The sequence below is a fragment of the Puma concolor genome, chromosome C1 (assembly GCF_028749965.1).
Source record: "Puma concolor isolate L17-30 chromosome C1, mPumCon1.1.hap2, whole genome shotgun sequence".
In the NCBI taxonomy this organism is placed as follows: Eukaryota; Metazoa; Chordata; class Mammalia; order Carnivora; family Felidae; genus Puma; species Puma concolor.
The window spans coordinates 163,751,701-163,874,021 of record NC_141674.1 but is presented as its reverse complement, the minus strand read 5'-3'; the positions used below and the strand labels follow the sequence as shown (position 1 = coordinate 163,874,021).

General features: G+C 40.4%; 3 protein-coding genes and 1 non-coding gene across 6 annotated transcripts; 2 read left to right on the top strand and 2 right to left on the bottom strand.

The window, feature by feature from the left end:
- Positions 1-3,559: 3,559 nt before the first annotated feature.
- Positions 3,560-37,189, bottom strand: SCRN3 (secernin 3). Of its 3 annotated transcripts, none has more exons than XM_086718926.1 (10): positions 37,087-37,189; positions 34,607-34,775; positions 32,942-33,123; positions 30,970-31,169; positions 28,779-28,991; positions 15,969-16,007; positions 9,982-10,144; positions 8,955-9,135; positions 4,778-5,304; positions 3,560-4,550 (listed from the first exon to the last, which is right to left on the bottom strand). In XM_086718926.1, exons 2-9 carry the CDS (start codon positions 34,763-34,765, stop codon positions 5,134-5,136), a joined length of 1,308 nt encoding a protein of 435 aa, XP_086575052.1. In that variant the 5' UTR covers positions 34,766-34,775; positions 37,087-37,189; the 3' UTR covers positions 3,560-4,550; positions 4,778-5,133. The 3 variants fall into 3 exon arrangements, with proteins under 3 accessions (XP_086575052.1, XP_086575053.1, XP_025790999.1); XM_086718927.1 differs by lacking the exon at positions 37,087-37,189 and adding an exon at positions 36,587-37,026; XM_025935214.2 differs by lacking the exon at positions 15,969-16,007.
- LOC112849030 (U6 spliceosomal RNA) lies at positions 11,789-11,892 on the top strand. The gene has a single exon (XR_003222481.1). It is a non-coding gene; the product is annotated as a U6 spliceosomal RNA (small nuclear RNA).
- Positions 37,190-37,195: 6 nt separating the features above from the next.
- CIRSR (corepressor of RBPJ and splicing regulator) lies at positions 37,196-81,752 on the top strand. Its single transcript, XM_025933771.2, has 10 exons — positions 37,196-37,352; positions 43,567-43,661; positions 49,551-49,624; positions 50,215-50,225; positions 50,315-50,379; positions 50,946-50,994; positions 52,152-52,269; positions 78,094-78,200; positions 79,305-79,390; positions 80,710-81,752. Exons 1-10 carry the CDS (start codon positions 37,281-37,283, stop codon positions 81,449-81,451), a joined length of 1,419 nt encoding a protein of 472 aa, XP_025789556.1. The 5' UTR covers positions 37,196-37,280; the 3' UTR covers positions 81,452-81,752.
- An 8,974-nt stretch (positions 81,753-90,726) lies between these two features.
- SP9 (Sp9 transcription factor) lies at positions 90,727-94,535 on the bottom strand. The gene is made up of 2 exons (XM_086718925.1): positions 94,399-94,535; positions 90,727-93,355 (listed from the first exon to the last, which is right to left on the bottom strand). The coding sequence occupies exons 1-2, from the start codon at positions 94,417-94,419 to the stop codon at positions 91,919-91,921; spliced, it is 1,458 nt and encodes a 485-aa protein (XP_086575051.1). The 5' UTR covers positions 94,420-94,535; the 3' UTR covers positions 90,727-91,918.
- Between the last annotated feature and the right edge of the window lie 27,786 nt (positions 94,536-122,321).

Sequence of the window (122,321 nt, the reverse complement as noted above, 5' to 3'; positions counted from 1 at the left end):
TAAGGCATTAATTACCCACACAATTACCAAAACCCAAATACCATATTGGATTTACATAGTGAAAGTCTCCTAAACTTTCTTAATTAATTCACATATCCTTATAATAATATCAGTCTTTAGGGAGTTGTTATTCCCATTTTGAATATGCAAAAAAGCAACAGGTTGACCTGAGACTTAACAAAGGTTACCAAGTTGTACAGATAGATTGTCTAAATAATTTGCTCAACTTTACAGAGGACTGGGTACATTATTTCCATCAGCACTTCAATGTTCATTTAACAGATATTTCTTGAGCCTCTGACTTGTGCCAACACAATGTTGAATACTGAGCACACAATAGTGGGGTTTCTAACCTCATAAAGCTTCTATTTTACTGTGAAAAACAGATGTGAAACATATAATTACACTTGTGATCAGGATCACATGTGGCTCTGAGAGTACGTAACAACAGACTTGACCTTGTGGTCTGGGGAAAACATCCTGAGGAACTCCTGCTTCAGCAAAATTCTAAAGGATAAAAACAACTACTTACATAAAAAGGAGGACATGAAATGAATGGTGCAAGCAGAGGGCACAGCCATCGTGAAGGAGCTGGGCACATTCAAGGATTTGAAAGAGCAATGTAGTGAGCGAAACAAGCCAAGGAAAGACAAATACGATGATTTCGCTCATACGTGGAGTTTAAGACACAAAACAGATGAACATAGGGGAAGGAGAAGAAAAGATACGGAGGCAAACCGTGAAAGAGACTCTTAACTTTAGAGAACGGTGGGTTGATGGAGGGAGGTGGGTGGGGGATGGGCTAAATGATGAGTATTAAGGAGGGCACTTGCTGTGATGCGCACTGGGTGTTATATGTAAGTGATGAATCACTAAATTCTCACTAATGTTACACTGTATGTTAACTAATTTAAATAAAAATTTGAAACATTAAAAAACCCTGAAAGACCAGGGACACCTGGGCGGCTCCGTCAGTTAAGCATCCAACTTAAACTCAGGTCATGATCTCATGGTTCATGGGTTCGAGTTCTGCCTTGGGCTCTCTGCTGTCAGCTCAGAGTCTTGGAGCCTGTTTCAGATTCTGTGTGTGTGTGTCTGCCCATACCCCACCTGTGCTCTCTCTCTCTCTCTCAAAAATAAATGAATAAACTTAAAAAAAAAAAAGCATTATAGTAAAAGCTTTTTAAAAAGGCAATAGTGTACAAGGGTTCCTTTACACTGTCAGTGAGAATGCAAATTGACGTAGGCACTGCAAAAACAGTACAGGGGTTCCTTCAAAAGTTAAAAATAGAGGGGCACCTGGATGGCTCAGTTAAGAGTCTGACTTTTAAGTTTGGTTCAGATCATGATCTCATGGGTTGTGAGTTCGAGCCCTTCATTAGGCTCTGTGCTGACAGCATGGAGTCTGCTTTGGATTCTCTCTGCCCCTCCCCTCCCCTCTCTCTGTCAAAATAAATTAAACATTTTTTTAAGTTAAAAATAGATTTGCCATATGATCCACTAATTCCACAACTGGGTATTTAACCAAAGAAAACAAAAACACTAATCCGAAAAGATATATGCACCCCTATGTTTATTGCAGCATTACTTACATAGCCTAGATGCAGAAGCAACCCAAGTGTCCATTGATAGATGAATGGATAAAGAAACTGTGGTGCACATATACAATGGAATATTATTCAGCAATAGGAAAGAATGAAATCTTGCCATTTGCAACAACATGGATGGGCCTAGAAGGTATAATGCCAAGTGAAATAAAAAAGACAAATACCATATGATTTCACTCATGTGCAGAATTTAACAAAACAAAGGAACAACAACAACAACAACAAAAACCAAACAGACTTTTAAATAAAGAACGAACTGGTGGTTGCCAGAGGGGAGGTGGGGGGGGGGGGGGGGGGATGGGTGAAAGAGAGAAAGGGGATTATGAAAAAAAAAAAAAAAAACCTAGCAAAAGTATAATAAGATACAGATGGGCAGATCAGCAAGATCTCATTGATAGTTCTTAAGGACTGGGACTTATCTCAATGACTTTTTAAAAGAATTTTAGATTCAACAATTAGAAAATGAACAGCCTGATTTTTAAATTGGGCAAAATATCTGAACAGGTATCTCACCAAAGAAGATATACAGAGGGCAATTAAGCATATTAAAAGATGCTCTGCAACATAAGTCATCAGGGAAATGCAAATTAAAACAATGAGATACTACCACACATCCATAAGAATAGCCAAAATCCTGAACACTGACGATACCGAATGATAAGTAAGGATGTGGAGCAACAGAAACTCTCATTCATTGCTGGTGGAATGCAAAATGATGGTCACTTTGGAAGATAGTGTGGCAGTTTCTTACAAAACTAAACATACTCTTACCATACCATCCAGCACTCATGCTGCTGGTATTTATCCAAATGAACTGAAAACTTATGTCTACACAAAAACTGGCACATAGATGTTTATAGCAGCTTTATTCATAACTGCCAAAACATGGAAGCAACTAAGGTGTCCTTCAGTAGGACCTATGGTTTTATGACTGGGTATCCGCAATCAAAATATCCAGAATACTATTCAGCACTGAAAAGAAATGAGCTCCCAAGCCACGAAAAGGCATGGAGGAATCTTAAATGCATATTACTAAGTTAAAGAGCAAATCTGAAAAGGCTATATACTGTATGATTCCAACTATATGACATTCTAGAAAAGGCAAAACTACGGAGATAATAAAAAGGTTAGTGGCTGTCAGGGATTAGGGGGAGGGAGAGATGAATAGGTGGAGCACAGATATTTAAAGCAGTGAAACTATTCTGTATAATACTCACTAATGCATGTCGTTAAACATTTGTCCAAACCCATAGAAGGTACAATGAGTGAACCCGAATGTAGACTATGGCTTTTGGGTGATAACGATATGTCAGTGTAGGTTCATCAATTGTAACAGATGTATTACTCTAGTGTGGGATGTTGACGGGGGGGGGGGGGGGGGGGGGGGAAGGGGGGAATTGGAGGTGGGACAGGACGTATGCAGGGACTCTGTATTTTCTGCTCAGTTTTGCTTTAAACCTAAAACAGCTGTAAAAAAATATTTTCTTAAAAAGTTTTAGGAAGGAAATGTATTATTAGATTTACATTCCCAAGAGATCACTCTGCTGCAGTGACCCATGTGAACAGAGATAAAAAACAAAAATGGGTGTAGAACAGTTCACTGCAGTTGTCCAGGTGAGAGACAGTGCTAGTTGAGACTAGGGTGGTATGGAAGGAGGAAGAGAAAACATGTGAGCCCCAGAGAGAGAAATAAGATTCAAGTATGTGCCGCTGGATAAATGAACAGCCTGCTTACCCTTAGTTTCCCCATATATTAAGAGAGAGAGAGGAGGTGTATGGGGGTTGGCCAAAGGTCTTCATGATTTGGGGAGAGGCTTTCACTGAACCATATGTAAAGCAAACACATAATTAACTGAGTACTTGAGACAAATTTCTTTTCTTTTGTAATGGTAGCTCTGTATTAGACGAGCAAAATCAAGCAGATTGTGGTTTTTAAATTTTTTTTTACATTTATTTATTTTTGAGAGACAGAGAGAGACAGAGCGCGAACAGGGGAGAGGGAGATAGAGAAGGAGACACAAAATCCAAAGCAGGCTCCAGGCTCTGAGCTGTCAGCACAGAGCCCAAGGTGAGGCTCGAACCCACAAACCACGAGATCATGACCTAAATTGAAGTCGAACGCTCAACCAACTGAGCCACCCAGGCGCCCCTAAGCAGATTATGGCTTTTATGAGAGAACTTAAAAAAAGAAATTTTCTTTAATCATCCGCTACTTTAGTAATAATCCTAATTACAATGATAGCAACCCATAAATACGATAATATAATAAAAAACCTAAAATAGATATTTCTAGAAACCAATAAATAATGTTGAGTTGGATTCTTCTTTTGTTTTATAGTTGCAACTTTGAGTCTTACTTGGTAATCTCTATGTAACTTTAACAAAGTTTTATAAACTTTGGGTAAATATTACTTATTAATAATGTTCATAATACATTATGCACTATAATGTTCTTCATGTTCATAGTACACTAATAATTCTATTTCGTTGCCACTATCTCATTCCTGTTGCTGTTTTCACTGAGTGAAGAGAAACAAAATTTGAGAAAGATTCAAGACACAGAAGCAGTATCTCCTGAGGTCTTGGTTCCCTTATCCCATTTCCTAATCCCCCAGACAAGCTCTTCTAAAAACATTACCGTAAAAGCCTGTAAGGGTGCGTGGCTGAAAAAGTGCTTGATAATTAGAGCTAAAAGCTCACTGATGCCAAGTCTTGACAAAAAGCATGTTTGTGTCTAATAAAAGCACATTTGCAGGATTAATACACTGTAGTAAGACAATGTATAAATCTAGAAAATTTTGTTAGAGATGATTAATATTTGCCTAATGAGAAAAAACTCATTACTTGAGAAACAATATTTTCCATTACCAAAGAAAAATCTATTTTCTTGCTATAATTGAGAAAATTATTTGAGGACAATACATAAATATACTAAATATAAACCTATTCATTATTTTTTTTTTTTCAACGTTTATTTATTTTTGGGACAGAGAGAGACAGAGCATGAACGGGGGAGGGGCAGAGAGAGAGGGAGACACAGAATCGGAAACAGGCTCCAGGCTCTGAGCCATCAGCCCAGAGCCCGACGCGGGGCTCGAACTCACAGACCGCAAGATCGTGACCTGGCTGAAGTCGGACGCTTAACCGACTGCGCCACCCAGGCGCCCCACCTATTCATTATTTTAATATTTCATACTTTATGCAGAATTGAATATTTAATTATTGTAATTTTTAAAAAGGTATTATGGCTGGAAAAAAACCACATACACATACACACACATACACACACACACACACACACACACACACACAAATACCTGAAATAACTCCTGGCCATTCCATGATATATGTGCCTAATTCCAATGTTATTTTCTTTCTCAATATTTCAGCAAGACTATGTGTAGTTTTAATAGGCCATTAGGTAAATGCTATTAAAGAAAAATCAGATCTACTCAAACTAGGTTATATCATTTACCAAGGTGATAGATTCTGACTTTGAGGAAGATTGTTGACCATTTATATGACACTAAGAACTAATGTTTGACTTATAAATTCTAATTTCATCTTTTGCACACTGGGGAAAGAGATTAACAATTTTATCAACATCAAGATGCTTGTTTTGAAGAATTGATTCCATTTCTTTAAATAGTTCTTTCTCCAGTTTCCTCATGTTGTCCAACATAGTTTTGGCTTTTTCCTGAACAATGAAAAAATAAAAATAAGTAAATACACACACACATATAAGTCTAACCAAATTCCAAACCACCTCTACAGACAAGTTTTTTTTTTTCATTCTGGTTTCCACTTCTAGTTTGGTTCCCCTCTCATTCTTTAGATATAGTACGGAATGAAATTCTTCAGGAAAAATCTTTGTTCTATATTGAATTAATGGATTAACTCCAACTTATCAGGTATTCTTAGTAGAAAAGATTAAGCATAATTGCATAGGATTAGTCTATAAGCAAGAAACCTAAAAGAAAAATTTACAGGACCATTGAAATTATGATATTGTGTCTGGGGAAGGTTGCTGAAAAATGAGGCTAAGATATTTTTATGAAGGTGGATCTTCTGTATTTAAAATCAATATTATCAGATTAAACAAAGGGAAAAGAACAGTAGTATTCAAGGGAAAGAACAACTAAAAAAGACATTTTCTCTATGATTCCTCCCTGTTTCAAGAATCGGGGGAAAGGTCATTACTCATATAGAATAAAGGAATTTTTAAGTTATTGGTGAATTACCATGACCAGTTATAGGGTAGGTACTGAGAGAAAAAAATATATAAGAAGAAAGTTACTAGAAAGTAAAAATAATTTTAAAAATTTGAATGATATATATCTGCCCTATAATGATAGGGCAGAACTCCACAAAACAAAGATGCTTAATCTAAACATGGACTTTAAAATCAAATTGAATCAACTTTTTCTGATGAAACACTACATTACATATTAGTGAGAAAAAAATATATTTTGTCTATAAATGGTATTGAAATAATTGGTCACCTCTTGGAAAACAAAGTTAGAATCCCTACTTCATAACATACACAAAAATAAAATTCAGGGGCACCTAGGTGGCTCAGTAAGTTAAGCACCAGACTCTTGATTTCAGCTCAGATCATGATCTCAGGGTTCGTGAATTCCAGCCCCACGTTGGGCTCTGCGCTGAAAATGCGGAGCTTGGTATTCTCTCTCTGCCCCTCCTCCCACATGCTCTCTCTCTCTTAAATAAACATGAAAAAATAGAAAGAAATTTCAGAAAAATTTAAGAACTAAGTATTTTTTTCAAACACACACATACATACTAGAAGAAAATACAGAAGTTATATTTATTTTGAGATGAAGCAGGCCTCTAGAAGCATGAAATCAAGATGCCTTAAAGGAAAAGACTAACAAATGTAATTGACTTAACTTAAAACTTCTGTGTGAAAAAAAAGTTAAACAAACAATAAACTGAGATAAAAAATTGCAATATAACAAAGACTCAAAATTCATATAGTTTTGCCTCTCTGAGGCAAAAGACAAAAACAACCAAGCAACAATTGAAAAACAGGCTAGGGAAAAGAACAGGCAAGTCATTTAAGAGGAAATACTAATGGCTAATAAACATCTGAGAAGCTTTTCAACCTCATCAGTAATCAAGAAACATACATTAAAACTACCAGTAGCACTGACTCTCCCTAAGTCATAAAAATAGACTAGAACCAGAGAAAGACAAATATCACATCATTCTGCATAATATATGTGGAATCTAAAAAACAAAACAAATGACAAAAAGCAGCATTAGACCCATAAATACAGAGAACAAAGAAACTGATGGCTGCCAGATGACAGGGGGTGAGGAGGTAGACAATATGAGTGAAGAGAAGAGGAAGATATAGGTGCCCAGTTATGGAATGAATGTCATGGGGATAAGAGGCACATAAGGAATATAGTTAATGGTATTGTAAGAGCATTGTATGGTGACAGATGGCAGCTACATGTGGGGTGAGCATAGCATAATGTATAGATTTGTCCAATCACTATATTGTACACCTAAAACTAATGTTAACATTTTGTGTCAATTATACTTCAGTAAAAAAAAAAAAAAAAAAGTAGACTAGAATCCAGCTCTTTGACACCTCTTCCTTCAGGTTCTATGGTTTCTCCATTACTTTCTGTTGTCAATCAACACTTAATGGCTATTAAATAAAGCCTAAGATACTAACAGCTTTTAAATTTTAATTTCAATATTACTTAGAAAAATGTCAATCAGCATTTTAATTTAACAAGCATTTAATAATACGTCTACAAAACCAACCTTCCAGAAACAGTATTGAGGGGAAAGGAAGCTGACAATGCTGAGAACTAAGTAAGCGATTAGTGGCAGTGTGGAGGCTGCTCAGGGAGAAGTGAGGGAAAATCCCTCCAGAGCAGACATATCTCTTGAAACATATCACTGAGGAACTTGAGCAAAGGCAAGAAGGACCAGGGGGCTCATTTGTCCCAGGACTGTGCTCAGTCAGGAGTGTAAGCCAAGCCCACACAGTGGATGACACCACTGGCCAGTAGACTGGGCTCTCATCAGCGTACTTAATGCCCCTAGAACAACTTGCCTGCCTCTCCTTCCATGCCACCGGCTACCTACAAAAAGTGTTTACACTGTAAGTTACAAGTGAAAACAAAGTAGTCCAAGATAAAGCAAGTGTCAAGAATCCACAGCAAACAGGAGGTCTAGACAGAGTTCTCTGCTTTAAGTGTAAGCAAAGCGGGTGGGGGAATGGCAACCGTGCAAACAATACTACAGACAAAAGTAAATAAATAATTACCTGGAAGACAACTGATACATTGCATTTTATGAAGAAAGAATGTAAATGTATATATCTCGAGGAAGTAAAAGGAATGATACCAATAGAAATCGGGAGCCGGTACAAACAGGTGTGGAAAGGTACAAGATGGCCAATCTTTTCCTCCCTGGAGGGAATCAGTTGATGGTTCTGTAAAAAACCTCCAGCTAGCTCTTCCATTTCCTTCTAATCTATATTTTATTTCTGGGGCAGAGAGGGAAGAAAGCTGAAGAGGTATGGATATTAGAAAATTATTTGTCAATCTGTCCATCTGCCCAAAAATGTATCTGCTTATTTCTAGAGATGAGATTTTGGATGATGTTCATCTTCTATACTGCTTACATTTAAAAAGAATAAGCACTTACCATTTTTTTAAAAAGACTCCAATTCATCATTATTATTAAGTCTAAGGAGTGTTAAGCATTTCCAATAAAAATTAATCTGAGGCTATCTGATTAAGAACATTTTGTATGTAAGAGATGTTAACTGCCCTCCAGTAGCTCTGTAATTTTTGGTGTGAGATATAAACTAAGCAAGCTACTTAAACTCTCTAAGTCTCAGTAAATGGAGATTCCTTATCAGTGAAATGGAGATGACAATAGTATTTACCTCATAAAGTGGTTTGAAGATTAAATAAAATATTCTATTTTGTGTAATGATACCATGGTGCTGAGTGTATAAAAAGTGCCCAATAAATGTTAGGTATTGTTATTATGTTTAAGATACTAAATTTCTCTAAGAGATTCATAGTGCATTCTTAACCATTATTTTAAATCTTTGGTTTGAGCTCTACTATAATTGAAACATCTAAACTATTTTATTTTTATTTTATTTTTAAAAGCTTTTATTTTTTTTAATGTTTGTTTATTTTTGAGAGAGAGAGAGAGAGAGAGTTTAAACTATTTTTAAACCTATTTTTACATGAAGCAAGGAAAGAAAGGTGAAGTTCCAAAGTTCAAAACGTGGACTGAATCACACTTTAAACTGTTCTTAATGATAAAACAGAGAATATAATTTAATCATACCTCCTTTTTGTCTATTACTTCCAATGCCTGTTGATGTTCTTGATAGAGTGGGTGTCTTCTGTCAGGCTTAAACTGAAAACGTGGTTTCTTTTTAACTGGGTCTTCAAGATCAAATGTTGGTGAGCTGGTATCCAATAGTTGTGAAACATTTGGCACAAATATGAAAGGCTTAAAAACAGATCTAGAAGAAAAAGTCATAGAGTTGGCTTGTGGGGATAGTGGGGATAGGAAAATATTTAGCATTATGCTAAATCTTCTACGATTCCCTCTAGTTAGAAGGGCCTGGCACAGAAACAGTGTCCAGTGAAATTATAGTCCATCATTTTCTACTGAAAACTCCATAGTTGAAGGGTAAGAACAATCCTCAGTGTTACAGAGATTGAGGATTAGGATCTGGAATGAAATCACAGCAGCAGTATTAATAAAGTGTCCTCAGGTCTCACTCCATCTTCTTGAAATGATCTTTAATAACATGAAAGACTATAACACTGACAGAATATAAGATCATTTCTCAATGTAATGTACATTAAGTTCTATGAGAGACACTAATGACTTAAGACAATTTTAACATATCTAAAATCCAACTTTAGATATAACTTCAACTACTGATAGTTTAAGTTTTACAGGCATATATTTTCTAGATATGAGCGGATAAGTAACCATCTAAATCCAGCACAACTACATCATTTAATCTTCTTAGTATTCTTAACCATCTAATATTATAATACTGAAATCTGCAAAAGAAAACCATCTACTTTCTTTTCTTGACAATTTTAAATATATTTGGCCAAAGAGAGTAAGGATAACTGCAGACAAGAAACTATTAACATTTTTGTCCTAAAAAATGAGAATAGTTATGGCAGGAATGCACATATGTAAATGGCAGCCTACCACCCGAACAGAAAATATATCCAAAAATTATTGTCATATTTGTGTAAGAAAAAGTTAGCCTGGCAAAATCACCAACAGACTGATGACTATCCTAGCCCCTGACCCCTTGCTGGTTTACAGTATTTTGTGACTTTACCTCTCAGGATCAGGAGTCCCTGTAAAGAAGTGAATGCAAGGAAGGTTGGAGTCTTGAGGTAAAATAGAAACCATGCTTGCAGTGGTCAGGAATTCTCCCTCCATATTAATGCCACTTGGTTTATCTCGGAGAATTTCCATCATTGTTTCAAAAGTTATATTTCCTAGGAAAATCATTTTAAAAATCATCAAATACATATGAATTTGCAGGTTGACATGCTGCAATCATGAACTGCTTTCTCTGTTGATAATATATAACATGAGATATTGGGATAAATTAGATATTGGGATAGGGATAAATTAGAGATTGACTACGAACAAACCTTGTATCATAACTATTAGTCTCATTCCACTATCATAAGGAAGATTTCTTAAAAAATATAAAACACACTAAATCTCAAAACCATTACTATCAGGTAAAATCTGTAACTTCCTAAGAAGGAATCAAAAATGCAAAATACACTCAATCTCGTTGCCCTTACAAAAATTTTTAAGGTGTATTTAGTTAGCAGTGAACTGACAATATCAGTAACTATCATCTGAGCCTATCCATTCTGGGAACCAAATATTAAAAGAATACAGTGCTTGGTTTCCAGTATTATACAAGGTGTTCTTTATAAAATAAAATACTCCTTTTCCTGTAATTTCTGTGGCTGATATTAATACTTTTATCTGAAAGTGTGAATTGTAACCTGAGTGGGAATGAAGGAAACAAAACACATTATTAGTTAGTGGGATTTTAATGAACATAAATCTGCTGGACTACTTAAAATATTTAAATGTCCATTGTGTGTGATAAGACAGATGGCATTATATTTTGTTTTCTGCTTTCATATGTAAAGTTTGATATTTTAAGGAGTTTTTTATTTTAGAAAAAGAAACTATTTTATCTCTTTAGCCAACACAACATGACCATGGTTACAGAGAGCCTCAGAATTCCATATTTGCAAGGCATTTCCACCAAAAAATTTAAAAAGCCATCGTGCCTTCGGACATCTCTGCTCCTTGCTATACATATCCATGCTCAAAGATGTGGTTCAGGATCTAACTACCTCATGAAAGATGCAGAATCTTACCCCCTTACACAATGCAGTCCTCCCAAACGTAGCCCAAATATCTTCTACTCACATGTCATAATTCTCTTCCCTAAAATTTGACTCTCAATTCCCCCTGAATCAAATTAAAACTCCTTCATTTTAAAAAAGTATTTATGTTTAGAGAAAGAGAGAGAGAGCACAAGCTTGGAAGGTGCAGAGAGAGAGGGAGAGAGAGGATCCCAAGCAGATGAACGGTGAGATCATGACCTGGGCAAATCAAGAGTCAGACGCTTAACAGATTAAGCCACCCAGGTGCCCCCAAACTCCTTCAAATTAAAATTTACCATTAAGATGAACTGAAATAAGCTTTTCCTTTCATATAAGCATTCTTGATTTTTTGCACATATAGCTTCTATCTCTGCCATTAGATTATAAATTCTCTAAAGACAAAAATGAGATTTTTCTCTATTTAGTTCTCATTCCTCCAACAAATACTTATTGAGCATCTACTAAATTCCAGGCACTGTCCTAGGAAATAGAGAGATAGACAGATTGATATTGATGCACTTTGACACAGATATGTAGCTCTGTGAATGTACAGAAGTGAAAGTTCCCTCATCCAATTTCAGTTGGAGGTAACCACAGTTAACAATTCAAAAAGGATCTTTTAGGAAGACTTTCAGAATAGGTTTAAAAGCTTTCAAACAGGAAATTCTCATTATCAAAAGAAAAGTGGTACAAGAAAATAGCCATTTAAAGCAACACATCTAAGTGCTCGCTTTGGCAGCACATATACTAAAATTGGAATGATACAGAGATTAGCATGGCCCCTGAGCAAGGATGCCATGCAAATTTGTGAAGTGTTCCATATTTTTTTTCTTATTCTTTGATACAGAAAGAGAACATTTTATTTTTATTTCCCGTTAAAAATTTTTAAAATTTTTTTGCTATAGTTTTTATTTTTTGTAATTTTTTAAATTCTACTTTACTTTCCTCATTTCATTTTATTCTATTTTGTTGTATACATTTTTAAATTTTTTTAACACTTCTTACTTTTTTTTTCTGTTCTTTCCCTTTTTTCTCTATTCTATCAAGCTTCTTTCAAAAACCAGGCCAAAACGCACCTAGGATCTAGCTTCCTTTATTTGATTTTTTGTGTTGCTTTTAATTTTTTAATTTTAATTTTTTTATTAATTATTTTTCTTCCTCAAAAATGACAAAATGAAGGATTCGCTCCAAAAGAAAGAACAGGAAGAAATGACAGTCAGGGACTTACTCAACACAGATATAAGCAAGATGTCTGAACCAGAATTTAGAATCATGATAATAAGAATACTAGCTGGGGTTGAAAAAAAGCATAGAAGACACCAGAGAATCCCTTTCAGCGGAGACAAAAGAAGTAAAATACATTTGAGACTGCATCTCAGTTGTATGCCACGGCGGCAAGGATGGATGAAGCAGATCAGCGATACAGAAGACAAAATTATGAATAATGAAGCAGAGAAAAGAGGGAAACTAAGGCAAAAGAGCATGATACAAAAATTAGAGTACTCAGTGACTTATTAAAAAGGAATAACATCTGAATCATAGAAGTCCCAGAAGATGAAGAGAGAGAAAAAGGAGTAGACAGTTTATGTGAGCAAACCACAGCAGAAAATTTTCCTTACCTGGGGAAAGACACAGACATCAAAATCCAAGAAGCACAGAGAACTCCCATTAGATTCAACAAAAACAGACCATCAACGAGGAATATCATAGTCAAATTCACAAAATACACAGACAAGTAAAGATTATGAAAGCAACAAGGGAAAAAAAAGTCTTTAATCTATAAGGGAAGACAGATCAGAGAGCTTATGGAAGAAACTGAAGAAGACACAAAAGAATGGAAAACTATTCCATGCTTATGGATTAGAAGAATAAGTATTGTTAAAACGTTGACACTACCCAAAGCAATCTACATAGTCAATGCAATCCCTATCAAAATCACACCAGCCTTCTTCACAGAGCTAGAACAAACAATCCTAAAATTTGTATGGAACCAGAAAAGACTCCAAACAGGCAAAGCAATCCTGAAAGTGAAAAGCAAAGCTGGAGGCATCACAATTCTGGACTTCAAGCTATATTACAAACCTGTAATCATCAAGATAGTATGGTACTGGCACAAAAACAGACACTCAGATCAATGGAACAGAATAGAGAACCCAGAAATGGACCCACAAACGTATGGCCAACTAATATTTGACAAAGCAGGAAAGAATATCCAATGGAATAGACAGCCTCTTTAGCAAATGGTGTTGGGAAACCAGAACATCAACATGCAGAAGAATGAACCTGGACCACTTTCTTACACCATACAAAAAGTAAACTAAAATGGATGAAAGACCTAAGTGTAAGACAGGAAGGCATCAAAATCCTAGAGGAGAAAGCAGGCAAAAACCTCTTTGACCTTGACCGAAGCAACTTCTTACTCAACACGTCTCTGGAGGCAAGGGAAACAAAAGCAAAAATGAACTACTGGGACCTCATCAAAATAAAAAGCTTCTTCACAGCGAAAGAAGCAATCAGCAAAACCAAAAGGCATAAACAGAATGGGAGAAGATATTTGCAAATGACATATCAGATAAAGGGTTAGTATCCAAAATCGATACAGAACTTATCAAACTCAATACCCAAAAAACAAGTCATCCAGTGAAGAAATGGGCAAAAGACACGAATAGACACTTCTCCAAAGAAGACATCCAGATGGCCAACTGACACAGAATGGCTAACATTAACAACTCAGGCAACAACAGATGTTGGTAAGGATGCAGAGAAAGAAATCTCTTCTGCGCTGCTGGTGGGAATGCAAACTGGTGCAGCCGCTCTGGAAAACAGTACAGAGGTTCCTCAAAAATTAAAAACAGAACCAGCCCATGATCCAGCAATTGAACTACTAGATATTTATTCAAAGGATATAGGAATGCTGTTTTGAAGGGGCACATGCACCCCAATGTTTATAGCAGTGCTATCAACAATAGCCAAATATGGAAAGAGCCCAAATGTCCATCAACTGATAAATGGATAAAGAAGATGTGTTATTTACACACACACACACACACACACACACACACTAGAATATTACTCCTACCATCCATCACAGCTTTCTGCAATCTTTGGTTCACTGGCTAGCTGGTGTATGACTAAAATGAGGTCTTTTTTTTAGAAAGTCTCTCCCCAATTTTCCTCTATGACCTCCTAGTTTTATATGCTTGGAAAAAATTTATATTTCTAAAAGTATAATTCTACTAGAAAAAGGAAGTAGGACCACTGATACATAATTACATACTCGAAAAGCCAAAGAGGATGGAATTGAAGGATTTTTTTTAAGTTTATTTATTTCTGAGAGAGAAGGAGGGAGAGAGAGAATCCCAAGCAGGTTCTGTGCAGAGTCTGATGCAGGGCTTAATCTCACGAACCATGAGATCACAACCTGAGCCGAAATCAACAGTTGATACTTAACCGACTGAGCCACCCAGGTGCCCCCCTAGAGGACAGATTTTAAAATTACCAATTCAATAGAGTATCAGTGAGGTGTTCCTTTAAATAAATGAAAACACTCAACAATTTTTATAGATAAAAAAACAACTACTTAGCAAATATAACAGAAAAATATTCCATTCACATTACCAGCCAAAAATATAAAATATTGAGAAAAAACTTAAAATTTTGTCCATTGCATCTCATGCTCCCACCCTAACAAACTAGGAAAAGAGAAAAATAAGCCCAAACCAAGCAGAAGGAAATAATAAAGATAAGAGCAGATGTCAATGAAACTGAAAGAAGAAAAAACAAGAAAGTCAACAGAACAAAAATCTGGTTCTTTGAAAAAAATCAATACAATTGACAAACCTCTAGCTACACTGACAGAAAAAGAGAGAAGACAAAAATTACAAAATTACCAATATCAGGAATGAAACAGGGATATCATGACAGACCCTGCAGACATTAAAAGCAAAAGGGAATACTATGAGCGACCCTATGCACATAAATTAACAACCTGGAAGAAATGGACCAATTATTTGAAAAGCACATATTACCTAAACTCACTCAGTATTAAACAGATTATTTGAATATCCCTATAACTATTAAAGAAATTGACTTTGTAGTTTAAAAACCCACAGAAAAGAAATACCCAGGCCCAGATAGTTTCGCTGGAGAATTCTATCAAATATTTAAGGAAGAATTGACAGCACTCTACACTGTCTCTTACACAAAATAAAAAAGGAGGGAACACTTCCTGATTCACTGTTAGGCTGATGTCAAAACCAAACAAAGGCAGTACAGAACAAAACAAACAAGACAGACCAATATCTCTCATAAATATAGATGCAAGAACCCATAACAAAATGTTAGCAAACAGAACCCAGCAATACATAAAAAGAATTATATACCACAACCAAACTGGGTTTATTCCAAGGATACAAGGCTGGTTCAATATGTGAAGATCAATGTAACTTACCATATTAACAGGCTGAAGAAGAAAGAGAATCGTATCAATTGACACACAAAAAAATAATAAACTTCAACATCTATTCATTACAAAACCTCTCAGCAAACAAGAAATGGAGAGAAACTTCCTTAACATGATAAAGTTAAGCATCTACAAAAAGCTATAGCTAACACTACACTTAATGATAAAAAAACTGGGGCACCAGGGTGGTTCAGTCGGTTAAGCATCCGACTTCAGCTCAGGTCATGATCTTGTGGTCCGTGGGTTCGAGCCCCAGTCGGGCTCTGCACTGACAGCTCGAAGCCTGGAGCCTGCTTCAGATTCTCTCTCTCTCTAGTCCTCCCCCAGTCACACTCTGTCTCCTTCTCTCTCAAAAATAAATACTAAACATTAAAAAAATGATAAAAAGACTAAATGCTTTCCCCCTAAGACTGGGAATAAAGCAAGGAAGTCAGCTCTTACCATTCTTATTCAATATAATCCTGGAAGGTCTAGCCAGAACTATAAGGCAATAAAAAGACACAAAAAGTATATGGATTGGAAAGGAAGAACTAAAACTGTCCCTATTTGCAGATGATATGATAGTGTATATAGAAAATCCCAAGGAATCCACCCAAAGGAGAATCTGCCCAACAACAACAACAACAACAACAACAAAAACCCAAAGCTCCTAGAACTAACAATTTCAATGAGGAAAGTCACAGAACGCAAGATCAACATACAATAAAATAATAACAATTTGAAATTTTGAAAAAATGTTCTAATTAGAGAACAATTTATTTAGGCTCTATAGAAGGGAACTAGAGAACTGTTTTCTTGTTTAGGTTAAGATTGCAAATACTATAGGTCCTGCTTCCCTTCTACAATCCATCCTAAAGAAACAATTTTGGGGGTGCCTCAGTGGCTCAGTCCATTAAGCGTCCGACCTCCGCTCAGATCATGATCTCACAGTCTGTGAGCTCGAGCCCCACATCAGGCTCTGTTCTGACAGCTCAGAGCCTGGAGCCTGCTTCTGGGTTCTGTCTCTTTCTCTCTCTGTCTCTCTGCCCCTCCCCTGCTCATGCTCTGTCTCTCTCTCTCTCTCTCTCTCAAAAATAAATAAACATTTAAAAAAATTTTTTTAAAAAAGAAACAATTTTGAAATGCAGACAAAACTTAATACACCAAGATGTACACTGCAACATGGTAAAGACTGGAAAAGGACCAAATAGCAAACAATACTATCTGTTACTTGCCTGTGTCCTACCTTCCACTAGTTATTATGTTCCAGAAGGTCACAGACCATATCAATCATATCTGCTGCTATGTGATCTCATGTCTAGCATAGAACAAGTTTTCACAAAAGATTTAACAACAAAAAAAGTCAATATGGAAAACCTAGATAAAACTACACAAGTCTTAGAAACACAAAAGAAAATTTCAATAAATGGACAGCCATATCTTGTTCTTGAATAGGAAGGCAATATTATTAGATGTCAATCCTCCCCTAAAATAATCTATAGTTTTGATTCAATTCCAGTCACACCTCAAAGAATGTTTTGGGAGGAGAAGCTGAATAAAATTATTGTAAAATTTATCTGGAAAAATGATCAGTCAAGGATGGTCAGGAACATTTTGAAAGGGCAGAGTAGTGAAGATATCCTTGTCCTACCACATAAAAAGAAAATAGCAGTATTGCAAATTCCCTCATTTTGTTCTTTGTTCATACAACAAGTATTGAGTACTTACTGTATGTACTTACACTGTTTTAAACAAAACTGGACAAATACAGTAATCTAATTTACACATGGGTTTACTTAGGAATTAATTTGATCAAGTTGGTTGACATTTCAAATCAGTAGAGAAAGATAATCCATTTAATCATTAGTACTGGGATCACTGGATAATCATTTGAGTGGTGAGGAAAACGGTAGAATCCTAATTCATACTTTATTTTAGAATGATTCTAGAATCATCATAATTTAAATTTACAAAATAAAGTTAGAAATATAAGATGTAGATAATCATTTCTGGGGGCACCTGGGTGGCTCAGTCAGTTAAGCGTCTGGCTCTTGATTTCGGTTTGGTCCGTGAGATCAAGCTCTGTGTTCGCACAGAGCCCGCATGGGATTCTCTCTCCCATTCTCTCTGCCCCTCCCCTCTCTCACACACTCTCACACACTCACTCTCTCAAAATTAAATAAACTTAAAAAAAAGATAACCATTTACGGTATAGTAAAAACGACCTTTCTCAAAGGACATCAATGCTAGAAACCATTAAGAAAAATTCCATATAGTGCAGTGTCTGAGAGACTCAGTCTCCCTCTCCCTCTGCCTCTCCCCTGCTCATGCTCTGTTTCTCTCTGTCTCAAAAATAAATAAACGTTAAAAAATGTTTTAAAAAAAGAAAGATTCCATGTAGGACAAAATCAACCATTATATTTTTAGTTTTCTATTTATGCCAGCTATTTTTCCTTTTTTCTCCTTCCTTGCCCTCTTGAATTTTTCAAGTGTTTATTATTTTACTTCTCCCCTGTTTATTATTTATACATTCTTTTATCATTTTGTTAGTTTCTCTTGACTTATTACAATCTGCCTTAAATTAATTATCCATTAACCCAAGGACCTTACAACACTTTAACTCCACTTACTGCCTCCAGTCTTTTGTGCTATGCTCAGACATTTAATTCTACTGGGTTTGTCTGAGTCTTCCGAGAAGCAGATGCCATGACATATGGTTAAATGTACAAGGACTTTATTAGGGAAAATGACTATGAGGGAAAACGCCTGTGAGAGAAAATGAGGAGGAAGCTAGAGTATGATGGAAGTCCCAACCTGGGTTTGGAAAGTTGAGAGGGAAGAAAAGTTGAGTTGGAAGTATCCTAGAATGCCACACCATCTAAGAAAACCTTTGCAAGCCTATCAGGGGTTCCTTGACCCAAAGTCGGCCATTGGAGGATTCCCATGATCCCAGGAATTCCTTAGTCTCCCTGCCTCTTTCAGTCATTGGCAAGGAGCAGCCTGTGGGAAGCATAGTCTCAATACTACACAAAATCCATGCATGACATATTTTGAACACTGAAGCTATGGCCATTGGTCATAAAATTATCATTTTAAATACTCCATATTCATTTAGTTTTACCCACTTATTTCCTGTTTTTGTTGCTCTTCATTCACTCCTGCTTACCTTGCTGATATCCGAGATCATTTTTCCTGCCTGAAGAATGACTCTTACTATTTTAGTGCCAATTGGCTACTGACAAATTTTGTTTTATTTCAACTTCATTTTTGGAGGAGATTTTCACTGGTATTGAGTTCTAAATGACTAGTCATTATTTGTCTTCATCACTTTAAAGGTGTCCTTTACAGTCTTCTGGATTCCTTCCCATCTAGTAAAAAGTTAATGGTCAGTCCCATATTTGCTCCTTTGAAGATAATATGTATCTTTTCTCTCACTGCTTTTAAGATTTTCTCTCTGTTGGTTGTTGTTTGGTTGGGCTTTTTCCTTTAGAAATCTTACTATGATGTGCCCAGGTATGGTTTCTTTTCATTTATTCTTGTGGTGTATAGAGCTTGAAGCTGTGGATTAATGACTTTTATTAGTTTTGGGAAATTCTTGGCCAGTATCTCTTCAAATATTGCTTTTGCCCCTCCATGTTCTCTCTGTCCTTTCCTGCTGAGACTCCAATTACATATGTGTGAGACCTTTTCACTGAGTCTGAGATGGCTCTCACACTTTTTTTTTTTAATGTTTATTTATTTTTTTGAGACAGAGAGAGACACAGCATGAGCAGGGAAGGGGCAGAGAGAGAGGGAGACACAGAATGTGAAGCAGGCTCCAGGCTCTGAGCTGTCAGCACAGAGCCCGACGCGGGGCTCGAACTCACAAACTGTGAGATCGTGACCTGAGCCGAAGTCGGACGCTTAACCGACTGAGCCACCCAGGTGCCCCTCTCACACTCTTATCTATATTTTCTAAACTTTTATCTCTCTGCTTCAATCAGGAGAGTTTCTACTGATCTTCCAGTTAATAATTTATTTTGCTAAGTCTAATCTGTTATTAAACCAATCCATTGAATTCTTAATTGCAGTAATTAGAATGCTATAGTTCTATTATTTCCACTTGATTCTATTTATAGATTCCAGTTCTCTGATGAAATTCTCCATCTCTTCATCTAATTTTCTTGAACATATAAAACATACTAATTTAAGTCGTTGTCTGATAAAGCTATGTGGGGAAATACGTTCAAGAATTCCATATATTTACATAAATGGATTAGAAAAAAGTTTAGGGTGGAAAGCTGCCACCATGGGGCGAAAGCGCCCAAGGTTAACTAGTGAGATTATTGTAATGGAATCACGCGTAACTTGTTATATCACCTGCAGGAAATTACTTTCCATCTGGTGCCAATATACTATTGTGCTTTGATCACAAACTCCACTTGTCCCCCCAGACCCTTTGCTTCTTAGACACACAAGTTAACAATTACTATCTGATTGTTCTCTTCATGTTCACCACGTGTGTAAGATCTTGTTTTCTTCACATCACCATGTGTGTAAGATCTTGAGCGCTCAATAAATACGCAGACAAAAGCTTTGTTTGGGGCTCTTGTCTCCTCCCAGACACTAGTCTCTCTCGTATTCAATTCTATGTCTGCTCTCTTGCTGCACAGGAGAGAACTCCAGACTCCTAGTCTGTGACAAAGCTAGTTTGTGGATACCAATGGGTTAGCTTCTATTGTCTATTTTCCCTTGGTTTTTGGTCATTTAGTCTTATTACTTGGCATGTCTGATAATTTTTTACCCAATGTTGGAAACTATGAATGAAAATTTGTAGAAGCTCTTCATATTTTCAACAGAGGATTTAATTTTCTTCTGGTAAACACACAGAATATAGGTAGATTACCTACTGATCCAGTTGTGACTGGCCTGGTCCCTGTTTCTTCTTTCTCCTAAGTGTAGCTTTTCTGGGCTGAAAGGCTGGGGTGTTTCCCAGGCCTCTTCTTGATTGGCAATCAAATTTAAGTTTTGTCCCTAAAGCCTTGTGAGAGTCCCACATCTCTACTTAGCTTTTTAAGCAGTTAGCAACTACTTTGGTCTTGATTTCTCAGTGTCTCATCCTACATATGTGCCGCTTAGAAGTCAATGATTGCTTTAAGGAGAAATTGTGACAAGAAGGTCAGGTGCTTCTCAGAGTGTAGATAGTCTTTTCTCAATCTGTTGAACCTAGACCCTCATGTCCTAACTGTTTCAGGCATTCACCTATGCCTTCATACAGTGGCTTTTATTCCTCCAGCTTTTTTGTTTTATTCTTCCAGATTTTATAGGTATTCTTAGAGGGAGGTTAGTCTAACACTAATTACTCCTTAATAACCAGAAGCAGAAGTCCAGCTCTGTGCTCTTAACCCTCCACTGTTGTGCCTCCCACCAGTCTCTTTTTACCCTCACGTAGTATCATTTTCTCAATAACAGTAATGAACATGATAGACCCATATTGGAACAAGTACAGTTACAATAAACCCATAAAACATATAGTTCCTGGTATCAGATATTTTCAGATACTTTATATTGACAATGTTTAGGAGCACCTGGGTGGCTCAGTCAGTTAAGCATCTGACCCTTGGTCTCGGCTCCGGTCATGATCTCACGATTTGTGAATTTGAGCCTCACATCAGGCTCTGCACTGATGGCACAGAGCCTGCTTGGAATTCTCTCTCTCCCTCTGTCTCTGTGCCCATCCCTGCTTTCTCTCTCTCTTCCTCACAAATAAATAAGTCAACTTAAAAAAAAAAAAGAGGAAATGTTTGACTACTGCATTAAAATTAGTTCTAAAGAAACAAGTAACTTCAACATGGTTGACCACAGCTATTTGTTTGCTCTCTCCTAATACCCTACTACAATGACAGTAAAGGAATAAAAAACGAAATAACCCACAAAGAAAGCATGAAAAGCAAGCATTTCTGCCCCCTCCCATTCCCATGATATATGGGAATAATTAAAAGAAAAAAGCTTACAGCAAGTCTGTACTCAAGATGTGATTCTGTGACATTTCAAATTAAAATAAAACTGACTTCCATATAAAATTATGTTCCGTCCTCAGTCAGTCAACATGTTACCAACTGTTTTATGTTAATAGCAAATTTTCCATTTCTCCACAGGATAGCTATGACTTCAAATTCAAGAAAAATAATTTATAGATAACTTGTTATAGGAGCAAATCTTTCTGTTAATTTTGAGAAAATGCAGGAAGAAAAAAAAAGGGGGTGTACCTGAAAACAGCCCTTCACATTAAAACTAAACAATAAAGCAACTTCTATCTATCCACTTCTATCAGACACATAGCTTCTGCACCTAGTGAGATTTTAAAATGATTCAAATCTAAATTCCTATAAATGGCAAGTTTTAATGAAAACAGTGTCAGAACCATAACACTGCAATAATATAGGTATTATGAAAATGTTTTCTGTATTCAAAACCTGCAATTCTCAAAATGAAGGGAGGATTTACATGATCACTTGACTAGGATAGCTATAAGTAATCCACTAGCACGCATTGAATAAGTACTGAGATCGCAGTAGCAGGGTTCAGTAAAATGAATGCAAAACACAGGGTGCAATTTCATTGCAATTTAAACTAGTTATTTAAAATACATGAGTGAATATAGATACAATTTGGATATACATGCAGCACAGTTAATAGCTATCAGGTAGCTGGAAAGACGAGAGGTAGGCTCTTCCATCTAGAAAAATCATAGGAAAAATTAACTATAATGTACTAGTAGACAATTTTCTATGAAAGTATTGGGAAGACATTTATTCTTTTGGCAAAGCACAGAAAGCTGGATGAACTGTACTTTACACTTGGGAAGAAAAATAAGTTTCATGTCAGATGCAAGTCTTGCTATAATCATGTATGCATTTTAAATCTATAACTCAGTTATTTTGTAGTTAAATATAACAGAATTAATTATTCTGATGCAGTTGCTAATTAATTTATAATTACCTCTATTTTTTCTTTTGTCCAATTACCCTAAACCTTACGATTCCTGACATTTTCCTCTCCACCTGAATTATGTGTTGTTATTCTTCATTTTTTAAAAGGAATACCTGCTAATTTATGTCCTGAGCCTCTAAATTTATTGCCAGAAAAAAAGTACACAACAGCAATCTTTGTTACATTATCTGTAAGTTATGGCTTAATCCAATGAACAATCCTTTGTTAACTTCATCAAAAATACTTATGAAACACACACAACATATTACTGCAAGACACTGAACTAGATGCTGAGAGAAATGTAAGTTCAAATAAGAGAGTCCATTTTTTTCAGTTTCATAGAGGAGATAAACGAGCAGTTTCCTCATTCATAAAATGAAGCTAATACCCAATTCATAGTTCCCTGGAGAACATAATGTAATCACTTAGCACAATGTCTAGCCCTTGATAGCTTTTAGTAAATGGGAATAGATATGCTGCAATTGCTACTCCGTCTCTACTTTTACAACAATAGTAAGTCTAAAATTATAATCCTTGGGATAACACATTTTGGCATTTTCTTTTTTTTTTTTTTTAACTTTTTTTTTTTTTTTTTGAGACAGAGAGAGACAGAGCATGAACGGGGGAGGGGCAGAGAGAGAGGGAGACACAGAATTGGAAGCAGGCTCCAGGCTCTGAGCCATCAGCCCAGAGCCCGACGCGGGGCTCGAACTCACGGACCGCGAGATCGTGACCTGAGCTGAAGTCGGCCGCTTAACCGACTGAGCCACCCAGGCGCCCCCATTTTGGCATTTTCTACATATCCATCCACATGAAAAAAAAAGATCATTTAAATAAACTATTTATTAAATGACAAACTAACATTAAGAAACTTTACAGGAAACCTTTCAAACGGTGAGACATTTTGCTGGAAAGCAAAATGTAAGTAAGATACTAAATACTTTGAAAACAATGATATTAAGGCATTCTAAAAAGTCACAAAATTTTTTCTGCTATACCAAATAGATAACATAATTGCTTTGTTTAATGGATACCTAAGAGGCAAATACCAATCACTGATCTCTGAGTAGTTGCTTTCTCATTGATTTACAGAACCATATTATCCTTCAAGTGAAGGAATATATTAGTCACATATTTTGGAATATTAGTGGAATGACCCATTCAGTAGTTATTTCACTCAATAATCTAAATAAAAGGTGTTTTTCTGGAGTTCTTCGGAGGCAAAGGGACAAAGATACATTACAAGTTATTTTTTAAGAATTAGTGGTAACTAGAGGAGGCTGGCTGGCTCAGTCAGTTAGGCATCCAACTCTTGATTTTGGCTCAGGTCATGATCTCAAGGTTTGTGAGATTGAGTCCCACATCAGGCTCTGTGCTGTCAATGGGGAGCCAGCTTGGGATTCTCTCTCTCCTCTCTCTGCTCCCTCCTCTGCTCATGTTCTAACTCTCTCAAAATGAATAAATAAACATTTTTTAAAAGAGTAGTAACTGGGGCGCCTGGGTGGCGCAGTCGGTTAAGCGTCCGACTTCAGCCAGGTCACGATCTCGCGGTCCGTGAGTTCGAGCCCCGCGTCGGGCTCTGGGCTGATGGCTCAGAGCCTGGAGCCTGTTTCCGATTCTGTGTCTCCCTCTCTCTCTGCCCCTCGCCCGTTCATGCTCTGTCTCTCTCTGTCCCAAAAATAAATAAACGTTGAAAAAAAAAAATTTTTTTTAAAAAAAAGAGTAGTAACTAAATATAAAAATGGAAAGATATATTAATTAACAGGCAATTTAAAAATCACAATTTTTTAACAAACATAAGAATATGTCTAATCTTACTAGTAACAGATCTATATTTTAAAATAATAACATGTCATGAATAGACACTTCTCCAAAGAAGACATCCAGATAGCCAACTGACACATGAAAAAATGCTCAACATCACTCATCATCAGGGAAATACAAATCAAAACCACAGTGAGATACCACCTCACACCTGTCAGAATGGCTAACATTAACAACTCAGGCAACAATAGATGTTGGTGAGGATGCGGAGGAAGAGGATCTTTTTTTGCACTGCTGGTGGGAATGCAAACTGGTGCAGCCACTCTGGAAAACAGTATGGAGGTTCCTCAAAAAACTAAAAATAGAACTACCCTACGACCCAGCAATTGCACTACTAGATATTTATCCAAGGGATACAGGTGTGCTGTTTTGAAGGGACACATGCACCCCAATGTCTATAGCAGCACTGTGAACAATAGCCAAAGTATGGAAAGAGCCCAGATGTCCATTGATGGATAAATGGATAAAGAAGATGTGGTATATCTATACAATGGAGTATTACTCGGCAATCAAAAAGAATGAAATCTTGCCATTTGCAGCTACATGGATGGAACTAGAAGGTATTATGCGAAGCGAAATTAGTCAGAGAAAGTCAAGTATCATATGACTTCACTCATATGAGGACTTTAAGATACAAAACAGATAAACGTAAGGGAAAGGAAGCAAAAATAATACAAAAACAGGGAAGGGGACAAAACATAAGAGACTCTTAAATATGGAGAATAAACAAAGGTTACTGGAGGAGTGTGGGAGGGGGGATGGGCTAAATGGGTAAGGGGCATTAAGGAATCTACTGAAGTCACTGTTGCACTATATGCTAACTTGGATGTAAATTAAAAAATTAATTAAAAATAAATAAAGGCAATGAGATATTTAAAAACTGTTTATAGAATAGGGTAAAAATAGAGATAGAAGAAAAGAAAAATAAAGATAAAAACCATACAATTTAAAAAATAATAAATAAATAAAATAGTAACATGTCATTTTTGCCTACACAATTTATTAAGGTTGAACAAAAATAATATCCTACATTGATAAATATATTAGAACGGCACTCAGATATTGCTGGTAGAAATTTAATTTGATGCAACTTTTCTGGTGGCCATTTTGACAATGTGTTTCAAAAGCCTTTAAACATGCATATGCTTTGACCCTACATTCTACTTCTAGAAACATATTCTAGGAAAATAATCATGAATGAGAATATAAATAAGGTATAAGCATATTACATAATTTTCAGTACTGAAAAACTAAAAACAACCTAGATAATGGGGAATTTGTTAACTAAAGTATGAGTCATACAATCAATCATTACTATATAATGATTATAATACAACCATATGGAAGTAAACAAGATATCACAATATTAGAATACCATGCATCTTTAAAAAAATTTTTTTTAATGTTTATTCATTTTTGAAAGACAGAAACTGAGCACAAGCAGGGGTGGGGCAGAGAGAGGGGGGGACACAGAATCTGAAGCAGGCTCCAGGCTCTGAACTGTCAGCACAGAGCCCGACATGGGGCTCAAACTCACAAACCACGAGATCATGACCCAAGCCGAAGTGGGACACTTAACCACCCGGGCGCCCCTAGAATACTGTGCATCTTTTAAAAATGAGAAAGTTCTGTACATATCAAAACAGAATTATCTATATTATATATTTCTAACTAAAGAAAAGTTATGTGCAGAAATGTGTATATGGCATACTGCCATTTCTGTAAAAAAAAAGAAAAAAGAAAAAATTACATACACATATTTGTTTCATTAAGCATATATTATATCCGGAAGACATAAGGGAATACCTACGGAAAAAAGAAATGAGTATCTAGAGACAGAGTAGGAATATACTCTTGTATACTCTTGTGTACCTGTGGATTTTGAATCATGTGAATATATTTCTATTTCTATAAGTAAAATAATGTCATAGAATATTAAATAACATAGGAAGGAGTTCTGCTTTCAATTAAGCTAAGTAAGTTCCTATCAGACCAACCCTCCCTTAGATAACTATAAACTTGGGATGTAATACAAACTCTCAGGCACCTGCGTGGCTCAGTCGGTTAAGTATGTGACTTTGGCTCAGGGCATGATCCCGAGAGATCATGGGTTCGAGTCCTGAATCAGGTGAGCTTGAGCCCCACTTGGGTGAACACAAGCCCCACTTTGGGTGAGCCCCACTTCTCTCTCTCTCATTGTCTCTCTCTCCCTCCCTCCGTCTCTCTCTTTGCCCTCACTTGCACCCTCTCTCTTTCTCAAAAAAATACAGACTACCTGAAGGTTCTTTACAGTGAACAAAAGCAGGAAAATTCTGGAGGGGGACATTTGGAAGATGGGATGAAACACAGGATAAATTTCCTATTTGTGTTCTGGCTTTAGCTCAAGGGAAGGCCACAGTCAATGCTGTGCAGTATTGTGCAGGTATTTACAGAAAATCTCCGTCTTTCTGGCTTGAAGAACCAGAGGTCAACCACAGGTACTAGAAAGGGAAGGAGGAATCCCATAAAAGATGGAGTTACAGAGAAGAACCCACAAATTCTGTGGGAAAAAAAAAAAACCCGCCCAAATCTTCATCTGCTGTGTGAATCGCCATGTCAGGCAGTTTGCAAGCAGCTCAGCTAAAGATGAAAGAACTTAGCTGAAATTTGAGTTGCCCGCCCGTTGGGTTTACAGATTGAGTACAACCAATTAAATTGTCTGCCAAATCAAGAGTTATTTCTTTTTAGGTGAGTTTTGGTGGTTTGTGGCTTTCAAGGAATTAGTTCATTTCCTTTACTTATTGAATACACTTAGAGCTGTTTGTAGTATTCCTCTATTACCTTCCTTATTGTGCTGTGGTTGATAATGATATTTCTCTTCCTGACATATAACTTGTGTTGTTTTCCTCTTTTTCTTTGTCAAACTGTCTACAGTGTATCAATTTTATTGCTCTTTTCAAAGAACCAGCTTTTGGTTTGATCAATTTTCTCCACTGCTTTGTTATTTTCAATGTTATTGATTTCTGCTCTTGTTTTTATTATTTCCTTACTTGACTGGGATTTTTGTTTGGTTTGGTTTGTTTGATTCATTTTGTTTCCTTTCTTTTTTTTTATTTAAAAAAATTTTTTTAATGTTTTTTTATTTTTGAGAGAGGGAGAAATGGACCACAAGTGGGGGAGGGTTAGAGAGAGGAGACACAGAATCCGAAGCAGGCTCCAGGCTCTGAGCTGTCAGCACAGAGCTTGACGTGGGGCTCAAACTCACAAACCAGGAGATCGTGACCTGAGCCCAAGTCAGACGCTTAACCACCTGAGCCACCCAGGCGCCTCCATTTTGTTTCATTTCTTAAGGTTGAAAGTTTAAGTATATTATTGATTTAAGACCTTTCTTACTATGTTCTGTGAGCACTAAATGCTATAAATTTCTCTGTAAGCACTATTTTGCTGCATCCCATAAATTTTGGTATATTCATTTTCACTTCATTCCACTCCAAATATTTTCTAATTTCCCTCGAGACTTCTTTTTTTGACCCATAGATTAAAAGTATGTTGTGCAATTTCCAAGTATTTGGGGACTTTCCAGATATCCTTCTAAAATTGATTTTTAATTTAATTTCATTATCACCAGAAACCATCCTTTGCTCACTGTTTCTTTTAAATTTGGTAAGATTTGTTTTATGACCCAGGATATGGGTAATCTTGATGTTTGATGTGCACTTGAAAAGAATATATGTTACACTGTTGTTGGGTGGAGTATCCTATAAATAATCAGTTAGATATAGTGGTTGATGGTATTATTCAGGTTTTTTATTATCCTTGCAGATTTCCTGTCCAGTGGTTCTTCTGATAACTAAAAGAGAAGTACTGAAGTCTCCAATTATAATTATGAAATTGTCTATTTTTCCTTTGAATTCTGCAAGTTCTTCATGTATTTTGAAGTTTTGTTGTTAGATACATATCTATTTACCAGAGAAACATAATAAGCCTAAAATAACCTTTCTTTGATTATGTAGTGTCCCTCTTTCTCCCTGGTATTTCATCTTGCTCTAAAGTCTAATTTGTCTAAGGGCACCTGGGTGGCTCAGTCAGTTGAGCATCTGACTTAGGCTCAGGTTTGTGGGTTCAAACCCTGCATCAGGCTCTGTGCTGATAGCTCAGAGCATGGAGCCTACTTCAGATTCTGTGTCTCCTTCTCCTTCAGCCCCTCCCTGCTCATGCTCTGTCTTTCTCTCTCTCTCTCTCTCTCTCTCTCTCAGAAATGAATACATGTTTAAAAAAATTTAAAAATAAAAGAATTATTATCCTCTCAAAATTATATAGTGCTTCAGTCATCTCAGAGGAAAAAAAAGCTTACAATATCAGTTTACAAAATTTCAGTTTAATAAAACTATATCTCTACTAAGAATAATTCCCCCCAAACCAGATTTTATCAGATCCACATTATACCTAGACAAAATATAATTTTTCATTCTGATATTATTTCAATGATAAAATTACCTTTGTGCTTATTCAGAAGCTTGTAGCCTTCACAGTATCTGCCTGGTGAAAGCATCATCTTGGCTGTGTCAAGATAAGAGTATGTTGCAGCAAAATCAAACTCCGTTTTACCATCCCACCAACCTTTCTGCTTAGCATAGTTTCTCAGGTCTGGATGTTCCCGATCAATCTTGGTTGTTATAGAAAGCTGATTAGAAATATTACGAACTCCCTCTGTTTTCAAAGAAGAACAAGGAAAGGGAAGAGAAAAATTACATTTAACATACTGTATTTATCTGTACATTATAATTATTAACCACTATTTAAATGTGAATGTAGGGGCGCCTGGGTGGCGCAGTCGGTTAAGCTTCCAACTTCAGCCAGGTCACGATCTCGCGGTCCGTGAGTTCGAGCCCCGCGTCGGGCTCTGGGCTGATGGCTCAGAGCCTGGAGCCTGTTTCCGATTCTGTGTCTCCCTCTCTCTCTGCCCCTCCCCCGTTCATGCTCTGTCTCTCTCTGTCCCAAAAATAAATAAACGTTGAAAAAAAAAAAAATTAAAAAAAAAATTAAATGTGAATGTAGACTTCTATTACACAAAGACATAAAAGAATTACTTAAAAAAATTTTTTTTTAAGTTTATTCATTTTGAGAGAGACAGAGCATGTGAATAGGGAAGGGGCAGAGAGAAAGGGAGAGAGAATCCCAAGCAGGCTCCATACTGTCAGGACAGAGCCTGACACAGTGCTCAATCCCACGAAATGTGAGATCACGACCTGAGCTGAAGTCAGACACATAAGTGACTGAGCCACGCAGGCACCCCCTAGACGTTACTTTTTAAGAAGTAGTCATAAATAATATTAGAACAGATATATAAGACTTTTCAAAATATCATGGCACTAAGTTATAACAAATTTTCAACTAAAAAACAAAACAGGTGGGAGGGAGGAGAGGGTGGGTGATGGGTATTGAGGAGGGCACCTTTTGGGATGAGCACTGGTTGTTGTAAGGAAACCAATTTGACAATAAACTTCATATATTGAAAAAATAAAAATAAAAAATAAATAAAAAACAAAACAGAAGAAACAATAAAAACCAGTTCTAAAGAGATCATAGTAAATAAAAGAGATCACGAAAAATGAAAATTGATGAATGTTTTAAAACGGATTTAGAATAACACTCTGACAAGTAGAAATCAATTGCCCCCCAATTAGAAAATAATAAAATGTCTAAATTCACTTTTATATCTTAACAAACACACAGGCAAAATATAAAATGAAATGTCCATCAAAACTGGCAATGACTTATTTTGAAAAATAACATCCAAATTCTCCAAAGCTCAAGGCTACCTTCATGAAGACTTTCTGAATTTTTCCAGTCCACAATTACTTTTCCCTTCGCTAATTGTTCACAGCATCTATGTGCCTGAATCATTCATGCAACATGTAATATTTTCTCATGTGTACCTTATCTCCCCTGTAAAACTAGGAGATCCAGGAGGTAAGTACATAGGAAGTACATGATCATGCTTAAGCACAAGACTGTACTCTAATGAAAGAATATTGAACTGAGAGTCAGGATGGAAAGATTTAAATTCTAAGCCTTTCAATCACTGCCTTGAGTAAATCACATCCCTTTTCTGGATTTCCTTACTTTAAAAATGAAAGGAATATTTGATCACAAAGAAACCATGAAAAACATGTAAAGCATCCCAAACCAATCAAATTGTGTTACTTTACTCAGTGTTTATGCTTTACTATAATATCAACATATTCTTTCCAACCCTAATGGACAGACACAAATCCCCAGCAACACTCCCCTTGCCTTACCTCCTTATGCATGTGTGATCAAATTTTTGAGTTCAGCCCAAAGGTAAATGAGGAAGAAATGGCAAGGGGTTATTAAGTGGAAAAGTACTATAAAACAGCCAAGAGCAGCTGCACAGAAAATATATACAGGTCATATAAAATTAATATCATAATATGAAAAAGAGATAACATCATCTTTTCCTCTTTTTCAGAAAAGTTTTTTATAGTGCTCTTTCACTATTACATTCTTTCACATTTTTTTTCATTTCCCCTGCACTTTAACCCTTTACTGCACTGGATTATAAATCTTGAGAAACAATTAAATGCAATGTCTACAGTTAAGGGGGTTATTTTATTAATTGTAAAACAAACTAAAAACAAATTAAATCATGAGAAGTTGTCCATACCTTGTACTTTTTCTGCTGCCCAGTACTTCCCTGCAGTCTCCAGAATCCAGGCTTCTTTCCTATCAGCTATCAGGAAACTGTTGTGATAGCTGAATACCATCCTACCCTCTGAACAATTTCCACCCTGGCCATATTTTTCTAATAGATCAACAATGACATTGAGGGCTTTTTCAGCTGTATCAGCTCTTTCAAGGCCAAGTCTAAAATAAAAATATTAAAGTTCTCAGATTAAAATAACTTTCCATTATTTTTCTTAAATAATTTCATGTACATGAGATTTTATTTTATATTCAAAATAAAAGTTCTTTTTTAAGAACTTTATCTGTTTTAAGTTAACAGATAAACTGAAATCCAACTTTAAAAAAATTTTTTTTAACGTTTACTTATTTTTTTTTCATTTTTTTTTTTAACGTTTATTTATTTTTGAGACAAAGAGAGACAGAGCATGAATGGGGGAGGGTCAGAGAGAGGGAGACACAGACTCTGAAACAGGCTCCAGGCTCCAAGCTGTCAGCACAGAGCCCGACGCGGGGCTCGAACTCACAGACCGCGAGATCATGACCTGAGCCGAAGTCGGCCACTCAAAGACTGAGCCACCCAGGCGCCCCAACGTTTATTATTTTTGAGAGAGACAGAGAGACAGAGACAGAGCACAAGAGAGGGAGGGGCAGAAGAGAGCAAGAGACACAGAATCTGAAGCAGGCTCCAGGCTCCAAGCTGTCAGCACAGAGCTCAGTGCAGGGCTCGAACTCACAAACTGTGAGAACATGACCTGAGCCAAAGCTGAACGCTTAACTGACTGAGCCACCCAGGCACCCCTGAAATCCAACTTCTAAGCCATTCCTTCTGAAGTCAGTTTGAAATCATGAAAATAAAGTTTTTGGAGTGAAATAGCTCAATGTTAAAATTCCAATGTGGTAACTTATTGCCAAGTTGCTTTATCTCTGTACCTCAGGTATCTCATCTGTAAAATGAGGATAATAATATATGAGGTTACTGTGACAATTAAGGTCTGATAAAGTATATTTGGTATTTCCAATAAACCATAATTTTCAACCCCTTCTCTCAATGATATTTGAGTCTTCAAATTACATGCCTATATGGGCATACTTTGGAGATAATGCAGGAGCAGTTACAGGCCACTGGAATAAAATGAATATTGTGAAAAGTGAGTCAAATGAATTTTTTGGTTTCCAAGTGTATATAAAAGTTATGTTCACACTATACTGTAGTCTATTAAGTATGCAACAGCATTACGTCTAAAAAAACAATTATATACCTTAATTTAAAAATTAATTTAAAACTATTGCTAAAAAATGCTAACCATTATCTGAGCTTTCAATAAGTTATAGTCACTGATTACAGATCACCATAAGAAATATAATAATAATAAAAAGTTTGAAATAGTGTGAGAATTGGGGCACCTGGGTGACTCAGTCAGTTGAGCATCCAACTCTTGGTTTTGGCTCAGGTCATGATCTCACAGCTCATGAGTTCAAACCCCACATCGGGCTCTGTGCTGACAGTGCAGACCTGCTTAGGATTCTCTCTCCCTCTCTCTGCCCCTCCCCCACTCATGCTGTCTCTGTCTCCCTCAAAATAAATAAATACACTTAAAAAATATACAAATACAAAAAATAGCGTGAGACACAAAAATCGTGTGAGATACCAAAATGTGACACAGAGACACAAAGTGAGCAAATGCTATTGTAAAAAATGGCACCAACAGACTTGCCTGACACAGCACTGCCACAAACCTTCCATTTCTAAAAAATGCAGTATCTGTGAAGTGCAATAAAGGAAACCATAATAAAGTGAGGTATGCCTGTATTCTAAAGCATTTGAACACAAACTATGAAGTATCGACATCCCCAAAATGGGACAAAAATAGGAAAATAAAACTGGCAAGAGTTATGCCAAAATTAAAATTTTAGACATGGTCTATACCAGAAAAATATAATTAAAAAATAACCTGACAAGATCCATGCCCAGTAGCGCCTCTTCATCACACACTTCTTCTCTTCCCCATACAGCTTCATTCCCAATGCAAACTCCATGCTCGTTGGCTCCCATTTCTGCCCCCCATAACCAAGCTGGGCGACTGAGGACAACAGCATATGTTTCAGGAACTTGATCAATTTCTATGTAAGTACACTGTAAAGAAAGGCATAACAACGACCATAAAACCAAAAAAGAAAAAGTTACCAAATTCTAGAATCCTAAAAATCAGAAGACATGCCCGTTATGAAATAAAGTATAACTAACTTAAAAATTTCAATAATAAAGTCATTACCCCTAAAACATATTCAGAATTGACCCTAAAGCTTTTATTCATTCAAATATTTACTAAGCATCTCCTCTTATAAAGTACTCTACTAAGAGATATGTTAGTTACAAAGATGAATTAGATACAGATCTTGCTTTCAAGAAACTAAGACTTGCACATTAACTAAAATATAACAAAATGTAAAGCATAAGGGCTGTGAAGAAAAATAAAAATGAGGTGCTAACAGAAGCTCAGTAGAGAGATAGTTTCTAGTTGTGAAATCTTGAAACATTTTGTAGAGGGGGATGTATTGAGTTGATGCTTAAGGGAGGAGACCTCAATCTCAATGTCTAGTATTTCTTAATTAGTGACCTAAGTCCCATATGTTAGCCCTTACATACAAGAGAATTGCTTGTATGAATTACATACAAGAGAATTATGTAGCATGTGAAAGTCAACCATCTGGTATGTCCACAGTAGTGAAAAGAATAAGAACCACTGGCTTCAGAACAGGAGAAATTTAAACATAAAGAGAGAAAGTGGAAAGGGACCCATGATGAATAAATAGTCTCAGCAAAAGAAAAAAAAATTTCCCTCTATACAGAAAACATCTTATTTAATATATTTTATTATTATTATATCAATAAAATGAAATCTAAAAAATATATGTTAGCAATAAAAGCATAATATGAAACTTTAAGTTCCGTGTTGAATGGGTTTTTAATAAAAATTTTTTAAAGGATCATTTAATTAATGTGTGTACTACTGAATGATTGCATAAAATGCATATTAATAATGTAACCACAGGGCCCCATAAACCTTTTTTGATGTTAAAACTGTTATTTCCAGAGATTGGAATGACTTTCTCTATTCTACACCAATCAGAATCCTTTTTGGCTATCAAACTCCAGCTGAATCCCAGCTCCTGGGGAAGCCTTCCTCAATCTCTAGTCTGAATTAATTGCTCCTTCTCTATTGCTGACACAACTTGTGGCTCTTATTAAAGCATCCCACTTTACAATGGGGTTAATTACATATACATCCTATCCCTCTACTAGACTCTAAGCTCCTGGAAGACAGAACTAGTCTTGACAGCAGGCGTTAAATCCTTGCCCTATTTGACATGCTTGCATATGATAAACATTTAAATATTTGATCAAAGAATCAACAACTATTTCTATTGTTTTTTCAGCTTCCTCCAAATCACTGAAATAAAAGACCAGAAGTCTAATTCTGACTCAAATTATTTTTCAAATTTAAATTCTTGAATTTTTAACTTCTAGAGTCTCTGCCAAATAACTAGCTAATTAAAAAGCTGCTTATGATACTTTTAAAGAAAACTATTGCTAACAAAACATGTACTTCACCTACCTGAAGATGTTCTCTCAGGTTCTCATGAACTGCAGCAGGAAAATAAACTACCTCCTGTACTTCATCACACAATCTATCTGAATTTTTTCCAAAAATAATCCTGTTATCAACCGTTGCTGGAGGTAATGCCACTAAAGTATCACAGGAACAAGGTTCCATTTTTTAAAAACTAAAAAACATATAGAAGATTCAAAATAAAAAGGGAGAAACATTTTTAGTATATACAAAACAAAGAGTTTTACTTGACAACCAAGGGATGTTATTGCCTTATCAAATAAAGAGTGTTCATGAACGTTTTAAACTTTATACTGCACTACAAAAATCTGTAAGAAAATGGCTTGGGAATGAATCTTGTACTACAAGAATCAATAAGAAAATGACATTACAAGTAACTTCTTCTAGTCTATAGGTTAAATTTATCCTCTAAGATCTTTCTCTCCCAAAGTTTTCCCTGAATCTCCTATCAGTATTTCCATATTTGGGAACCCATGCACTTTACTGCTATGAAGACTGTATTTGTGTACGCCTATGAGTTTCCATATTTGTGCACATATATGAGTCTCCTTCTGGACAATAAGACCCATGAGGGCTGGGAGCGTGCTTTATTAATCTTTGTACTCTCATCACCTGAAGTAATGAAATGTCCCAGTATTTCCTCAAAGGAAGGAAGGGGTCTCCTTTGAGCTGGAGAAGAATACACCCAGATTATAATACTGAGAAGACTGAAATTTTAAGACTCACTGAATCAGACAAATACAAAAACATGTCAATCAAAATACCAAACTGTTGATATGTCTAGGAAGAAGTTCACATACATAACTTATAAATCCTGATTGTTGAATTTAGTATCAAGATTGTGTCTTCATTTGTAATTGGGAAAACCTGAAATCCTGTTTTGGTAGATCATATTTGCTTCCAGAATGGACATACTGTTTTAGAGTTTCCTGCTTTCCCTTATTTTATAATGCCCAAACTTTAGAATCGCTTTACACAGATACTAGCAGTTTATTTTATTAAAAAAATTTTTTTGAGAGAGAGAGAGAGAATCTTAACCAGGCTCCATGGTCAGCGACCCTGGGATCAGGACCTGAGCAGAACTCGAGATTGGATGATCCACTGACTGAGTCACCCAGGTAACCCATACTAGCAGTTTAAAAACAAAAAGTAAGTTTAATAAATGTTTCATTCAAAAGAAAACAAGTGACTCAAGTAAGAAAGAAACACATTCAGCCTGAAACTCCTAACACTTTACTCTTTTCTTGTTGTTGAAAGAGGGAAGTCACGATTGCTGCTGTTCTTTTCTGTGTAAATTTCAACCTTTATGTCCTAGGTCCAGTTCTATTTGTGTTCCAAAGTTAGTTATACCACTGCATGACCTTGGCAAGCTATTCAATCTCGAACTAAGCCTTCTGCCTCATCGGTAAATATCTCAGGAGGTTGTTAATTAGAATTTAAAAAGACAGTGTGTAAAGCGTTTCTGCACAGGGCAAGGAACATATCAGACACTCAAATGAAAGCTGTTATTATTGGGCAGAAGAGTATATTTCTCATAAAAGGCTTCTTCTTGTTATCATACCCACCCCCTCCTTGCTGAGGATTTGGTTGGTGGATCCCCTACAGCAAAGCAGCCACGTCCACTCAAAACCCCGGAGTCTGAAGGGCCGTTAAAATGCACTAGATTGGGGCGCCTGGGTGGCGCAGTCGGTTAAGCGTCCGACTTCAGCCAGGTCACGATCTCGCGGTCCGTGAGTTTGAGCCCCGCGTCGGGCTCTGGGCTGATGGCTCAGAGCCTGGAGCCTGTTTCCGATTCTGTGTCTCCCTCTGTCTCTGCCCCTCCCCCGTTCATGCTCTGTCTCTCTCTGTCCCAAAAATAAATAAATGTTGAAAAAAAAAATTAAAAAAAAAATAAATAAATAAAATGCACTAGATGATCTATGCTAACTGGAGTCATACGAGAAGCTAAGGAAACACGCCACCTACTTAGGAAAACGCCTAGCACGTTTATAAGGGGATGGCTTGAGAGTCTATTAACTCCCAGTACGCATTCATCATCAACAAATGTTTAAGAACATCTTTCTGAACCAGGCACGGTACAGCTGAGAATCCTCGCTCTTATGGAGTTGACATTCCATTCTATATGCTTTAGCGTTTTTAGAAATATCACATCGTTTGATCCACCCGATCCGTACGTACTACAGTTCGGACGAGAAGTACTATTTTCAAAACGCAAACGAAAAAACTCGGTGCGAAGAACTTTATGTACCTGGAGTCAGAGTTCACAGAATAAAGAGGACGAACTTCAAGCACCCCTTGCCACCTAGCACACACTCTGCACCCCAGCTGGCGGCGCTCAGCCCGCAGCCGGCTCACCCCAGACCCGGGGCCTCTCCCGGAGCCCCTCGGTCCCGCCGCGCCACAGCGCGCGGCTTCCCACCTAGCACCACAACTTTGCACGCCCCTGCCCCGTTCACGCCCCTCACCTGGCCTAGGAGCTACCCTCAGAGGAAGGGGTAAGGGGTGTGCTAGGGCGGGCGGAGGAGCTAGCGGCCGGAAGCTGTCACCTTTGACCGCGGAAGTTCCCGCTGCCACTGGAGGCGCAGTTCCGGTTAGGCGGCAGTATTTGTTTACGTTGTTCACAGTTCCAGTGGCCGCCGGCCCCAGCGTAGGCTTCAAGATGGGGAAGTCTTTTGCCAATTTCATGTGCAAGAAGGACTTTCATCCCGCCTCCAAATCCAATATCAAGAAAGTGAGTAAGGGGAGCCGGGTAGGGTTCTGGCTCTTGGCGCCTGGAATCCCCAGGGCTGGAGGTGATGAAAGTGGTTGTGTCTGTGGGATTTCTGGAACAGTCGCCGCTTCCCCAGGCCTGACACCCTGGTCTTCCCGCCCCTTTTTCTCTGCTGAGAAACTCGCTAATAAAGCTGGCATCGACGCTTATTCTCCATCAGCCGGGAGGCGGGCAGCCTTCGTCTGCCCGGTCGGCTTGTCATCTAGAATGTGTAAATCTGTAAGATACGACGTATGATCATATGGTTCCTCGTTACTTTCTCAACTGTTTTTGGTTTTGTCTTTTCGGGTCACAGGGATCGTGGCTTCTGAGCTCTGCTATCCTGTACAAAGGTGATTCCCTGTTTATTTAAGATAGCTCTTAAGAGGGAAATAAAGGCACCTCTTTCTGTCTTTATCCCACCCGATAATGTAGCGTCTGCCTGGTGGACTCTTTGAAGTTTGGCTGTTTATTTTACTTAGTATTTTTTTTTAATTGACGTGTATACAACGTTACATTAGTTTCCGATATACAACGACGTTTGACTTTTTTTTTAATTTTTTATTATTTTTTTTTTAAGTAATCTCTGCACTCAACGTGCAGCTCTAACTCCTGCCCAGGAAATCAAGAGGCGCTTGCTCTACCAACTTGGTCAGCCAAGCGCTCCCAGCACAATCACTTTTAGCCCTGAGATCTTACACAAATACTTAATATCCTTTATCCTCAGCCTCCTAATCTATAAATTTAAAATGAACAGTATCAGTTGCCTTGACTTGGGAAATTGTTATGAGGACTCAATAAGCTGGTATAGATAAAGGCTTGAAACAAAGTACCACATAGAGGGATTGCTCAATAAAATGTTAATTTCTCCTATACACATACTTATTTTTAGCCTGCTCCTAAAATGCATGTATTACTCAGAGCTTCATCCTTGGCCTATGCCTTACTTTATATGCTTTCCCAGGCAATCACGTCCAATTTCATGGTTTTAACGACTTCTTTACTCAGGACTCTCAAATCTACAGTCTCACATTTCTTCTCCCAGCTTGGGGCATGTCAAGACAACTACATACTGGAAATTATCATCTTGACATATTACAGGCATCTCAAGCTCAACATGTCTGAAATGGATATGTCTTTCATTCAAAATCTGCTCTTCATTTTATACTTCCTATCTCATGAGTAGGAAATAGAGGTGGTAACACACATCCTGTCACCCAACCCAGAAATTCAAGATATATCCCTTTTCCGTTACCCCTTTACCTAGGTCGCTAATAAGTTCAATTTGTCTTACCTTCCAAATATTTCGAATTCATCTCTCCTCTTTATCACTACTACCTGTTTTTTAGCTCAGACCCTCGTCATCTTCCACCTGAACTATTAAATTTCCTAACAGGTTTGGTTTTGGGGGGGCTTTGTTTGTTTGTTTTGGTTTTCTTGGCCTCCAGTCTTGACCCCTCTCAAATCCATTCTCCACATCGCTATCAGAATAATATTTTTTATTTGGCAACTTTATTGAGGTACAGTTCACATACTAGACAATTACCCACTTAAAGTGTACTGTTCAGTGGTTTTTAGTATATTCACAGATTTGTGCAGTCACCACCACAAACAATTTAGAATACTTTCATCATCTCCCCACAAGACCTGTATCTGTTAGCACTTATTCTCCATTTGTCCTTACCACCATCCCCGCCCCACCCCCATCCCGAGGTAACCACTAACCTACTTTATTTCTGTGGGTTTGCCTATTCGGGATGTTTCCTAAAAATGTAATCATGCAATATATGGCCTTTTGTGGCTGGTTTCTTTCACTTACCATAACAGTTTTGAACTTCATCCATGTTGTAGAACGTGTCAGTATTGTATTTCTTTTTATGGCTTAATAATTCCATTGTATTGATATAGTACATTTTATGTATCCATTCATCGGTTGAATATTTGGGTTGTTTCCATAGAGTGATCTTTTTAAAGCACAAATCTGATTGCTTGGCTTCTTAGTAAAATACTACAGGATTAAATCCTAGTTATTTGGATTCAGTTTATTTTTCCTTCTTCATCCCCTATTGCTACTCTCTTACCTCAGATTTTACACTCCAGTAATACTAAACTACTTAATTCTTATTTTGCACCTTTCGGCCTTTGTCTGAGCTTTTCCCTCTGCTAGTACTATCTTACTGTGTTTTTTTCCTTGGCAAATTTTGATCCTCTTCAAAACCCTGCTTGACATGTATGGTATTACTTATGTAGAGGGTTATTTGTTGAAGCAGAGTTTGTAATAGCAAAAGATTGGAAATTTCCTAAATGCCCATCAGTACAACAGGAGATTGGTTAAGTAAATGATGGGATAGCTCCACAGTAAAATGATATTCAGCCCCTCCTCCCTCCAAAACCAAGAAACTTTTTTTAACTGACCTAGGAATGATCTCTATGATACTCAATTTTATTTTATACATATTCTGTGTATACATGCAGTATATGTTACCATTTATGAAAAGAGTGAGAAAAGAATGTGTATGAGATATATATATATATATATACATATATATACATGTATGTGTGTATATATATATATATACATGTATGTATATATATACACACACATTGTTTTCTGTATATATGCATTAGAACATTTTTGGAAGGATATAGAAGAAATAATATCATTGGCTGCCTATGAATATATTTACTTAATTTAAAAATTAACTTCTGGAGCATCTGGGTGGCTCAGTTGGTTAAGCGTCGCATTTTGGCTCAGGTCATGATCTCGTGGTTCATGAATTCCAGCCTCACTTCAGATGTTCTGTCCCCCTCTCTCTGCCTGTCCCTCACTCATTCTTTCTCTCTCTCTCTCTCTCTCTCTCGCAAAGTAAATAAATAAACTTTAAAAAATATATTGGTAAAAAAAATTTAACTTCTGAAAACCAAAACTTAGGCACCTGGGTGGCTCAGTCGGTTAAGCATCTGACTTCAGCTCAGGTCCTGATCTCATGGTTCATGAGTTTGAGCCCCACATCAGGCTCTCTGCTGTCAGTGCAGAGACCACTTCAGATCCTCTGCCCCCCCCCCCGCCCCCCGCTTCTCCCTTGCGCGCTCTCTCTCTTTCTCTCTCTCAAAAATAAATAAAAATTAAAAAATAACAAAATAAAAACCAAAACTTGCTGTAAGTATTCCATTATACCAGCCTTCCTCCCTTCCTCTAAAATTAATCACCGTCTTGTTCTATTTCTTTATCTGGTGTGTATTCCTATTATCCAGATAGCAAACTTTGTTATCACTTACACAGTTCATTTTTTTATTCTGAAATAGCTTAAACATACTTTTTTTATTAGCAGATTCTGAGCATTTTGAAGGCTAAGAATGTGTTTTATTTTTATTCCAGTCCATGATACTCAGTATGTATTTCAGCTCTTGAGCAATTGAGACTGGTGAAATAACATTGTAAAATCTAAAACTTTAAATAAATGATAGTTATTCTGTTAGAAATGCCATGTTATGATTAGTGTGTTACTCTCCCAGGCAGTGACCCCTTGCATGTCTTTGTTGCAACTGTTTTCATTTTGAGCTGCAGTGAAAATTCCAAACATGTGCTTTTTACTGCCTATCCCAAGTGTAGGTTTTTCTTCTGTAACATTACGCTGGTAAGTATGAAGTCAGTGGAGAAAACGTTCAGAAACTTATCCCAAAAGAAATTTTTGGTATATTCTGTCCCTGAAGAATTCTTTTCATTTCTGTTTTTGCTTTCACTTCCATATGAATTCCTACTTGTCCATCTCCCACTGTGTCCCCTTGGAACCTTCCTATTTCATCACTACTAAAATACTGGTGGGGCACCTGGGTGGCTCAGTCAGTTGACCTTCGAAACTCTTGGTTTCGGCTCAGGTCATGATCTCATGATTTGGTTCAGTCTTAGCACTGATATTGCAGAGCCTGCTTGGGATTCTGTCTCTTCTTCTCTTTCTGCCTGAATGAGCCAGCGAGTGAGTGAGTGAGTGAGTGAGTGAGTGAGTGAGTGAATGAATACATACATACATGCATACACACATACAAACAAACTGGTAACTACCCCTGTTTTGCTTCTAAAATTAACTAACGGCAGCCTTGTCCCACACTTATTTGCCCCCACAGTTAATGACATAATTTTATCAATGTAAGTATTTGTCCTCTAATTTACCTTCTTAAAACCTAGCATGTTTAGAAAGTTTTGTGTGTGTGTGTGTGTCTGTGTGTGTTGTTTTGTTTTTGAGAGAGATCGCAAGTGAGCTCAGGGCAGTGAGAAAGATAGAGAATCCCACAAGTGGCAGAGAGAGGGAGAGAGAGAGAAAGAGAGAAGTGCGGCTTACCCGAAGTGAGGCACGTGCTCACCCAAAGCAGGGCTCAAGCTCACACGCTATAGGACTTGAACTCACGAACCGTGAGATCATGACCTGGGCTGAAGTTAGAGGCTTAACAACTGAGCCACACAGGCACCCATGGATAGAAAGTTTTGACCTGCTCTTTACGTTGAATGATTGTCAAATACTGTGTCCTTTACTGTAAAGGCAGTTGGAAGGCATTTGATACCTTTTCAGTCTAGAAATAACCTGATTAAGTATCCTTGCTTAAGTTGTGTGGGCTTTTTACCTCCACCACATTTATGATTTTGAGGATTTCATGTAGGGATACATTCAACCTGTGATATTGGTGCCCTTGAGCAACTCCAAGGCATTTCATGCATCTCTCTTATCTCTGTTTCCTCTCTTGTCTCTTCCCTTTTTTCTGCAACTACCTTTCAATTCCTTTTCTTTTTTTCTTTTTCTCATCCTCCATTTCTCCTCCATTGGCATTTGGGAGCATTGTTTAATCCTACTGGCTGTGCCTTGGGTGTTTTCTGGACTAGACATACTCCATATAGAAAGATTATCATTCTCTTCTCCGAAATAACACAGAGACTAAGTGCAAGAAGCTGTTGTACCACAGGTACTTAAAGTGGTTCTTAAAAAAATTTTTTAATGTTTATTCATTTTCGAGAGACAGAGATGGGATGTGAGTGGGTTAGGGGCAGAGAGAGAGGGAGACACGGAATCCGAAGCAGGCTCCAGGCTCTGAGCAGTCAGCACAGAGCCCAATGTGGGGCTTGAACTCACGAGCTGTGAGGTCATGACCCAAGCCGAAGTCGGATGCTCAACCGACTGGGCCACCCAGGTGCCCCCTAAAGTGGTTCTTAAATTTGATTTTTTCTTGAAAGCTAGCTGTTTTGAATAACTAGATTTTTTTCTTTTTTTAAGTTTTTTTTTTTTAATTTACATTCAAGCTAGTTAACATATAGTGTAATAACAATTTCAGGAATAGAATTTAGTGATTCATCACTTACATATAACACCCAGTGCTCATCCCAACAGGTGTCCTTCTTAATGCCCCTCTCCCATTTAGCCCATCTCCCCACCCAAAACCCCTCCAGTAACCCTCTGTTTGTTCTCTGTATTTAAGAGTCTCTTATGGTTTGTCCCCCTCCCTGTTTTTATGTTATTTTTGCTTCCCTTCCCATATGTTCATCTGTTTTGTATCTGAAATTCCTCATATGAGTGAAGTCATATATTTGTCTTTTTGTGGCTGACTTATTTTGCTTAGCATAATACACTATAGTTCCATCCACATTGTTGCAAATGGCAAGATTTTATTCTTTTTGATTGCTGAGTAATATTCCATTATATATATATACACACACACCACATCTTTATCCATTCATCAGTTGATGGAGATTTGGGCTCTTTCCATACTTAGCCTATTGTCCATAGCACTGCTATACACATTGGGGTGCATGTGCACCTCCAAATCAGCACTCCTGCATCCTTTGGATAAATACCTAGTAGTGTAATTGCTGGGTCATAGGGTAGTTCTATTTTTAATTTTTGAGGAACCTCCATACTGTTTTTCAGAGTGGCTGCACCAGTTTGCATTCCGACGAGCAGTGCAAAAGGGTTCCCCTTTCTCCACATCCTCACCAACATCTGTTGTTGCCTGGGTTGTTAATTTTAGCCACTGAATGTGTAGATTTAAGGACCTGTATCAAGGCACAAGTCAGACTTTTCAGTTATCATCTTATGATGTCATTATGACCAAAATAGATTATATTGTAAACTATATACAATAACATTTTATATTTTGTTATAAAATACGAGCAAACTTTCTGTTTTAATTTTTTACTTCACTACTTTAGGTATGGATGGCAGAACAGAAAATATCATATGATAAGAAGAAACAAGAAGAATTAATGCAACAATATCTTAAAGAACAAGAATCATATGATAATAGGTAAGAAATTTCACTATGCTGGTGTTTTTAGAATGATCAGTTGCATGAGAATGATCCCTTACTGAATCATATATTAAATTAGCTTTTTTGAATTGAATACCCCAATGATAGGATTCTATTTCCTGTGAACCCTCTTTACTCTGATATCTGTACGTGGCCACTTTTTCCAACCTTACCAATAGTTCACATAAAATATACATTGATGTGACTCCATATACAGCTTATGAGGAAGTCCCAACTTAGGTAAAGCTTGGAAGAACAATAAAAGTCTACACTTGAACTACTGACACCTCTTACAGAGATATTTCTTTAGTATACACTGAAATGAAAAGATGCATAGGACACCATCAAAAGTAAAGTGTCTCTACTTGACCTGGATATCATTGCTCTGTTAATGGCAGGATCATAACTAGAGTTCTTTGTTGGTTTATTCCAGCACAGTGCCTCCCGTTTAGCTCTTGTCATTTTGTGTTTATATTAGCAAGTCTAACTCTGAAGCTGGTTGCTCTTGGTTAATCAAACAGGTGAATAGTGATGTTTTAATTATATGGACCACACTGTCTGCAGCTCAGTTCTGTTTTTCATCAAAATATAGAACATAAGTAAAGTACTACTAGACTATTACTTAATATTCTCTTTAAAATCTAATGTAGTGTCGGGCACCTGGGTAGCTCATTTGATTAAGATTCCGACTCTTGACTTTGGCCCAGGTCATGATCTCATGGTTAATGAGATTGAACCCTGAGTGGGTTCTGCAGTGACAGTGCGGAACCTGCTTGGGATTTATCCCTCTCTCTCCCCCCCGCCCCCTTGCTCTCTCGCTCTCTCTCTAAATAAAAATAAACTTTAAAAAAAATATGTATATGTAGTGTATCAAGAGCAAAATTATAGAAATAAAACTTTTACTTCAATTAAATACTTTTCACAACAATTCTATTCAATCTGGTTAACTTTTATTAAGTACCTCCTTTTGTGCAAGACAATAAAAGGCCCCTTTGTTATAGGGGCCTGTAAAGTGGGATATGTAGTTTGTCTCTGCCCTCAGGAATTCTCTCATAAGTGATACGTACATATAGTTCAAAGCTGAATATAATAACAATGTATTAAAAACACAAGTTTTAAAAACAATAGCATGCTAACATAGGACACAGTAATTCCATTTGGGATAACAAGGTAAGACTTAATGAAAGAAGGGACATTTGAGCTGAACTATGAAGAATGTTAAGGATTTAGATCCATGGTTCTCATCTGAAGTCCATTATCCACCCCCCTCTTCCCCCTCCCCTGCCAGGGGACATGTGGCAATGTTTGGACACGTTTTTGATTGTCACAGCTCAGATGTTGGATGCTACCAGCATCTAGTGGGTGGAGACTAGGGATGCTGCAGAACAACCTAAAATGTACAGGACAGCCCCACCCAACGAAGAATGATCTGGTCCGAAAGGTCAGTAGCACCACTGTTGAGAAACCCTGATTTACATATAGTAAAAGCTTATTAAAGATCACAGTGGGAAAGTAGAGAGGTGTTCAGGGAAACAGTCTATAGTTGCATTAGACTGATAAAGAGATAGTGGAGGTGAGTGGCTTTGCAGCAGATTATTCTGTTTATTCTTTTTTAAAAAATTGTTTTTTAATGTTTATTTTTTGAGAGAGAGACAGAGCATGAGTAAGGGGAGGGATAGAGAGAGAGGGAGACACAGCACAGAGCCTGACACGGGGCTCGGACTCCAGGACTGCGAGATCATGACCTGAGCCCAAGTCGAATGCTTAACCAACCGAGCCACCCAGGTGCCCCATACTGTTTATTCTTGATTTTTAAAAAAGTTACTTTACTCTCTTTGTAATTAAATACTTGAAGCCATGCAAATAATCTATTTTTCCTTGAACTTTTGCCCACTAATTTAGCATTTATTGGTGGATACTGCCTGCATTAGTTATTACCATGGTATTCTAATGGTGATTTTCTATTCCTCTCATTCCCTCTACATTTTAAAATTTGAATTCCTCTGGAAACAAGAATTTTCCCTTTCCCTATTTATTTATTTATTTATTCATTTATTTCTATCAGTATGGACTCATATTTATTTAATGGGTTATAATCCAGGGGCACCTGGGTGTCTCAGTCGGTTAAGTGTCTGACTGCAGCTCAGGTCACGATCTCACAGTTCATGGGTTCGAGCCCCGCTTTGGGCTCTGTGCTGACAGATCAGAACCTGGAGCCTGCTTCAGATTCTGTGTCTCCCTCTCTCTGCTCCTCCCCCACTTGCACTCTTACTCTCAAAAATAAACGTTAAAAAAAAATTTTAATGGGTTATAATCCAATACTATTGTTGTTTATTTTGTTGCTCAAATTGTTTCAATTTTAGCCTTTGACTGCTCTACCAGCTTGGCTCGTATAACCATTGCAAATGCCCCAATCTTATTTTATTTTATTTTTTAAAATTGTGTTGGCTTTCTAAAGTTTTTTTATTTTATTAATAATTTTGAGAGAGAGAGCATGCACTCACATGTGGGCACAAGCAGGGAAGGACAGAGAAAGAATCCCAAGCAGGCTCTGTGCTATTAGCATGGGAGCCCCACGCAAGGCTCTGTCTCACGAACCATGAGATCATGACCCGAGGTGAAATCAAGAATCAGTTGCTTCACCAACTAAAACACCCAGGCATCCCCCACCCCCAGCCTTTTTTTAAAACCACTTCCTGGCACCATAAGATGGTCCAAATTTGTCTTTTATTTTTCCCTGCTCTAGCATTGGAATCAACCAAATTGATTGGACCTTGATTCCTTTTATTGGAAAAAGATATTTAGAAACCAGGTTCTGGACACTAGATGTGTTCACTGCTTCTCTGTTTGGTTATTCAAATGCACATTTATGAGTAATTGGTGATTTCCAAAGGGTTTTTTTTTTCTTCATTCAGAAATGTCCTTGGTAGCCAATTTTGTTCTTTAGTAATCTAATTTTTCTCTTTTAAGTTTTTCCTGCTACAGAGATGTTGCTTAATGTTTATGAATATTGATTCCTACATACTCTTTTTAAAGATGACAGTAACATTTATTATTCTCATTGGATAAAAAAAATTTATTGGGATGTCAAAAAATCTATATCCATTCTGTATACAGTCAACAGCAATAAAAATAATAATAATTTTTACAGGTTTTTAATTGAAATTAAAATGTCAATATCATAGCTTTACTTTTTATTTTATATACCTGTAGAGTTTTGCATGAAGTGGGAATTGGATCTTCCAGTTTTGATTTTATGTTATTTTTATGTCAGTATAAACAAAATGCTTTTTTGCAGGGGTAAAAAAAAAAATATATATATATATATATATATATATATATATAACATTTTTTAAGTGTACAGTTCACAGCATTAATTACATTAACAGTGTTGTGTACATTTCCAGAATTTTTTCCATTACACCAAATAGAAACTCTATACCTATTTAACAGTAACTCCGTATTCCGCCTCCCTTCTGCCCTTGGTAACCACTATTTTACTTTCTAAAGTAAAAATGAATTTGCCTGTTACAGGCGCCTCACATAAGTGGAATCATGAAATATTTATCTCTTTGTGTGTGGCTTATTTCACTTAGCACAGTGTGTTCAAGATTGATCCATACTGTAGCATGTATCAGAACTTTTTTTTGTTTTATGGCTAAATAATGTTCCATTATATGTATACACCCTATTTTGTTTCTCTCTCCACCCCTGGATGGACACTTGGGTTGCTTCTACCTTTTGGCTATTATGAGTTATGCTGCTATAAACACTGGCATGTAAATATCTATCTGTTCAAGTCCCTACTTTCAGTTCCTCTATATATACCTAGGAGTAGATTTGCTGGATTGTATAGTGATTCTGTATTTAGCTTTTGAAGAACCACCAAACTCTCTTCCATAGTGGCTGCACCATCTTACATTCCCGTCAGTAGTGTCCACGGATTCCATTTTCTCCATATCCTCGTCAATGTTTCTTATTTTCCTTTTTTAAAAAATTTTTTATAAAGTTTATTTCTGAGAGAGAGAGAGAGAGCAGGGGAGAGGCAGAGAGAGGAAGAGAGAGAATCCCAAGCAAGCTAAGCACCCACCATCAGCACGGAGCCTGACGCAGGGCTCGAGCTCACAAACTGTAAGATCATGACGCGAGCCAAAACCAAGAGTCAAATGCTCAACCAACTGAGCCACCCAGGCACCCCATTTTCCTTTTTTTTTTTTTTTTTTTTTTTAATAATAGCCATTCTAGGGGCGCCTGAGTGGCTCAGTTGGTTGAGCGGCCGACTTTGGCTCGGGTCATGATCTCGCAGTCCGTGAGTTTGAGCCCCGCGTCAGGCTCTGTGCTGACAGTTCAGAGCCTGGAGCCTGTTTCAGATTCTGTGTCTCCCTCTCTCTGACCCTCCCCTGTTCATGCTCTGTCTCTCCCTGTCTCAAAAATAAATAAATGTTAAAAAAAAAAAAAAACAGCCATTCTACTTAGTATGAAGTGGTATCTCATGGTCTTGATGTATACTTCTCTAATAACCAGATGTTGAGCTTTTCACGTGCTTGATTTTAATTTTTAAAATGTTGTTATTTGAAGATATGATTTGCACACTTGTTAAAAGGTATATTGTTTTAAGTATATATATTTACAGAGTCTTGGAGCCATCACCCTAATCTAATATCAGAACATTTTCATCATCCAAAAAGGAAATATTGTACCCATTAGCAGTTACTTCTCTTTCCCACACCCTGTCCCTTCTACTTCTCCACCTTAAGCAGTCACTAATTTATATTCTGTCTGTAGATTTGCTTATTCTGGACATCTCATATAAATGGGATCATACATATAAATGGTCTTTTGTGACTGGCTTCTTTCACTTAGTATAATGTTTTTGAAGTTCATCTATTTTGTAGCGTGTAGTTCATTTCTTTTTATTGCAAAATAATATTCCATTGTATGGATATAGATCCTGTCATCTTTTTGCTCTCTTCCTTTTTTTTTTTTTTTTTTTTTTTTTTTTGGTAACAGTTCTTTATAAATTCCAATGGAAATAAGAGAAGAATTATAATTATGTAATCCTTTGTGATTGCCTTTTTCAAATATAAGAGGAAATTCTATTAACTCTTTAGCTTTCATCTTTATTATCAGTACTTTACTTGGATCTTATGAATCAAAACTTTAATTCAACCAGCCCTTCAATTTATTGCAGAGCTTTAAAAAAAAAAAAAAATCATAGCGTTATCTCTCTAAACAGAACCTAAACTGAGAACTTTCAGTGTTAAAACAAAACTAAAAAGAAAATGATTTTTGAGGTGCCGCAGACATTGATTCCATCATAGTAATTAACCTGTTGTAGAATATCTCTAAACTATATTCTCTTCTTTGGCCTCATCAAAGAATGTGATTCTCCTATTGACTTTGACTTTTATTACAAGCATTAATTGGATTTGACTTTTAAAGAAATTCAGAGAGACTCATTTTTCCAAAACTGTTTGATCCCTCACAATTAAGAAAAAATGTTGGCACTATTTAACTTAATTCCAAATTTGTGCTGGCGTATAGGATTTCAAAGCTGTCATTATTTCCATAGCATTTCAAAGTTTAAGAAAAGCATGTGAGAGTGACCATGGCATTTTTCCCCTTTTCTTCTGGGAGGGCGAGGATCTCTCAGGTAACGAGAAAGTCTCAGAACTTAAAGCCAGTTACTAAAGGGGCAGCACTGTTTGAATTTCCATTCATGTATTTCAGATGTTATCTAATCAGTGAAATAAAGTTTTGGAACTTTCTCCCTAACAAAAATATTTTCTATTAAATCCTTTGGGGATTTTGGAGATGGGGAACAGTTATTCTGTAATTTTTTTCCTCCTACATAAAATTGTTAACTTTATTTCTTATTTCATTTAGGTTGCTTATGGGAGATGAGCGTGTAAAGAATGGCCTTAATTTCATGTATGAGGCCCCACCAGGAGCTAAAAAAGGTACTTGCCTCATTTGCTTTTTTTTTTTTTTTTAATGTCCTTGATGTGTTTGCAACTAAAGATAGAACTGCTATCACAGACATTTTTTAAAAGTTGCTCTTCATTTTTTAAAATGGCTGTTATTCTGTAAAGATAATTTTAAAATACTGTAATCAATACAATTGAATAAATACTAAAAATATTTGTCTAGTAATATTTCATGACGACTTTTTTTAAATGACTTGATCTTTGAAGAGGAAAAAAGTCAATATCAACAGAAGTGCGTTTCTTCTTTTAATTTGTGTATATATCTTTAGTCCTTACTGATACGAATAGAAAGCATAATATTCTGTCAGTGAAAAATATAAAAGCTTAAAAATTAGGAATTAATGTGCTTATTACAGGCTGTCTCATTCAATATTGTATTTATCCTTTAGTGATTTGAATTTTATCATGTGAAAGAAGGAAAAAAAAGTCAAACCAATAAATTCTTACAAGTTACAATTAAGTGCTATGACATCATACTATAGTATAGTGTGGATAGCCAACTTGAATGTTGAAGTTTTTAACTTGACCTTTTTTTTTCACCCATATTTTGATATGCAATCAAGAAAACAAAGAGGTAAGGTACTATTTTCTGTGTTTAGATTTACTTGCAATAGATTGTAATTTAATGGAAAAGTTGAAAGACTTCCTAATGAATGTTTTTAGAAAGAAGAAACAGAAGGAGAGACTGAATACAAATTTGAATGGCAGAAAGGAGCTCCAAGGGAAAAGTAAGAACCAGTTTTCTTCTAAGATAAAATATATTATCACCAGCTTTATCTGATATCCCATCTTATGTCGCCTTCTCGTTCACTAGAGAAGGCAACTAACGTGAAAATGTATTTTATGTGATTTGTCTTATACCATTTATTTGATCATAGACTTTTTTTTAAGTTTATTTATTTTGAGAGAGAGAGAGAGAGAGAGAGAGAGTGCACCTGTGGGGGAGGGGCAGAAAGCAAAAGGGAGAGAATCCCAAGTGGGCTTCCCCATGATGCAGAGCTCAGATCCATGAACTGCGAGATCATGACCTGAGCCAAAGTCGGATGCTTAACTGACTGAACCACCTAGGTGCCCCTTGATCATAGACTTTAATTTAAATAGTTTTTAATTTTTTTAATCACAAATCATCAAACTGGACACTTAATATGAAGTGATGTCTAGATACTAAGTAGATTTCATAGTTCTGTGTTATACATTTTATAATGTTTTTAGAACTAGAAAACTATTTTCAGAATAACTGCTGTTTATTAAATTGTTCTTAATATTGTGTTTGTACATTTTTTCTACTTAATAGATATGCCAAAGATGACATGAACATCAGAGATCAGCCCTTTGGTATTCAGGCAAGTGACCCATATTTTACTCTATAAGAATAATTTCTACTTAATAAATACTTCTTTATTGTTGTCCAAAAGGTATTTAAGCGTAGAAAGGGATCTGTTGTTTTGATTTATATCAGACAGTAAAAGGACTTAGAGGAGAAAACATTAAGTGTAGTAGGTTGATAAAAGATAGGAATCAGGAATTTCATGTCTATGTAGATTCCCTGTATGTATGTCTATTAAATTTGATTTTCTCCTGTTTAAAAAAAAAAAAAAAGGTAGGAATCAAAGTTTTGTACTGAGGGTTGTAATGATAAGGGTCTCTTCAGTTTTCAGGAATTTAGAGAATTAGCTCAAGATCAAGAAAAGGTGTAAAACTATTTTTTTAGAACCCAAACATAATATCACCAGAGGCCCACATTCTTGTTAGAAAAAACATTTTTTGGAGTCCTGCCTTCCTTATTCATTTACATATTGTCTGTGGCTGCTTTCCTGCTACATTGGCAGAGTTGAGTAATTGCAACAGATACCTCTGGCCCATAAAGACTTACATACTTAATATCTGGTCCTTCACAGAAGAAGTTTGCCAAACCCTGGTTAGGAAACTGAAACTTTAAAGATTAACTTATTTATTTATTTTTTAAATGTTTATTTATTTTTTAGAGACAGAGGGAGATAGAGCGTGAGTGGGGGAGGGTCAGAGAGAGAGGGAGACACAGAATCCGAAGCAGGCTCCAGGCTCTGAGCTGTCAGCACAGAGCCCGACGTGGGGTTTGAAGCCATGGACCATGAGATCGTGACCTGAGCCGAAGTCGGACACTTAACCAACCGACCTACCCAGGCGCCCCAAAGATTAACCTTTTTAAATTAGAGAATTTAAGTTTAAGCCATGACGTAATTCCTTTTTGATATTTTACCATTTCTCTTTGGATCACATTGTTTTGTTACCACCAAGTAACAGTCAAAAAGAGATAGTATTCAGTTTAGCTTTTAGGCAGAATTTACAAAAGGTTTTAGTATTTATGTTAAATTACCAAAATAGTTACGGAATCTCTTTCCCTGGAAATCTTTTAAAAATGAAAAGTAATTTACCTTAAACTCTGCCAAGGAGTAGGGATTTGAACATTGCTTAGAGTCTCAGTATTTTAATAACTAAAATAATGTTCACTATTTCTCAGGTTCGAAATGTGAGGTGCATTAAATGTCACAAATGGGGTCATGTCAACACAGATCGAGAATGTCCTTTGTTTGGTCTTTCTGGAATAAATGCAAGTTCAGTTCCCACTGATGGCTCAGGTATGCACTAGAGATGATTTATTTGTTTTATAATTTGTATCAAGGACAAACAGCATTTTTCTTTAATACTTCTGGATATTGTTTTCCTTTGGTTGGTTGGTTTGTTTGTTTTGACAAAGATATGTACCCAAAATATGATGGTCAGTGGGAAGCTCATATGTTTTAAATTTTATTTATTTATTTTTAATTTTTTTTAACGTTTATTTATTTTTTTTTTTTTTTCAACGTTTATTTATTTTTGGGACAGAGAGAGACAGAGCATGAACGGGGGAGAGGCAGAGAGAGAGGGAGACACAGAATTGGAAACAGGCTCCAGGCTCTGAGCCATCAGCCCAGAGCCTGACGCGGGGCTCGAACTCCCGGACCGCGAGATCGTGACCTGGCTGAAGTCGGACGCTTAACCGACTGCGCCACCCAGGCGCCCCTAACGTTTATTTATTTTTGAGACAGAGAGAGACAGAGCATGAATGGGGGAGGGTCAGAGAGAGAGGAAGACACAGAATCTGAAACAGGCTCCACGCTCTGAGCAGTCAGCACAGAGCCTGACGCGGGGCTTGAACTCACGGACCGCGAGATCATGACCTGAGCCGAAGTCGGACGCTTAACCGACTGAGCCACCCAGGTGCCCCTAAATTTTAAATGCTATGTGTTAGAATTTAATTTAATTTTTCTAGCCAAGGGCCCTATAAACTTGATATTAAAGGTAAAATACTGGGGCAGGGGTACCTGGATGGCTCAGTCACTTGAGCATCAACTTTGGCTCAGGTCATGATCTCATGGTTGGTGAGTTCAAGGCCTGAGTCCGGCTCTCTGCTATCAGCACAGAGCCTGCTTTGGATCCTCTCCCTCTCTCTCTGCACCTTCCCCTCTTGTGCTCTCTCTCTCTCAAAAATAGAATAAACATTATTTTAAAAAAAAAAGGTATTAAGCATAGTTCATCAGGTTAGTAACCTAAAAATACAAGGAAGAAATGGTTCTTTCTCATATTCATGTTCCCCTGACTTGTAAATGTAGGCTGATGAAAAGACTCAGCAATTCCCTCATTTAGTTCACAGATAAAATCAAAACTGAATTTTAAAAGATGTTAAATATCAGGGATGCCTGGGTGGCTCAGTTGGTTAAGTACCCAACTTCAGCTCAGGTCATGATCTCACAGTTTGTGGGTTCGAGCCTCTCATCAGGCTCTGCACAAACAGTGCAGAGCCCACTTGACATTCTCTCTCTCTCTCCCTCTCTCTCTGCCCTTCCCCCACTTGTACTCTCTGTCTCTCTCAAAATAAATGAAGTTAAAAAAAAAAAGAGGGGCGCCTGGGTGGCTCAGTCGGTTAAGCGTCCAACTCTTGGTTTCGGCTCAGGTCATGATCTCATGGCTTGTTTTGTGTGTCTGTGCTGACAGCGCAGAGCCTGCTTGGGATTCTCTCTCTCCCTTTCTGCCCCTCCCCAGCTTGCTCTCTCTCTCTCTCAAAATAAATAAATAAACTTAAAAATTTGAAAAAAAAAATCATTGTCAAGTTTGACACTGTTTCTCTCTGTCTCTCTCTCTCTCTCTCTCTCTTTTTTTTTTTTTTAGAGAGGGAAAGAGGGTACAAGCTGGGAAAGGGGCAGAGGGATGCGGGGGAATCTTAAGTAGGCTCCATGCTCAGCATAGAGCCCAGTGCAGGGCTCAATCCCATGACCTTCAGATCATGACCTGAGGCAAAATCAAGAATGGGACACTCAACCCACTGAGCCACCCAGGAGCCCCCTGACACTGTTTCTTTAATGGTGTTATGGATGTTAGAATGGGTAGAAGAAGTACACAGATAAAAATATTAACATTAATTTTTTTTTAATCCTTACTCCTCTAAAAAAGATTAAGAAACCACATTTTAAGTAGAGGGAAACTATTTGCTCAGTAGTGAGAGAATGTTGGTACAGACCTTGGTCTGGCAATCTCTGACAAAAGAATGTTCCACTGATGACACAGTGCAGGTACTCTTAAAATCCACATACTGATGTTCCTTCCTCACCTGCCCCCACTCAAATGGTGAAAGGAGAGCCCCCAAAATAAATAAACCCCTAAAGAACATGGGAGTACACTAGATCATATATGAGGAACCCATTGGCTTAAATATTTCTGACTATTAATTTTAGTAGTAATGGAAACCTGATGTTTATATCTGAAAGGTACATATGTTTTCTGGAAGGGGTTGCATCTTGCTCACTTTTCCTTCACTCCAGCCTTGTGGTGCCCTTACAACTGCATGACTTCCGTATCGGCTAGCGGCAGGCAGTGGTAGTAGCTGTCTTTGTTCCCCAGCCTAGTCTTACTTTGATCCTGCTTCTGAGAGAATGAGGATAGATTCCAGACTTAGCCTTTTATTTAGTAATCAACAGACTTGCTTTGATTCTTTTTTTTTTTTTAACTTTTTTTTGAGAGAGAGAGTGTGTGAGTGGAAGAGGGGTGGGGGGAGAGAGAATCTTAAGCAGGTTCCACGACCAGCTCAGAGCCGGACATGGGGCTCGATCTCACGACTTTGAGATCATGACCTGAGCTGAAATCAAGGGTTGGACGCTTAACCAACTGAACCACCCATGCACCCCTCGATTCTTTTTTTTTTGTTTTTTAAAGATTTATTTATTGAAGTAATCTCTACACCCAACATGGGGCTCAAACTCCCAATCCCAAGATCAAGAGTCACATGCTACCAGCTGAGCCAGCCAGGCACCCCTACTTTATCTTGATTCTATATGTTATTTAAAAAAATTTTTTTTAATGTTTATTTATTTTTGAGAGAGAGAGACAGAGTGGAAGTGGTGGAGGGGCAGAGAGAGAGAGAGACAGAATCTGAAGCAGGCTCCAGGCTCTGAGCTGTCAGCACAGAGCCTGATGTGGAGCTCAAACCCACAAAACTGAGACCATGACCTGAGCTGAAGTCGGACACTCAACCGACTGAGCCACCCAGGCGCCCCTGTCTTGATTCTATATTACAAAGTCTATAACAACCGGAAGAACTTGTGCTATTTACTTAATCTGTTTTTAAAAGTATTGGAAACAGTGAACTCACATATAATGAAGCTGGTTATTAGCTCATCTCCAGCCATGCATTTATATTCATAAACCTTGAAGTAATCATTCATTTTATACAAAATTTTTGCACCCCATTTGTGGTACAGTTGTACTGTAGTACTATTCTGCAATCAAATGAACTTTTTCAAAATAAAGTGAACAAAGTAAAAAAAATACTCTTATTTTTTGGTTCCTAACAAGTTTTAACATATATGTAACCCAACTTGTGATGTCTGCAAATTAGTGATTCTTTATCTGTGTCTAAATGAATTGAGCAGTGGAATGGTAGAGGGTAGAAAGTATTAACTTTATTGAAATACTATAGTTAACATTCCTAGTATATAAAATGTCCTTTCAAGTCAATATGGTAAAGAGGAACATACAAACGCAAAGGAGCAAAGGACAAAAGGAGGAATCCAAATGGCCATTAAACCTATGAGGACATTTTCAACAGCATTAGTAACCAAAGAAATGAAAACTAAAATAATATATTATCTTTTTTTACCTATTAAATTTGGCAGAGATTTAAAAGAATACATCTGGTGTTGGAGCAAGTGTGGTAAAATGAATTTTAATCCACTGTTGATAAATTGGAATACCATTTTTAAAGTCATTTGACGATAGGTATCAAAAGACTTAAAAGCATGCATATCCTTTTACCTAGAAATTCAGCTTCCAAGAATTTATAATAAGAAAGTGGGGGCGCCTGGATGGTTCAGTCAGTTAAGTGTCCAGCTGAGGTCATGATCTCATGGTCCGTGGGTTCAAGCCCTGTGTCAGGCTCTGTGCTGACAGCTCAGAGCCTGGAGCCTGCTTAGGATTCTGTGTCTCCCTTGCTCTCTGCCCCTCGAGCTCTGCTTCTCTCTCTCAAAAATAAATAACATTAAAAAAATTGTTTTTATAATAAGAAAGGGATAAGGTAGATGCTCAAAGGTTTATGGTACTGAAATATCAGGAACAAACCTGAATGTCCATCCATAAGAGCTTGGTAAAATAAACTCACTCATTTATTCAGCAGTCATTTATGGAGCACTTACTCTGTGCCAGGCATTTTTCTAGGGTCTAGAATACAATAATATCAAGACAGGAAATGTCTTTACTTTCATTACATTGAAATGACACAAAATAAACTGGTAAGAAAATACTGGGTATTTATAAGTTCTGTGATGAAAATTAAATTGGATACTGTGATGAGAGGTAAATGGTGAGTAATTTTGTATTAAGCAGTCAGGAATGGCCCCCTCTGAGGAACTGATGTTAAACTGAGACTTAAATGACAGGAAAGGTACAACCATGTAAAATCTGGGAGAAGAGCAGTTGGCATTGTACAAGGAATGGCCTTTTTTTTTTTCCTAAGTTTATTTATTTTGAGAGAGAAAGAGCATGTATGTGCACACAGCAGGTGCAGAGAGAGAGAATCCTAAGCAGGCTCTGTGCTGTGAGTGCAGAACCCAATGCAGGGTTCAGACTCACAAACTGAGATCATGACGTGAGCCAAAATCCAGAGTCCAGATGCTTAACTGACTGAGCAACCCAGGTGCCCCCAGAAGGAACGGCCTTCTAGAATTGGGAGCCATAGATTCTGAGAGACAGTATGCATAGTGGTTAAGAGCACAGACTGTGGGACTATGGGGCCTCCTAGTGCCTGATTTGGAACATCTGCTCTGCTACTTAGTAGGCCTGTATTTTCAAGCAAGCTACTTAACTGTTGTGTGTCTGCTAATGTCTATGAAATAGATATTCTCGCACCTACCTCATAAGGTGGTCATGAGAGCTAAACAAGTTAATGTGGAGTGCTTGCAATAGTGCCTGGCATATAATAAGCATTTCTTTTTTAAAAGAAATTATGGTACATCCCCCCCAAATGGAATACCATATAGTCATAAGATATAAACAGGTGAATAGAGCTGTATGTCTATGTTGACATATAAGGATATACTAAGGTATATCAAGTAAAAAAAGTTAAGAAGCAATATTGTTTAAAAGTATGTAGGAAAAAAAAAGTATGTAAGGTTAAAAGATAAAACAACCAGGGTGCCTGGGTGGCTCAGTTGAGTGTCTGACTCTGGCTCAGGTCAGGATCTCATGGTTCGTGGGATCGAGCCCTGCATTGGGCTCTGCTGACAGTGTGGAGCCTGTTTGGGATTCTCTCTCTCTCCCCTTCCCCTGCTTGCTTGCTTGATCTCTCTCTCTCAAAATAAATAAACTTTTTTTAAAAAGTTAAAATGACCTTTTTGAATCAAGTTATTTTTGAAATCTGTCAAATTTTATTTTTTTCAGTTTATTTATTTTGAGAGAGAGAGCATACCCAAACAGGGGAGAGGCAGAGAGAGGGAGGGAGAGAGAGAATCCCAAGCAGTCTCCTTGTTGTCAGTGCAGAGCCTGATGTAGGGCTCAGTCCCACGAACCATGAGATCATGACCTCAGCCAAAATTAAGAGTTGGATATTCAGCCAACTGAGCCACCCAGACACCCCAAATCTATGAGATTTAAAATTTTTTTCAGTGTTTATTTTTGAGAGAGAGAGAGAGAGAGAGAGAGAGAAAGAAAACACAAGCGGGGGAGGGGCAGAGAGAGAGAATCCAAAGTAGGCTCCAGGCTCTGAGCTGTCAGCACAGAGCCCGATACGGGGCTCAAACTCATGAGCTGTGAGATCATGACCTGAGCCGAAGTCGGAGGCCCAAACAACTGAGCCACCCAGGCGCCCCATAAATCTGTAAGATTTTAGAAGCTCTGCCTTTGATAGTGAAAGAATGGCGCACTGATTAAGTGCCCTATATGAAAATTAATTCTTAGAACTACTAAATTTCTTTTTTACTTTATGAGATAATTTTATTTGGCACTATGTATTTGACATCCCACATATCAGCCTTGAGTTTTATTTTTTGAACTTCTCTGTTCCAACCTCATTAAAGATAAGGGTTCTACTCCTAGTTTACAATCTAATCATTTTATAAGAATCTATTTAATAGAGAGTAACTGAGTGTTAATAGGGGAGACAGGACTACAGTGACCTTTGAGGAATTATTAAGATTGAAACAGTTAGAAAGATGGGCCAGAAAGAAAGACCAGAAGAAAAACATGCATAGAAGATTTATCTTGGATGACCATGAATGAACAGAACCAGATTTGAATGACTCAACAAGTTTTGCCATTGGACACTGCAGCGATCATTTCCCAAACTTGCCTGATGTAAAGGATCACTTGAGTATTTTGTTAAAGGTTCCCAAGGCCCTATTGAATCAGAGTACTGAGAGGATTCTGAGACTCTCACCCTAGAAGATGGTGATGATCTGAAAGTTTGGGAAAACAGGTTTAGGCAAAAATGATATGCCATAGAATATTCTGGGTGGGTGTGGTGTAGTGTGTGTGTGTGTGTGTGTGTGTGTGGAAAGGGAAAAGTACAGAGAAGGAAAAATGATAATGTGCTAAAAGAGCTTTTTTTTTTTAAGGGAAATATTCATTTCAGTATCATTTCTAATTTTTTCCTGTTGTAAACTAAATATCCAGTCCTAGAGGAATTGCAAAATTATTTGTTGATATATTTAGTGAATTAAGGATTACTAATTGAATCTACATTATGATTCTGATAATATAAAGCTACATGCATATACATTAGGACTGGAAGGAAACATGGAAGACTGAAATAGTTAATAATTTGGTGAAATTACATGTGACTGTCTTTACTTTTATATTAAAATGTGTGATTAAAATTGGAAAAGAAACTGGGGCACCTGGGTGGCTCAATCGGTTGAGTGTCTGACTTTTGATTTTGGCTCAAGTCATGATCCCCGGGTTGTCGGGCTCTGCACTGTCAATGGGGAGCCTGCTTGGGATTCTCTCTCTCTCTGCCTCTGCTCCTCTTCCTTGTGCTCTTTCTTTCTCTCTCTAAAATAAAAAACTTTTTTAAAAATGGGAAAGAAACAAGATTTGGCTTTTCAAACGTTGAATATCTCTTGTATTCTTGAGAAGGTTGATGTTTCCCTTTGTTCTCCTGTATTAAATTTATTTTCAGAATAGTTGGAACAGCTGAAGAAAGAAAAGAGTTACTGGTGTGTCGTAAAAAGCATATTCATGATGAGAAATAACTAGCAGACTGAATTAATTCTTTGCCTCTTTATAGAAAAAGGCATTAGGAAAATTTCCATTTCCAATTTTTCCTTTAAAACTGACAAATATAAGTGTGAGAACAAATACTGGTAAATACACAGGATATTTTTAATTTCTTAAATCCTGTATCTTACTCATCTGAGAATATCTCAACACACTGAACTCTATGATAAAATTATGGTAAAAATAGATCAGTAACTTTCACCATCTGTGATACCACAGAAGATGATGAAAGTTACTGATCTATTTCTGATGCACTGTCAAGGTTGAGAACCATCAGCTTCAGCTGTATGTAAGAACAATTGATATGATATGAAGATCTCTTAATGATATGGATGTTGTTTACAACATTTGGTCAAATTAAAAATGCAAATTGTAAAACAAAGTGGCTACATGGATTCCATTCACGTTTCTTTTGCTGTCTTTAGGTAGACATATAGACAGATACTTGTAGAAAAATGACTGGCAGGAGATAGACGAATATATTAACAGTGGTTATACATTTATAGTTTTTAAGTGAGTATTAGAAGAATTAAAAATTTTATACATAAAAGTAAATTATTTAAAATTTTATTGCTCAGTGAATACGTTTGAAGTTTGACCTGCATTTAGCAGTGCCACTTAACTAACACTAATAGAAACTCTTAAAGGATTCTCAGAAACAAAATAAAAAACTCTAGTATATCAAATAGGAAAGCAAATAATAATGATGTTGTATCCTGAATTTGAATGCAGTGAAAAATAAACTGGCCAATTTCCTAATCCACTTGCTGATTCAAGCTAAAAAATCTTTTCATTTTAAAAAATCACCTATTGAATAATGTCTCACCAGTGAATAGAGATTATTTCTGCAATAATGCAATTTCAGTGGATGTGGTTATCATGGGATAATCACACCCCTGGGGTACAGCCTTGTGCCTGTAATCTCCCAGGAGTGTAATTATTTCATGATAACCGCACCCCCCGGCGTTGCATTATTTCTATTATGAAATTCTAAGTTTAGTATATAAAGTAACTTACTTTGATCACTGGTAACTGCAAGGTGCTGTTAGAATGTTCCAGCTGTGAGGTTTACAGAGACCAGCCATAAGATTTACTTCTCCTTTACAAAGTTAAATTAGGCAATCAAAATGCTTCTTTTGGCTAAGCTGGTTTAGAATATCTTTTCTACCGATAAGATCATCTTAACTTTGTAAGTTTCCATGCACTCTGAAGTACATCAGAATTATATGTAAAACTTTCAAGCTTCAGTGGTGACTAAATGTTTATAAAGTATTTTTATATTACATTCTCATTAGATGTACTGCCCACCTGCCTTCATGTGTACTCTTTGGCCCTTGTTCTTATCATTGACTCTTACCATCTGTCTCTTACATTTTTAGTGTATACTGATATTAAACATCAATTTTTTTTAAATCCACAAGGTGGGTTTTCAGCAAAGCAAGTGGGGTGTTTTTGGTTTTGTTTTTGTTTGTTGCTTTCTTAATAGATTTAATAGTGGGGTGCCTGGGTGGCGCAGTCGGTTAAGCGTCCGACTTCAGCCAGGTCACAATCTCGCGGTCCGTGAGTTCGAGCCCCGCGTCAGGCTCTGGGCTGATGGCTCAGAGCCTGGAGCCTGTTTCCGATTCTGTGTCTCCCTCTCTCTCTGCCCCTCCCCCGTTCATGCTCTGTCTCTCTCTGTCCCAAAAATAAATAAACATTGAAATAAAAAATTAAAAAAAAAATAGATTTAATAGTTACATGTATCTGTATGCCTTTTACTTAATCATTTTGTTTCATTTCTTGTTTGTGCTTTTTCTTAATAGACTTTATTTTTGAGAGTTTTAGGTTGAGAGCAAATTTGAGAGGAAAGTACAGAGTTTTCCCATAACAACTGACCCCCACAAATGCACAGCCTCTCCTATTATCAACATTCTCTACAAGTGTTGCACATTTGTTATAATTGATCAACCTACACTGACACATCATTATCTCCCAGAATCCATTGTTTACATTATGGCTAACTCAGCATTGTACTTTTTCTGTAGGTTTGAACAAATGTATGATATGTATCCATATTATAGTATCGTACAGAGTAGTTTCACTGCCCCAGAAATTCTCTGTGCTCCCTCCTCTGTTCATACCTCCCTTCCCTCTAGCCTCTGACAACCACTGACTTTTTTACTATCTCCCTAGTTTTACCTTTTCCTGAAGATCATGTAGTTGGAATCTTACAGTGTGTAGCCTTTTCAGATCGGCTTCTTTCAGTTAGTAATATGCATTGTAGGTTCGTCCATGTCTTCTCATGACTCATTTAATAGTTCATTTCCATGTAGTGCTAAATAGTATTCCATTGTCTGGATGTACCACAGTTTATTGATCCACTTACTTACTGATGGACATCTTGGTTGCTTCCAAGTTTGGGCAGTTAGGAATAAAGCTGCTGTAAACATCTATGTGCTGATTTTTGTGTGGTCATAAGTTTTCAGTTCCTTTGGGTAAATACCAAGAAGTGTATGGGTAAATACACTTGGGAAATACCAAGAGAGTGTGGTAAGAGTATATTTAGTTTTATAAGTAACTGACAAACTCTTCTAAAGTAGCTGTACCATTTTACATTCCTATCAGCAATGAACAAAAGTTCCTGTTATCCATATCTTTGCCAGCATTTGGCATTGTCAGTGTCGTGACAATGTCTTTGTATGTTTTGGTCCTTTACTAGATGTGTCTTTTGCAAATACTTTTTCCCAATCTGTTGCTTGCCTTTTCTTTTTCTTTCTTTCTTTTTCTTTCTTTCTTTCTTTCTTTCTTTCTTTCTTTCAAATGTTTTATTTATTTTTGAAGGAGAGAGAGACAGAATGTGAGTGGGGAGGGGCAGAGAGAAAGGGAGACACAGAATCTGAAGCAGGCTCCAGGCTCTGAGCTGTCAGCACAGAGCCCGACATGGGGCTAGAACCTACGAATTGCGGAATCATGAGCTGAGCTGAAGTCAGACGCGTAACCGACTGAGCCACCCAGGCGCCCCTTCTTTTTCTTGATCAAGTATTTTGTCAGCAGCTTTATTGAGTTAACATTTGCATACCATACAGATCACCCCTTTAAAGTGTACAATTCAATGGCTTTGAATTTGCATATTCACAAAAGTTGTACATCCATCACCACAGTTAGGTTGAAAACATTTTCATTACCCCAAAGGGACCCCTCAGCCCCTTACCCTCCAGCTCCTAGTCCCCCCAAGCCCTAGGCAGCCACTACTCCACTTTCTACTTTTTTTGTAGATTGCCTATTTTTGACATTTCATATAAATGAAGTCCTACAAAATGTAGTAAAGAAGGTAGATTTAACATCATTTTGTTTGCATTTAAATTTCACACTTAGAGGCACCTAGGTGGCTCGGTTGGTTAAGTGTCTGACTCTTGATTTCAGATCATGAGTCTCACAGTCATGATGAGTCTCAGGTCATGATCTCACAGTCGTGAGATTGAGCTGTGCTTGCACCCGCATGCTCTCCCTCAAAAATAAGTAAACTAATTAATTAATTAATTTAATACTTAAAGAATTACAATTGCCTTTCTCCCCCCCACCCCAAACACTAAACGTCTAGTGTCCTCTTCCCACGGAGTCTAGGCATGTCACCTCCTTACACATCAATTATACACAAAGTATTGTTAACCAGGAAAGCTCACCTAAGCCAGAGTTTTTATTAGGGTTCAATTATATGGTCATGATTGATCGACTCATTGACCATATAGTTGAACTCCTCTCTAGTTCCTCTCCCTTCTCCAGAGGTCAAGCTAATATCAGAGCCCCAACCCTCTACTCACATGGTTCGTCCTTCTGGTGTGGCCAGCCCATCCTGACTCACCTCCTTAGCAATAACCTGTCTGCGTCACCTCAATAATGTAAACTATCAGATCCCATTATAAATAACAGACACTCCTATCACTCAAGAAATTTCAAGGATATAGAGGCTCCTTCCCAGGAACCGGGGACAAAGTACAGCCAAGTTCTTTACTACACAACAGTTGTATTTTTTTTTTTTTCATTTAGTTCAAAATATTTTAAAATTTCTGTTGAGACTTCTTTAGCACGTGTGTTATTTAGAACTGTATTGTTTAATCTCCAAATACTTTGGGATTTTCTGACTCTTCTTTATTATTTCTAGTTTAATTCCGTTTTGGCCTGAGAGCATTGTTTGTATGATGTCTATTCTTTTACATTTGTTAAGGTGTGTTTTATAGCCCAGAATGTGGTCTCTCCTGGTGATGTTCCATATGAGCTTGAGAAGAATATATATTCTGCTGTTCAGAATACTTTATCCAATATATACAATACTTTGTACTGTATTGGATAAAATACTGTATATATATCAACCAGATCCAGTTGATAATGCTATTTAATTCAACTATATCATGTTGATTTTCTTCTGTTGCTCTCTGGATCTGTTTCTGATATAGGGGCATTGAAATCTCCAGCTATAATAGTGGATTTGTCTATTTCTGAAAACATTTCTATCAGTTTCTGCCTCATATTTTGATGCTCTAATGTTAGATGCATACACATTAGGAATTGTTGTATCTTGCGGAGAATGAAACCCTTTTTCATTGTGTCATTGTCTCTTTATTGTTGATAAATTTCCTTGGTCTGAAACTTGCTTTGTCTGAAATTAACATGGATACTCCAGCTTTATTTTATTAGTGCTAGTGTGTGTGTGTGTGTGTGTGTGTGTGTGTGTGTGTGTGTGTATAGTGTATATATATATATATATATGTATATATATACTATGTATATATAGTGTATATATACACGATATATATATATATATAGCGTGTATACATATATATAGTGTGTGTGTGTATGTATATATATATTTCTCTATCACTTTAGTCTATGTCTTTATTTGTTTAAAGATTTCTTTTTTATTTATTGATTGATTTTTGGATTTTTTAAAAAATTTTTAATTTACATCCAAGTTAGTTAGCATATAGTGCAACAATGATTTCAGGGATAGATTCCTTAATGCCCCTTACCCATTTAGCCCATCCCCCCTCCTATAACCCTCCAATAACCCTGTGTTTGTTCTTCATATTTACATGTCTTTTATGTTTTGTCCCCCTCCCTGTTTTTATATTATTTTTGCTTCCCTTCCCTTGTGTTCATCTGTTCTGTGTCTTAAAGTCCTCATATGAGTAAAGTTGTATGATACTTGTCTTTCTCTGACTAATTTCACTTAGCATAATACCCTCTAGTTCCATTCACATAGTTGTTATTTATTTATTCTTTAATGTTTATTTATTTTTGAGAGAGAGACAGCGTGAGCAGGGCAGGGGAGGAGAGAGAGGGAGACACAGAATCTGAAGCAGGCTCCAGGCTCAGAACCTGATGTGGGGCTCGAACTCATGAATGGTGAGATCATGACCTGAGCTGAAGTCGGATGCTTAACCGACTGAGCCACCCAGGTGCCCTGTAAAGATTTTTAAAAAATTTTTTAAGTAATCTCTACATCCAACGTGGGGCTCAAAGTCACAAGCCCAAGATCAAGAGTCTCATGCTCCACTGACTGAGCCAGCCAAGTGCCCCTGTGTCTTGATATTTAAAGTGGATGTGTTGTGGTGCCTGGCTGGCTCAGGTCAGTACAGCATGCAACTCTTGATCGTGGGGTCATGAGTTCACACCCCACATTGGGCATAGAAATTACTTTAATAAATTAGAAAAAAACAGTGGGTTAGTTTTAGACAACCTATCATTGAGTCATATATATGTAATAATAGGTCTATTATTGATGTAATTATATTTATAATTGTTATCTATTTGTTGCCCTTGTTCTTTATTTTTTTGCCTTCTCCTTTTTCTGCTTTTAGTCGAGCATCTTATGTGATTCCATTTTCTCTCAGCATATCAATTGTACTTTTTTTTTTTTTATTTTAGTGGTTGCTCTAGAACTTGCAATGTGTATTTACAACTAATTTAAGTCCACTTTCAAATAGCACTGTACCACTTCACAAGTAGTACCAGTACTTTACAACAGAATAAACCAGCCAGACCAGGCATGACCAGGCACGGTCATTTATATAATGCTCCTGTTATATAACACAATTCCTTTTCTCTGTCCCTGTTAACATTGCTGCCATACATTTACTCATAAACTATAGTCAACTAGTATATCCTTGCTATTATCATTTCATACAAGATGTTATCTGTTAGGGGCGCCTAGATGGCTCAGTCACATAAGTGTCTGACTGTTGATTTCAGCCAGGTCATGATGTTATGGTTTGTGGAATTGAGTCCCACGTCGGGCTCTGTGCTGACAGCACAGAGGAGCCTGCTTGGGATTCTCTCTCTTCCCCTACTCTGCTCCTCCCCCACTCATGCACATGCACTCTCTCTCTCTCACTCTCTCAAATAAACTATAAAAAAAGACACTTTCTCTTAAATTTTTAAAAATGTTTAATTATTTTTGACAGAGAGAGAGAGAGCGCGAGTGGGAGACACAGAATCTGAGGAAGGCTCTAGGTACAGAGCCTGACGTGGGGCTTGAACTCATGAATCATGAGATCATGACCTGAGCCAAAGTAGAACGTGTAACTGACTGAGCCACCCAGGCGCCACTCTTATTCTTAAGATAATATTTTATCTTCCATTTATTCCTTTTCAAGTGCTCTTTCATTATGTAGATCCAAATTTCTGATCGTTGTCATTTTACTTCTCTCTGAAGAACTTCTTTTAATTTTTCTTGCAAGGCAGGTCTGCTGGTGACAAATTTCTCAATTTTTGTTGGTCTAAGAAAGTCTTTATTTCTCCTTCACTTTTGAAGGACAGTTGCTCTGGATACAGAATTTAGTGTTGGTAGGATTATCTTTCAACACTTTCAATAGTTCACTCCATTCTCCTGTTGCTCCCATGGTTTTTTAAGAGAAGTATGATGTAATTTTATCTTTGTTCCTAACTAGGTAAGAGTTTTTTGCCCTCTGACATCTTTCAAGTTTTTCTCTTTGTCTTTGATTTTCTGCAGTTTGAGTATGATATGCCTAAGTGTAGGATTTTAGGTATTTATCATGCTTGGTGATCTCTGAGCTTCCTGAATGTGTGGTTTGTTGTCTGTCATTAGTCTTGGGAGCTCTCATCCATTATTACTTCAAATATTTCTTCTGTTCTTTTCTCTCCTCCCTTCTCCTTCTGGTATTCCTGTTGTGCATATGTTGCACCTTTTGTAATTGTCCCACAGTTTTTTTGTCTTTGTTTTTGTTTTTAATGTTTATTAATTTTTGAGAGAGAGAGAGAGAGTGAACAGGGGAGGAACAGAGAGATAGGGAGACAGAATCAGAAGCAGGCTCCAGGCTCTGAGCTGTCAGCACAGAGCCTGACGTGGGGCTCGAACTCACAAGCCACGAGATCATGACCTGAGCTGAAGTCAGACGCTGAACCGACTGAGCCACCCAGGCACCGCCACCCCCCCACACAGTTTTTTAATATTCTGGTTTTATTTTTTTCATTTTCTTTGCCTTTGCTTTCTGTTTGGGAAGTTCCTATTGACATATCTTAAAGCTCACTGATGTCCATGTCGAGTCTGCTGATGAGCTCATCAAAGGCATTCTTTATTTCTGTTAGTGTTTTTTTTATTTCTGGCATTTCCTTTAATTGAGTCCAGTGTGAAGCTTGAACTCATGACCCCGAGATCAAGACTACTCCAACTTGGAGCGCCTGGGTAGCTCAGTCGGTTGAGCGTCCGACTTCGGCTCAGGTCATGATCTCGCACTCCATGAGTTCGGGACCCGCATCGGGCTGTGTACTCAGAGCCTGGAGCCTGCTTCAAATTCTGGGTCTCCCTCTCTCTCTGCCCCTCCCCCACTCATGCTCTGTCTCTCTCTCTCTCTCTCTCTCTCTCAAAAATATTTAAAAAAAAATTTTTTTTAATAAAAAAAAAAGACTACTCCAACCAACTGAGCCAGTCAGGTGCCCCTAAGCCTCATTCTTTTAGTTAGCATGTGTGCCCCTGAGCTGTAACCTTCACAGGTGCTTCTCATCTTTTTTTCTCCACTTCCCCCCCCCCACCCCCCGCCTTTTTCCCCATGTAGGTTAGGTTTTGATAAAATAGATTCCCTTGAGGGTAAGCATATGTTTAGGACAACAAATGCTGTGGACATATTTCAGACTGGTTATTTTTCCCTTCTTATTGTTGGAAGGTAAATACAAGGAGATTGTTCTTTTTTTTTTTTTTTTAAGTTTTTTTTTTTTTTTTCAACGTTTATTTATTTTTGGGACAGAGAGAGACAGAGCATGAACGGGAGAGGGGCAGAGAGAGAGGGAGACTCAGAATCAGAAACAGGCTCCAGGCTCTGAGCCATCAGCCCAGAGCCCGACGCGGGGCTCGAACTCACGGACCGCGAGATCGTGACCTGGCTGAAGTCGGACGCTTAACCGACTGCGCCACCCAGGTGCCCCAGGAGATTGTTCTTTGATAGTTCTTTGATAGAAGTGTAGCGGCTTCAGGAAGTAAAACTCATGAAAGTGTGGGGGCCCTATGAAGGTTGGGGGCCCTATGAAGGTTGGGCCCCCAGGAGTTTTTAGTTCTCAAGCTAGTCCTTGCGTAGTCTCCAACAACAGTATATTACCCTTTTAAGGATTCCTAGTAGTTCCTGACTCCATTGGTGGCTTCTGGTCCTGTTAAACTGTGATTGTCTGTACCACTTGTCTCTCCTGTTTTGGGGATAATGTCCTACCCTGTGGTCTCAATTCTTTAATACTGCTAAGAAGGTTGGTTGATTTTCAGTTTTGTCAGCTTTTTGTTGTTGTAAGGATGGGAGGACTTTCAAGCTTTTTATATATTGGATGAAAATCCAAAAGTTGTAAAAGCAACATAAAAGTGAATAAACGTTGAGTCCACATTTGTTAACATTAGTTTCATATTGTACAAATTACTTAGTACAATTTTGGTGTTTCAGGCTTAAGTTGCTATATATTTAAAGTTACTTTGCCATTTTTTAATCTAGATACACTTTTTTAAATGTTTACAACGGACTCCATAAATATGCAAATTTTACATTTTTAATAAAAGTGAATTTCAAATTCAAAATTCAAATTCAAATAGTTTTGACACAGAATTTCTGTTTTCTTTGTAACACGTAAGTCTGAGAACCAGCCACACCACAAATGGCTAACATGATGTTAACGTTTCCTGTGTCTCTCTCTATCCACTCTTGTGTGTGCCATAGCCTTTCGTGTGTAACAATATGAAAATGAAGAAATAGCTTAAATTGGGGCGCCTGGGTGGCTCAGTCGGTTAAGCGTCCGACTTCGGCCCAGGTCATGATCTCACGGTTCGTGAGTTCGAGCCCCACATCAGGCTCTGTACTGACAGCTTGGAGCCTGCTTCTGATTCTGTGTCTCCCTCTCTGTCTCTGCACCTCCCCAGCTCGTGCTTGCACTCTGTCTCTGTCAAAAAAAACTTAAAAAAAAAAATTTTTTTTTAAAGAAATAGCTTAAATTGAGGAAAGCATCATTTTACACTTATTGGAAAAGTTTGCCTATGAACACTCTTCCTTACCTAACTTGATTTAATTTCCTTGAAGAATGTCACACTCAGCGGTCACTCTGATGGAAGTTTCCTGCAACACAGCTTCCACGTGCTACTTCTCCGTCTTTTATTCAGCCTGCTATGTTGACAACATTTTGTTGCTTGAGGACATGTATGGGAAATGTAACAAAATAATGGTCTGATCACAAGCTTCGCTAGAAAGACATCTAGTAGCATGCTAGAGGGACTTCCCATAGAAAGAAAGATGATAAACTCAGTTGCCCATCTGGCAAATCTCCCTGAATCTATTATGGAGTTCCCTTAACAACTCCTTGGAAGAAGTTGAATCCTACCAGCACAGCTACTAGGATAGACCTACATCTGATGGCACAATTTTTGTTTAATTTTCCAGCATAATTCTACTGCAGAAAAAGTATTTGTGTTACCGGATTCTCATTAAAGCTAACCTCCTGGGGACGCTTGGCTGGCTCAGTCAGTAGAACATGCAACTCTTGATCTCAGGTTCATGACTTCGAGCCCCATGTTGGGTGTGGAGCCTATTTAAAAAAAAAGAAAAAAAAAGCTAAACTCCTAAAATAGGCAGATATTAAAACTAATAAATAAAGGATTGGGGCGCCTGGGTGGCGCAGTCGGTTGAGCGTCCGACTTCAGCCAGGTCACGATCTCGCGGTCCGTGAGTTCGAGCCCCGCGTCGGGCTCTGGGCTGATGGCTCGGAGCCTGGAGCCTGTTTCCGATTCTGTGTCTCCCTCTCTCTCTGCCCCTCCCCCGTTCATGCTCTGTCTCTCTCTGTCCCAAAAATAAATAAAAAATAAAAAATAAAAAAAAAATAAAGGATTGACCTCAAAATAAAGAAGTGATGCATTATCTCTTTCCTTTGTCTAGTTGATCAGTCAGGGACTAGGTTTTTTGTGTTTGTTTGTTTTTAATGCAGGTGGAAGCTAAGTAGCTGACAAGAAGTGTTGACCTTTTAAAGAGCTATAATTCAGTAAAACTTGTCAAGTTATGGTGCTCCAAATGCCAAAGTGGTACTCTTGATTAATACTTTAAATTTTGGCTATTTTAAGTGGTTACCAATGGTTACATCATTTCTAACTATTTATAAGCACTATTATAATTCAGTGCTTAAATTTGTTGTTACAGTGGCTAGGCCTTGAAATTCCACTGTCATTAGCAAATTAAATGTAATCCTGTTCTGTCAGTAAATTACTCTGCTCTGTATTAAAGTCACGTGTGGGGTAGTGGGGGCTACACTTCTCCATAATCTCCAAGGGGTATTATGATTCTCAGATCACAGTCATAACTCCCTTTTACATGATTCTTCCTATTAACATCGTTCTATCTACTCAAAGTCTGCCAGCTTCAAGTAAAGGAAATGAATTAATGATTACCTGGAAAAGGAAAATGAATGAAATATAGTCCACTTAGTAAATATTAATTCTACGCAAATCAAACTTAATGAAGTTAACAACCTTCATTGTGTTACGCTCACTTACAATGCCTCACTTTTTACCTTTTCCTAAATCGTATGAGAGTTTGAAAATCAAATTCAGCTTCTTATTCTTTCCTGGAAAATACAAGCTTTTCTGAATTAGGGACTGTATCTTCTTTATCTTTGTGTCCCTAATGCCTTGCACCGTGTACATGCTTAGTAAATAATACTTTAGAAATAATAGTTTAGTGAGTGACTGAATGAAAAGGTTTTGCTAACTATATAAACATCACTGTTTATCATCTTCTCTGAATATATCTTATAACATACGTTTACAATTCATATTTTTCCTGTTCTTTGATATGAACTGATTTTCCAAAAAAGATTAGAAGCTTGAAAGCAAAAACTAAGTTCTCCATTCTCTAAAATGCTAACAGAATAAAATAGTAAGCTCTCAGTAATACATACTGATTTAAAAAAAAATTTTTTTAACGTTTATTTATTTTTGAGACAGAGAGAGACAGAGCATGAACGGGGGAGGGTCAGATAGAGGGAGACACAGAATCTGAAACAGGCTCCAGGCTCTGAGCTGTCAGCACAGAGCCCGACACGGGGCTCGAACTCAAGGACCGCGAGATCATGACCTGAGCCGAAGTCGGCTGCTTAACCGACTGAGCCACCCAGGCGCCCCTACATACTGATTTTTAAATCACTTTCTAAGTTATATACTAGGGAGGAATAGGCTGAAATTCCTTATGCCAGGTTCCCTCCATAGTTAGAAGGAGATGTAATACAGAAATGTGGTGAGCGTCTAGCATAGTCGTTGAGTAATTATTGTTGACTGATTTAAAATGTCATGTGTAACTATTTTATAAAGTAAAATGTACTGGTCAGGCTGCCTGGGTGGCTTAATGGGTTGAGCCTCCAACTCTTGACTTCGGCTCAGGTCATGAACTTGCAGCTGGTGTGTTCAGACCCCACGTCGGGCTCTGTGTTGATAGTGCAGAGCCTGCTTGGGATTCTCTCTCTCTTCCTCTCTCTTTGCCGTTCTTCCACTCTTGCTCTCTCTCTCTCTCTCTCTCTCTCTCTCTCTCTCTCAAAATAAATAAAGTTAAAAAAAGTACAATATACTGGTCGTATAGAGTTTGACAAATACGTACACCCCTGTAACCAATGTCTCTGACAAGCAAGATTCAGAGCTTGAATATTACCATAACCTAGAACATACCCTTCCGTCCCCTACTGGTCAGCCTCCTCCACCCACAACCGCTGTTCTATTTTCTAACCTCGCACGTTAGTTTTGCCTCTTCATGAACTTCGTGTAAATAGAATCATACGGTATGTATTTTTTGTGTCTGACTTCTTTGACTCAGCATAATGTTTCTGAGGTTCATAGATGAATAATGTTTAAGAGCTGTCATATTCTCTCAGGAGCAATCATGTTCTTTGTTTTTTGTTGTTGTTTTTGAGAGAAAGGGAGAGAGTGGGGGAGGGGCAGGGGAGAGAGAGGAAGGAGAGGGAGGGAGAGAGATAGAGACACAGAGAGAAAATCTTAAGCAGACTCCACGCTCAGTGTGGAGCCTGATGAGAGGCTCCATCCCACATCCCTGGGATCGTGACCTGAGCTGAAATCAAGAGTCGGGTACTCAACCAACTGAGCCACCCAGGCACCTCCTGGAGAGCATTCATATTCTTAACTAAAACATAGTGCTAACTTCTACCTCATGTTCATCACAACACAAATGACTTTTCTCATATGGACTGTGAATTCACTTTATCACTGCAAGTATCATCACTAAAATATTTGCATATAAATTAAGTTGAAGATAGAAGTTAGAAGATATAATCAAATGTAAGTCATATTTGTAACTCTATTGATTCTGTAAGGGAAAGTTTTTTTATTTTTAATAGTGTTCTTTACTAGCATACAATAAGGGCAGTTTTATCTTTCCTTGTTTTTATGTATTTTCCAGACACATAGATTAAAATGAAATGCTTCATTTTTCCTTTACATTGTATGTTTTAATAGAGATCAAATTAGCTGTCTTCAGTATGAACTTGAGATAAGGGCAATAAGAAACACTTTTGTTTCCAGCCTCCACTAAGCTGCACTGGCAGTGTTTCAGGAAAATTCCCAGTATGGAGCAGTTTTATTACAATTCGGTACAATTGGTTCTTGCATAACCTTTGGAAAATCATACGTAAAACATTCTCATCTATATAAATAAAAATCACCCACACACTTTATTAATAGCTTTGTTCACTTTTTCCCTGGGACTTGTGCTGCATGTTCCCACTGTGCCCCCTTTTTCAGTCTTTTTTAAGGATAACTTTCTATACGCTTTCTTAAAGGCAAAAAGGTTAGGTAATATTAGGAATCATATGTATACGATTCTTGATAATTCCCACTAGACACAAATCTCCCCGTCGTGTTCTATAACCAGTGTCTCTGTGTGGCCTTTTTACCCTTAGTAACAGGGAGTGGCTTTTTTACTAGATTCAGTCGATTTAATTTCAAGGAAGAAAGACGGAAAAAAAGGGTGTACTCCCATGGAAATAAGAATCATAACATATGTAATTTGTGATCATATTTGGGAGTTTATTTTTAGATAGGCTAAATGTGATCATTTTTGGGAGCACATTTTTCAGGTTCTGCCCCCTCCACTATTACTACGTAGCGACAGCAAAACATTCTAGGTTGAAGTCTCAGCCTTTTGTCCTCAGTCTAGTTCACTGGCCAGAAATGTGTGTGTTTTCAAGTGTCATTTTTCTCAAGTCCAAACGTAAGAAGACTTGCTGTGTAATCCTCCTAAGTATATGGTATAACATGCCAGAATAACTTAATAATAAGCCTGTAGATCTAACTACCAACTTACAGGAAATACAAAGACTAGAAGAACATATTAAATGACATCACTATCCAGAATGTGGGATACTCTGCAGGACAAATAACCCAGTTTCTTCAGCAAACGAATAGCGGGTGGGGGTAGTGAAATTTTTTTAGATGAAAACAGACTTAAGGTATGTGTCACTTATACCTCAGTTTCTAAAGAGGGAAAAGAGGGGCTCCTGGCTGGCTCAGTTGGTAGAGCATGTAACTTTCAGTCTCAGAGTTGTGAGTTCAAGTCCCACACTGGGCATGGAGCCTATCTAAAACTAATTACTTAACATAAAAAGAGAGAGAGGGGCTCTCAGGTGGCTCAGTTGGTTAAGCATCCGACTCTTGATTTTGTCTCCGTTCATGATCTCACGGTTCGTGAGTTGGAGCCCCACATCGGGCTCTGCGCTGACAGTGTGGAGCCTGCTTGGGATTTTTTTCTTTCTCTTTCTGCCCCTCCCCCCACTCGCACTTTCTCTCTCAAAATAAATAAATAAGCCTTAAAAAAGATAGCGAGATTTAAGAGATATATGAACTAGATGCAGTGTGAGGACCTTGTTTGGATCCTAATCTGGACAAACCAACTGTGAAAAGATACTGTTGGGACAATCTGAATGGTGACTGGATATCCGATGATATTTTAAAACTGTCAGCATGGACAGGTGTAAAAGGTGTTAGGGTTTTATTTTTAAGAAATACTCCTTGTTTGTTAGTGATTAAATACCAAAGTGATATCTGAGATTTCATCTCTATCAAAATCTGGATCTGTCAAATACTCTGTCAATAACTCTATCAAAAAAGAAACACAGGAAGTTGGAGGTCATAAAGTAAGAATGGCAAAATATCATTGTTGAAGCTAAGGAGTACATTAGGTTCATTACATTATACTCTCTAGGTTTGAAATTTTTTACCGTATAAGGTTAAATACAAATCCACAATGAAAAGGGAAAAATTGCTCACTTAAAAAAATTTTTTTACGTTTATTTATTGTGAGAGAGGATTTGAGCAAGTGCAGGGGAGGGGCAGAGATAGCGGAAAAGAGAGAATCCCAAGCAGGCCCTGCACTGTGAGCACAAAGCCCAACGTGGCTCAATCTCATAAACTGTGAGTGCTCACCACTTTAATAGCAAACAAAACTATATTCATTTTAGGAATAGCAGACACTTGCAGCAAACAGTATATCCCATAAGGTATTGTGTTAAATTTTGGGGGAGAAGGAAAAGGCATTTCTCATGCAGCCTTCCCTAACCTGCAGGTCAGTGCCCTCCCTTCTCCCGCTGAATACCATGAAATTGTAGAGGGTAATGTTTCATTTCAAAAGGAATGAGGAACTTGGAAAGGAAGATACATCTGTTCTTGGGAAGAGCAGATTGACCTCGTGCTAGCAGTGAGACACAAGTGTGTCTGCCTTCGACATTCAGCTTCCTGCTGAGCTGTTTGTGGGCGTCAGCTGGGACTGCTGTCTAACGGTGAAGTTGGTGACGGGGCCTTTCTCATAGCCAGGACTTTTTAGTGTCCTCCAATAAAACATGCATTTTACTACACAACATTTCTTACCTCCCGTTACTTTTGCTGAGTTCTATAAAAATGAATGCTCTTAATGAATAGATTAGCCCCTGTCCAAACATAATTTTGTACAACCTAATTTGCCTTCTGGGGATTTTTTTTTTCCCCCTGAGACACTGACCCCACGGTATTTTTCTAGTAGAAAATAGTCTAGGTCTAATCAGGACATGAAACTGAATACTGTAGTCACAATCAGTATTCTGATGCTTACCTGTATCACAGCAAAGTTTGCAAAATGTAAAACAGTTTTCGTCAGTGGACCTGCTTTTCAAAATTGGAACATCGGTTTTCATGCTCTGGAGGCTTGACCCAGCCTGAGTGAAGTGATCTAGAAAGGAGTCCTCACAAATCTACATTTTAAAACAAATGTCCTCTTCCTGAATTCTCTAGAGTTATTCAACCATAGCAAATTTAAGAGCAAACCAAACATTCCTGGGCCCCGATTCCAGTTGTAGTTTAAACTGTTAAGGCACAGACACCAGAGAGCAAGGTGGTAAAAAAGGAGGACTTGGGTGGTGCTGCCCTTTCTGTAGCCTTGGGTGTCCGCGCCAAACTTCCACCAGTGCTGTTGGGACAGAGCGCCCGAGGTTCGCAACGTCCGTGGTCCCTAGAAGCCACTACTAGGAGGGCCCACGGACCAATTTGCCATTTTCAGTGGAAAACAAGTGGCGGTTACTAATTATGATGACCCTGTACTTTGGATCTGGATTTGCTGCACCTTTTTTTATAGTAGGACACCAACTGCTTACAAAATAAGGACGTTGTAATTAATCCATTACACAGATGTGAAAAGGAGTATTTTAAGAGATGCAGTTTCTTTGACAAATAGATCAAACTCTTGAATTCAGCATAATATGTTTGTAAATAAACTTATGGTGTGAATCTTTAACGCCTCTTCTCTGAAACATGGCATGTAAAAAATAATAATCATTAGGCACTATACATGAGAATAGTCATTTTGCATTGGAATATATCGTAAAATCTGTTTTTTCAACATATCTATATAATCTAGGATATCAACTAAACATTGAGTTCTCAGAGAGCTGGAGTCATTTCTATCAATTTAACTCTTCATAGCCACTGTCACAATAATGGGAAAGTATAAAGATACCTTGCTAAATATACCTTAATTGAACCTGACTTGTCACATCTTCTAACCCGGAACTTTTGATGATAGAAAAAGGTTTGAGTATAAGAATATATGAATAAGACTGGGTTTTGAAAAATACTACTCTAAAAGCGTTTTTTAAATCATGAAGACTATATAATAAAATAACCATAAACATTTTTATAGCTACTGGCAAAAATAATAATTGTTACTGTTTATTGAATACTGTTTGTCAGGTGGTTCCCTAAGTATTTACAGTCTTTAGTATGGAAGTGTATGCCAAGCATATGTACTACCCAGAGTTCGCTTGAGGATTTGGAAAAATATAGACGCTACAAGAGTAATGTTTGTCTCACAATCTGTCAGGCTAAAGAGAGATCATTTTCTTGGAGTAGTTGGAAGCACTGTAATGAAAATATAAAAAGCGTGTTTTTTAAAACTTCCTGAGAGCACCCGTGTTTTGATGAAATTAGTAACCTCTCATCATAATGGCCAAACCCTTCGGCCCCTTACCAAAGTAGCTTTTATCCTAATCCTTAGCATGTTTGCTTTCTGAATTCATTTGACATCTTAAAAAATTGTTAACAAGGAAATGGAGCTTTGACGCTTCAGAAAACATATTTTCTACTTTATAAAATTGTGTTCTACTTTCAGTTCTTGGTAATGTGAATAGAATGGTGTAAAGCCTGTAGAGCCCAGTAACAAATAGTAACCCACCTAACTTTACCACAGATGCTATTGACAAGTGAGCGGATTTGAATTTTATTGTTTTTTGTCTTCCATGCTAACGTATAGGTGAACGTGCAAATAACTGGTAAAAGACCAACAAAGCAGTGAAAAGAAAAATAGGTGAAATATTTAATCAATGAACTAGAGAATCCATTTCTGAAGTTTCTCTGTCCCCCACCCTCCCTTATGCATTGCTTGTTAGCAGGAACTGTCTTTATTCTTCCTTATATTCTGGATAGATCGCCCAGTGTAGTTCATTTAAGAAAGTATAAAGGATTCTAGGGCACCTGGGTGGATCAGTTGAGCGTCAACTCTTGATTTCGGCTCAGGTCATGATCCCTGTGTTGTGAGACTGAACCTCACATTGAGCTCTGTGCTGAGTGTGGAACCTGCTTGGGATTCTCTCTCTCCCTCTGCCCTTCTGCCCCATTCACGTGCACTCTCTCTCTCTCAAAAAAAAAAAAAAAAAAAAAAAAGGAAAAAGAAAAGAAAAAAGTAAATTGATGATTTAGGCCAGAAACTTTAAATAGCTTCTATGAAAAGTTGTTATTTGCTACTGCAGGGAAAACAAAATGAAACTGAAATATACGAAAGAATGAGGAAAGGGTCTCTCCTTCCATATGGTCAATCTAATAATGTTTGAGGGAAGGACACCAACGTTTTCTTAAAAAAATTACTTTTTAATTGTATCTGTCTTTAGTCCATACCTATTTTTAGTATGTAACCAAAAAGGAGTTTGCTTTTCAAATTGGGATTTTGCAAAAGTAGAAACAGCAGCTTGTGAAAAATGTAACATATAGACATCTATCGCCAGTCTAAAATTGCTTGTCACCAACCCCAAACTTATAACTAGAAATTTCAAACTCTGAGCATATATATCTATATATGGAAGATTAATTAGTGCTTTGTAGTTATCTGTAGCATGTGTGTATGTACATGTGTGCACGTGTGTGTGTGGTGATAATTAGCAAACCATATGGCAGCGTATTCAGTATTGATATTTGATAAACGAGGATGAGGAATTTTGAATTAGAAACTAGAATAATAAATTGCTCGTGTACCTTTAAAAGTATCTTTTTTAAATTGAATTCTTACTGAGAGAATAACTATTAAAGTTTAATTGCAGTTTTTTGCCATTTTCCTTTGATTTTGTACTAAAAACTGCCAAGCAGATAACATCTAAACGTATCTTTTCAGTGTGACAAAGTTACATAAGAAGAGAATCCCCTAGCACGTAAAGAAAAATGCAATTATTTTCTATTCTGAATCTCCAGACTGCTGTTTTAGAAAATCATATCTGATTATTTGCTCAGCAGAAGATTATTGAGTTGATTTAGCTGTGATTTTACTTAACAAAGCTTCAACTGCATTCCTACTGTGGAGTCCAAAAAAGGTAGAGAGATATAAATGATACATTCAAACTGCGATTTTTGTGAACAGGGCCATCGATGCACCCCTCGGAGCTAATAGCGGAGATGAGAAACAGTGGGTTTGCACTGAAACGAAATGTACTGGGGAGAAACTTGACCGCAAATGATCCATCACAGGTAATGATCTTTTTATCGGTAAGCTGAAAATGTCTATAAATCTAAATGTGATTGCTTGTGAATTGCTACTTATTGTTTTCCAATATGCATATATCCATAGGAAAGCAAGATAGAGCAAAGAAGATGCCTAAAATGTACTTGGATTTTGATTCTTTATTATTTTAACCTAAATGAGAAATTGTTTTTAAACCTATATTTTTAATAAATGAAACTGCTCCTCTAGGTTTATGTGGTTAAAGTCTCTAACTGAACTGGTGATAAGGTTATGTTTTACTTCCTGCTAACTTACATTAAATAGAACCAATAGGAAGAAATGTATAGAAGCAAACTCCTAAAATTATAGAAGATATTTTAAACTTAATTTATTGAACTGTACATAGATCCAGAAAATGGTTGCGTGTGAAGGGTTGTGGATATTTTAATGCAAAGTATTTTATTTAAGGAGGAAACTGGAGCCCAGAGAAGTTAAGTGATTGCCCTTGTGGCTCATGTGGCTGTCTAGAGATAAAACTGACACTAAAACCCACACTCCCATTGGCATAATCTTGTGGTACTCTGAAAAGCGGCAGATTACTTTGCAAACACTGCTAGGGACTGTTCATAGAACCTGTATCGTCATATATTTGTTCTGTTTGGTATATTGGTGTGTATTTGATAATCATATATTTGATAATGTACTGTTGAATTTATAAATGCTAACATTATGGATGTTTTGACCTTCCTATAAAGTTCATGATCGTCTTGGTTTTAACATTCCATTAAATTAAAAATAAAATAGTTTAAACTCTTATGTGTTTAAATTCCAACTCAAGAGATAGAGAACAGAAACCATGTTATAAACGTTTTATTTGTGTTTCTCTATCTTCCGCTTTCTGATAAAGTTTGTTAATGCTGACCAAGCAGTTATCTTAACCTCTTGATGTATTATGATCCTCCTTGACAGGAGATTATAAGAAAATTTTTAATCCCCCCTCCACTTCTCAATCCAGAATGTCATACTCATTTCTAGTATAGGTTTGACAGAATTTCTTTATGCTTTCTTTCCCATCTGATAACTAATTTGTCTTGCAGTCTAGCAATTTAATGATGTCTTTGTTGACTCAGGAATATGTTGCAAGTGAGGGTGAAGAAGATCCGGAAGTCGAATTTTTAAAATCACTAACAACCAAACAAAAACAGAAACTTCTCAGGTAATTAAACAGTATATATTTAATGGATTCAACTATTTTTTTCTTATATTTCGTCCTGTGCATCCTATTTACTGATTTATTCCTCAGCTATAATAATACAATTTTGTCTTTCTTTCAGTAACATGAAAATGAGCGTAAGATTATATACTCAGAATATACCACAAAATCATTGTACTTTCCAGAACATTTAATTTGGAAGTAGATTTATTTGTAGGTTTTACTTTTTGTACTAGATTTGTATATATCTTTGCATACAGTTCTTACAAAGTATTATGGGTCATGTATTACTATTTTTGTGATTTTTTATGAGGAATGCTGAAAAATGTTTAAATATGAATCTTAGTTGAACAGACTACCTCTGGATTAAAGAATCCAAGAAATGTCTGCTGAGTCCAATAGAGGGAGCTCATGATGTTTCAGTTTGTGGAGTTTTGAGCATGGCTGGACAGAACCCAGTGAAGACATTTTTATTTTAGAGTAACTCAAGCACCAGAACAAGTTACTCTTCTGAGAATGTGAAGTACTCTTCAGAAATTCAGAATGCCTTAATAGAATTGTCCTAAACAGTTGTTGAAAACCAGTATGTGATTATTTTATATAAGAAGAAAGGAATCCAAAAAATGTAAAGTGTATTCTTTTTTAGAATTCCTGGAAAATAAGCCCTTCAATTTTGATAATGCAATGTTGATTAATTATTTCATACTTTAATATAGTACAACATTGGGGCGCCTGGGTGGCTCAATGGGTTAAGTCATGATCTTGTGGTTTGTGGGTCGAGCCCGACATCAGGCTCTGTGCTGACAGCTCGGAGCCTGGAGCCTGCTTCAGATTCTGTGTCTCCTTCTGTCTCTCTGCCCCTCCCCTGCTCACAGTCTCTCTCCCTCTCAAAAATAAACATTAAAAAAACCCTTTTTTTTAAACAGTACAACATATAATTAATTTTTCATCTGATTATAGCTGTATATTTAAATTTACATTAGCATGTAGCTAATGTTTTATAAAGCTTTCTTGAGGTCAGGATGTCCATTTATTTAGAGTGCTATATAATTTCAAAATCTGAATCAGTAAGAATTTTTTTTAATAGTCATTGCTATTGAGGAAAGAATAGTGAGATAATTGGCTTAATGCATTTAATTTTATGTGTGACTTGAATAATTTAAAAGGAAGAAAATTATTTGTCATTTAATAAAGTATACATTTATGTTTGAGTCCCACTTTAAATAGTACCTAGGAAAATATATTGTCTATTTAAAATTTTATATTTGTCATCAAGAGAACTATTTTTACATAGTATGTTATTACGATTTTCCCAATAATAGGAAATTGGATCGACTTGAGAAGAAAAAAAAGAAAAAGAAAAAAGACAGAAAAAAGAAAAAGCTTCAGAAGAGCAGAAGTAAACACAGAAAACATAAAAATAAATCCCCCTCCTCCTCCTCTTCCTCCTCCTCCTCCTCCTCCTCCTCCTCCAGTGAGACTTCAGAAAGCAGCAGTGAGAGTGACAGCAAAGAAAGAAAAACACAAAAGAAGAAAAGAAAGAAAAATAAGTGTTCGGGGAATACCAACAGTGATTCTGAAGAGAAGGACAAGTCTAAGAAGAGAAAACTTTATGAAGAACTTTCTAGCAGTCACCATAACAAGGACAAAGCCAAGGAAAAGCCTAGGTTTTTAAAACAAGAGAGTTCTAGAGAGAATAGCAAGTGGAGCCATGCTGATTCTGACAGAAAGTCCCGAAGCCATAACCAGAGCCCAGAGAAGAGAAGATCTGCAAGATACGAGAGGAGCAGCAGGAGTCAGAGCAGGGACAAGAAGGGTAGGAGAAGCCGGAGCAGAAGTCATGGCAGTTACCAGCAAAGAGAAATAAGAAAACGGCCACAGCGAAGTCCCAGTGAAGAGCAGGATGGAAGAAATGGCCCCAGAAGCCACGGCACAGATGTCTACAGAGGAGGAAAACCGCACAGGGAGAACCCAGGAGATAAGCGTGCCGGAGTGACGCACAGAGAACGAAGCAGAAGTAGAGAGAATAAAGAGAGACTGTATGTGACAATTACCTGGGAATAAAAATATCTCTGCTCACTTATTAAATACCTGTGGCAAGGGCTAAATTACATACTATTGTCTTTCTAATGAAAAAGCTTTGTTTTAATTTTCCATCCCTGAAAACTGGCATATCAAATACAAAAACTACATGAGTCCTATAGGAGTGAACTTTGCAAATATTTGCAAGTAATCTCTTTTGGGGCTGTAAAAATATTTTCTGTGGAGAAATGTCTCTTGTGCCCTCTACTAGATAAAAACCCCTATAACTCTGTGGCATTTTCTTTTTTCTGAAACATCATTAAAAGAATGGCAATACACTGAATGGGTACAATTTAATTTTCGTTACTTTTTTCTGTTCAAATTTTTACTTTTTAAGATTTGAATTTACTTGAAGCAAAGTATAATCATTGTTGAAATTCTCTAGTATGAATTCAGTAGTGGACGTGATCACTATTTCCTTGAGACATTTAAACTCCCTTCAGGTATTCTGTTCTACCGATTTACGCTTGGATGACACCCTAGTTTTCTCCGTTGCCAGAACAGATTACCTCACACTTCAAACAACATAGATGCATTGTACAGTTCTGGAGATCAGAAGTCTGAACTGTGTCTCCCTGGGCTAAAATCAAGGTGTCGGCAGGATTGATTCCTTCTGTAGGCTCTAGAAGAAAATCCGTTCGCTTGCTTATCTCCAGTTTCTGGAGCACAGCTGCATTCCTTGGCCCCTGGCCCCTCCTTCCATCTTCGGAGCTGACAAGGGTGAAGTGAAGTCCTCACATGTCCTCCCTTTGCCACGTACATCCCTCTCCCACCTTTGAGGACCCTGGTGATTAGATTGGGCCCACCAGAGAAACTCCCTACTTTAAACTGATTAGCAACCTTCATTCTGTCTGCAACCTTAATTCCCCTTTGCCACATAACCTAACATGTTCATAGTTCCAGGGATGGGAACATGTACATCTTTAAGGGACCATTCTTCTGCCTACCACTTACGGCCTTTCTACGACTGGCATACAGCTAAGTATTAAAGACTTCACTTCTAAAGGCTACAGCATTTATGTAATGTCATTAATGGACTATTGTAAACTATTAAATAGTTTACATGAGTATAAGTATTAATAGTTTTTCATGAGTATACGTATATAAGGCATATTTAAATGTAGCTGCACATTTTCCCTTGTGTTTCAGAGGATATGGTAAACTATAGAAAACATTACTTGGTACAAATTGCAAGTAACCTGCAATTCCAAAAAAACACGTACTACAGCATGCGGACAAGGCATTTCTGTTACCAAGGTTCCGCATTTGAAAAGACATGGGTCATTTAATACAATGCAAGGGTTGGTTGGTTTGCGTGGTTCTGAGGGTTGACGGTCATGATTTCATAAATTCCATAAGTCTGTTTGAAAGGAGTTAAAAACGACTGTGTTTAGTCTGATATATAAGCCTTTGTCATGCATATACACATACACAGGTGTCCTTTGGTTTAGAAGAAACTAAAGGCATAAAGCAACCCTTTGATTATTTAGATTTTTAAGAGAATTGGAGGTAAGGGCAGAACTTGAATTCCTTTTACACTATTCTTTAATAACTTAGCGCACCTCAAAGATCCCTTTCCTTCATTAAAAAAAAAAAAGCATGCATTTGAAATTGATAAAGACTGCTAATTTACACCTTGAGTTCATCAGTGTTGCACTGATTATTTTCTATCTTATGCCTTTTTAGACTTTATAATTTTTATAATGTCAAAACCTATGCAACACTTAACTGTCTCAAAGGGTTTCTGAACCAATACAGTGTTTATGAAGAGAAATGTTGAAATGCATCCTGTAATTAAAAGTGAATTAAAGAAATACATTTGTCATTTCTTCCACTTCTTTCATTTGACTTTCACAAGAGCGTGATCCACTTTTAACTTCATAAGTGGCCATGAAAAAAAAAAGTGGCCACGAGAAATTTTTTTTTCATCTCTGGTTTGATTATCCTTCATTGTTAAGACTGAGAAACTATCATGTACTACCAATAGCCCCAGTACTCTTACCCATCTAATGGTACAAAAAGTTCCTGTGTGATTATGGAGGATGTTGGTTTGCTACTTGACCTTCAGCTTTGGTCACCCAAGGGTGCTAGACAGCCCACAAGGGGCTAGCATTCCAACTTTGCAAAAGGAAGAAACCGAAGGAAGGGATTTTCACGTACAATCCTCACATGGTAGCTTTAAAGAGGCTCCCTTGCTCTGCGTACTCATAATGATAAGGGTTTAAGGAATTGAAAGTGATTTTTTAAACTAAAAAATGTTACTACATCTAATTCTACTTTTGCTTTTGAAATACAAGGTAGAAAACAGAGATAAACACCATAATAAAAAGGCCATCTAGTTGTAGGTGTGGAGACCCCAGAGCCAAGGAAGAGTCCTCCCCATTTAAGAAATCTATGATCCAAGAACCCAAACAAGCCCTCCACAGTGACATATTTTAGAAAACCACAAGAAAAGTGTGGTTATATTGGTCATTCTCAGCCTTCCTAGAGAAGTTCTTGTAAAGCAATCTGGGTATGCCTAGTGACATTTGTCCATGGGCCTCAGACTGCACTTGAGGAACACGGGAGCAAGCTCTGGGGCACCCTCACTTCCCCCCGCCCCTTTCCCTAGCCTAACATTTAACATAATTTAACACGATAGCAAATTAATTCCTGTAGGAGGTGCTGTCGATTTACAAATGGCCAGGAAAGCTCGGGTTACTAGGTTAGGACGCATTTGTTTATCCGGATGTCTGTGTGGTGAGTTGGCCCTAATTTCACTTAATAAATGTGCCAAAATGGGCAGAGGTTGCTGCAGCGTGGTGGCAGGTCTGCTTACCTTGCAGTGTGGAGTAGAAATCTTGTTTTGAGTCCTACGGTTTTAAGCTGAAGAAAGCTTTTTATCGGTAAGGCTTGGAGAGACCTCTCTTGCTGTTCTTCCACGAGACTGCTTGCTGATAGGGAAGCAGATCAGGCCATGCTGCTGGGAGCCCGCGTTTCCCAGCTTTAATTACCGAACATTTCATCTGCTTTACATCGAAGCTCAAAGATTTCAGAATCCACCTGAGCCATTTCACTCCCCTCCTTACCTAATGACCACTGGGCCAAATGGCTGGCTGAAATCGCTGGGGGACGCAGCTCAGTAAGGCCGCCTCCCCTCCCCGCCCTCCCCCAGCCTGTGCTTAAGATCAGGGAGAAAGCTACATTCTAGCAGCAGCAGCTGAAGGATCTTCAGCAAGCTTTTTTTAGAAAACCTTGGTAGTTGCCACTCCTTAAAGGCACGCAGGCCTTGGGAGCGGGTTTTTTTTTGGGGGGGTGGGGGGGGGAGGTTTGTTTTGATCAAAAAGAAATGCTCTTTAAAAGTTGTGAGAGACAAATAAGACCGAGGGAACTCTAAGGTCAGGGAGTGCGAAGGATGGCAACTGAGAGTTCTCCTGCCGTGGCTCCTAAAACCCGGCTCCTGCTGACAGAAAAGGAAGCTGAGAATGACTCTTCATCACCTCCCGCCTTTCTCCTCCCTTCACGCCACACTTAGCATCCCTCCGAACGTAACAGTAAGAAAGACAGCGAGGTGCGGGATGAAAGTCAGGAGCTGCTTATAATGAGAAGGAACCCGCACTCCGGCCCAAACTGCCAATGAGCCGCCTTCCCCCCCACTCGTAGACTCGGAGACCCCCCAGTCCCGTCGGCTCCAAGGCCTCCCCGAGCGGGTGGAGAAGGGGAGGTCCGGGGCCTCGGGTGTTGACCAGTACAGACTTCGCCCTAAAGCCAAAGGAAGCCGGAAGGGGGACGGAGTGAGTCCTGGGCTGGGGTTGCCCTGCCCATCCCAGAGGCGACCACCCCAGCGTACTGTGCTTGGTGATTTCCTTCTAGACATGCATCTGGCAACCTTCTGATCTCATCTCAAGCCCAACTGTAAGGCGCAGAATTAGGGGGCACGTGTCTCCTTCCTGGAAGATGGGCCTCCCGCGTCAAGAGGCCGCTGGACTCCTCACCCACTAAGTATAACGGGAAGGGGTCCGGGTTAGCCCGCAGCACCGGTCCCCGCCCCCCGCCCCCGCCTGTGGCCCTAACCTGCCCAGAAGAAATTCCCGGGCCACTCTGCCAGGCTGCCGGCCGAGGGAGCTGTGCCCTGGGGACCGGCCGCTGGGACCGCCGCGCGCCCTCGCCCGCCAGTTCCCGCCTAACCTCGCTCGGCCTCCGGCGCGTGTCTCCTGCGAAGATCGGAGGGTGAACTCGCCTTCGGTGGTTGGGAAAGCGAGTGCCTTTCTCTCGTCGCTCGGCTCCACAGGTGAAGAGGGCGCTTTAGGACCCCGACGCTAATCTCTCGCTCCTGGGGCAAAATGGAAATATCACCTCCAGCCGGCAGCCTGCAAGCAGAAAACGGACTGGGGCAAGACACCCTATCACTTTGCATTTCTTTTATATATGAGCCACCCAGAAACGGTTAGGTGTTTGCAAAACATTGCAAAAATCCCCTATATGAATTTCCAAAGGAAGAGAGTGCAGGGATCTTAGAAAATCTAAAAACTGAGGTGCTTTTCTTTCCTGGGTCGCAGAGAACAGGCCCTGGAGGAATGTGTCCCCACGGACCTTCTGAAACCTTCCCCTTAACAGGAGTTGCAAACACACTATATATATTTATATCAATAACATATAGGGTAGGCATGTCTGTATGTATTTACCTCATACATATTTCTATAAACTCCAGCGTCTAGAAAGGGTGGGGGTAAATAACACTGAACGGTTAAAATTATGGAGAAGGGATAATAACTGATTACTAATTTGAAAGTAAATAAACAGGTGACTTTTTCAGATCAAATTCCTCCTTGGATCGTTACAATAAATATCTCTGAAGGAAGCTCTCTATTTATGTTGTCATTGATTAATTCTTCACTACCTCATTTGATTTCGATTTAGAACGATTTGATTCTAATTTAATTAGCATGTAATTTGGATGTACATAATTACTGTAATTATGACATTCAGGTAAGGCAGCTTTAGGCTGAAAGGCAATTTCAAATTTTCTAGCAACCTACTTTGTACTGGGAAATGGACAAGGACTTTGCGCCCTGCTATCCAAGTAGTAATTAGCACATCTTTGAAATAGGCAGTGCGGCGGGGTTTGTATTAAAACAGCAAATACAAACCCAGCCGAGTTACTCGCTGCAAAGGTGGCTGCGAGTCTCCGGAAACGCGTTGCGTTTCCCCGGCTGGAGATCGGGGAGCCCGGCGCCCCAGTGCCTCGGCCGACTCTCGCTGTTGCGGGCGACGGCGCTTTTGCCGCCCTGGGCGCGGAATTTGGAGGTGTAGCTTTTAAGATTAAAACACAATAAAGGCTCAGGGGAAGGGGTGGGCAAGAAAGGAGGGGAAGAAGCCACCGCACGACGTCTGAAGATGAGGGGTGGGGTAGTGGACTGGGAAGAGGAGGGAAAGGGGCGGCGGGGGGAGGGCGATGCACAGACTGGAGAGAAAATTGGTCAACGCCCCCAACTGTTATCCGATTTTAGATTTGGGTTTCAAAGGGGAAAGGTGGGGACAAAAGGGGTCAGTTTCCGCCGGCAGGGAGTGCAGACCCTTCGGGAGGGGTTGGGGCGAGGGGTTTCGGGGCTTCTGGCTGCTTTCGGGGGCCCTGCGCCCCTCCTCCAGGCCCCGGGCTGCTCAGCAGCCCCCAGCACCAGACTCGGAAGGGACAGTCGCCTGGAGGGCGGCGGCAAGACTAAAGGATGCTTCGGCCATCCCCAGTCTGGCTGGTGAAAGCTACGGAGTCCTTTGCGTTCCTCCCCTTCAAAGGGGGAATCTGGGGACCTGGGACGGTCTGGTAGCCTGCTTTAATCAGCCTGGTTCCGATCGGTCCTGGATAGTCCCCGTGGGCCTCGCCGACCGGGCCGTTGAGCCAAGGGCTCGGGGGACTGAGCCCACGGCTGCGTGCCCATCCCGGGGTCCACGTCGCCGTCGACAGCGCCCAGCGTGCTCAGCTCCGAGTTGTTGGAAGAACCTGAAGTTGCCTTGAAAGGCATGTTAAATGCGGCAATTCTAAGACTTGGGCCAAGCGGGCGTTATTTTGTTTGTTTTGTTTGGGTATTTCGTTAGCACGTTCCAGAAACGACCGCCTTCCTGGAAGCAGCAATACCGGCCATTGCTAAGTAGTGCCCCTCAAAAGCGAGGCTCGTTCCCCTCCCCCGGTACACAAAAACTCGCTTTTCTTTGCTTGCTTCACTGGGTTGCTGCTGCTCGCGGCAAACGCCGGTCTCCCGGCGCTAATAGCGACAAGCCAGGCGGGCAGCGCGGCCTTCCCGGCTCGGAGCTCTAGATGGCGCCAGCGAGCCGCACTCGCCAAGCTCCTCTTAAGGGAATCAAGAGCGACTGTCAAACATAAAAGCAAATCAGAGTTTTCAGTTTTTTTTAATGTGTTAAGAATGTTATTCCTTAAGAAAATTTGTAGCTAAATTATTCTCACTTAAAATAAACACTTAGTATACCAATTACACAAATGGGCGGGATTTATGTGAGATTTACTTCATCTGCATTTTTGTAGTGGGAGAGAGCCTTGGTGAATACAGATAATAGATGCAAATAAGATTAGAGTTAAAATAAATAAAGTTTCCATCTGAATAAAAAGAAATTCAATTTTACGCGACTTATAACGATTTGACGAAATGTCCAGACACGCCGTTCAGGTGCACAATAATCTCGCCAAAATAATGCTGTGTCTCCTGGACGAAAGAAAATCTCTCTTTTCTTCTCTTTTTCTTTTTCCTCATCAGGTAGGCTCCAGTTCAGTCTACGGGGGCCCAAACAGACCCAGGAAAGGTAACCGCGGGGGGAGGGTGGGCTTGGGGGCTGGGTGGGCGCAGGGCTGGGGAAAACTTGTTCTCCGCTCCTCCACTGCGCAGGAAGCTACAGACCAGGAAACGCTGGGAGAAACCGGCTGAAACGAAATCGCATTTCCCCTCACCCGGGCCACGCGGGACTCAGAGACCCCGGCCGCGGCCCCAGCAGCCCGGCCGCGGTCCCCGCCCGGGTCTGCGCCCGGACCCCTCCCTCGGCCTCGCGCTCCTCCCGGGCCCCGGGCCGGAGCATCCCATGCCGCCCGCCGGAACCCCGAGGTAGCCTTGGGGAGTCGCTGCCCCCTCTCAAGGGGAGACCGAGTTCGTCTCCCCGCTCGTGGGCTCTCCCCTCCCACGCACGCCCTCTCCAATTTGCTCGGCCTCAGCAGGTAGCCACCCGCTCAGGTCCGGGCTTCCCCGCGCCCCCAGGGGCCCCTGGGGCTGAGGGTGCGGAGGCTGGGAGGCCTGGGGTCTGTTTTCGCCTGTCGGTTTGGGCCAGGGAGCAGAGGCCCCGCTTCCTTCGGGTGCGGGTTCCGCGAGCTCTGGTCTCCCGGCTGGACGCTCGGGCCGGGCCACCGCCCGCCGTTCCCGGAGCCGCGGTGATGGACGTCCGCTGACCCTCGGGGCAGAGGCAGCGCGCAGAGGCCTTGATCACTGGGCTGCGGAGGGAGCCGCGCGGGGAGCGGGACCTGCACGGCCAGGCCCTTTGATCTGCCTTTATTATCCACGAGAAACAAAGCTGCCTGGGACAGACGCCCGGGCGCCCTCTTCCTCAGGAAAGCCCACCACACTCTCACCTCGGTGCCGCCGGCCCGCAGTCCCCAAACGCGCCCGGCACCCTCTCTCGGCCTTCTGCGCCGCGGCCCAAAGCCCCCGGAGCAAACGCACCCCTGCCAGCTTCTCCAGAAGACCGGGCCTGACCCAGAAGGCGCGCGGGGGGCTGGGCTGCGAGGTCCCGGTTATGAGCTGTTTGAGCGGGGAGAGAACATGGTCAGAGAGGAAAACTCGAGGAAGAAGAGCGGGGTTCCGAGGCTGCGGGGACCGCAAGAACGAGGATAGGGAAGAAACCACGGAACCCCACGCTGCAAAATGCCCCTCTGGGGACCTTAGCTCTATGTTTTATCGCCACTTTGCTACTTGGCTTTTCAGAGCAGAGTTTGCGAGAAAACAATTTGTTGGTTGTTAATAACAATACTTTATTTTTTCTTCCCCCCAAATCAAGCCTCCATTCAAGTTCTCAAGATGGACAGTAATGATAATTAAAAAAAAAAATTCCACTGGTGCTGACTTTGTTTCCTATTGTGTGGGGGAGCCTTTTCGAAATATTTTTATTCTGTAAATATGTACTTTATTTTCTAAATTAACATTTTCGAATTGCGAAATTATCTCATTTACCAATTTTCTTTTTCGTCTCTCCCTCTCTTCTGCCTCTCTTTTAAACTGGGGCTGTTAAGTTGGTGGTCAGGAGACAAAGAGAGTGAAAATAATTTTCATTTCAATAATTGCCTTCTGGTCAATTTAACTGTGCCTTATTTTGAAAGAGACTGTCTAAATGAGATTCCTGTCCCAAATGTGTTCCCAGGCCTGATCCCAGCCTTTAATTATTCCTGAGTTTTTTTTCTTCAGAATAAGACGCCGCACTGAGTAATCACAAAGAAGTCAGAGAGCATCCTTGAACCTTTTCAGAAGCAGCGCCACTGATATTCAAATAACCTGCGAGGGCCATTTGACGGCGCGGGGACCTAGGCATTTCCAATTCACTATTTGCATAGATCAGCCGTCTTTGAAAAGGAAAGGAGCAGTTGTCTTCCATAACATTAAAAAGCCTAGTTATCAAATCAAGTGCTTAGTTTGGGGGCTTTTAAAACGTTTACATTTTATCTCAGGTTGCCCTTTACCGTTTGACATGCAAATTTGGTGCAGTTAATTTAGACAATTAAAAAGATCTTCAAGGGAGCTTTGTCACGGAGAATATTTGGAGTTTTCCCCGTGGACCAGCTGAGATAAAGTTGGCCAGAACAAATGATGTCTAGGAGATTAATTAGATATTTGATAAGACATGAATCCCTAATAAGGGAATACAAGGCACAGGGGGCTGCTGTGTGCTCTAAGTCAAAATTAATAACATTTAACAAGATTTTCATTTAGGCATGAAATGTCTTTTCCGGGGTATTGACTCTAGCGATTTATTCCCCTGAGTCACCTCCCAACGTAGAGGGCCTTGGGAGCTAAAAGACTTCTTTTAAAAAGCTTTTTCCTTTCACAGATTGTTTTTAAATCGCTTCTTAAAAACAAACAAACCCACTGGAGTTTTGTCTGACCCCTCCCGGGAGGTGTAGGCACCTACCCAGTTAAAGCTGCCAAGGATCTTGGTTTTATTTTAGGCGCTCCTAGAGTTTTAAAATGTCACCTTTTGAGAGCTCTCTCATTAAGTAATACAACTACACATTCTTATAACCCAATTTAATTTACACTATTGATATACAAATAAATAATTTTGACTTCTCAAAAACGTATATGTATTATGGCTTTTATAACTCACATAAACCTTACATTACCTAAAACTAACATTAAAGGAATTTTTTCCCAACAAAAAAAAAGTCGACCCACATAAAGGATATTGACAGGGGAACAGGATTAAAAAAAAGGAAGTGTATTGTTCAGAGTCCTTTAATAATACCAAAATGAAAATATGATGTCAAGATTTTCTTCATACAGATAAACGCATTTAATTTCTTTAGATGACCTTAACTTACGTGTTTGTGAGTGAAATGATAACTCAACATCTTAAATATCTTTTACATATATACTGACTTTCACAAAGTGCATCAGAAAATTAAAAAAAAAAACTCCCTGAATTTCAGGAATTCACCAAAAAAAAAAAAAACCTCTATTCGAATGAACATTTACAAGAAAATAAAAAAGAACACAATCTTTTGAACCCTATTTATACAGATGTTATGAAATACAGAGAAACTGTCACTAGACTTCCAGTTTAATTTCTCACCTTAAGCCTTTTTTGATGCTTCCTTTTTAGGAAAAAAGTCTCATTGTAAGTAGATATCAAGCAGGACTTGGAGCATTTTATATATAATATAATCCACACAAAGGGTCTGTTTTTATAGGTCCCGTTTGTTTTCAAATATTCTGACAGTCCTTTGCAGAGTGGTGGCTTGTTTTTTGAGAAAAGGAAAGAGAAGGGTAGTGGGGGGGGGGGGCGATGAGGGAGGTGGGAGCATTTCTGTGTATTGCTCTTCGCTCGAGAAGTTTGTGCGAGTGTTGTGTGTGTGTGCGTGTGTGCGTGCGCGCGCGCGCGCGCATGTGCGTGCTTGTGGTTGTAGGTCTCCGGTGTGTGTTCATGTCTGTCTGTGTGCAGTTTTTTTAGTGTTGTTTGTGTCGGAGGGTGGTTTGCTTTTGTTCCAGGATCACGAGTTCGATTCTCGTCTGGGCTGGGATAGCAGAGGGGAGCTCCTGGCTTGGCCGGCAAGCAGCGGCCGGGCAGCCGGGTGCTGCTGCACTTCGTGCTGGCCCGGGGGCGTCACTGGAGCCCCCACCCGTCCGTGCCCCGCTCGCTGGCCCTCCGAACCTCTCGCTCGCTCTCGGTGTCTCTACTTGCTCGCTCGCACCTCTCGCCCGGCCTCTAAGAGTCGTTGGGGCCAGACGCGGCTTCCTTGCCTCCCGCCGAGGCCGCCGCCGCCGCCGCCGCCGCCGCTGCCGCCGCCGCCGCAGCCGCCGCTCGGGCGGCACTGACGCCGGAGTCGTGCAGGATGAGGTCAGGGGACTCGGAGCGGGGCGTCTCCAGGTTGCTGGCGTCCGTGTCACTGTCGCTGCCCTTTTTGCCCCCGCCACCCCCGTTGTGCGTCTTAATGTGTTTGCTCAGGTGGTCGCTGCGCATGAAGCGCTTGTTGCACACCGGACAGGCGAAGCGCTTCTCGCCCGTGTGAGTCCGCAGGTGCCGCTGCAGCTCGTCCGAGCGCGTGAAGCGCTTGCCGCAGAAGAGCCAGTTGCACACGAAGGGCCGTTCGCCCGTGTGCCAGCGCAGGTGCGCTTTCAGGTGCGACGTCTTGCCGTACACCTTGCCGCAGCCCGGGATGTGGCAGCTGTGCAGGCCCTTGCGCCGCAGGCTCGCCCCGGCCGGGCCCAGCCGCTCCGCCTCCTGGCAGTTGGGGCAGTCGCAGGTGGCGCGGCCGGAATAGCGGCGGGCTGAGCGCGCCGAGCTCCCCCCGGCGGCGGCGGCCGCGGCGCCCGAGATCATGGCGCTGGCGGCAGCAGCCGCCACCGCGGCGCTGGAGTCCGAGTAGGAGGGCAGCACCGGCTTGAAGCCGTCCTGAGCCAGCAGGTGCTGGCTGGTAGAGAGCAAGTGCGAGGCGGCGGCGGCCGAGGAGCCGAGGCCCGTGGAGCTGAAGGCCGAGTGCGTGAGCGAGCTGAAGTCGGGGTTGTAGGTGCCGAGCTGCGAGTGCAGCGAGGCCTGGGGGGCGCCCGAGTGCAGCGAGCTCTGGAGCCCCCCAGCGGGGTTCTGCACCTCCAGCCACGAGCCCGGGCTGCTGTGCACGTCCCACCACGACGACGCCGCGCCGTTGGTCACCTCGCCCGCCGCCAGCGTCGAGTGGAAGCCTGACTTGTACCACGACTCGTACGGGTGCGCCATGCCCACGCGCGGGTACAGGCCGTCGGCCGCCGTCGTGTGCACCTTGGAGATGAAGGCCGACTGGCCGCCCGCCTCCTGCGGGGACACTCCGGCCGCCGCCGCCGCGGCGGCCGCCGAGTTGGAAAAGAGGCCGCCGTAGTCGCTGCTGAAAGCGGACGACGTGGGGGACGTGGAGGCCAGGCAGAAGGCGCTGTTGGCTGCGCCCGAGCCGCCCGCCAGGCCGCCGGAGCCGCGGCCACCGGTGGCCACGGCGAAGCCCGAGAGGCTGGAGCCGAGGTTGCAGCTGGACGAGGAGCGCTTCCAGGGGTGGAAGCCGCCCTTGGCGAAGGCGCTCGACTCTGGCAGCGTCGTCAGCGGGCTCGTGTTGCCGATCTTGTTGCAGGTCGCCGCCAGCATGGCCAACGGGGTTGTTCCGAAGCGCGGCTCTTCCTAAAGTGGGTGGGGTGAGGGAGGGAGCAAGGAGAAGGAGGGCAGGAAGAAGTGGGAGGAAGACACAAAGTGCACCCGTGAGCAGCCTCGTTTCCCCTCGACTGGTCCCGGGGGGTCGTGGCTCCTGGGCTCGCGCCTCCTCCCCGCGCGCTTGCCAAGGATGCGCCGCGCCCCGCACGGGGCAAGGGCGATCCCAAGGGTGAGGGTCCCGGCGCTGGAAAGTTGTTCTCCGGTGGGGCTAAAAATCAAAGATGTCTCGGTTCTCCCCGTCTCAGCCGCTGCAACCCCTACGCAGGGCCGGACTCGGGTTGCTCGCCTCCCGCTCGCCGTAAGCCCGATCCTCTCATTCAGGCCCCCAAATCGCCCTTCGGGTAAAGCACGGAAGTAAACACATCGACAACAAACACCGGGTGAGGGCGGAGGCGGCCGAAACAGCGGCTCAGGGGCGGAGGAAACTTGGGGGCACTCCTCCCAAGGGTGACTACGACTTGACTCTTTTTAATAGAAAACGTTGTTTTAAATGTTTACACCCCCCCCCAAAAAAACCCTTGATTATGAAAACAAGAATCCGAGGAGAAGGGACCCAGCGATGGATTTCAAAGTCACAGGCAACTGGGGAGCCACAGAAGTGTAAATGTTTGTTAACGTGACTACACGGACTGAAAAACGATTAAGGCTGTTTTCTGGAAACACCACTGTCGCGTAATTGCAACAATCCCCGAAGCAAGGGGGGGTGGGGTATAAATCACCAGGGGAAGAAAAGAAACCTCTAGATTTTCTTTTAAGCCACAAAAAAAAAAAAAAAAAAAAAAAAAAAAAAAAAAAGGACTAGCTTAACAAATCATTTTCTTACAAAGGCATCTCCTAGGTTTCAATAACTTGGAAAGAATCAGTCCCAGAAATGTGGAAAGTGCTAAAAGGAGCTGAAGCTGCAGCTGCAGTCCGGCAGCAACAGTTTTTCCGGAGCTGCGGACGCGGAGAAGCCATAACGAAAATTTGCTGCAGTTAAAACAAGCAAATGCCTTGTCGCACTTCCGACTTACCCCGAGTATAGACGTGGCCATAGCAGGTCCGTAGGCTGCGCGGCGGGGCCAGGAGCGGGACTGAGCCTGGCGGCTGCTCCGGAAGGCTGCTCCGATCCCGCGCAGCTCCCGCGTCCCCGCGCTCGCGCCGAGCGGACTCCAGGCTCCCGCCGGCTAAACTCAGCCTAAGTGCGAGGAGCACCCGCTTTGAAGTGCCGCTGGCTGCGCCTCTCGCCCAATGAGGGCGCAGGCGGAGCAGACGGGAGCTGCTCCGCAGCCAATCAGACGCGCCGAGGGGCCCAAGCCAGGGCTCCCGGCGCGTGCCAGTCAAGGCGGCTAGCGCTGTGTTGGGGGGGGAGAGGGGGGGCCGCGGGCTAGAGACTGAAGAAATTACAGTGCAATTAAAAATTTACACTCACGCACTAAGCCAGGTTTAAGTAGCGTTGAGACTGAGACACAAGCCCCCCGAACCACCCCGAGATGATACAAGTTAGGACTGACAGTCCGATTCCACTCCCCACTTGTGGGAAAGAAGGCAAGAGGGGAGGGGGCGCCCTGGCGGAGGCCGCACTGGCAAGGCCCAAGTAAAGACGGAAATGTCAACGCTCACTTTGTGTGTCTAAGCTCTCGCCTGCGCAGCACAACTTCAGCTGGAATCCATCATTCTCGCTCGCAATTTTATCATTGTTTGTGTTCTACCCAGTTCCTTTTCCCCAGTGGATTCGGTTTTACCCACTCCAGAGTCACATTGAGGAGAGGGCGCGAAAGGACAACTCCTCTGAGAGGAGAGAAATAGGCCTCTGTGTCCAGGTCTACACCCACAGACTTGTTGGGAGGGCCTGGAGCCTGCGCATCCCGCTATTTTCCCCCAGAGGTCTAAGTGACTTCCTAATTGTCGCTCTGGCCTCTGACCCAGGGGGTAATACAAGTGCCACTCACACCAGAAGCTTCTAGTGGTAATTGAGGGCACCCTTTGTACCGTTTCGCCAGCGCCTAGATACCAGGTTAACCCAGTTGTCAAATACGACTAAACAGTGGGAAGTGCTGATTATCTGCCGGGTTTCGCTGGGGGCTGGCGTGGGGGTGGGAGGCATCAGCCCATACAACACGCTGCACGAAGCCGCTTATTTTCACGTTGTAACAACTTTGGAAACAGAGACCGGCGTGAGCTGCGTCCGCCCCCACCGCCACCCGCGCTGAAGCTGCAGCTTGCTCGGCTGTTTGTTTAGCCGGGTGAAGATTTGCATGTCACGTTTCACCCTGGAGTCGAGTTTTCTTGCCCCAGCTTCAACCCGCTCCCACTCCAGAGCCCCTGGGCCTATAGAGGCTCTTCTGCACAGCAAGGGCACCGTGTTGAGAGATGGGTTCCCCCATCCAGAGCCCTGCTTTCCTGGACACGCTCCAGGAGCCTCTCTCGGGGACCTCCATCCGCGAGTGCGGGGGACAAGGCCACACGTGGGCGCCTCCACATTTTGTAGGCTGAAAGCATCATGAAGTCCTCTCCGGATCTTGTCGGTGTGAAAAGAGGTGTCCTCAAACTGACAACTGCGCGTGCTAGAGTCCCTCAGCAATCGCTGAGCTGTTTGTTTTTCTTTCTGGATCTCACTTTGTCTTTCTTCTTCAGGGCAGTTGGAGCTGCTTTTGAACCAGAAATGCCAGCGTCCTCGGACAGACCTGGGTACTACGGGTTTAATGTACCACATTCCCCTCCAAACCCACATCCTGCTTTTTAAGAGACATTGCAAACCACAACCTCCAAATGCTTGGGTGCAAAAGAGTTGTTGCGGAGGGGAGTAAGTGAGCACGAGTGGAACTGTGCCCCCAGTGTTTTCTCTCCTCTTTGCAATATCTCTTGGCCCAAACGTGCGACCACTGTGGCTCTTCTCCCGGCCCTAAGATGGAGCCTGCGTGCGTCTCAGTGCACTCGGTGGGTGGGAGGGCTGTAAGGATTGCTTTCTTTGCTTATCGTTATAATACCTTCGCTCAGAATGGTGCCCTCCCCCACTTTAGTTTAAGGTGGCGAAAGCACCGAGGAAAATGTGACAGAGAAAGAGGGGGAGAATCGGGAGACTAGCGCGGCGAAGCTGGAGCACTGAGCCCTGGGGGATTGTGGTGGAAATCCGCGGGGGGAGGAGGGAAGGTGTCAAAAGCCCCCCCCCCCGGGGGAGGGGGGACTCGGGGTGGAAGGTTAAGGGAGAATCCTGGCAGACTGGAAGAGCCAGAAAGCCCGGCAGGGGGACCCGGAGCCGTTCCCAACAGGTGACTTCTGCCCTGCAAGGGGAGACCGGTCTCGGCTTCCAGTAGAGTCTCCGTGTCGATTTACTAATAGAGGGATTGTTAAGTGGCAGCGAGGCGTTTCCGACTCACCCACCGCAGCCCGGTAGGAGAAGCGCAGAGGTTTCCCCTTACCACCTCCTCCCCCACCTCCAACACACCCCCTCCTTAAGGAAACCTGACAACGTAATAAATAAGACAATCCGAAAAGCCACTTAGCACTAGTGACATTTTCAAGTCAACCATTTAAAACAGCTCACGCTGGTACCTAGGGCTCCGGGAGCCCTGGTCGTCTTCCTCTTCTCCTTCTCCTCCTCTCCTCCCCTCCCCCTCCTGCCGTTTTCAATGTGGTTCCAGCTGTCACACTCTCTACGTGGGTACTCGGATATTCCTTTAGATACACGCATCCGGATCACAATAAAAGTTAGGGGAATCTTCCAAACGAACGCAGGCAGATACCCCGGCCACTGTAACTCTAAGGTGGGGCCCCAAGGAGATCTTTCCAAAGAGGTCCAGTTTTTTTTTTTTTTTTTCGTGTGACAGATTTTTTCATCCTCTAAAAAATCTAGTTTTTAAACAAAGATCAATGTGTTATGCTAAAGTGTTGAGCTGACTGTTAAAACATTTGGGGAAATAATGACAATGTAACAAAGGCCTGGTTTGGAGTGAATCATCACCCTTTTAAAAGTTAAAGCAATTTTCGGGAGAATAGCTTTCAGCAAACGCTTTACATTATTCAAAACGGCCAAATAATGCTCTATTATAGCGCCTGAATGCTGCCAGTCAGCCCCTAAGTGCAATTTGTGCAAAGGCCCCGGTGCCTTATCTCCACTTCTTTATAAAGAGGTGAATATAAAACAATTTCTTCCAAACCCAGACAGAGAGCACGAAAATTGCTTCCCTTTCTGCAATCAGGGCAATTTAACTGGAGTGCAATTAGCACTATTAAATGTCGATTCTGCATAAACAAATCTGACTGAGCAGCGAAAGTGGGGTGAGAACCTCATATACACTGAAACTGATTTTTTAAAATTATGTATCCGGGTCCTTTACAATTGATCCGTGACGTTTTCATCTTGGAATATATTTACATCGTAAATACACTATGGGAAATCAACATAATTTTTTTTTGCAAAAAAAAAAAAAAAAAAAAGCAGTAGGAATCCTAATAAAGAAGAATAGGGTAATTAAAGGGAAGAGTTCACTTCCTTTGAACAAATATTGTTTCTCCCATTTTGCCTCTCCCGAGAGCTTTGATCCGAGCAACTGCTCAAGTTGCTGCATTTAGAAGGCAAAGCCGGAGAAACAATTCCGTCATTAGCGCTGATCCAAAGGATTGGAGCTCCTACACTACAGGAAAAAAAAAAAAAATGCTTCTCCCCGATGCACAGGAAACAGGGTGGGGACGGGGAGGACCAGCTATCTTCGGACTAATTCGAACTATTAGGTGGCTGTCCAGTCTCCCTGGGGCTTCGGCCAGTCTCAGAGTTAGCAGCGGATACACAGCACCAAGGTGGGGTGAGGTGGTGCTGGGGAGACTTGAGGATGTGGGCGGGAGGGGAGGCGCTGGGGGAGGAGGAACCGAAGGTTTTCACACAGGCCCTGCTGGCTGCTGCCAAAGCCTCGACCACCAGGACCGAGATACCCCGGGGGCGGGGACAGGGGAGAGGGAACAGAGAGGAGCCCGTAAAAAGCATTTATCTGACCTGTCCTCCTCCAACCTGCCTTTATTTACTTATTTGGTAAGCCACAGCGCTCCCTTTTTTAATCATTTGCTCAGTTAATTACGCTTTTCATTTGCATGATCGACACTAGAGCAGTGATTATCAGGTCAGCACGGTGTGGGAATTGGGGAGATACATTAATAACTTGAGTTAAAAAAAAAAAAAAAGGCTACCCCTGTGTACCATAGTCGCCTGCCATGAACAAGGGCGAAGGAAGCGGGTACAGACGGAAGAGCCTGTTGAGTGCGATGAATCCTTTCCACAGTTGGAGCTTGCCAGTTGTGGGTGCAAATGAAATGCAGCTTTTGATTAGAAGGGAATCTTTTATAGCTAACACATATTTATGTTTTAAAAAGCGCCAGCCTTGAGATCAAATGAATGGAGAAAATTAATTGAAAATTGAGGAACTCTCCCACAATTTCTGCTGAGCTTTCATTTAATACTTGTTCTATAACGCCCTAATTCCAGCCCAACCCTGGCAAATAAAAGAGCCAGGAAGGATAGTTTCTCTGCCTCAGGAGTGTTACTCCTATTTAGAGGGGGCAGGAGATGCAAATCCCTCTTGCCTATAAGATCTACTGGAGAAAGTGAAAACCCCTAGTCTATAAGTGAAAACCCCTAGTCTATTAAGTACACTCCAAACATTTGCTATACAACTAATTTTCTGCTGCTAGATGTATCTGGGCCTCATATTTTAAGCCTGCCTTGATCTGTTTATCTGAGCCAAAAATGCATTAACAATTAAAGGAAAGACTCTGGTGTGTCAAAGGAAGGAAGGTGACTGTAGACTGTGTGATGATTTTAATGACTGCAATTATTGGAAGATTATTCAACAACATCATAGATTTGTTTACTGCATTACTCGGAAACTATGGGGGGCCTATTCAGATTGGAGTTTTACCTTCCTCCCTCCCTTACCAACTACCACAGAGGGGTCTTAGACCTAAGCAAATGTGTCATTCAATGTTGGCTTTCTTCTTTTTAAGAGCATTCCTACCAAAAACGAAGCACAATTTGTTGCCTTAGCCTGAACTTAAATGGAACCACCTTTGGAACATTAAAGTCATCTTTTGAGCTAATAGTAAAACATTTTAAAAGCCAAAGGCCAGAGGATTCTGCTCATCGTTCAGCTCCCCCCAGCCAGGGTAGCAGTTCCTTCCGTTTTAGTCTTTTGTAGGCAGCTTTTGAGAATACTTCCAACTTTACCTCTTCCATCCAGGGCTTGGAGGAGACACTACAACCACACAAGATGTTACCCAAGAGTCTAGGCATGTCTCAAGGATTCCATGTTGGAGAAAGTTTGGCTTTTTCTTCCTTGCTTTTAGCCTGCCCCTCCCCCCATTTATTTCCTATCCCAACTCCTGGTGTTACCAAGTTAGAAATAAGTAAATAAAAAGAAATGTATGACTAAGAGAATACCGGTTTGCAGCTCAGGAAGTTTTTACTCTACATACAGATATAAATGATGCAAATAAGGAAAGTTTCTCATCTGATATAAGCAATAATCAATAAATCACAGCCTGGGCTTTGCTCATTAGAGAATTACTAATTTACTAAAGAAAAAAAGACAATTATAAATTTGGAAGTAAGCTTTGAAAAGAAAAGAAAAGAAAAAGAATAGTAAATATCTCCAGTTAGCCCCCTTTCTCCCTCCCCTGAGGCACTGAGACTGTGGCCTGGCCACTGCAGTGCTCTTCCTTGGTCTGTGATCACCCAGTTTCCAGATTAAGGAGGACTTGGGCTGGAATGAAACCTTCCCCGTTCAAACAGGAACCTGCAGAACTCTGCAAGTGGCAATTAGGAGCCTATTACAAGCCATTAGATTGATCAATGTACCTTAAACAATGCGAATGATTTATATGGCTGATTTATTGGGGGGGGGGCAGGTGGAGAGGGTGGACGACTCCAGCTTCTTTATATCCGTTGCACTGTTCTGGAGAAGACCCGGGTTCAGCCTCTGTTCATCACTGCTTGGAACCAATTTATTTAGAAAACTTTACAAGCACAGATACAGGCTCGCCTGGCTCGTCCGGTGGGTGGCGAGATGCACATTCTTTGCCCCTTTCTCTACTTTCTAAGGAAGAGCTTAGAAAGACCAGGGCCAGGAGGAGCAGCCGGGGGTCACAGCAAGCCACTCCCCTAACGGAGGACACACCGCCCGAAGCGGTCCCAGCAGCCTTCCTTCCCCCGGTCTGTCCCCGGAGAGGGAGAGGATGACTTACATACTTGTTTAACGGAGTGTTGGAGAGCTGTGTGGCCTCCTAATTACGGCAGGAACACAGAACCATTAGCCCTGGAAGTTTCAGGCGTGACTCGGGGAGGAGCAGCTACACAGCTCCTCGCGTGCACATGACGCGGGGGTGGAGGGGTGGGGTGGGAGCGGATTCTGCGGAACAGAACTCCCAGCTAGGGCTGACTATTTTGGCTAATCTGGAGAAGACAAAATTACAACAGAGTTGAAGCCATCAAAGCTGGCCCCCGCCACCCCTCCTCCCGCCCTCCTCCCTGGCCCAAAGTCTGCAGTTGTCTTCTCCTCTGCAGACGCTCGTCGGTCTTCTCACGACAAGGAAATTCCTGCCAGTTTTTCCAGAGCCTGCAAGGAGAGGACAGATGCACTTCACACTTCTCAGAGGAGAATTCCCTTTGTCTTATCTCCCCCTCCCCCAGTCGGCTTCAGCTCTGCGACGAGGAAGACTCAGCCCAGGGAAAGATCCTGGGCGCGGAAGGGGGCGTTTGTAACCGAACCCCACGCCCAACTCTGCCCCTGCGGGTCCCTCCTCTTCCTCCTTCCTCTTCTTTCTCTTTCCCAGGCTTCTCTCTTCCTTTTCCCCCTCCCTCCTTCCAGTCCTCTAGATCTTCTTACCACTCAAGTCTTCTCCCGGGTTCCCGCTCCCAGAGTTGGAGCAGGCACCGCTTATTCCCCAGCCTTAGTGGTTTGGCGGGAAAGGGCTTCGTCCTGGCTTGTTCATGGATGTCTGGAACAGATCCTTGCGTGCGTGCCTAAATGTGGAATGGGAAACATAATGCGTCGATAATGAGGCACAGAGGGAAGAGGGGGAAAAAACAGAGAAACCACTTGCTTTGGGAAAAGTTGCTACCTGGGTCCTTTGCAGCCAGTGTGGGATGGGAGCCCAGGATTTGCAAACTCTTCTAGGTGGGTCGCGATTTCACACACCCACATCGTATTACTACTGCTGCTGCTACTACTACTACTACTACACACACACACACACACACACACACACACACACACACACACACCCAACTGCTCTCATCTGCCCTTTATAACCCCACATCTCGCTGTCCTGAGTTCTTCTCTGAATTAGTTCCTTTCAATCCTCTGCTTCCTAGGACTGATTTCTCAGGGCCTTTCAGGTCAGTGAGAGGCAGAGGAAGAAGGTCGGTTATAAGATTCCTACCAAGGACCCAAGGACCCCTGGGCTGTGATATCGCCGGGAACAGGCCTCTCCTAGGGTCCACACGGTCGTGCTTTCTGGAGTCCTGCCACTCTGGAGTCCAACCCTGCGTGCTGGCCTCTCCTGTCACACCCACCGATGGATGTCACACCCACCCCCATGGCAAGGCCAGACTGACACCTCCACCCTGACTCGCTTCTTGGAGTACACACGGGGGAAGAGGGAGGCTCCGCACGCAGTAGACACGTGCGCCTCCTCCTGCCTTCCTCCCTCTGCCGCACGCAGAATGCACATTGATGACACAGGCACACTTACTCGGGCACGCGCCAGCGGCGTCCACCGTCCTTCCCAGCCAGGCGGCAGCAGGCGAGACGGCCTCGAGGCAGGTGACACCGCCGCAGGGAGGCGGGCTTGGCGCCCGAGATGCCTACCTGGGCGCGGAGATGTTCAGGTCCCCCAAAGCCCGCTGCGAGCCTCCCCGGTTTCGTGGCCGGCGGTCTCGCTGCCGCTGGGCCTCGCCTCAGCCTCCTGCCGCGCTCCCGGAGCGGACTCCCGCTCCGCGCGGGGCTCCGCACCTCCGCCCGCGTAGCGCCCCCCACCCCCACCCCGGAGCTCCTCTCTTCCAGAAGGCTGCTGCCCGCCCGCCTTCCATAGGCTCAGCTACATCTGGGATGCATTGCCCCCTAATTGTCAACCCCATTATTGTGATCAAGCGAACGTCGCTAATCTCTACACTTATTGTGTAGGTAAATAGAGGCTGCGTTTAATCAATACGCAGGGCCCCAGCCCTCGCAGCGCCAAGTAACTTAAGTCAACGGTGAAGATTTCAGTGTGTGCGTAATTATAGAGCCCGCGGAATATTCACTCCAGCCTAATCCCGCAGCTCTCCTCCGACCCGGGGTAGCGGGAGGAGGGAACGTGAGGACTCTCCACCCTCCAAGGGATCGAGGGACGGCTCCCTCCGGGGAAGAAAAGGATTTTGTGGCAGTGACGCCGTGCACCCGGCGCAGGGGCCTGCGGCTGGACTGGGGACCGCTCTCACTTCCCAGCGGCCAAATCCCGCGCTCGGCGCCCTCTCCCTGCGGCCTTTTGGATCCCGCCACTCCAAACGAATCTGCCGCAGGGAGGAGGGTGGTTCCGCGCTCGTCAGGTCCCCGCCGGGCGGGAAAACCGAGGGCGGGGCTCGGGAGGCGGGTCGCCGGGTGCTCCAGTCGCCCGGGCCTCCGCGAGCTGTCTCCCTTTCCCCGGGCGGCTCCCTTCCCCGCCGGAACTCCCGAAAAGGCCAAGCCTGGGCGCGCAGAGAGCGGGCTATTGGCGCTTCTTCTTAAATAGTTATTGTTTCTTAATTAAGAGGACTTTAGCCCAACCCGTGGGAGAGGATCCGGGATTCGCAGCAGGGGATGGTCAGGCCTGGGGAGCTTGGCTCTGGAGACGGTCGGTGTCGGCTCCAGACTGCAGCCTGGCTGCTGGAGTGGCCTTAGAGTGAGGGCCTCAGGGCCACGGAGGGGAGAGGGTCGGTTGGAAATCTTTCCGGTGGCTGCTGAAAGCACCCGAGCTCTCCCGACGCTCTGGAGTGGAACCCAGGAGGTTAACCCTACAGTTTGAGACACTAACACTTTCTCCTTGAGCGTTTTGTCGCTGGCCTTTCGCGTTTCTCGTGGTGCCTCTTTCTCCGCTCCATTCCCAGGAATGTTGGATATAAACAACCAATAACTCCGGGTGTAATCAGATACCCGCCTTTTTCGTGGAGTTGTCCCGCTTTATTTAAATAAGCTGGATTCTAAAGTCAACTCATCATTTGCAAGTTTAGGGTGTCGGGCGCAACCACCGAACTAAATTACAGCTGGAGCTTGAATGAAGGCCGACAGTGCTGGATGGCAGCTGGCTGTTTTTAATTTTTGGAATTGAACAGCCCTCCTATAAGGTATCTCTCTCTGCTTTCTCTTTTCCTTAAAAGTGGAATAGCATTTAGAACAAGAGGAAAATTAAACACAAATGTCAGTACAATCCTCAAATCCTTTTTCTTTCTATTACTTCTTCCTGAGCCTCTTCTCTGCAGGCCCCAAGCTTCCATCCAAGCCCGTGACTCTCCTCATCAGATATTTAGACCTTTCACCACCCTGGCTGCAAATCAGTCACAGGACAGATAACTATGACTTCAGACTCTTTTGATTGGAGATGTCAACTTAACTTGTGGGGGGCCGTGGTTGTTTTTAAGGTAGGACAAGGAAAAGAAAGGCAAAGGAGCTGATGGCCAGGACTGCTGGGCCCTTTGGGACTTTCAGGAGCTTGGTATGAGAAGAGGTCCACCACTTAATGCTGTGATCTTGGGCAGACCAGGAAACTTCCGTTTCCTCCCCTCTAAACTGAAGCTAATAATTTAGATTGGAAAGGATTGTTCTAAAAGCTAAATAAATTATATAGGGCTACCCTATATGTAAATATGCTAAACATTTAATAGTTGAGCTCTAAAAAAGTTCTTGCCTTCTGTTTTCCACTGAAATAGCATTCCCACCTAAAACTTACTGGGGAGCTAAAGCCCAAATCAACAGCTACTGTAAGACAGAATTTTCATTTATGTGTGCAAAGCACAGGGTCTAGTACAGAATTTGGTTGGGTAAAGATGAATGCAGTGAGAGCTAAGGGCTGCCTGTCTTGGAAGGAGAAGGGTTAGCTGCTCCAATCAGCAGCACATTTCATGGTCTGGCTTTCACAAGTCTGCACATGGGAAAGAGGAGGCCTTGTCTCTCCTAGAGATGGCTAACATTTATCCAGCACTTATTATATGCCAGGCACTCTGCCAGGTGCTTTACACACAGCATCTCATTTAATCCACATGATAATCTTATCAGGTGAGTATTACTGCTATTTCTCTTTTTAAACTTTTATCATGGAAAATCTCAAATATGTATTTAAAAGCAGAGAGAAGATGATAAATGAGCCCCTCTGTGTTCATCACCCAGCATCAACAATTGTCAGCTCATAGCCAAGCTTGTTTAATCTCTAGCCCATCCACTTCCTCCTCCCTTATTTTGATGCAAATCTCAGACATGATATCATTCATTTGTAAATATTCCAGTTGGTCTTGAAACAGCAAGACTCTTTAAAAAAACCCAAAATCATAATACCATGTTATAATCATGCCTAAACACATTTGAAATAACTCCTTAATATTATCAAACATCTAATCAGTGTTCAAAGTCTCCCCAGTTGTCTCATAAATGCTTTTTACAATTGCCTTTTTTCCTTTCAAATCAGATCTAAGCAATACCCACACATTTCGTCTCTCAAGTCTCTTTTAATGTATAGGCCCTTCTCCCTGTTTCTTTCCTTGCAATTTATTTATTGAAGTAATGATGACATTTGTCCTGATATCTTTTTTTTATAAATGAAGAAACAGGATCCGAGAAGTTAAAAGAATTTAGTAAAAGGTAGAAAAGGAATTCAGTCCTAGCTATGTCTGACTCCAGAGTCCAAGCCTTTACCGACTTTATCATATGCCCTTTAAATCAAGTGATGAAAAGCAAGACACAGGAAAACACAATCACCCATAAAAGATTTCAGAACACGCATGACTCTCCTAAGTAACCAGTTCCCTTACCAAGTGCCCACACAGAAAACCATTCACTTAAAACCCAGGCAGGGTTTGAAGTGTGGGAAAAGAAATTGAAAGCAGGATAAGTCAGTATCCTCCTTATGTTTCGAATCTGACTAAATAAGTCTTGTATGCAAATGTATCCGTAACATGGTGACGGGGGGTTTTATTTCCAACAAATATTTAGCAAGGCAAAAATATTTCTTGAATCTACCAGTTGCTTTTTCCTCTCTTCTCCTCCTTGAGTTTCCTCCTATTCCCCCCCCCCCCCCCCACCGCCCTTTTCCCCTGTCCTCTATAGCTAGATAAGGAGAAAATATCTCTTTTAGGTAGTTATTTTAAAATACCAGTCAAATTAACAATTTGGTAGTTTGATATGTGATATCTGGCTTTTGTTACAGTAGTTTTGAAACCACAGTTACCCTAGCAACTGAATACATTTTTTTCTTTTAAAAAATTTTAGCTGTCGAGAAAAAAAAAAAAAAAGAAAAAGAAAACTTCTTGCCAGAATTTTCCCATAATAGCTTCCATTAACTGCAGTGACTTCTATTGGAGAGGCCAGCACTGCTGTCTCCTGCTGTCACCAGTCATTCACTGATCTAGCAGATGTTTTGTTTGATAAGGCCAATTTGAGCTTTATAAAACATTTATTTTTTCACCTCCAAGGAGCAAATACCAGTAAGGATGGGATTCAGCATCCATCACTGGATACCATACAAGGGCCTCAACCTGTCGGTGGAGTTTCTAGGTGAGAAGAAATACTAAAACAAATCTAAAGGCTTCATTTATTTTTTCTTTAAAGAGGGGGGATGGTTAAACACATTAGATCGGTCCCGAGAGACTTAGCAAGAGGAAAAAAGTGAGTGGAAGAGCCAATAGTCTACTATGGAATCTTTCTGGAAAATACCTTGTAGATGCGTGCCCAAAGAGGGTGATGATGCTGGTTGGTGACATGAGGGAATGAGAGAGGCAGTGATGCACATTGCATTGAGTTTTATAGAATTGATAAACTGCGTATTAGCATTTCAAGGAGGTGAAGCAGAGAAGAACAAGCAAGGGGAAGGTGTCCATTAGGGCTTTTTGGAACAAGTAGACTTTGAGCATTTGTGAGAACACTCCCTTGCTTCTGTCATAATTATGCTTCTAATGCACATAACTCAAAATTACCCTTTCTTTCCAAAAGACAAAACAAAACAAAAAAACCAACCACTGATTGTATAAAATTACAAATATCAGGGCACCTGGGTGGCTCAGTTGGTTAAGCTGATTTCAGCTTGATTCAACTCTTGATTTCAGCTCAGGCCAGGATCTCATGGTTCATGAGATCAAGGGATCAAGCCCCACATCAGGCTCTGCACTCATGGTGCAGGGCCTGCTTGGGATTCTCTCACTCCCTTTCTCCTTGTCTGTGCCCCTCCCTGCCTCAAAATAAATAAATAAACATAAAATAAAATAAAATTACAAATATTCAAATCCTTTCTCTTGAGTAAAAGGAAGTTGGTTTCAAGACCTGGGGCTATGGTGTGAGTAAATCAAAAGAAGTAGTGGGTAGTTCTGTTCTTGTTGGTGAGATGCCTCCTTTTATTTATTTATTTATTTAACATTTATTCATCTTTGAGAGACAGAGAGAGACAGAGCATGAGCGGGGAAGGGGCAGAGAGAGGGAGACACAGAATCCGAAACAGGTTCCAGGCTCCGAGCTGTCAGCACAGAGCCCGACGCGGGGCTCGAACTCACGGACTGCGAGATCGTGACCTGAGCCGAAGTCGGCCGCTCAACCGACTGAGCCACCCAGGCGCCCCGAGATGCCTCCTTTTATGAGTCTCCTGTGGAATTGTTTATTTTGTCATTCTGCAGAAGACCAAAAAAAGAATTCCAGTGCAGGAAGTCCCCCTTTGCAAAATAATGGCTCAACAAAATGAAGGTTTCAGTCCTTCGACTTTACTTGAGATTGCCCTACCTAGGTAAAATATTTTGATTTGAGGAATTATATTTGTAGCCAGGATGAGAACTAAAAAGAGAGGAAGAGAATGTCAACTCCATTTGCAGAAAATGTAATTTAAAAAAAAAAATTTTTTTTTTTTAACGTTTATTTATGTTTGGGACAGAGAGAGACAGAGCATGAACGGGGGAGGGGCAGAGAGAGAGGGAGACACAGAATCGGAAGCAGGCTCCAGGCTCTGAGTCATCAGCCCAGAGCCCGACGCGGGGCTTGAACTCACGAACCGCGAGATCGTGACCTGAGCTGAAGTCGGACGCTTAACCGACTGAGCCACCCAGGCGCCCCGAAAATGTAATTTTTCTACAGTAAACTCACCCTGAACAACAACAAAATGTTTGCAAATATATGCACAGTGTTCTGTAAGTCAAAATAGAAGGGGGGATAAAAAAAAAGAGCCAAACCAGCAATATCCCAGTTAGGGCTTTTTCTTAAGGACTTGAACAACTTAAAAAATGTACTGCTTCTTTTTTTTTCCCAGCTTTTTGGAGATATCATTGACATATAACATTGAGTAAGTGTAAGGTATACAACACGTTGATTTAAAGCACATGTATATTGTGAAATGGTTACCACAATGAGGTTAGTTAACACACCCATCACCTCAGGTAATTACCACAACTATAGTCACCATCTGTACATCCTTTGATCCCCAGAACTTACTCATCTTATAGCTGGAAGTTTGCACCTTTCCGCCAGCATCTCCTCATTTCTCCCCCAGCCAGTCAGTCAGGAACTCAGCTAGACTACAGTGAGGATGGATCACTTGTCTCTGCTCCACCATATTTGAAGCCTCAGCTGAGAAGACTCAAGAGCAAACTAGAATCTTCTAGATGAGTCTTCATTCACACCTCTGGCAGTTGATTGCTGGCCATCCGCCAGGATACCCATTTGTGGTCTCTCCATATGGTGTCTCTGCATGGGCTGGTTTGGACTTCCTCACAGCATGCTTGTGAGTTCTTGGAGTGAGTGTCCCAAGAAAGCAGGGTGAAATGCATGGCATTTTTGTGATCATTCTGCACTGCTCTGTTGGTTGGGGCAGTCACAAATGTTTGCCCAGGTTTGAGGGGGAAAGGACATAAACTCTACCTCTCCGTGGGAGACATGTTTAGGCCACTTTGTAGAAAGAGCACTTAGGGATCCGAAATACTGTTCCAGCCTCTTTTAGGGAAATACTGTCTGCAATAATATATGTATATACATGAGAAAGGAGCTTCCTAATAGTGCAGAGAACTGACATCTAAGGGCCACTTTTTACCGTCTGTGGCAGTTGAGAATTAAAGTTTTTCCTCAAAGACTGAGATGTAAAGCAGGATTTTATGTATTCCTTATGCTTTCATTATTGGGAATTCCTTTCCATTAGTTTCTTGGAAGTGTAAAATTTGCAATGTTTTAACATTTTGCCCTCACCTGCAACATTTGTAAGCACATTGCAGCTCTCTTAATTCTCATCAGCAGATAAACAACATCAAGTCCAGAAATTTCCATAGCTCAGGGGATTTCTGTTTTGGCTCAAAACACTGCAATGAGGATATTGATCTAATAACTCCATTACTGACGTCTCTTTAATATAAAATTTGACAGACTGCTTTAATAGAGAACTATTTACAATAGAAAAAAATAATGCTCAATCTCTCAATTGTGCATTCTTTTCTATTACCTTCTATTTGTTAGAAATCAGCCTCCATCTTTGAAAGAAACTTTAATAGTTTTCTTTGTTACTGCAGGTCTTTTTTTTTTATTTTTTAATATGAAAAGAGACTGAGGAAATGTCCTAATGTTTGGTTAACAAATTAAAAACCCATGTTTAAATGCTTTAATATCCTGGTCCTATTTCACTGTGTCATCAGGGCTTGATTTACCAGCTGTAAAATTACATAAGAAATCTTTTAAATGTAGAACTGTTGACAATATTTGAACTTCTGTATATATACTGTGATCTTCTGATAATGACTACATCAATTGTGACAGCTCACTGTAGCTCACCCAGACTAGCTCTGAAATCAGGGATGCATTTACAGAGATCTGAGAGGGGTCATGAGGCTGGGTTTGATTTCAGTATCCAGTGCTTTTCATAAACTCAACAGTTCAGGCCTTTTCCACCCTTCTCCAAATCCTTTCTGCAAACTTTGAACAAAATACCTCTTTTAAGAACCAAACCATTAGTATATTTGGATAGCCTATCAATTAAGAAGGTAAGAAAGATGTTGATTATATAGCCAGGACAGGCCTAAGGGAAAGGAGTTTTGGAAGTTGACAATTTGTCATTTTAAAACATTAAGTTGAATGTGATACATCTCAATTAATAGGTATTTTAGGGGCGCCTGGGTGGCGCAGTCGGTTAAGCGTCCGACTTCAGCCAGGTCACGATCTCGCGCTCCGTGAGTTCGAGCCCCGAGTCAGGCTCTGGGCTGATGGCTCGGAGCCTGGAGCCTGTTTCCGATTCTGTGTCTCCCTCTCTCTCTGCCCCTCCCCCGTTCATGCTCTGTCTCTCTCTGTCCCAAAAAAATACATAAAAACGTTGAAAAAAAATTAAAAAAAAAATAATAGGTATTTTAGATGAGAAGGCATTAACTCAGAGCTAACCCATTTTTCTTTTTTTAATTAAAAAAAAATTTTTTTAACGTTTATTTATTTTTGAGACAGAGAGAGACAGAGCATGAACGGGGGAGGGGCAGAGAGAGAGGGAGACACAGAACCGGAAGCAGGCTCCAGGCTCTGAGCCATCAGCCCAGAGCCCGACGCGGGGCTCGAACTCATGGACCGCGAGATCGTGACCTGAGCTGAAGTCGGATGCTTAACCGACTGAGCCACCCAGGCGCCCCTAACCCATTTTTCTATGTGCCTAGCTCCACCATAATTGAGAAATAGAGAAAGCAGTGCACAGAAATGCAGGTGAGAGCAAGGTGGGATTCATTTGGCTACATGTGTTAAAATGATGGGAAACCAAGATAAATATATTGGCTTCAAGTTTAGAAAATAGAAGTTTACTCCTTTAAAATAATTTTTTTTTAAGTTTATTTATTTTTGAGAGAGACAGAGTACGAGTGGGGAAGGGGCAGAGAGAGAGGGAGACACGGAATCTGAACCAGGCTCTAGACTCTGAACCAGCACAGACCCCGATGCGGGCCTTGGGCTCACAAACAGTGAGATCAAGGACCTAAGTCTGAGTGAAGATGGATACTTAACCAGCTGAGCCACCCTGTCACCCCCGGAAGTTTACTTCTAAACTGATATGATGACTCCATGATCATCAGAGATCTGATTCCTCTCTTGATGCCCCACCTAGTTTACTTAGTACACAGCCTTATAGATCAAGATGCTCAAGGTCCAGCTACTGATTCTACATTCTAGTCAGCAAAAAGGAGGAAGGGCAAAGAAAACATACTCTCTCCCCTTAAGAACACTTCCCAGGAGCTACGCTCGACACTTCAGTTAACATCTCCCATAATAGAATTTACTCACATAGCCACATCCAGGTGCAAGGAAGGCTGGGAAACAGTCTTTCTTCCTCATGGCTCTGTTCCTAGTTAGGAAATCTGTAACGAAGGGAAAGGGGGAGACGAGACACAGGATGGCAAATAGTATCCACAAAATTAGTGCTTTGTGTGAGGAGGGAAGATCTAGAAACCAAGAACCTGTTAACAATGCTGAGACAAATTTATACTACATTTGTAAACTTCATTCTATCCAAGTGAACGTCAAGAATTATACGTAAATGAAACAAACTATTATTGACGTTGCTAAGTATGAAAACAGCATTGTGGTTATATTAAGATAATGCTCTTACTTTTTATTTTATTTTATTATTATTTTTTTTAATGCTCTTACTTTTTAAAGATTTATGTTGAGTACGAAGAAGTTAAATAACGTGGTCTCTGATTTGCTTAAAACAGTTCTGCAAAGAAAAAAAGTTGGTGGGATGGGGGAAGCTGAAGGAAGGAAATATGGTCAAAATATTGATAATTTTAAATTTTGGGTTAAAGGTATACAGGAATTATCATTATCACCACATTATTGTTTTTTTAACGTTTATTTTTTGACAGAGACAGAGCATGAATGGGAGAGGGGCAGAGAGAGAGGGAGACACAGAACCCGAAACAGACTCCAGGCCCGGAACCGTCAGCACAGAGCCCTATGCGGGGCTCGAACTCACAGACTGCGAGATCATGACCTGAGGTGAAGTCAGACGCTCAACCGACTGAGCCACCCAGGCGCCCCATCATATTATTTTTTAGAATGTTTGAAACATTTCACAATAGAAAGTTCTTTGTAAATAATCAGTATTCAAAATTTCTAAATCCTAAATGATAATATGAGTTCCTTATAGCCTTGGCCAAATTACTTAATATTTCTGAGTCTCGGCTTCTTCATATGTAAAATGCAGATGATGATACTTGTCCTAACCAGTTAACAGTGCTGCAGTGAAGGTCAAATGTAAAAATGCCTGTGAAAGTGTTTTGGAACCTATAATGTAGTATGGTATCAGTTATTGTTAATGATATGCTTGCTGTCATTTTTGTTATCATTATTAATGTGAGGGCAGAGGCCACGTCTCATTATTCGCTGTTGTGGCTAGTAAACTGCCTGACACATAATAGATAGGAAATTAATGTTGGATGAGTAAGAACAAAAATTGTTAAGAAAAAAAAAATGTATTGGGGTGCCTGGGTGGCTTAGTCGGTTGAGCATCCGACTTTGGCTCAGGTCATGATTTTGCAGCTGGTGAGTTCCAGCCCCGTGTTGAGCTCTGTGCTGACAGCTCGGAGCCTGGAGCCTGCTTCGGATTCTGTGTTTTCCTCTCTCTTTGCCCCTTCCCCACTCTCACTCTGTCTCTCTAAAAAATAAAATAAAAACACAAAATAATTTAAAAAAAGAAAAAATATGTATCTGAAATTGACAGGGACAGAAGGGACCTGAGAAATAATCCAATAACTTCGTATTACATATGAGGAAAACTGAGGCCCAAAGCAATTAAATGACTGGCTTAAAGTGACACAGGGTGGCAGAGTTTCAGTAGAGTGAAAGAGGCAAAGGCAGAGTCAGGCTTAAAATCACAAGAGAAACACCAGAGACCCAGAGAGAATTTTATTCCCTTTCTAGCTACCTTAGGAAAACGTACCATAATATAATTCTGTTATCTCTGTTAAAGTCCCAGGGAACAGTGTATTTTGTAGCAGCACTCAGGTATTTTTCTTTTAACTACTGTTTCCAAACAGGAGGCTAACCAGTGGGGACTCAAAAATCCTTTTGTTATGCAAACGTGTTGGCTCTGATAATGGCCCCTGTGATAAGAATTGGTCTTCGGGGCGCCTGGGTGGCTCAGTCAGCTAAGCGTGGACTTCAGCTCAGGTCACGATCTCACGGTCCGTGAGTTTGAGCCCCGCGTCGGGCTCTGTGCTGACCGCTCAGAGCCTGGAGCCTGCTTCAGATTCTGTGTCTCCCTCTCTCTCTGACCCTCTCCCGTTCATGCTCTGTCTCTTTCTGTCTCAAAAATAAATAAACGTTAAAAAAAAAATTTAAAAAAGAATTGGTCTTCATGTTCCTGGGTGGCTCAGTCAGTTAAGTATCTGACACTTGATTTCTGTTCAGGTCATCATCTCACCGTTCATGGGCTCAACCCCCGCATTAGGCTCTGTGCTGACGGCACAGGGCCTGCTTGAGATTCTCTCTCTCTTTCTCTCTCTGCCCCTCCCCACCTCAAATAAATAAACATTAAAAAAAGAAAAGAATTGGTCTTGTAGATGGAATTAACTGTTTATAGTCTTTTCTTTAAAAGGTCTCATAATACTGTTACATAATCTTTGTGGTCAAGGGCTGCGAATTTAGTCCAAATCTTTCATAGGAAATTCTCCACTTGAGTAAGGTGTCTGAATTGATCATCTCACTGACACCGTGACACAACAGGGCTGAGTTAGGACCACATTTTCAGTTGCACACGCTATTGTAATGTGTTAGATATGGATGTTCAACACCCTCCAAGAGAATAACCGCAGATGGCAATCATCACGTAGCCAAGATTACAATAATAGAAATGATCACTTATCTGTTTGGGCATACGATAAATATGTATTTTTGCTCATGAGTCTACTGGTTGGTTAGGTAGTTCTCCTGATTTGAGGTGGGCTTTGTTGATCGCATCTGGGTTCATTTGAACCTGTGATCAGCTGGAAGGTCAGCCTGGAACTGATTGGACTGGGATGGCCATGGATGAGAGGACTTATTCCTGCACTCTTGTCCTCTAGCAGGCTAACCCATGCTTGCTATCATATGGAGGCAAAGTTTCAAAAGAGCAAACGAAGCATGAAAGTCTTCTTGACTTCTCAGCTCAGACCAGACACATTCAGTTCTGCTGCATTCTACTGGTTAAGCAAGTAACAAGGCCAGTATAGATTCCACCTCAAAATGGGAGAAGCTGCAAAGTCGCATCATAAGAGGCATGGATATCGCTAAGAGAAGAATGGAGGTCATTTTCACTATTAGTCTACCATAATAAGGATGGGATTTTGCTAGAGATATCTTAGTGAGGTTTCTCCTTGGAGTGCTCCCAACTAACCAGACATATAGCCTTCCAAGTGCTTTACCTCTTGAGTTAGGAGAAGGGGAAAACTTCATAGGAACAGTGGAGAAAATCTTGAAGTCAGGCAGTCTGGAAAAAGGTATGACTTTAGAAGTTTACAAAAATAGGCATAGATGTCATCTTGCTGTGTTTTCCAAAGCTTCCCTATGGCCAATAACAACATGGATTTCTATGTTCTGGTTATTAAGCTCTTTGCACATAGCAGATCATTTAATTCTTATAACTACCCTATGAGACATTATTACTCCTACTTGATGGATAACATAATACAGCCTTGGGAAGGTTAAAGGGTTAAACAGCCTGAGAGCACCTGGGTGGCTTAGTTGGTTACGCTTAAGCATCAGACTCTTGATTTCGGCTCAGGTCGTGATCTCGCTGTTGTGAGATCAAGTCCCACACCCAGTGTGGAGCCTGCTTGAGATTCTCTCTCTCCCTCTGCCCCTCCCCCCTCAAAAAAAAAAAAAAAAAGAGAGAGAGAGAGAGAGATTAAATAGCCTGATTGAGGTCTGTCAGCCCTAAGTAAGGGAGTGTGGTTTCAAACCCTGTCCATTCTGACTTCAAGGCCAGTGAGAGATGTTAAACACTATGCTATTTAGTCTCCCCCAATGCAGAAGCCCCTGTACCCTGCAAATAGCATTGCACATCCATTTGGAGGCACAGAAAACAACAACAACAACAACTAACAATCCCAACTTAAATAAGAAATAGAATTTTCACTTGCAGTTTTTATGCTACAGCAGGTTCGTGTGAAATCAGACAGCAGGAGTCAACAAACGTTTCCTACCAAGAGCCAGAGAGTAAATATATTAGGCTGGTGGGTCGTATGGTCTCTGTTACAACTCTCAGGTCTGTCTTTGTAGCTCAAAAGCAGCCAGAGACAAAGTATAAAATGAATGAGTGTGGCTGTGTGCCAACGAAGTTTTATTGATAAAAATAGGTGGCTGGCCAGATTTGTCATAGAGAACTTGGAACCAAGCCAGGACTTGGCAAAAATGCACTTTGTTCCAAAGGACAGTTTGATGTGTTGTCCAAATCCTCTCAAACACAACAACAATAATAATCATGCACATTATAATGATTCATATATGCTACTAATAAAATATATTTTTACAAGTAAGGCAAAATTATGACTATCACACAAATACTAAAAAATACATATCAAAGATTTTATTTAACTCATTAATGAGGGAAGCAGTAAGAGGTTAAAACCCTTTCAAAGAGGAATCCAAGGAACAAACACGCATGGCAGCATTCAGAAATGCTGAAATTAATTTGCTAGTAGATGAAATACTGATAAATATTTACAGGGAATAAAATGTACAGAATCATTTCTTCTATAGGCATTGACCATTAGGTCAATGGCATGTTCACCAGCCACAATTTATTTACAGGAATATAAGAATATCCATCACCTGGGGCATGTGGGTGGCTCCGTCGGTTGAACATCCAATTTCAGCTCAGGTCATGATCTCACGTTCATGGGTTTGAGCCCCACATCAGGCTCTGTGCTGACAGCTCAGAACCTGGAGCCTGCTTCGAGTTTTCTCTCTCTCTCTCTCTCTCTCTCTCTCTCTCTCTCTCTCTCTTCCCTCCCCTGCTCACACTCTGCCTCTGAAAAAATAAAATGTTAAAAAAATATATATCCATTACTCATGAAAGTATTCACAATGTGAATAATAATAAAAAATGTATAATATAATAATTTAAAAACTATAAGACGTGTAAAGAAGCAGGAAAGCTATAAGGAGAAAAATCAATCAATAGAAATGGGAGAAAACTGACACAGATGATAGAATTCAATAGGCAAAGACATTGAGTTATCACAACTGCATTGCCTATGTCCCAAAATGTACTAGTAATTTTCAACAGAGGAGTGCTTTCTCCCCCCAGGCAACGTTTGGCAATGTCTAGAGACAGTTTGGTTGTCACAATTTGGCAGAAGTGTTGCTATTGGCATGTAGCAGGGAGAAGCCAAGGTTGCTACTAACCATCCTACAGTGTACATGACACCCCCCACGACACAGAATTGCCCAGCCTGAAATGTCAGTAGTGCTGAGGTTGAGAAGCCCTGAACTAGAGGAAAGATTAAATGTGTTAAGTAGAGACACGGAAGATACGAAAAGACACAAAATGAACTTATAGAGATGAAAGCAATGACAGAGATGAAAAATACACTGGATAGGATTAATTACAGACTGGATATTGCAGAAAAAACAGGAGTGAACTTGAAGACATGGTATTATAAACTATACACAATGAACCCAGACAAAAACAAGTCTGGAGGAACAAAAGGAACAGAGCACCAGTGAGCTGTGGGCCAACTTCAAGTGGCCTAGTGTATACATATGTAACTGGAGCCCTGACAGAAAGAGGGGTGGGAGTGACAGAAAAAAACCTTTAAAGAAATAAACCCAAAAGTTTTCCAACTTTGATAAAGACTAGATCAAAGAAGTACAACAAACCCCAAGCACAAGAACATGAAGAAAATACCAAGGCAACATCATGATCAAATTGCTTAAAACAAGTTATAAAGAGAGAATATTAAAAGCAACCAGAGAGGGGGGCACCTGGGTGGCTCAGTCGGTTAAGCGGCCGACTTTGGCTCAGGTCATGATCTCACGGTCCGTGGGTTCGAGCCCCGCGTCGGGCTTTGTGCTGACAGCTCAGAGCCTGGAGCCTGTTTCAGATTCTGTGTCTCCCTCTTTCTCTGACCCTCCCCTGTTCATGCTCTCTCTCTCTCTCTCTCTCTCTGTCTCAAAAATAAATAAATGTTAAAAAAAATTAAAAAAAAAAAAAAGCAACCAGAGAGGAACAAACAAAACAAAACAAAACATGACATACACAGAGGAACAAAGATAATGATGACAGAACACTTCTTAACAGAAACAATGTAAACATTTGGGCATCTGGGTGGTTCAGTTGGTTAAGCATCCTACTTCGGCTCAGGTCATGATCTCACGGTTCCTGAGTTCGAGCCCCACATGGGGCTTGCTGCTGTCAGCACAGATACTGTTTCAGATCCTCTGCCCCGCCCCCCACCTCTGCCCCTCCTCTGTTTGTGCTTTCTCTCTCAAAGAGAAATAAACGTTAAAAAAAAAAAAAAGGAAAAATGTAAAAAAATTTTAAAAAGCGACATCTTTAAAGTACTGAAAAACAAAAAGCTATCCTATATATACTACACTAAAATACCTTTTAAAAATGAAGGAAAAATAAAGACTTTTTCAGGCATTAAAAACCTGAAGTAATTTATCACCAGTGTTAGCCACATTGTAAAAAATGTTGAAGGAAATCTTTTAGGCAGAAATATGAAACTACCAAAAAGAATCAAAAGCATTGGAAATGGTAACAATAGAGGGAAATGTATTTGATTGTTCCCTATTCCTTGAATCTTCTAAAAAGATTACTTTTTAAACAATAGCAACAACAAAATAATGTAATGTGGGGTTTACAACATATGTAGAAGTGACATCTATGACAGCAATAGGACGAAGTAATGGTTTACTTGGAAAGGAGTCTGAGGGGGGGGGTTGTCTAGGAGCTCTTGTCTATGACTGAATGAAGTTGTTATACTTAGGAGAAGTATTAGAAAACTCATCTGGCCTAGAGGCTGAGTCAAGCTCCCTAATTTGGTAAGTATAATATTTATTTCCTAAGGAAAATAAAAAAGGAATGAAGGTATAGGCCGATTTGTACAGGGGCTTAATATGGATTTCCTCAGCAATAATATAGGTCATTGATTCTCCTTTTGAACATCCTATCCACAGCAGGCTTAGTAGACAGGCCTGTCCTAGGGTAGATTGAGATTGGGGAACAGGCATTCAGGAAGGTTCTCCTTTATGGTATATGGCAAGGAACAGACCAGCAAACTGGCCTTCTGAAAGCCAGGAGGACATGGCTACTAGAATATTCAGATGGGGAAGCCCAATCTGGATTAGGGATGCTGCTGCTCCAAATGAAGCTAATGGGCAAATAGCCACCCTCTCCACAAGGCCTGGGTCTACTTCTAGAAGTCTTTTTATTTGTCCCTCACTTTGGGAACCCAGAAGTAACTGGTAAATCTCTTCATAATCACAGGGAGGCAAAGATATTCCTAAATATAAGACCAAGGCCAGAAATGAGGAATGCGGCCTCATTTACCAGTCACTGGGATTCACCTTGTGCCAACATTGTATTACCTAATGTTTTCATAGACTTGACCAATCATTTTGATATCGTGTAGATACAGAACTTGAAATAATTTGTCTTCAAAAGTGAGGCTGCAGCATTTGGCCTTAAAGATGTCAAACCTAGAAACTGTAAAAGTTGGATTCTCAAAATAAAATATAACTGAAAGACGGACTAATTATCATGTGGAGCTTCATTAGCTATAAAATCCCATAGAAATTGTCTGGATCCTAGTGCTTCTGTTGGAAATAACTGAATTATTCGTACAAACTCATAAACACAAATTAATTTCTCACTCTATACAGTACTCTGAGAATTAGTAATGTTTTGACCAAAAATGACAATTCCCTTAAAAGTTAACACATGGTTTTTATTTGGAGAGACAAGCTGATAACAGTCTTAATCTGAGCACAGCAAAAGTCTTTTCCATGAACATGGAGAAGCTGGCTATATTATGTTCAACAACCTGTTTGTTATCACTCTTCCAAATAAGTGAGAAAGTTGTAGGTAAAAAAAAAAAAAAGATTAACATCAATGACATTTCTTCATGAGCTATGTTTTTATCTAAGCCATTTGGACTCTAGCTCTGCATCTGGATTTTACATATATTGCATAGCTACTGTGCTACTCTGCATGGTTACTGTACAAATGAGATTTTGCTAGTTACCTTGCGATAAGCATGCACAAGTCTTAGTGGCTTACAACAACAAAGGTTTATTTCTCACTCATGGAATGTGTAAGCTGTGGCTCTGCTCAAGGTGTGTTCATTTTGAGATCCAGGTTGAAGCAGCAACACCTATTTAGGACACTCATTATTATGGCAGAGTGAAAAGAGCATAATGGCTGAACCAGGCAGTGACTCTTAAGCTTTCATTTATTTAATTTTTAAAAAAAAATGTTTGTTTATTTTGAGAGAGAAAGAGAGAGAGCGAGCATAAGTGGGGGAGGGACAGAGAGAGAGAGAAAATCCAAGCAGGCTCCAGTGCTGTCAGCGCGGGGCTCCTGGCGGGGCTCAAACTCATGAGCCATGAGATCATGACCTGAGCTGAGATCAAGAGTCTAATGCTTAACCAACTGAGCCACCCACGCACCCCTCTTAAGCTTTTGTTTAGATGCTACATGACAATTATGCCTCACATTTCATTGGCCAAAACATATCACGTGGTTAAACCTAATGTTAATAGAGTGAGGAAGCGTGTGCCTCTCCTAGGAGGGGACTGCAAATCACATGGAGATGTGTAGGATATATAATTCTCTTACAGGAAGTGTGGTGAATAATTAAGAACAATAATGCAATCTTCCAGTTATTAAATGGGATGCATCTGATGAAGAAGTAATTCAACAGACCTGTTCTGATCATTCAAATAAGACGGACTTGATTATTTATGCACTATCCTTGCAAATTTCATCACTACACTTCCAATTTAAGAATTATGAAACTTCTAGGGAAATATGAACCATTGTTCCTAAGTGCATTTGTGTGTTGTGGGTGGAAAGATGGAGGAGAAATGATTCCTTAACAGGACCAATCACTAACTAGTTACGCCAAAGATAGTGGTGATTCTGTATAACAACAGTGCTCCAAAGCATTTATTCCTGTTCTTTTTAAAATGTATGGCAGCCACCACCATTCACAGTTCCTATCACTGTCCTTTCAACTTTGACCCCTATTCAAAATCTTTTCTCAAGAAGAGCTGTCATTGATTTTTTTTTTCCCCAGTATTCCATTGAGATGCCGCACGGTCTGAAGCTGAATGTCAGTGTATATCCCTCCAGCAATTCTTCTGACTGCAATCATCCCCACACCTTCGCTTTAGCTCATCATGTAGGAACCAGTGGTTATCCTGATGTCACGAACATGCGCTGGGCAGGAACTGTTTTTGAAGAGTTCTGCTACCATACAGATTTTGTAAGTCTCCATTTGTGATTCAAGAATTTTGATATGATGCTTGATTTTATAGTTCTTTGAAAGAGACTGAGCTCCACCACAATTTAAGGACCTTCATTTTTGTCTGTTGCCTGATTCTCCTCTCTTTTCCAGTTTCCATTACGATACGATGGTCTTCCTGATATTACTGTTACATTTTCTTTATTAGCGCATGTGAGACTTTAACCCCCACTCCCACCCCACTGCCTGTAGAGAGAAAATTCTCTATCATTATTACTGGATGAGATGAGTTAGCAAAGAGATTCTGAGTAATGGACAGACCTGAGAGAGTAGGCAAAGGTGAGATTATTCATTGAGCTTTGAACTTGCCAGTTGTCTTTGCCAGGCACATGAGCGGAGAGTTCAAGGTTTCCAGAAGATGAAAACCAGACACTGAGTGGATGATCCGACAGAGGCATAAGCTTTGAACTTGAAAATCAGAAATTCATCTTTCCCCTGGCAGGATGCTGACGTAGATGGAACACGTGCTATGAAGACTAAGATGAATGCAATTGCTGAAGAAGCAAATGTTCCTTAAAAGCCTTCTCAATCCACCAACAACGGGCTTCAGCAGTCCCAAAAGGGACTGAGAAGGGTCTAGGGTAAAGCCCCATCTTCATCAGTGTGAAAGAGATGACTGGCTGGTCAATATAGGATTCCTCCAACGAGTTTTCAAACTAGAGAGGAAACTCCCTTCCTTCTGTATCTAGGGGATTAGGAAAAGGCAGAATTCAAGAGACAAGGTGGCTGATGGCCCTGGCAAGGGCATTGGGCCCACATCCTGTGATAAAAACCAGCACGTGGTTTCTGGAAGAGACAGAGAATTCTGTCAGTTCTGATGTTGGTGCCTGTCCAGATGTGTTCAGGCTAGCAGTGTGAGCAGTTTCACCAAGTATGTAAATCAGACTGGGCAGGAGTACAGCATGGACGTGGGGACTGTGTTTGTCAAAGCCAATCCAGGATTGAAAGCTAGTTGCTTAGATAAGAAATTTGGGCTCTGTCAACTATAAAAAGGTAAAGGGAAATTACATGCCCCTCTCTCCAAGGAGGAGTTGACACTCTGGTTAGATCTCAAAAAACTTATTAGTCTACAATTACCTATAGGCAAGGTCATTGTGATTAAAAACATGCCTTTTCTTTTAAAAAAATTTTTTTTTAACGTTTATTTATTTTTGAGACAGAGAGAGACAGAACATGAGTGGGGGAGGGGCAGAGAGAGAGGGAGACACAGAATCGGAAGCAGGCTCCAGGCTCTGAGCCATCAGCCCAGAGCCTGATGCGGGGCTCGAACTCGCGGACCGCGAGATCGTGACCTGAGCTGAAGTCGGACGCTTAACCGACTGCGCCACCCAGGTGCCCCAAAACATGCCTTTTCTTCTCCCTCTTGCTTTCATAAGGTGAGCTGACATGACACCTGGTCAAAACATTCAGATATTTTGTCCCTTTTTGGCGCTTTCTCCTCACTCATGCAGCAGAAGGAACAAAATGAATGGAGGCCTGCCTCCTTGAGAAGCCTGGGTTATCTTTCTTTCCATCCTTTCTCATCAGATGCTTTAGTTCCTGGGCTAAGTCCCTTGCAGAGAGAGTATAGTCTTAAATGGCCCAGGTAAAGCTATATTCTTAAGCAGTTCTGAAAATCTTTCTTGTGCCTTGGAAATTTCTATGAAGAACATGATACACACCACACTGAACCTGTTCATGTCCTAGCTCGGTGTCATTCTATTGGTTAGGCAGAATTCACCCTCCCACAGGCAACATCAAAGAGAAAAAGAAGCAGGATTTTCAGGGCAACGAAATGTGTTCAGTGGTGTTCAGATTCCAGGTTTACAAACGGTAGGCTTTCATTTGTTATGAGTGTTTGCTCAGGATCATGATGGGATAAGCAATATACTGGGCAGTGGACTTATAATAAACACATCGGATAATCCGTGCTTTACAGGTGTTTCACATATAAAATTCTTTCATGTGTAAGCCTGGGGAGAAAATGGATGTTCCACAGCCCTTCCTTCCCAGCAGGCCTTTTCTTTTGGAGAATAATGAAAATATATTGTTGCCTGCACATTCCCTATTTCTGCTCTCAGGAAGATTGTATCCAGGTGGCATGTGATTCCAGAAGGTCCATTTGATGATGGGTGAATGCTACAGATTAATTTGGCTAAATTTCTGGAAGTTGTGCCCAACTCTCTTGTCCCTTTTGAAGTGATGCACAGGATGGCAATGTGCTGCTGGCCTTTTGCAGTCGACTTTGTGATAGATGAAGGGACC

What these genes read in the sequence shown, in the direction of transcription:
- CIRSR (XM_025933771.2), top strand. Translation starts at nt 37,281, where the DNA reads ATGGGGAAGTCTTTTGCCAATTTCATGTGCAAGAAGGACTTTCATCCC. An exon ending in ATCAGCCCTTTGGTATTCAG is followed by an intron (nt 50,995 to 52,151) that starts GCAAGTGACCCA and finishes ACTATTTCTCAG; the next exon opens with GTTCGAAATGTGAGGTGCAT. An exon ending in CAAAAACAGAAACTTCTCAG is followed by an intron (nt 79,391 to 80,709) that starts GTAATTAAACAG and finishes TCCCAATAATAG; the next exon opens with GAAATTGGATCGACTTGAGA.
- SP9 (XM_086718925.1), bottom strand. Translation starts at nt 94,419, where the DNA reads ATGGCCACGTCTATACTCGGG. An exon ending in TGGCCACGTCTATACTCGGG is followed by an intron (nt 93,356 to 94,398) that starts GTAAGTCGGAAG and finishes CACCCACTTTAG; the next exon opens with GAAGAGCCGCGCTTCGGAAC.
- SCRN3 (XM_086718926.1), bottom strand. Translation starts at nt 34,765, where the DNA reads ATGGAACCTTGTTCCTGTGATACTTTAGTGGCATTACCTCCAGCAACG. An exon ending in GGGACTCCTGATCCTGAGAG is followed by an intron (nt 9,136 to 9,981) that starts GTAAAGTCACAA and finishes TTTTTCTTCTAG; the next exon opens with ATCTGTTTTTAAGCCTTTCA. An exon ending in AAGTAATAGACAAAAAGGAG is followed by an intron (nt 5,305 to 8,954) that starts GTATGATTAAAT and finishes TTCATTGTTCAG; the next exon opens with GAAAAAGCCAAAACTATGTT.